The 144,179-nt window shown below is 39.3% G+C and overlaps 6 protein-coding genes and 5 pseudogenes across 6 annotated transcripts in view; 5 read left to right on the top strand and 6 right to left on the bottom strand.

Moving 5' to 3' along the window:
* Window positions 1–7,508: 7,508 nt before the first annotated feature.
* Window positions 7,509–8,316, top strand: LOC147912148 (olfactory receptor 7D4-like). The gene is made up of 2 exons (XM_087425281.1): window positions 7,509–7,694; window positions 8,056–8,316. Exons 1-2 carry the CDS (start codon window positions 7,509–7,511, stop codon window positions 8,314–8,316), a joined length of 447 nt encoding a protein of 148 aa, XP_087281407.1.
* An 8,148-nt stretch (window positions 8,317–16,464) lies between these two features.
* Window positions 16,465–17,475, top strand: LOC101390584 (olfactory receptor 7D4-like). The gene has a single exon (XM_004434172.3). It carries the CDS (start codon window positions 16,537–16,539, stop codon window positions 17,473–17,475), a length of 939 nt encoding a protein of 312 aa, XP_004434229.2. The 5' UTR covers window positions 16,465–16,536.
* Window positions 17,476–40,913: 23,438 nt separating this feature from the next.
* Window positions 40,914–41,887, top strand: LOC101397266 (olfactory receptor 7E178-like; annotated as a pseudogene).
* Window positions 41,888–47,357: 5,470 nt separating this feature from the next.
* On the top strand, window positions 47,358–50,676 carry LOC147912149 (olfactory receptor 7E178-like). The gene is made up of 2 exons (XM_087425250.1): window positions 47,358–47,381; window positions 49,723–50,676. The coding sequence occupies exon 2, from the start codon at window positions 49,846–49,848 to the stop codon at window positions 50,674–50,676; it is 831 nt and encodes a 276-aa protein (XP_087281376.1). The 5' UTR covers window positions 47,358–47,381; window positions 49,723–49,845.
* A 10,204-nt stretch (window positions 50,677–60,880) lies between these two features.
* LOC101390338 (olfactory receptor 7E178-like) lies at window positions 60,881–61,936 on the top strand (annotated as a pseudogene).
* Window positions 61,937–72,111: 10,175 nt separating this feature from the next.
* LOC101396735 (olfactory receptor 7D4-like) lies at window positions 72,112–73,044 on the bottom strand. The gene has a single exon (XM_014790433.2). The coding sequence runs from the start codon at window positions 73,042–73,044 to the stop codon at window positions 72,112–72,114; it is 933 nt and encodes a 310-aa protein (XP_014645919.2).
* Window positions 73,045–86,130: 13,086 nt separating this feature from the next.
* LOC101396473 (olfactory receptor 7D4-like) lies at window positions 86,131–100,329 on the bottom strand (annotated as a pseudogene).
* A 4,047-nt stretch (window positions 100,330–104,376) lies between these two features.
* On the bottom strand, window positions 104,377–105,342 carry LOC101396218 (olfactory receptor 7D4-like). Its single transcript, XM_087425282.1, has one exon. It carries the CDS (start codon window positions 105,340–105,342, stop codon window positions 104,377–104,379), a length of 966 nt encoding a protein of 321 aa, XP_087281408.1.
* A 13,068-nt stretch (window positions 105,343–118,410) lies between these two features.
* Window positions 118,411–119,372, bottom strand: LOC101395954 (olfactory receptor 7D4-like; annotated as a pseudogene).
* Window positions 119,373–129,903: 10,531 nt separating this feature from the next.
* Window positions 129,904–130,842, bottom strand: LOC101395696 (olfactory receptor 7D4-like; annotated as a pseudogene).
* A 12,898-nt stretch (window positions 130,843–143,740) lies between these two features.
* The window catches only part of LOC101390077 (olfactory receptor 7D4-like), a 978-nt gene continuing 539 nt past the window's right edge, over window positions 143,741–144,179 (bottom strand). Inside the window, exon 1 of the mRNA XM_004434171.2 lies at window positions 143,741–144,179. This exon is cut by the window's right edge and continues 539 nt beyond it. Within this exon, the coding sequence (XP_004434228.2) occupies window positions 143,741–144,179 (439 nt within the window).

Consider the following 144,179-nt stretch of genomic DNA (forward strand, 5'->3'; position numbering starts at 1 on the left):
TCCCCTGTGACCAATTACAGTTAATGCCCACTCCTACCTAGGAAACCACTTGTCACTTTCTGTCCGTATAAATTTGCCTTTTCTAGATATTTTGTATAAATGGAATCATACAATATGTGGTTTTTTGTATCTGGCTTCTTCTCCTTAGCATATGTTTTTGTGTCTCATCCATGTGGAAGTATGTATCAATATTTTGTTCCTTTTAATTGAAGAATACTATTCTATTGTATGTATATATCACATTTTGCTTATCTAATAACCAGCTGATGGACATTTGGATATACTCAGTTTGGGGTTATCATAAATAATGCTGCTGTGAACATTTGTGCACATGTCTCTGTGTAGACATGCATTTTCATTTCTCTTGGAAAGACACCTTGGAGTGCAATTACTGGGCTATATGGTAAATTTATCCTTAAATTTTTAAGAAACTGCCAAACTATTTTCCCAAGTGGCTGCAGCATTTACATTCCCACCAGGAATGCATGAAGGTTCCAGTGTTCCCACACATTTGCCAACATTTGCTATTCAGGAAAATCTTCTATTTGGAGAATATATTTGAATTTTGAGGAACAAATTATGAGTAGAAATTTAACTAGAGAATAGGTATGGGTGACATTCAAGAGACAATCAAGAATGAGGCATAACAGGAAGCTATATGGAACTTATGGCTGAGATATTAGAGATAAGGTTGGATATGCACATGGAGGACAGACCGTTGAGAGTCTAATTTGACATACTAAGGTTCTGATAAGCATTTGAGAACCAGAGCCACGCTGTAATCATATATATAATATGACGACTTTAGAATTGCCCTTAGTAGGAGAAATAGGAGGCAGAGGAAACAATTGGAAGTTTGTGGAAGTAGTACAGGAGAGAAAGGATGGGGACCCCACACCAGTAGCAATGAGATGGAGAGATTTTGAAAGAAACTTGACTTAAGTCTAGTGGCTTAAAATGATACAAATATATTATCTTACAATTTGGAGGTCAGAAGTCTAAAATGTATAAGCAGAGCTGCTTACCTTCCGGAGGCTCTAGAGAAGAATATGCTTCTTCATCTTTTCCAAATTTTAGAGACCCCTGCATTCATTGACTTGTGGTCCCTTCCTCCACCTTCAAAGTCAACAATATAAAAGATATACTGCTTTAGATAGTGCTAAAGATTTAGCATCTTCCATTCTCTCTCCAGCCCTCCTATCTTCATCTTCTAAGGACACTTGTGATTACATGGAGCCCACCCAGATAATTCAGAATAATTTTCCCATCTCAAGTACTTTAATTTAATTAGACCTGCAATGTGCCTTTGGAAGTCTAAGGTAACACATTCACAGATACCAGAGAATAATAGCTGGACATATTTGGGAGGGTATTATTCAACTTAATGTAGGAGATATGTGTGCATTAGAATTTGCCAACACTTGATTGATAAGGCCTTGAACTCAGAAATCGGAATTCTGTCACAGCACTCCCTGTTGATTTTCACTGGGCAGATCTTCTCATAGTCCTGGCTCATGTAAAGGTAAGGCTGCACTAGACAGTCTACTTTGTTGGCAAGTGATAGAAGAGAATTTCCTGATTCATCTGAATATAGCCAAGCAGAGGCTCAGCTGGACACTGGACACAGAGGCTCAAATGCTGCGAGGATTTCTTTTCAGATTATCAGCTTTATTTTCTCAGATTGGCTAACCTCACATGGAAAGAGACTCAGAAGTCAATAGCTCTTATAACTCGTACCTTATAGCTTCACTACTTAAAGAGGAACTAGGTTATATTAGCTTCTCATGTGTAAAAAAAAAATCTCAGAAATGAATTCTAATTGACACAATTACTTCCTCTTCCCACCTTGCATCAGTCAACTGTGGTCAAGAGACAATGTTACTGGCAATGCCTTCAGAACCACATATGCTTATTCAATTTATCAAACCTATATTTAATGAGTATTTACTATGTGTCAGTCATTATTTTAGGCTCAACTCTGCAGGATAAAGAGGATCAGGAGTGTGGGGAGTGCAGGTGGTCATGTTGTGAAGGGTGATCTTAATAATCCTCATTGAGAAGCTTACCATTGTGAGACAATGAATGACTTAGGTGAGTGCATATGTAGGGAAAGAGTGCCCCAGGCAGATAGTGAGGTTAATGCAGAGACCCTGAGCTTGGAGGTTGCCTGGGGAGAAAGTAGTTGGAGCAGAGAGAGTGGTGGGGCGGGGGGCTCAGTAGAAGAGAGGAACAAGTGTCTGGGTCTGATCATGTGAGGCTCTCTCTGCCAATGAAGGACTCTTGCTTTCATTACTCTGAGTGATATGGGGAGTCTTTGCAGGGCTCTGACCAGTCAAGTGACATGATCTGACTTAGCATTTTAAAAGATTGTTCTGGCTTCATGGCTGAGAATGGATTTTATGGTGTGGGGAAGCCTGCTTGGAGGTGGCTGTAACAAGCCAGGTGTGATATAGGAGGCTAGGACCTCCTATATCTAATGGAATAGTAATGTAAGGATTGAGAAGCAGTCAGTTGGGCCAAGAAGATTTGTTCTTATTCAGGATATGGGTGTGAGAGAAAGAGGAGACAAGAATGACTCCACAGTTTGGAGCCTGAACAACTAAAAGAATGGAATTGCATCCATTGAGAAAGTGAGGGCTGTGGGTAGAGCAAATTTGGGAAGGAAAGGGGACATCAGAAATTCAGGTTTTGAAATGTCAAAATTGAGATATTGCAAATGGGTAAATGTTATATGATTCCACTTATATAAGGGAAGAAGAGTAGTGAAATTTGTACAGACAAAGAGTAGAATGGTGGGTGCCAGGAGCTGTTTGGGAGGGGGCTTTGGGAGTTACCGTTTAATGGGAACAGAGTTTCAGTTTGGGAAAAGGAAAAAAGCTAGAGATAGATGCTGGACATGGTTGTTCAACCACATATATGTAATTCCAAGTGGACATAAATTTACACAAAAATGGCTAAAATGGTACATTAATGTTATATAAATTTAACCACAATTAAGAAGATGAAGTAGCACAAAATATTGGAGAAATATTGTGATATTTTTTCAGATAAATTGTCAATATCATTATAAAATAATAAAGAATGGTTAGGATTTTTAGATAAAAATTTTGACTTTAGTTCTCTGCAGTCTTTACCAGGATTTCGAACCCACCACAATATTGACATTTTGGTCTATATACTTATTCATCATGAGGGGCTGTCCTGTGTATGGTAAGGTTTTTAACAGATCCCTATCCTCTACACACTAGATCCCAGCACTGAGTTTTGATAACCAGAAATGTCTCCAGACATTTCCAGTTGGCCTGTAGGGGGTAAAATCAACCTGACTGGGAACCACTGGAGTAGAACAATTCTATGGGTGCCAGAGTGGATGGTGTTATCTTTCAAAGAGAAGGGAATAAGAGGAAAAGCAACATTTTAGGGAACACAAAACGTCAGTTGAATCTTGGAAAGGTTGAAGTGAGGGTCATAGAGAACATCCCATTGGTGCTATAATCTCAGAGGTCGATTATATTGGCCTTGCGATGATCAGTCTGTACCATCAGCAGTGTAAGTCAAGTAAATATACAGAAAGAGGGACAACTTCCTGTTGAGAGAGTCAGGAGTTAGAAAGACAAGCTGATGCTCGGCTGAACCCTACCAGAACCTTCAGTTCTCAGTTATATGCCCCAACTGATTTATACTCTCATGGGTCACTATACCATCTGTCAACATAACATTAGCCACCATGATAATTAAATAGTTATTTGTATAATTATTTTATTAATGACTGCTTCTTAAAACTTTCCAACTAAACTTTGAAATCTATCCCTTTCTAACTTTGGGGGAAACTTATGCTATCCCTTACCTTTTCTTCATCCTGTATATTCCAATATCTGCAGGCAATGTTATAATCTCCAATGTCATGGAAATGTCCCACAATCTCATTTCTTTAAATGAAAATAAAATTCTCTTATAGACTCATACTCCCCTTAGGCTATTACTCCAAACTTTTGGAGAATTTGTTCTATACTTATTACTTCCATTTCCACTCTATTCGCTCTCTCTTCAACGAACTCATCTGGAGTCTTTCTAGCTCCCTGAGGTCTGCACTGACCATATGTGCCCAATAAATTCTAAGGATATTTCTATTCTTCAAAATGCTTGATTTTTCAACAGAAACATCACTAATAGCTTCACTGTTCTTCTGGAAATAGAAACCTTTCACATGAATTTCATTTTTGTGACAATAGGATTCTGAAGGTCAAGTCTATTGGGCTCCATGTAACATTAACACAACCCTCAGGGAGAAACTCTTAGCTCTGAAATTAAATCCTGTGAAAAGGAGGCAAGAATTATGGCAGTACCTTAAGGAGTGCTGGGAGACTTCTTTGAAGGAAGATAAAGAAATTTTTTAATCCACAGGAGAATGATCTTGTTGACTGCAAATGTTTCAATGTATCAGATAAGAAGGAATAATTGAAAGAAAGAAATCCGTTCTCTTTGCAGGGGAATGGAAGTGGCAGAAAGATTTCTTTCTATTATTCTCCTTCTACCCCAAGGGTGCTTGATTGTTTAAAGAATAGAATGAAAATAGAACAATTTATGAATGAGAAGATCTGAGAATTCAGGCCCCAATGTCCTGGAAAATTTAAATAAATTTTCAGTGTCCCCAAGGCAGACCATCTTGGGCCTCCAAGAGATATGGGTTATGAGTTGCCTGCCTGGAGCATCTCTATATACTTTCTGGGAAAATGTCACTGCAGGAGAAAGAGACAGGGCCACCAGAAGTTTCCATGATGCCATCTGAAAGAAATAGTGTATCCTTGTAAATGCTGAAGGTGTGGTGTGGGAGGGGAGATGTAAACAGTCAAGGTAAAACTTTTGGTAGACCACAGTACTAGGAACACAAACAAGTGTCTCTCCACGTGTCTCCAGACCAGCAGTACCAGCATCCTTTGGGAGCTTCTTAGACATGCAAATTATTGTCCTTCATCCCAGATCTATTAAATCAGAAATTCCAGGGTCAGGCCCAGCAATTTGTGTTAATAGGCCATCCAGGTGCATCTTATGCATGGCTAAAATTTGAAAACAACAGCCCTAGGGGATTTGTTGAAGTCGATAATGAAGGATGCACATGGGGCTGCATGTGCAGAGATCTGAGGATTATCTACCTCCAAAATCTTATCTACTAATGATACATTAGTCTATTACTCTATAATGCTTATGTCTCCCTTTTTTATCTTGTGCATATTTTTGAATTATTAGAATAATATAAATACATATGATTCATAACAGCAGTTCTTGCACGTCATTAATTGTCATTTCTTAATGCTTCCATGTTCATTTGAACATTGTCATTGAAATATCCATATTTTTTATCATTTGGAAGATATGCAGCCCCCCCACACACACACGTACAGACCACCATTTGCAGCAATGACTTTTGAAAATTATCAAACACATTTTGATTCCTATTGAGCTTGTCAGCTTTTGTTTTGCTATATTTATGAAATAAATGAATGTAAATAGTTTGCCGAAGTTGAATCATTTTCAATTCCTGGGATAAGCATTATTGACTCATGGTGTACTATTATTCAGTATACTGATCAAGTTAGTTTTAAAAACAAACAAGCAAAAAACCAAACTCAGATTCAGAGAATAGATTGGTAGATCCCAGAGGGGCCGAGGAATGTGTGACGGTGATAAAAACGTAAAAATTCCAGTTATAAGATGAATAATCATGGGATGTAGTATACAGAATGCTGCTATAGTTAGCAATACTGTATTGTATATTTGAAAGTTGCTAAGAGAGTAGATCTTAAAAGCTCTCATTACAAGAAAAACAATTTGTAACTTGCTGTCATGAGGGAAGTTAACTAAATTTATTACGGTCATCATTCCCAATATATAAAAATATCAAATAATCATGTTGTCCACCTGAAACTAATAAAGGATTATATGTCAATTATATCTCAATTAAAATAAAAGGCGATTTAAATGTCCCATGGAATGGATTCTAGTGAATGCTGTGCTGCATCGCCCAGGTCCTCCTACAAGATAAAGGGCTTATTCTTCTAGATGCACAGAGTGCACCCATCTGGCAGCCCTCAGCCCTCTTTGAGAATTGCCCTCAGTTTGAGGAACATGCCTCACTCAAGGTCACCCCACTCAGATCTCCTGCTGACTGACAGTCATCTGCATCTACCACTGCATTTGCACTGAGGTTGCTCCTGTGCTGCTCCCAGCCTCTGACTGAGGACAGCAAGGTACCAGTGCATGCCCAGTCCCACAGTTGCACTGTGACATTGATGACAAAGGTCAGTTATCCCTGCCAGGATAGTGACTCCTCTTCTTGGCCTGAGGGACCTGAAGTGCCTGGCAGCAGAAGTCAAAAGGATTTTTCCATGCCTCTGGAAGTGTTTTCCCTTTAGAAGTCAAGACCTCTAACCTTTCAGATGCCAGAGATGTGGAGACATGAAACACAAAGTCTCCAAGTGGCTCACTGAGAGTGATATTAGACAGCACTACTTCTACTTCAAACCCTTGATTTCTGAATCCATTTATTCTCCAAATTGGGGGTATAGCACATTATGATTGTCATTAATTTAATGTTTACTGCATCTTGTAAAATATGTAGTCAGCATTCTTGTGTATTCTAATGCCTGCCCTAAATACAATCATTCTCTTTGAAATTAAATGTCTTCCTATATCTTCCATTAAAAAAAGAACTCTTCCTTAATTGATATTCCCTTTAGGCTATGATTTAGCACTTTCCTCCTCTTCCCTGTCAAATTTTATTTATGAATTATATTTGCCACTTTTGTTTCCTTGATATTCATTCTTCAACCCACTCTGTCTAGATTATTCTTGATCATGCTCCTCTCTTTGGATATTGGAGCCTGTCCTAATAATGACAAAGGACTCCATGTCACCAGAAAATGTCAAGGGATATTTTTCAGTCCTCATTTGTTTAGTTCTTTTAACAAAACCAAAATTATTAACCACTCTGCTTTTATTCAGGAAGGAACTCTTTGCCCCCATGATATTGTAGACATCAAGTCATCCATAAAACCTCCCAAGATTCTTCAAGGGAATAACATCACAGAGAGCTGGTTCCTGTAGAAAGGTCCATAGATTTGAATAGAGGAATTAGAACCAATGAGTAGGAGATAAACAGACAGAGACATTTTTGCTAAATTTAAAAAAGTCTGAATGATTACACACATGTAAAATGGAAATGAGCTGCCACTTGACTGAGTGAATCACTGTCATTGGAAAGACTCAACATAGGGTGAAGTTTTTCCACCTAAAAGTGAAATCAAGAGGTGCTGACAACTCAGTTGCCAGTTGGATGTTCGTTGAACACAATGAACACTGTGTTTGCCTTCTTTCCTGGTAGACATACTGGCTATATGGAAGCAGGAAACCACACAGAAGTATCAGAATTCCACCTCCTGGGTTTCTCAGAGGATCCTGAACTTTAACCCCTTCTCTTTGGAGTGTTGCTGTCCATGTACCTGGTCACCATGCTTGGGAACCTCCTCATCATCTTGATCATCATCTCTGACTCCCACCTCCACACTCCCATGTATTTCTTCCTCTCCAACCTTTCCTTTATCAATATCTACTTCATCACCACCAGCATTCCAAAGATGCTAGTGAACATCCAGGCGCAGACAAATGACATCTCCTACATAGGTTGTCTCACTCAGGTATATTTTTTTAATGGTTTTTGCTGGAATGGATGGTTTCGTTCAGACCATGAGGGCCTATGACTGGTTTGTGTCCATCTGCCACTCCTGCCTCACTACATGGTCATCATGAACCCATGCCTTTGGGGCCCTCTGGTTCTGATGTCTTGGTTTATCATTTGATCTGATTCTTTGTTTCATATTCTACTGATGATGCAGCTGACGTACTGTATAGGCACTGAAACTCCACATTTCTTCTGTGAACTGGTTCCAATTCTTGAGGTGCTTCTCTGACACCCTCATCAATGATGTCTCTTTGTATGCAGCCACAGCCCTGCTGTGTGTGTTTCCTCTCACTGGGATTCTTTCTTCTTACTCTCAGATTGTTTCCTCCTTAATGAGGACATCCTCTGCAGGGGGAAAATATGAACCATTTTCCACCTGCGGGTCTCACCTCTCTGCGGTCTTCTTGTTCTATGGGACAAGCATGAGGATCTACCTCAGTTCTGCTGTGACCCATTCTTCCCAGAGAAGCTCAATCACCTCAGTGATGTACACCGTGGTCACCCCCATGTTGAACCCCATCATCTACAGCCAGAGAAACAAGGATGTGAAGGGGGCCTTAGGAAGGCTCTTCATCTGAGCAACCTCTTGCCCATGAGGGGTCACTTACCTCAGAGCATAGTGGACATTGTGGGCCCCAAAGGTAAACATTGCAAATTTAAATCTCCTTTTTCATTTTCTCCCCTAAAAAATATGCCTGATTTTTTCTATTCCCATAATGTCTTCTGACTTTGCTTTTTATTTGTATTTTGTATCAGTTTCTCTTCAACAACCACCTCGTTAATTACTTTTGGCTTTTCTTGCTTATACACTGTCCATTAAAGTTCCATGCTTAGTCAGTGCTTTTGAAGATATTCTTAAGATTTCTAACTTTAGATTTAAAGAACTTTATCATTTCAAGTGCTGATGTGGTTTCCCCCAAAATTATCCCCTCAAATGTTGATGTTCTTCTCCTTCATTTGGTTGGTTACTTCTTTTCTTCAGAAGTAATGAAATGAAAATCATACACTGGTCACAACAAGTGTTTACTGCATCAAGACTGTGCTTGTTTCTTCACATGTATGACTTTATTTCATCTTGAAGATATTTCTCTGCGATATATCCAATATCATTATACAATAAGAGAGAATTGTTGGGATTTTTTAGATTATATATATATTATATATATATTATGCTACCCCTTATAAATATATATATATATATATTTCTTTTCATGAAGAAGATTGGCCCTGAGCTAACATGTTGCCAAATCTCCTCTTTTTTCTTTGTTTTGTTTTGCTTGAAGAAGATTGGCCCTGAGCTAACATCTGTGCGAATCTTCCTCTATTTTGTACATGGGTCGCTGCCACTGCATGGTCTGATGCGTGCCATAGGTCTGTGCTTGGGATCCAAACCTGTGAACTCGGGCTGCCAAAGGGCAGCACATCAAACTTAACCACTATGCAACCAGGCCAGCCCCCAGATAATATTTTTAATATTATCAATCTCAACTATACTGACATTTGGGTCTGTATTATTACTCATAGGGGCTGTTCTGTGTACTTTATGATGCTTAACACATCCCTGGCGTCTACATGCTACATGCAAGAGCTGAGTTGTGATAACCATAAATGTCTCCAGATGTTACCAATGGTTACAGAGGGGACAAAATCAGTCCAGTTGAGAACATGAGTAAAACAATTCATGGGTGCCAGATTTGATGGTGTAGGTTTTCAAAGAGAGGGGAAATAGGAAAAGCTACATTTTAGTGAGTATAAAACATTAGTTTAATCTGGAAAGGCTGAGTTGAGGGGTCTACAGAACACATCATTAGTGCTATTACCTCAGAGGTCAAATGTATTGGTCTGGAGATCATCAGTCTCCACAGCATAGATGTGTAGCAGCATAAATCAAGTAACTGTACAGAAAGAGGGAGAAGTTCCTGTTGAGAGAGGAGCTAGACAGACAAGCTGATGCTTGCCTGAATCCTACCCATGATCCTTCAGTTCTCAGTTATAGGACCCCACTGGGTATATGCTCTCATTGGACACAATAACACCCATCAGAGCATTAGCCACCATTGTAATTTAATAATTATTTGTATAAGTATTTTGTTAATGACTGCCTCTTAAAAATCTCCATCTGAACATTGAAGCCCATCTATTCTTAACTTTTGGGGGAAATTATGCTACCCCTTATACTTTCTGTATCTTGTATATTCCAATGTCTATGTGCAATGTTATAATTTCCAATGTCATGGGAATGTTATAGATTTTCATGTCTTTCAGTGAAAATGAAACTCTCTTATAGACTCATACTCCTTTGTGGGTATTGTTTCAAAATTTTGGAGAATTTGGTCCATACTTGCTACTTCATTTCCACTCTGTTCACTGTCTCTTCAACCAATTATTCTGGAGTCTTTCTACCTCCATCACATTTGCTCTCCCTGAGGTCTGCGGTAACCTCTTGTGATAGTTCCAATAAATTCACATGGATATTTCCATTGATACTCCATTCTTCAAAATACTTTCAGTAGCAACATCACCAATGGTTACATTCTCCTTCTGGAAATAGGGACCTTTCTCATGCATTTCATTTTGGTGACAATGGGATTCTGAGGGGCATGTCTATTGGGCTCCTTGTAACTAACACATGCCTGAGGGAGAAATCCTAACTTTGAAATTAAATCCTGTGAAGAGGAGGCAAGAATTAAGGCAATGTCTTAAGGAACCTTGGGAGACTTCTTTGAAGGAAGATGAAAGAACTTTTTTAATCTCCAGGAGAATGATTTTGTTGACCACAAATTTTAAAAGTAACAGATAAGAAAGAATAATTGGAATAAAGAAATTCATCCCTCTCCACAGCTATCTTCAGGGAAAGGGAAGTGGCAGAAAGTTTTGTTTCTATTACTCTCTTTCTACCCCAAGGGAGCTTAATAGTTTAAGGAGTAGAAGGAAAATAGAACAATTTATTTAATGAATAGGCCTGAGGACTCAACTCCCAATGCCCTGGAAACTTTAAATGAGGTTCCATTGTTCCCAAGGCAAACTATCTTGGGCCTCCAAGAGATATGGGTTATGAACTCCCCCCTGGATCATCACCCTGTACTTTCTGGAGAAAAGTCACTGTAGGAGAAGGAACCAGGGCTCCCAGGGTTTCCCTGATGCAATCTGAAAGATCCAGTGTATCCTAGTAAAGGCTGCGGGTGGGGTGCAGGAGGGGAGATATAAACAGTGGCGGAAATCTTCTATTAGATCAGAGTAGAAGGGACACAAACAAGTGTGTCTCAAAATGTCTCCAGACCAGGAGCATTAGCATCACTTGGGAGCTTGACAGACATGCAAATGCTTGTCCTTCATCCCAGATCTACTAAATCAGAAACTCTAGGGACAGCCCCAGCCATCTGTGTTTAGTAAGCCTTCCAGGGGGATCTTATGCATGGCTAAAATTTGAAAACAACTGCCCTAGGGGATTTGTTGAAATGGATGATGAAGGACACACATGGGGCTGCACATTCAGAGATCTGAGGGCTCTCCTCAGAATCTCCGAAATCTTATCACAAATAATCACACATTTGTCTTTTACTTTACAATGCTTATGTCCCTTTCTTTTTTATCTTATGCATGTATTTGAATTATTAGAATAATATTAAATACTTGCTGTTCGTAGTACCAATTCTTGCATGTTCATTAATTGTCACTTCTGAATGCTTTCCTGTTCAAAAGCACATTATCTCCCATTGAAAAGTGCACATTATTTATCATTTGAAAGATATATCCTTATTTTCCATTTCAAGATGCTGCATCCACACACACACACATACCCCACCATTCTCGGCAATGGCTGTTAAAATTATCAAATACATTTTGATTCCTTTTAAACGTGCACCTTTTCTAACGATGTATTTATGCAATAAATGAAGGTAAATAGATTTCCTACAGTTGAAGCATATTTACATTCCTGGGATGAACATTATTGACCCATTCTGTATTATTCTTTAACATACTGGTCAAGACAGCCTTAAAAGCAAAAAAACAAACAAACAAAAACCAAAATTACCGGTACATAGAACAGAATGGTGGTCACAAGGGGTGGAGGGAGAATGGGTGAAGGTGATCAAAACGTACAAATTTCTATTATGAAATAATTCACTGGATGTAATGTACAGAATATTGACTAGAGTTAATAATACTGTATTGTCTATTTGAAAGTTGCTAAGAGAGTAGATTTTAAAAGATCTAGTCACAAGAAAAAATGTTATAATTACATGTGGATGGATGTTAAATAGACTTATTGTGGTGATAATTTCCCAGCATATACAAATATTGCTTCTTTATGTTGTACACTTGAAAATAACATAATGTCATATGTCAATTATTTTTCAAACAGAAAAATTGATGCAAATGTCCCAACGATAGGCTCTAGTGAATACAGCACTGTATTGCCCAGACTCTCCTTCAGGATTAAGGGCTCATTCTTCCAGCGGCAGGGGGTGCAGCCATCTGACAGCCTTCAGCCTTCAGCCCTCTTTGAGAATTGCCCTCAGCTAAAGGAAGCTCTTGCCCTCACTCAAGCTCAACACCACTCAGATCTCTTGCTGTGGGAGCATAACTGAACAACAGCCATCCGCATTCACCACTGTATTTGTACTGAGGTTGCTTCTGGGATGCGCCCAGCCACTGACTGAGCATGGCAGTTACCAGTGCATGCCCATTGCCATGGTCACAAATGACATTGATGACCATGGTCAATTACACCTGCCAGGATGGTGACTCCTCTTCTTGGCCTGAGGGACCTGAAGTGCCAGGCAGCAGCACAGCATGAATTTTAATGGGACTTTAGCCGTGTCTCTGAAAGTGTTAGCTCTTTAGAAGTCAAATTTCTAAACCAGCAGAGGCCAGATTTGTGGAGGCCTGAAGCAAAACTCCCCAAGTGGCTCATGGGAGTGATATTAGATGGAGCTGTTTCTACTTCCAACCCTTGATTTATGGATTCAAGTATTCTCTAAATTCGAGATACAGCACATTATGATTCTTTTATTTAGAGTGTACACAACATTGTGTAAATTATGGACTCAGTACTCCCTGTGTATTCAAGTGCCTGTGCAAAATATGATCATCCTCTTTGAAGTTAAATTTCTTCTCTTACTTTCCATTATAAAAATTTCTGAACTTTCTCATATTTGTTATTCTCGTTAGACTACATTTTAAGCTTATCTTCCCTTTCTCTAACAAACTTTATATAAGATTTATATTTGTCACTGAAGTTTTCACAATAATCACTCTTCAGCCCACTCTACCTGGATTATTTCTGCCCCTGCCCCTCCATTTAGAGATAATAAACGGAGCCCTCCCTAATATCAATGAAGGACTCCACGTCACCAGCAAATGTCAAGGGATATTTTTCAGTCCTCACTTGGTTAGTCCTTTCAAGAAAACCAAAACTGTTAGCCAATCTGCTTTTCTTTAGAAAGATCTCTTTGCCTCCACGACATTGTGGACACCAAGTGATTCATAATATCTCCCAAGATTCTTCAAGGGAACAACACAGAAAGTTGCTACCTGGGTTTGGTTCTTGTAGAAATTATAGTTTCCTTAGGGGACAATTTGTAATTTTTAAGTCAAATCAGAGAAAGAAGAGTTTCTCCTTCAAAGAAAAAAATCACTTCCCACCTTTTCTGCTTGCACAGACACAATGTTGGCTGAAAAATTTCCATGCTCTTATCTTTGTACCAAAAGGGAGCTGAAATATTTGGAATGAAGCAAGTCAACAGAACAATTTACATAATGAGGAGCTCTGAGAATTCAACCCTTGAGATCCTGGAAGCTTTAAACATGTTTCTGTTGCCCCTTACCGATAATTTTCTGATCCCAGTCAAATATAAAGCCAGCTGGGCTTCCCAGGGACAGACCTCAGAGAACAGAAAGCTTCAGTGATAACCGTCAGAGAGAGTCAATGTATCCAGTGAGGATTGGTGGAGTAAGAAAAAAAGAGGAGAGAAATTGGGCGCTGGGGTTTACCTCTAGAGTAATAAGACTGAGACAGTCTCATATTTATTTAGTCTACAGTGGTGAAGTCTCTGTACTTTGAAGGTAGTTTAGTTTCCACTGAGCCCAGTCTTTTCCAGTGCTTGCTCTGTTTCCTTCTCTCTCTCTTTGGAATCTATGGACTTCTGTTATAAGAGTTATTTTCTGGATAGTCTCTACCTCTTCTCTACTCTTTCCCATAATTGTAGTCTCCTGTTGGATTTCCTGAGTCCAATCATTTTTTCACTAACTACTCACTGGAGATCTATTATGCATGAGGTATTGTCTACTTTATCCCTAGTGTGACTGGATTTTTCTATTTCCTAACAATTTTTGCAGCAGGTTTGCCTTACCGATAGCAATTAATAGTTGTGTATTGATTGTTGTTTAACTAGAGTGTTCACAACATTGTCTACAGTAATTATTTATGATGTTCGGAACTCAGTGCAATTTCCTTTTCTCATCTTACCAATGTCTTTTAAATGTTGAAGAGAATATCTTGTGATTGAAATTGGAGTAGACTGCCTTGGTCTGTTCACGAATTTAACACAAATATTTTAGTGTTTAATGTAGAATATTCTGTTTGCTGCAGTTTTAGAGCTACCATTCTTTATTGGGTTTCAAAATTGTCCTTGCTTTCCTCATTTAGCAAAAGGCTCTGTCCTGGCTGCTAACAACAGTGATGACTGTTACATTTTCTCAAATGTGTTTTCTATTGTGATTGTGGTTATGATTTCTCTTCATTGACCTTTTTTTGTGATGAATTATGTGAGCAAACATCCTAGTATTAAACCACTTTCCCATTCCTAGAATAGGTATTACTTATTCATGATGTATTGTTCTGTTAAATAGATATGAATAAATTTAATCTACCTTTTTATTGAATTTTGTGTCTATATCCAGGCATATGTGAGTTTGAAGATCTCTTTTCTGTGTCATAGTTGACTCTTGGGTCTCATTCTTTATTATACTTCTAACATTTGCATGTGTTGAGCACCTACTATGTGCCGGGCACCATGTAAGTTCATGGAAAGACAATGGTGATCAAAAAAGAATCACATTCTCTGACCCACAAATAAACATAAAATTACCAACATGAGATGCACATCAGGAATTGCACAGGATGCTGGACATATGGGCCTTCCCCACTCTGTCCTCCTGATGCTCCCTCTCTGTTCTACATCTCAGTGGACTCTCAAGTCCCTTCATCACAGGCTCTCTTACCCACAGGTTAACCATGGATTCTGTTTTCTCAGCCCAAAATGCTTGCTCTTTCCTTATTGCCCCTGGTTAACACTTACTCATCGTTCCTCTCATAGTTCAAATATTCATATTTCAGAAAAAGACTTTTCCACCCACCTGCCGAGACTAAACTGGTCCTAAATGATTTTTTATCTCTATAATTAATTATGATTCTCTATGCATTAATAATATGGGCTTTTTCTATCATGGAGCATGTAGCTATTGATAGTCACTTCTTAAATTTTCCTTTCACACTTTAGGATGATTTGATTTATAGAAGCTTTGAATATTTTTTAATCAAATGTATCAACCATGTTTTTTGCAATTAACTCTACTGGTTTTTAGTACAACACATCCCACTTCTGAGCATGTACTCATGAGAACACACATTTTGCATTTTATTTTAAAGCTTTGTGATTTTGTTTCCTCCTCTGATCTTTATAGTTCACATACTTTTCTCTCTTCGTGAAAGAATCCACCTGGCAGCCAGTTTTTGAAACATGAAGCCATAGGGATCTTCATTAATTAGAAGTGCTGCAGGACAGTGAAGAGAGGTAACAGATCAGTTGTGCGTATAATGATCAGAATTCCATCCTGAGTGACCGCCACAGTTTAAGAGGAATAATGGTAATGATAGCCACACAAGACTGATTTATTGTGATGTTAAAAACAGAAGCTCACATTTCTCATGTGTCCAGTGTATGTCACAGGAATGAGAAGAAAAACTACATGCATCATTTCATTTAATTCACTCATCAGTCTTACATTGTAGGGAATATTTACTACTTCCATTGTAGAGGTGAGGCATCTGCCGCTAAGAGAGATTAAATAACTTAGTCAAGGTCGGACCAAAAGTGAGTTAGTGGAGCAAACTTCTATTCTAGGAAGTCTAACTCCAGATCCCATTTTATAAATCACATCTCTATCCCATATTTTGGGAGAGTTACATATCAAATATAATCATAATAAAAGGAACATAATAATAAGGATAATAATAGCTATCGTTTATTTAGATCCTGTTGTGCACAAAGGCATTTCTAAACCTGACAAAGAAGGTAATAACAGTAACCACATTTGTAGAAATAAAGTAAATAAGACACTTGAATGTTAACTATGACCTGGATAGGAAGCATCAAGTCACAGAATTAAAGTTGTTTGAGGTGAGAATCCACATGTTAATTAGTATCAGAGCTATTTGAATGAAGATAACATGGAGATTATCAAAGAAAAGATACTAAATGCCTTGAACTATTTTGGAAGGGTCATATCATAGAAGAAATTGGTTTATGTCCATAGCCTCAAATGGAATTAGAACTAGTGAGTAGGAGACAAATAGAGATTTCTGCTTAATTTCAAAAAAGCTAAATAATTACATTTAATAAGGAAATGGGCTCCCACTTGACTTAGTGAAGCACTGTGATTAGAAAGACTTAACAGAGGGTAAAGTTTGTCCACCTAAAGGTGAAATCAAGAGGTGCTGACTAGCTCAGGTGCCAGTCGGGTGTTCACCGAACATTGCTTTTGCCTCCTTCTCCAGCAGACACACCAGCTCGATGGAAGCAGGAAACCACACGGAAGTATCAGAATTCCTCCTCTTGGGCATCTCAGAGGATCCTGAACTTCAACCCCTTATCTTTGGAGTGTTGCTGTCCATGTACCTGGTCACCGTGCTTGGGAACCTCCTCATCATCTTGACCATCATCTCTGACTCCCACCTCCACACTCCCATGTATTTCTTCCTCTCTAACCTGTCCTTTGTCGACATATGCTTCACTTCCACCACTGTCCCGAAGATTCTGGTAAACATCCAGGCACAGAGAAAAGACATCTCCTACATAGGATGCTTCACTCAGGTCTATTTTTTTATGATTTTTGCTTTACTGGAAGGCTTCCTCCTGACTGTGATGGCCTATGACCGGTTTGTGGCCATCTGCCACCCGCTGCACTACATGGTCATCATGAACCCACGCCTCTGTGGCCTCCTGGTTCTGATGTGCTGGTTTATCATTTTCTGGGTCTCCCTGCTTCATATTCTACTGTTGAGGCAGCTGACCTTCTGTATAGGCACTGAAATTCCACATTTCTTCTGTGAACTGACTGAGGTTCTCAAATTAGCCTGCTCTGACACCCTCATCAATAACATCGCCATGTATGTGGCAACTGTCCTGCTTGGTGTATTTCCCCTCACTGGAATCGTCTTCTCTTACTCTCAAATTGTCTCCTCTATAATGAGAATTTCCCCTGCAGGAGGAAAATACAAAGCATTTTCCACCTGTGGGTCTCACCTCTCTGCGGTTTCCTTGTACTATGGGACAAGCCTGGGTGTCTACTTCAGTTCTGCTGTGACCCATTCTTCCCAAAGAAGCTCGATTGCCTCAGTGATGTACACTGTGGTCAATCCCATGCTGAACCCCTTCATCTACAGCCTGAGGAACAAGGATGTGAAGGGGGCCCTGGGAAGGCTCCTCAGTCGAGCTGCGCCTTGTCCGTGATGGGTCCCTGGCCTCAGAACAAAGTGGACATGGTCGGACCCAAAGCAAATATTATAAATTGAATCTCCTGGTTCTTTTTCTCCCCTAAAAGACGTCTTCCTTTCTTTCAATTCCAAAATACCTATGTCTTTCCTATTTTGTTTTTGTGTGTAGTTTTTCCTCAATAACCTCCTCCATCATTCCTTTTTGACTTTTCCTCCCTATTTGCAGCCATGGTGTTGTATCTTTGGTCAGCTTTTTTACAGCCATTCCTGAGATTTTCAACTTTAGATCTGAAACACTTATATCATGTTATTGCATCGTTTCCACAAAAATTTCACTTCTCAGATCTTGATATCTTCACCTTAATTTTGTTATGTATTTGTTTTTCCCTGGAAGAAATGGAATGAAAATCATACAATAGTTATCACAAAAGTGCTAGCCGTACCAAGACTCTTCTTGTTGCTTTACATGTATATTTTTGTGTAATCTCAGCAATATTTCTTTGAGATTCTTTTTTCTCATTTACTCCATTTTTCAGAGAAAGAGATTTAAATTGTGATGGACTCTAATCTGGAAACTTGACACTGAGCCGACATCCTACCTCTGCAAACATGCTTTTCATGAAAACAGTGATGTGATTTTCAACTTCAAGAGTAGGAATCCAGATTCGAAAGTTAGTTTCTTCAGGTGATTTATAGTAATATTTCAAAGGATAACTCTGAGATATTTTTTCACACTTTGCCTTCCTTCCTGCTTCCTTCCTTTCTTCCTATTCTTTCATGTGTTATTGGACCTTTATTTCTCCTCACTGTAGTTTTAGGATACACCCAAAGAGCCAAAAACACATAATACTGAATATAATAGAGTAAGACTTTTTCTCTCCAGTGGTTTATTTTAGGGGGAAGATACTCTCTGGAGGTGCCATCAGGAATGATAGTTACACACTTGTGGAATGCATTCAGAACTTAGTTCACTTTTTGAGAAGAATATTGATAGAACTGAGTCTGCAGTGAAGAGTGGAGTATTAGAAGCTGTCAGCATTTCTCCCATGTTCCCTGGGATCCTTTCACCATCTGCATTGCATGATTACCTGTCAATGGTTCACAGCATGTGGAACCTACTTTTCCCAAGGCACGATGGCAGAAGTGACAGAGAGTTATGCCCACTAGAAACAGCTCTTGATGGAGAGGTGTGGGATTCACCATCTCCTTCAACTTTTAGCTGGGATAATTTTCAAGTTTGGATATTGTCCCATTTCCCATGATTTCCCTACAGGATGAAAACTCTACTCAGTTATTGTGGGAGCTGACTTTACAAGGTAAGCTTTATAGGATACATTTTCTTCCCTATATCACTTCTCTCTCTAACCAATGTTACATATTTTCTACTCCTTCCAATAAAGTGCCTGCATGTGAATCCTTGGCTCAGTCTCTGTTTCTGGGTAAAAAACCAAAACAGGTGATACAGACTGTGAAGTGTATCAAAATAATATCATGAATAGAGCCTTGGGCTTTTGGGAAAAGAAGAAATAAAGAAAACAAAAATTGTGTATCTGGTAAGATCTTCATATTACTGAAAAGTCATAATTTGTTAGTGAGGAAAAACCTCTTTGATGTTGCTTCAATTCACTTTGATTAAATTAAGTTTAATCCAGTGTTTATTTTGTGTCTGCTATATACAAGCCGAAGAGGGGACCAGAGAGGTAGCCATGATTACAACTCAGAGTGGTGAACCTAATAATATGGGGGTGCAATAGAGCATGTTGAAAACAAAGGTAAAACTGTTCAATCACCTCTTGTAATTCCAGGGAAAACTTTACAAAATTGATTTTACCGATTCTTTGACATATAATTAACATACAATGAAATTTGTCCATTGAAAATGTAAATTCAATAATTTCAATAAATTTATATATATGCAACCATCATCATAATTCTGTTTTAGAACATTTCTGTCATCCCAAGCAGTTTCCTTGTGCCCATTTGCAGTTAATTCCCAGTCCGAACTCCATCCTAGGTAACCACTTATCCATTTTCTGTCTCTAAAAATTGGTCTTTTTCTAGATATTTTATGTAAATGGAATCACACAATACATGATCATTTGTATCTGGCTTCTTTCATTTAGCATAATGGGTAATCATGTGGAGACGTATCAATGTTTTGTTCCTTAAATTGAAGAATAGTTTTCAAATGTATGAATATATAATATTTTGTTTACCACTTACCAGTTGACAGATATTTGGATATTTCCAGTTTGGGTTATCATGAACATTTGCATATATGTCTCTACGTAGACATGTGTTTTGATTTCTCTTGGGTAGATAATGTAGAGTGTAATTACTGGGCTATATTGTAAATTTATGTTTGTTGTGTAAGAAACTGCCAAAATGTGTTAAAAGTGGCTTCACCATTTTACATTTTCATCAGCACTGAGTGAATGTTCCAGTTTTTCCAAGTCTTTGCCAACATTTGAGATTCAGGAAAAACTTGTAATGGGAGAATGTACTTGAGTATTCAGTAACAACTAATCAATAGAAATTTAATTGGAGGATGAGTTTGGGTTGGAAGCAGAGAGGGTAAGACAGCAGGATCTAGAGGAAGAAGGATCCACATGCACATAAGCATGGAGAAATTCAAGAGTAAGGCATTTCAGGAAGATGTATGGAACTAATGACTGAGTTGTTAGAAATAAGCCTAGATATGTCAATGGAAGGCAGATTATTGAGAGCCTAATTTGAGATATTAAGGATTTTAAAAGCAATTGCAGGAGAGAGAAGTCAATATGGCGGCATAGGCATACTCTGAACTCACCTACTCCCATGGACACAACAAATTTACAACCACTCTTGGAAAAATTAACCCAGAGAGAAAACTGAAAACTGGATAAGAGGAACCCCTTCAACAAATGACAATCCTAATTGAAGTGGATGAGGCAAAAACTCCCTTCTGGAGAGAAAAAAATGCCACCTTCACAAGTCACAATGCTTCATGGCCACCCAGGAGCAACCCAAAGGAAGGCTGCATTCCCTGGAGGAGTTGGGGACCTGAGACGGGGAGTGCTCCCACTATAAGCATTTTTTGGACCCAGCACAACCAAGCCAAGTGGCATAATATCTGACTTTTCTGGCTACTAACAACATTGGGGAGTATCCCAGAAAAGCTGATGTGCAAAGAAATTAAAGCCAGCTCTTAAAGGGCCCATACACAATCTCACCTGTTTTAGAAAACAACCTAAAATCACTGGAAAGAAGGGGAACAGTCTTTTGGTGAAAAGAAACTCACCTGATAGGCTCTGAGTGCATGTTGGTGAGAAGTGAGACCTCTCCAGGGACTGGAATATTGGCAGCAGCCATGGTTGTGGCCTGGTGTGGGGATGCTGACACAGATGCTGGCAGATGCCATTGGAGTTCACACTGTGGCCTGCTAGCCTAGGGTCTACCCCACCCACTACAGCACCAATTTAATCCAGCTCATCCATGGCAGGCAGCCCACCCTAGGGATTGGCCCCACCCAACAACATGTCCTCAGGCAACTTTTGGCCTGCTAAGTGAACTGCCTGTATTCTCTGTGGTCTGGTGAGTGTGTCCACCTCTGTGAGGCAGGGCAAGGCATGCACAAGGAGCTGGTGGAGAGTGTGAGGTGGTGGTGGAGTGTGCGGGGCTCCCGTCTTAGAGAGACTGAGTCCACTTCAGGAGGTCGGGATGCAAACATGGGGCAGGATTGTGTTGACTGTGTGTGTGTGACCTGTGGGTGGTGGGTCTTATCAGCTGCAAAAACCTTGTGGTTCTCAAAGAACCACATAGGGTGTTGGCCCCACCTTCCAAAACCTTAAACAATTGGGTGCTCCCATGCCTAAGCCAAGCACCACCCAGCTGCAATCCTCAGAGAGCTGACAAGAGACTTAAAGGCTTGAGGCTTATAGCAATTGTAAGCCCCTGTGCCTAACAACCTGCCACGCTGGAGGCCTACTCACTTAATAGAAATACTGCAACAGGAATGTGCTATCAGACCTTGCAGCCAACTGTGCTGGGGCTCCCCACACCCGATAAAGAGACCGAAGGGCCCACAACAACTACAAGCGGTTGAGCATTACAACAGCAGGCCAGGGGGACAGCTCAGCCTCCCTGGACACCTACAGGGAGAGTAACCCTGCGACAAGAGAAGAACACACGTAGCCCACACAGGGGTCACTCCTGGAACATTTGGAACTGGTGACGAGAGGGAAGCACACTGCAGAGCCTCCTAAGATATCACTTATATATGGTCACCTCTCCAAGAGCAGGAGAAGTAGTTGACCTACCTAATACGTAGACACAAACACAGGGAAAGAGGTAAAATGAGGAGGCAAAGGAATATGTTCCAAGTAAGGGAACAGGACAAAACCCCAGAAAAAGAACTAAGCAAAACAGAAATGAACAACCTACCAAACAGAGAGTTCAAACAAAGAAGAGTGTTAAGGATGTTCACTGATCTTGGGAGAAGAATGGATGAACTCAGTGAGAATGTCAACAAAGAAATGGAAGATATAAAAAAGAACCAATCAGAAATGAAGAATACAATACTGGAAATGAAAAATTCACTAGAGGGACACAAAAACAGAGTAAAGAATACAGAAGAACGGATTTGTGAGCCGGATGAAAGACTAGAAGAAATCACCCAAGCTGAAGAGATTAAAGAAAAAATAATTAAAAAGAGTGAGGGCAGTCTAAGGGACTTCTGGGACAACATCAAGCACACTAATATCTGTGTTATAGGTGTCCCAGAAGGAGAAGAGCCAGACAAAGGGGCAGAGATTCTATCTGAAGAAATAATAGATGAAAACTTCCCTAACCTAAGGAAGGAAACAGACATACAGGTACAGGAAGCATGGAGAGCACCAAACAAGATAAACCAAAGAGGCCCACACCAAGACACATCATAATTAAAATGTCCAGAATTAAAGATAAAGGGAGAATCCTAAAAGCTGCATGAGAAAGACAAGTTACATACAAAGGAAACCCCATAAGGCTATCAGCTGACTTCTCAGCAGAAATCTTACAGGTTCGAAGAGAGTGGCACGATATATTTACAGTGCTAAAAGGAAAAAAACCTACAGCCAAGAATACTCTACCCAACAAAGTTATCATTCAAAATGGAAGGAGAGATCAAAAATTTCCCAGACAAGCAAAAATTAAAAGAGTTTGTCACCAAGAAACCAGTCCTACAAGAAACACTAAAGGGGCTTATCTAGAGGGGAAAGAGAAGAACAGAAATAGGAAAAATTATCTATGTCCATGATAAGAGGGTAATAGATACAAATGCACAAAAAAGTGGTTAGATATGATATCCAAAACATAAAATGAGCAAAGACAGGAGTTAAAGAGTAGAGCTTTCAGATAGAGGTCAAACTAAAGAGACCATCAACTTAATATAGATTGCTATATACATAGGTTATTATATATGAACCCCACGGTAATCACACACCAGAAACCTATAATAAATACATAAAAAACTAAGTGAAAGGAATCCAAACATAATAATAAAGAAAACCATCAAACAAAAAGGGAAGAGAGCAAGAGAAGAAGAACCGAACAGAGAAGAACTACTAAAACACTGAGAAAAAAAAGTTAAAAAGTGGCAGTAAGTACATACTTATGAATAGCTACTTTAAGTGTCAATAGACTAAATGCTAAAATTAAAAGGCTTGGGGTGAACAGATGTTAGCTCATGGTGAATCTTTCTCCGCCAAAAAACAATACAATAACAGTAATTTTTTAAATTATGACCAATGTTAAATGTGATTAAATATTTAAAAAAAGGCACAGGTGGCTGATTGGATAAAAAAGCAGGGCCCACATATATGCTGCATACAAGAGACACACTTCAGACCTAAAGACACTCACAAACTCAAAGTGAAGGGGCAATAAAAAGTGGTAATGGCAATGAAAAGAAAGCCGGGGCAGCCATACTTATATCAGACAAAATAGACTTTAAAAAAAAACTGTACAAAGAGACAAAGAAGGGCATTAAATAATGATCAAGGGAACAATCCAACAAGAGGACATAACACTTGTAAATATCTATGCACACAACACAGGAGCACCCAAATATATAAAGCAATTATTAACACACATAAAAGGAGAAATAGACAGTAACACAACAATAGTGGGGAACTTTAACAACTCCACTTACACCAACGGAAAAATCATCCAAACAGAAGGTCAACAAGGAAACATTGGCCTTAAATGACACAGTAGAACAGATGGTCCTAGTAGATATATACAGAACATTCCATCCAAAAACTGAAGAATACACATTCTTTTCAAATGCACATGGAACATTCTCCAGGATTGATCACATATTAGGCCACAAACAAGTCTACATAAATTTAAGAAGACTGAAATTATACCAAGCATCTTTTCTGACCACAATGGTATGAAACTAGAAATCAACTACAGGAAAAAAATCAGAAAAGCCAGAAAATGTGGAGATTAAACATAATGCTACTGAAAAACGATTGGGTCAATGAAGAAATCAAAGGAGAAATCAAAAAATACCTAAAGACAAATGAAAATGAAAATACGACATTGCAGAATTTATGGGATACAGCAAAAGCGGTTCTAAGAGGGAAGTTTATAGCAATACAGGCCTATCTCAACAAACAAGAAAAATCTCAAATAAAAAATCTAACAATGTACCTAAAGGAACTGGAAAAAGAAGAACAAAAAAGCCCAAAATCAGTAGAAGAAGGGAAATAATAAATATCAGAGCAGAAATAAATGAAATAGACACTAAAAAAAAAGTAGAAAAACTTAATAAAAGCAAGAGCTGGTTCTTTGAAAAGATAAACAAAATTGACAACCCTTTAGCGAGACTCACCAAGAAAAAAGGAGAGAAGGGTCAAATGAGTAAAATGAGAAATGAAAGAGGAGAAATTACAACGGACACCTCAGAAATACAAAAGATTATAAGAAAATATTATGACAAGCTATATGCCAACGAATTTCACAATCTGGAAGAAATGGATAAATTCTTAGAACCATCTAACCTTCCAAAACTGGATCAAGAAGAAGTAGAGAATTTGAATAGACCAATCACCAGTAAAGAGATCGAAACAGTGATCAAAAACCTCCCCAAAAATAAAAGTCCAGGACCAGACAGCTTCCCTGGTGAATTCTAACAAACATTCAAAGAAGACATAATACCTATCCTTCTCAAACTCTTCCAAAAAGCTGAGTAGAGGGGGAAGCTCCCTAACTCATTCTACGAAGCCGACATTACCCTTTTACCAAAACCAGACAAGGACAACGCAAAAAAGAAAATTACAGGCCAGTATCACTGATGAACATTGATGCAAAAATCCTCAACAAAATACTAGCAAATCACGTACAACAATACATTAAAAAGATTATACACCGTGATCAAGTGGGATTTATTCCAGGGATGCAGGAATGGTTCAACATTTGCAAATCAATCAACATAATACACCACATTAATAAAATGAAGAATAAAAATCACATGATCATCTCAATAGATGCAGAGAAAGCGTTTGACAAGATACAGCAGCCATTTATGATAAAAACTCTGAATAAAATGGGTATAGAAGGAAAGTACCTCAACATAATAAAGGCCATGTATGACAACCCACAGCTAATATCATCCTCAATGGTGAAAAACTGAGAGCTATCCCTCTAAGAACAGGAACCAGACAAGGATGCCCACTCTCACCACTCCTATTTAACATAGTACTGGAAGTCCTAACCAGAACAATCAGGCAAGAAAAAGAAATAAAAGGGATCCAAATTGGAAAGGAAGAAGTGAAACTGTCACTATTTGCAGATGACATGATTTTATATATAGAAAACCGTAAAGAATCCACCAAAAAACTTTTAGAAGTAATAAATGAATACGGTAAAGTTGCAGGATACAAAATCAACATACCATAATCAGTTGCATTTCTATACACTAACAACGAAGTAGCAGAAACAGAAATTAAGAATACCATCCCATTTACAATTGCAACAAAAAGAATAAAACACCTAGGAATAAACTTAAACAAAGAGGTGAAAGATCTGTACACCGAAAACTGTAAAATATTGCTGAAAGAAATTGAAGAAGTCACAAAGAAATGGAAAGATATTCCATGCTCTTGGATTGGAAGAAGTAACATAGTTAAGATGTCCATACTTCCTAAAGCCATCTATAGATTCAATGCAATCCCTATCAAAGTTCCAACAACATTTTTCACAGAAATAGAACAAAAAATCCTAAAATTTATATGGAACAACAAAAGACCCCGAATAGCTAAAGGAATCCTGAGAAAAAAGAACAAAGCTGGTGGTATCACACTCCCTGATTTCAAAATATACTACAAAGCTATAGTAACCAAAACAGCAAAGTACTGGCACAAAAACAGACACACAGATCAGTGGAATAGAATCAAAAGCCCAGAAATAAACCCACACATCTATGGACAGCTAATCTTTGACAAAGGAGCCAAGAACATACAATGGAGAACAGAAAGTCTCTGCAACAAATGGTGTTGGGAAAATGGGACAGCCACGTGCAAAAAAATGAAAGTAGACCATTATGTTACACCATACACAAAACTTAACTCAGAATGGATTAAAGACTTGAATGTAAGACCTGAAAGTATGAAACTTCTAGAAGAAAACATAGGCAGTACGCTCTTCAACATTGGTCTTAGCAACATATTTTCAAGCACCATGTCTGACAGGGCAAGAGAAACAATAGAAAAAATAAACAAACAAAATCAAACTAAAATCTTTTGCACAGCAAAGCAAACCATCAACAAAATGAAAAGACAACCTAACAATTGGGAGAAGATATTTGCAAACCATACATCTGATAAGGGCTTAATCTCCAAAATATATAAAGAACTCATGCATCTCAACAACAAAAAATCTACCAACCCAATTAAAAAATGAGCAACAAACCTGAACAGACATTTCTCCAAAGAAGATATACAGATGGCCAACAGGCACATGAAAAGATGTTCAACGTCATTAACTATCAGGGAAATGCAAATCAAAACTACAATGAGATAACACCTCATGCCCGTCGGAATGACTATAATTAACAAGACAGGAAACGACAAGTGTTGGAGAGATTGTGGAGAGAAGGGAACTTCTCTGCTGGTGGGAGTGCAAACTGGTGCAGCCACTGTGGAAAACAGTATGGGTATTCCTCAAAAAATTAAGGACACAGCTACCATATGATCCAGCTATTCCACTGCTGGGTATTTATCCAAAGAACTTCAAAACACCAACGCGTAAAGATACATGCACTCCTATGTTCGTTGCAGCATTATTCCCAATAGCCAAAACTTGGAAGCAACCCAAGTGCCCATCAAGGGATGAATGGGTAAGGAAGATGTGGTATATATACACAATGGAATACTACTCAGCCATAAGAAACGATGAAATCCAGCCATTTGTGACAACATGAATGGACATTGAGAGTATTATGCAAAGTGAAATAAGTCAGAGGGAGAAGGTCAAATACTGTATGATCTCACTCATTAAGTAGTAGATACTAACAACAACAAACAAACATAGAGACAGAGGTTGGATTGGTGGTTACCCAGAGGTTAAGGGGGGAGGGAGGAGGACAAAAGGGATAATTAGGCACATGTGTGTGTTGATGGGTTGTAATTAGTATTTGGGTGGTGAACATGAGAACATGATGTAATCCATGCCGAAATAGAAGTATAATGACGTACACCTGAAATTTATACAATATTATAAACCAATGTTACTGCAACAAACAAAAAATTTAAAAAACAAGGCCAAAAAATAAAGAGATATAATGAATAAAAAAAAAACCCAATTCATGAAGAGATTTTTAAGAGGTACTCATTAATCAAATAATTATAGAAATAAAAAAATTATATACATAATTATTTAATTAGACTGGTAGCTAATGTTTTGGTGGATGGTATAGCGTCCAATGAGAGCATATATGTACTGGGGTCCCATAACTGAGAACTGAAGGACAACGAGTAGAATCGGCCCAGCATCGTCTTGTCTTTCTAACTGCCATCTCTCTTCTCAACAGGAGCTTTTTCCTCTTTCTGTACAATTACCTGATTTATCCTGCTACCCACACAGACTGATGATCACCAGACTAATACATTTGACCTCTGAGATAATAGCACCCATGGGGTGTTCTGTTCCCCCCTCACCTCAGTCTTTCCAAGATTCAACAGATGTTTTATCCTCCCTAAAATTATACTTTCCCTGTTATCCCATCTCTTTGAAATTTAACATCATCTACTTTGGCACTCATGGAATTGTTCTACTCAAGTGCTTCTCACTCAGGCTGATTTTGTCCCCTACAGGACAACTGGCAATGTCTGGAGACATTTCTGGTTATCACAGGTCAGTGCTGGCATCTAGTGAGTAGAGGACAGGGATCTGTTGAACATCTTACCATAACCAGGACATCCCCTCATGGCAAGTAATTATATAGACCAAAACATCAGTATTGTGGTGGGTTAGAAATGCTGGTAAATATTGTTGAGGACTAATGTTAAAATTTTATCTAACAAATCTCAACCATTCTCAACCATTATTTTATAATTATATTGAAATATTATCTGAAAAATCTCACAATCTTTCTCCATTATTTTGTACTACTTCAGCTTTTTATTATGGTTTAATAATTATAACATAAAACGAACCATTTTAACCATTTTTAAGTGTCAATTCTGTACATTTGTCTTTAAGTATATTTGCAATGTTGTGCAGCCACTGCCACCATCAGTGTACAGAAATTTTTCATTTTCACAAACTGAAACTCTGACCCCATTAAACGCTAACTACTCATCCCCGTCTCCCAGACCTTGGCACTCAACATTCTACTTTCTGTCTGTGTGAATTTGATTCCTCTAGCCATCTCATATAAGTGGAATCATATAATATTTATCCATTTGGAACAGATCTATTTTTACATTTCAAAACATGAACTTCTGATGTTCCCTTTACTTCCCAAATGTGCTCCACCCACAGCCCTCCCTGTCTCAAGGGAGTCAACTCCATTCTTTCAGTTGTTCAGGCTCCTTGGAGTCATTCTTGTCTCCTCTCTTTCTCTCAAAAACATATCCTGACTGACAGCAAATCCTCTTGGCTCTACCTTCCAAATATAGCCAGGTTGACCACTTCCCAATCCTTAACGCTACTCTAAATGTGGGTCCTAGCTACCTATATCTCACCTGGCATGCTGTAGTCAACTCCCAGAAGGATTCCTCACACCCTACAATCCAGTATCAACCCACCAGCCAGAATGATCTTTTACAAGCCTAATCATGTCATGTGTCTTCTCAACACCCTGCAATGACTCCCCATTTCACTCAGAGTAAATGAAAACAAAGTCTTTCAATGGCAGAGAAAGCCTCGCATGTCAGTCTCTGATACCTGCCTTCTACTTTTGCTATGATGCTCCTTACTCTCTCTCCTCCAGCCACACTCCCCCAAGTCCACCTCCACCTCAGTGTCTTTGTATTAACCTTACTCTCTGCCTGGGACACTCTTTCCTGAGACATGCCCTCACCTTAGTCAGTCACTGTCCTCAGAAATGCAACTTTCTCAACGAATTCACTTAGACAATCCTTTATAACATGACAACTTGCCCTCCCCACACTCCTGATTCTCTTTATCCTTTGGAGTTTAGCCTAAACTAATGATTAACACCTAGTACATACTCAGTAAAAATAGATTTGATAAATTGAATAAATAAATGTTGTTCTGAAAAAGGTTTCCAGTGGCATTGTCTCCTGACCACAGTTGATTTGTCCAAGATGGGAATAAGACATGATTTTGTCAGTTAGAATCCTTTTCTGAGATTTTTTTTTTTTACACATTAGGAGCTAAAATAAGTCCACTAGCTCTTTAGCTGTGAAATTTTGAGGTGTGAGTTGTGAGAGCTGCTGGTTTAGTATCTCTTCCATGTGGGTTTAGCCAATCTGAGAAAATAAAGCTAAAAATGTGAATGGAAATCTTCAGAGTGCTTGAGCCCCTGTGTCCAGTATCCAGCTGAGCCTCTGCCCACCTATGTTCAGATGAGTCAGGAAATTCTCTTCTATGACTTTCAGGCAAAGTAGACCTGTGTGGTACAGCCTTAACTTTACATGAGCCAGGAACATGTGATGACAAACCCAATGAAAATAAACAAGGACTGCCATGACAGACCCTCCGTGTTCTCAGTTCAAGGCCTTATCAATGAATTGTTGGTGAATTCTAACTCGTACATATCTCCTGTGGTAGTTTGAATAATAGCCTCCCAAAGACATACGTGTACCAATCTCCAGAATCTTTGCCTATGTCATCATAGATGGCAAAAGGCACTTTGAAGATGTGATAAAGTTAAGGATCTTGAGATGGGAAAATTATCCAGAACTATCTAAGTAGTCTCGATGTATTGACAAGCATCCTTAAAAGGGAGGCAGGTGGGCTAGAGTGAAATTTGAAGATGCTATACTGTTGATTTTGAAGATAGAGAAAGAGGCCACAAGCCAATGAATGCAGGGGGCCTCTAGAATTAGGAAAAGGCAAGGAAACAGATTCTCCTCGAGAACCTCCTAAAGGAAAGCATCCATGCTGACACATATTCTGACTTCCAGAATCGCTAGATAATAAATTGGTGTCATTTTAAGCCACTAGACTTAAGACAATTTGTTACAGCAGCAATAGGTAACTAATACATCTTTCTTCCAAAATCTACTCATCTCAGTCCTATTGTTTTAGGTCCGATCTGCATCATTTCCCCCCTGAATTATTTCCACAGCCTCCTAATTCTTCCCTCTGCATCCCATTTCTCCCACTAAGGGCGATCCTAAAGTCCTCATATTGTACATATGATTCCTACATGACTCTGGTTCTCAGATACTGGTAAAATCTTTAGTATGTCAAAGCAGACTCTCAATGTGCTCCATCTATGTATCCAAACTTATTTCTAATACCTCAGCCATAAGTTCCATATATCTTCCTGATATGCGTACCTCTTGAATGTCTCTTGAATGTCAACCAAATATATTCTCTAGTTACCTTTCTTTTCATTATTTTTTATCTTCTTTCAAGCATTTTCTCCTTTTACAGTTTTTCCTGAATATCAAGTGTTGGCTAAGATATGGGAAAACTGGAACATTTATGCATTCCTAGTGAGAATGTAAATTGGTGCAACAACTTTGGAAAATAGTTCGGCAGTTTCTTAAAAGGTAAAGCATAATTTAGCATATAGCCCAGTAATTCCCCTCAAGGTGTCCCCCCAAGAGAAATGAAAATACATGTCAACACAGAGACATGTGCACAGATGTTCATAGCAGTGTTACTCATAATAACCCCCAAATGGAAATATCCAAATGTCCATCAGATGGTAACTGAATATGTAAAATGTGGTATATACATACAGTAGAATACTATTCTGCAATTAAAAGGAACAAAATATTGATACATTCTTCCATGTGGATAAGCCTTAAAAACATATGCTAAGTAAAAGAAACCAGATACAAAAGACCACATATTGTATGATTTCATTTATATGAAATATCAAGAAAAGGCAAAATTATAGAGACAAAAAGTGATAGGTAGTTTCTTAGGGCTGAGGTGGTAAGTGGGAATTAACTGCAAATAGACACAATGTTACCTTTTGAGGTGACAGACGTGTTCTAAAACTAGCTTGTGGTAATGATTGCATAACTCTATAAATTTACTAAAATCATTTAATTTACATTATTATGGGTGATTTTAATGTATATAAATCATGCCTCAATAAAAATGTTAAAAAATAAATATTTAAAGATTTTTTCCTGGAATTACTCAAGGTGAGTTGAAAACTTTTACCTTTGTTTTCCTCAGGATTTATTACACACCAATATTATTATGCTCACCATTCTGTATTGCAATCATTTATATCTCACTGGTCCCCTCCTCAATTTGTCCACAGTAGACAATAAATACAGATTGGATTACACTTAATGGAATATAAGTGAATTGAAGCCACATCAAATAAGTCCTTTGTCTCTAACAAGTTATAACTTTTTGATCAATTTTGCAGTCCTTACCTTGTCTCAAATAATTACTTTCTATTTTTTCCCTACATCCCCTTAAATCCCTTCATGATATTGTCTTGATACATCACACTCTCTATCACCTGTGTTAGCTTTGGTTCCCACAGAAACAGAAGCTGAGACAAGGATTCAAGTACGAGGACTTTTCTGGGAGGAGAAATAAATGGATAGGAGAAAGGAGAAGAAGACACAGAGAAGAAAATACATCTCTTATAGTTTGCATTAAATCAGCTACCACAGGAAATCAGCAGAGTTTTGATCCTGTGGGGAAATTCTGGAAAATGGTACAAAATCCAAACCTCAGAATTATTCCAGCTAAAGGGTGAAGGGTATGGTATACCCCACACCTCTCCCTCAATGGCTGTGTCCGATGGAGAATAATTCTCTGCCACTTCTGCCACCCCGTTATTGGGCAAGTGGGTTCAGGCTGGTGCTGTCAATTGGCAGTCATGTGATGGAGATAGTGATTCAGGGAACGTCTGAGGAATATTAACAGCATCGACTACTACATCCTTCTGCATAGACTCAATTTTATTAACATTCTTCTCAAAAAGTGAGGTAAGTTCTTAACACCTTCTACACATGTGTAACTAGAATTCCTGATGGCACCTCCAGAGAGCCTCAGAAAAAATAAATTAAATCATGTGAGAAAACAACTCCTATTCTATTGTATTAATGATTACATGTTTTAGGGTCTTAGAAGATGTATCTCAAAATTGCAGTGATGGGAAACAAAGGTCAAATAAAAGAAGGAAAGGAAGAAAGGAATGAAAGAAGGAAGGGTCACAAAGAATGCAGCAACATCTCAGAGTTTCTAGGTGGTATATTTCTATTAATCATCTGAAGAAACCAGCCTTAAAACTGTATTTCTACTTTGAAGTTGAAAATCACATCACTTTTCTTATGAAAAGTAGGATAGCAAAGTCAGTGTCAGCTTGCCAGGTTAGAGTCCAACTCAATCTCAGGCTCTTCTTTTGAAAAGTTGGGTAAATGAGAGATAATATCTTAAAGAAATGTTTTCAAGATGAAATAAAGTCAGACATGTGAAGAAACCAGCACAGACCTGATATGTAAGGACTTCTTTTGATGACTGAATGATTTTCATTCCATTTTTTCTAGAGAAAACAAGTGCATGATCAAATGAAGGTGAAGAACATCAACATCTGAGAGAATAATTTTGAGGGAAACTACGTCAGCACTTGATATGATAATTGCTTTAAATCTAAAGTTAGAACAGACAACTTTTGTTTCTTTCAGATCTGTTCATGCACAATATGTGTAAGGACGCATGTGACTGGTCCTTAACTTTGGCTTCATATTGGAGTCACCTGGGGATTTTTAAAAATACTGATGACTGCTTCTCACCAGAGCTTATAATTTAATTGATCTGAGGTGTAGCCTTAGCATGGGCATTTAAATATTATCCCAGTTTGTTCTCATGTGTAACCAAGATTGTGAGCTACTGACCACATTTCATTGAAAGATGACTGGTATGTTTGGATATTTTATTGCTCATGAGCAGATGCTGAAGTTCTTAAAGTGAGTCCTCCTAGCTCACAAGAGAAATGATATGAAAAAATTCACCCTCACAACAGGCACTGTGATTTCTCGCAACATTTCCTGATATTTCTTTGCATATATTCCCTTTCCATATCATACAAGTAGTCATCTGTACTGGCTAATAAGATATTGTCACCTTGCTCAAACACACCCTTCTATACTTTGCTCCAGCAGAGGGAGGCTCTTTCCTTTCACTAGTAACAGTATCTTTAGGACTTCATTTTAAACTATTCTTCCCTGTTTCTTGCCCTGACAAATCTGTCTTTGGGCTCTGATCTGTGTCCACTATATGGGTATCCATCTTTCCTTTAGAGATGTCACACAGAGTTTCTGAGGCAGTGATCTGGGGCTCTCTGAAAACCTGCCTACTGACTAGTTTAATTACTTGGCCTGTTGCCACTAAGCTCAATCATCTACCAACTTCACTGATCAGGAACTTTGATTCTGGAAAAGGGAATGCCCTTTAAAGGGGATGAAGTCATACCAGCCAGTGAGAAGAGATACTCCCTATTATAAAATGACTAAATTAGGGTTTTGATTCCTCCTCATGAACTGAAATGAGATAATTTGAGTCTGATCTACTCCGGAACAATGAATAGGCTGTGTCTCCATTTCTGAAAACCTAAGTAATGGGCAAAAGCCCTTGGAATTTGCCAAAGTAATTGTGATGGTTAATTTCATATGTCAACGTGGCTGTGTCATGGTGCCCATATATTTGGTCAAACACTATTCTAGATGTTTCTGTGAAAGATTTTTTTTTTTGGCTGAGATTAACATTTAGATCAGTGAACTCTGAATAAAGCAGGTGACTCTCTCTAATGTGGATGGGTTTATCCAATCAGATGAAGGCCTTAATAGAACAAAGACTGACCTCCTGGAGGAAGAAGAAATCTTGCCAGCAGACCGCCTTTGGATTTGAACTGCAACTCTTCCCCTAATCTTCACCCTGCTGGCCTACCCTGCAAAATTTGGACTTACCAAACCTCCAGAATCACATGAGCCAAATTCTTAAAATAAATCTCTCTGTATATACATTTATCCATATCCTGTTGGGTCTGTTTTTCTGGAAAACCCTGACCAATACAGTAATGATGCCTTTTGATATCTCATTTTATATTCTCTCCAGTGGTAATACATTCTTTTTCCTCTTTAAACTTCAACATTTAGAATGAGTGCTGCTAATTGATTAACACTATGCATGGGAGGAAAGCCTGGATGGAAATATGCCATAAAGGTCCACAGTAACTATCTAGGACTGGTGTTACTATCCTTCATATGACAAAGGTGTCACTGATGATACAGAGGGTATGGGATTTGAAGACACAGCTCCACCTACATCTTGGCAACAATATGAGACCTGTGGCAACTCAGTGTACTTCAGATTCATCATCAGTGAAAAGGCACCTATGGAATGGGAGAAAACATTTGCAAACCTTATGTGTGATAATTGGTTGATCTCCAAAATATGTAAGGAGCTCCTACAACTGAATAGTAAGAAAACTAATAACCTGGGTTACTAAAAAAGGCTAGGGACTCAGAAAAACATTTTTCCAAAGAATACATAGAAATGACTAACAGGTATATGAAAAGGTTCTCGACATCACTACTCATCAGGGAAATGCAAATCAAATCACCCTGAGATATCACATCACACCAGTCAGGGTGGCTATTATAAAAAAAGAAAAATGGGTCAGCTCTGGTGGCCTAGTCATTAAGTTTGGTATGTTCTGCTTTGATTGCTGGGGTTCAGTTCCCGGGCACAGACCTACACCACTCATCTATCACTGGCCATGCAGTGGCGGCATCTCACGTATAAAAAGAGGAAGATTGGCAGTGGATGTTAGCACAGGGTGAATTTTCCTCAGCAAAAAAAAAAAAAAAAATCTTTGACAAGGATGTGGAGAAACTGGAACACTTGCACACTGTTGGTATAAATGGGAAATGTCTTAGCTGCTATGGAAAACAGTATGGAGGTTCATCAGAATATTAAAAATAGAACTTATCTAGTATCCAGCAATCCCACTTCTTGGTATTTTCCCATAAGAATTGAAATCAAGAACTTAAAGAGATTGGGGCCGGCCCTGTGGCTTAGCGGTTGGGTGAGCACGCTCCGCTGCTGGTGGCCCGGGTTCAGATCCTGGGCACGCACCGACGCACCGCTTGTCCAGCCATGCTGAGGCAGCATCCCACATACAGCAACTAGAAGGGTGTGCAACCATGACATACAACCACCTGCTGGGACTTTGGGGAGAAAAAGGGGGGGCGGGCAAGGAGGAGGATTAGCAATAGATGTTAGCTCAGGGCCGGTCTTCCTCAGCAAAAAGAGAAGGATTGGCAAGGATGTTAGCTCAGGGCTGATCTTCCTCAAAAAAAAAAAAAAAACAAAGAACTTAAAGAGATTGGAGCACGCCCATGTATATTGCAGCACTATTCACAACAGCCAAGATACGGGAACAACCTAAATGTCCACTGAGAGATGAATAGATAAGGAAACTGTGATTATACATATATGTATGAAAAGATTATATATGTAATGGAATGCCATTAACCCCGAAAGAAAGAAAGAAAATCCTGCCATTTGCAACAACATGGATGAACTTTAAGGATATTATGCTAAGTGAAATAAGCCAATCACAGAAAAACAAATATTACATGATTCCACTTACATAATGTATATGCCAGGGGCTGGCAAGAGGGGGACATAGAGAATTATTAATCAAAGGGCATAAAGTTTCAGTCAAGCAAGATGAATAAGCTCTAGAGATCTGCTGTACAACATTGTACCTATAGTCAACAATAATATGTGAACACTTAAAATTTGTTGAGAAGGGAGATCTCATGTTAAGTGATCTTTCCACAATATAAACAAAAAGTTGTCCTTAGAGACACAAACGTTAACTGAGAAAATGGAAATACTGTCAGATTCTTGATATAGAAGACCTAATTCTCCCTTAACTACTTGGTCATTTGAATGCATTTGATGATGCTAAACTCACATTTTGATGTACTTTAATTTAAAACGTAAGTCTGAATTTTCTATTAAGATTGTGAAACTTGAAAGTCACAAGGAAGAGTATAGGCAAGATTCTTCCTGAGATGTGGAAGGCCTCAGATCCTCCAACGGACATTTACATTTCCTATGATCCTGTTCCATTAATCGTAACAAATCCTCAGAGATTCAGATAACATGGACCAATTTGGCTAATTCTGAGCTCTGTGCCTTGAACTCTCAAGCCACACAACTCTAAATAATCAGCCTGTGCCCTGCAACCTTTCAGTTTGCTGGTCCCAGTACAGTTGGATCTGTGTGTGTGTCTTCTCTTCCCAGAGTTATTGTATGTATCCAGGGGTCCATGCCTGACTCTGTCTTCCTGCCAGTCCTGAGAACAGGCCCTGAGCCTTCACGACTCTTCAGACATGGGAAGAGAGATGGATCATCATTCCTTTGTCATGCCTATGCACAGAGGCAGCACAGTCCCATGAGTGTCCGTGGAGATACTGGATACAGGAAAAGCTGTGAGAGCATTGTTTCTTTATCATCAGGACAGTTGTAGTAACGAGATGGGAGGGAACCATAATGCGGTTTCACCTCAGAGGTCTATGAGGTTAATGCTCTTGGCCTTCTTGGGGATCTGGGAACTCTCATTCATAGTTCTCCTTTCCTCCCACAGTGGTTCCAGCTCTCATAGGCATCTGTCTGATTGAAGCAAGAAATGGGCTGCTCTAAATTGTCCCCGAGGCACTCCAAAATGATACATGAAGTTGACGATGAAGATGAGTGGGGGATGATTCCAGATGACTCTGTACATGGTATCATGAACCTTTATTAAAAATTCTCCAGTGCTAGGCTCTGAACTAAGTGCTCCACATGGCTTGTTTCATTTCATCTGCATAGTCATCTCTAAGTTATGTTCACAGGTTGTTGTTCCTTTACAGATGAGGAAAAGATTCTAGACTTTTAATGTAACTTGATCTGGGATAGAATGGGATGAAGCTAGATTTCAATCAAACAGTCTGACCCTAGACCCAGGGCCCCTGGCCAGAATTCTCCCCCTGCCAACCCAACCAGCCATATCCCTCCTCTGCTCATTTCATGCAGACACCCTCTGCTTACTGTGCTCCTCTCCTTGGAGGTTACTGGTAGACCACAGTGGAGAGCAGTGGGTGGCACTTGCTTCATCAACTATAGGAAGGATGGCTGAGATGACAGGCAGGGATCACAGAAAGAGTTGGCTCATGACAATTTAGAGCAGATCTGTTTCTTGCCCCTGCTCCTATATTTTGCCTCAGCTGTCCACTTCATCTTCCCCATTCTTGTAATTTAGCCCTTCTCTATTTCAAAGGCAGATGTAACATCTGTGTCTCAGCTCCAGCCATACTCAGGAAACCAGAAACTATTAAAAGACCTATAATAGATGTGTCATTGGTTGACCTGTAGATCTCTGCCGTAAATGTTCTGAATTTTAACAGAGAGAAAATGTTAACTGCATGTTCCTCAGAGATCCATAATGTAATTTTAAATCCTCTCTGCTGTCCTTATTATCTAGTGACAAGGAGAAAGTTCTTAGTATCTCTGAGCCTCAACATTGTCATCTGAGTTGATTCCTAGTTGGTAGCACTCCATTGAGTAAGGACTAAGTAGATAATGTATTCTACGTATGTGATTAAATATGTGATGGCTACATATACAGGCAAACTATTTAGATGTTGTTATTAACATTAATAACACTAAGCTTCATTTATACAATTTGATCAAAATATCTTGTGATCTGACAGTTTGGTTTTCAATGGATACCAGACAAAACATTTTATTTTTGTCCCATGCAAACATATACCAAGCACTTAAGCACTTGAAAGGAAATGACTGAGTCATGTTTGTTTCTAATTCCCTGGAGCTTACATCACCTTTGGCACAGAGTAGGTAGCAACAACAACAGAAAACCCCCAAATATGTTACATGTTGATTAGACCCTTTTTTGATTCAAGAAACAGAGCACAGTCAATATGGTTCACACACAGTGGTGCTTTCTTGCCTGTTCCTTCATCCATTTCAGGGACGTCCCGTAGGACAGGAGACAAGATAAAATAGCGCTTGTTTGTGTGGATGTCCTAGATGTTCAGTAGGATCTATTATCTTCCATTTAATAGCATCTATAGCATTCACTTATTCAGAAAACATCACAGTGATTTTCGTAAATATGAAGAAGCAGCAGCAGAACAAGTACAGGAAGGTACATTTTACTGTGTGCGCTGAGACACACTTTAGGATTTCTAGCACTCTGAGACAAGAGAGCCTTCAGATTCTCTGCCCTATAATCAAATAAAAGGTTGTTAAAACTTTCTTAGGGTTGCATTTCATCAATAAACCCTTTGTTCCTATAATGATTCCAATTCCTGCTGCAAAACAATAGCCAAATATTTATTAACCTCACCCTTCCTTGGATGCCACATCTCTAGAGATGGCTGTTCTTCTCTTCATTTCCAGATCAGGAACACCAACACAGAGAGGTTGAGGGATTTACACACACTTCTGTGAATTAGGGTAATGAACCAGTGGTTTTAGGGCCACTTACAGCACTAATATGGTGGAGTATAGGATTTTCTATTAATAGTAACATACTTTATAGCCCAGTTTGAAAATTTGAAATATGGAAATATGATTCTCTATATAAGATGCGAATTTTCATATGAAACTGTCATGGAATGACTATTATTAGATACTTGAAAGTATTTCTGATTCTATACCTTAATAATAGCATATAGTTGATAGCAACTGATTTTCCTATTGTAAAAATAAATGTAGGCAATAAATAGTAAAATTTAACTGACATTGATTTTTACTACAAAAACAACTGTCCTCCATGCACATATCATATAAAAATTTTCACTTGTATGACATGGAGAGAGGCAAAAGAACTTTCATATGATTGGTGAGTTAGGAATTGGTAAATAAAATGAAATTCATGCCTCAGGTAATACTACATATCAGTTCAAGTATTATTTCTCGTATTAAACACGGTGTTGTAATAAACAAGAACAGTTTAGATGCAATATGTGTGGTAATACGCTATTTAAGTAAATTTCCAAGAAAATTCTTAATAAATACACAAGTAAATATGAACATGATGGAAACACTGACAAAAATACACCCACCAAATTAACGGCAGTGATTATTTTGGGAGACAGGTGTTCAGAGTAATGGAATCATGCAGGAATTTAAAGAAAACTCAAATTTTATTGGTAATATTTCAAATCCCTATAAAATTTAAGTTTAGAAGCAAATATCATTAAATGCTTACATTTTTAATTTAGACATTGGGTATTAATTATACTAATAATAGGTAATATTAACTGAATATTTGCTAAGTGCCCGGCAATATTCTAAGGCATTGTTCTTGACCCCGGCTTTACATTGAGACCACTAAGAACTGTGTGTGTAGAGATTATTATTTAGTTGGTTCTAGGCTGTGGCCAAGGCATTAGTATATTTTACAATATTCACAGGTAAATAAAATAATCAACTAGGATTGAGAACAATGAGCAGAGTATTTTATGTTTTATTTAGTTTAATTTGTTAAAACAACTCTAGAAGGTGAATTCAATTATTATCTCCATTTTACCAACATGGAAACTCCCCAGATGTTTGATATGTCCGTCTCTGTTCTTTTTTCTTTTTCATTTTTCCCTAGATTAACTCATAGTGTGACCCCCTTAAGGGCAATGAAGGTCAGAGTTGCCTTCAGGGAGTTGATTTAAGGAGAATTGTATACAAGGAAAATTGATTTAAGGAGAATCCTCCCTGTTTCAGTACAGATAGAAGTGAAGTAGGCATAAGAATTGTGGGTTTCAGACCTGGTTTGGGGGACTTCCATGGTCCTAAATTCTTCAACTGTAAATAAGAGAGTTGGATTTGATGAGGACACTGCACTTCAAACGTTTAGGGTCAGAAATACATGTAAGCACTTTACCACACCATTACTAAATGGAGATCGAAAAAACAAAAGCCATGTCAAACACCAGATGTTTCTCAAATTTTATGTAGGGTTGATATATAGTCATGCATAAGATGAGAAGTTGAAATAAACTTTTTAAAAAAATTCAATTATTTTTATAATTGTGAGGTGTATTGTGCAATAATGTCATCTATGGGGTCAATGATGCTGTATGATTTTGGGCATTTAAAACAAAAAGATGTTTATCAACATTTGAAGTCTACCAGGCCAAGGTTAAGAGTTATATTTGAAAACACTTCTAAAAGACAACAAAAATATTTGGCTGATCACATATTTCCATGGAGGAGAGAACTCAGAAAATGAAAGAATGATGAAAACCCAGGAAGATAACTTGTACATAATAAAAGAGCTTTCTGATTATGAATATTTGACTTTTATTTAGAATCCAGATAATGTAGTTCTAGCAATTATACAGTTTATCAGTATTCCAAATAAAGGGAATTTCTTGCACTGTATCTGAATAAAATAAAGCTGCTTCTAAGTGTCATTTAATTAACAGGAGGTTTTTTTTCCTGGAGGGAGAAGGTTATTTCTTATTTAATGTATTTCTTTAGAATTGTAGGCTGTATTTTATGATGTTTATGGATTTATTATCTCTAAATATCTTGTTCCTATAATATTCTTCAGGCGAGAGTCTCTTAAAGTAAGTGTGTATAGAAAGGGATGAATAACACAGAAACTTATGAGGAACAGTTCTAAGAAAAACGGATTTGAGACACTGAGAAATATTATGAAGATCCTGGGGTGTATGACCTTACAAGTGAATTGCTTGAATCTACAATATGGACACAGAGCTGGGCTTCCATCTACTTGTTTCCTTTAGCTCCAATCTTCCTTTCTTTTTCAAAAGGTGTCCAAGCTACATAGAACCAGAGAATCTAACACGTGTCTCATAAATCTTCCTCATAGGCCTCTCAGATGATCCAGAACTGCAGCCCGTGCTCTTTGGGCTGTTCCTGTCCATGTACCTGGTCACCACGTTGGGGAACCTGCTCATCATCCTGCCGGTCAGCTCTGACTCCCACCTCCACACCCCCATGTACTTCTTCCTCTCCAACCTGTCCTGAGATGACATCGGTTTCACCTCCACCACAATCCCCAAGATGACTGTGGACATCCAAATTCACAGCAGAGTCATCTTCTATGTGAATTGCCTGACTCAGATGTCTTTTTTAATGCTTTTTGGATGTCTTGAGAGTCTCCTCCTGGCAGTGATGGCAATGACTGGTTCATGGCCATATCCAAACCCCTGCACTACTCAGTCATCATGAACTCATCCCTTTGTGGCTTGTCTGTTTTGGTGTCACTTTTAATTAACCTTTAGGTCTCCCAGCTGCACAATTCAATCATGTTGCAACTTACCTACTTCAAAACATGAGGAAATTTTTCTTTCTTCCATGACCCGTCTCAGCTCCTCAACCTTGCCTGTTCTGACACCTCCACCAATAACATAGTCATGTATTATGTTAGTGCCATCACTTCTTTTCTTCCTACCTCAAGGATCTTCTTCTCATACTACAAAATTGTTTCCTCTATTTTGAGAGTCCCTTTATCAGGTGGGAACTACAAGGCCTTCTCTACCTGTGGCTCTCACCTGTCTGTTGTTTGCTTATTTTATGAAATAGGCCTTGGGGTTTACCTCACTTCTGCTGTTTCACATTCTCCCAGGAAGGATGCAGTGGTCTCAGCGTTGTACACTGTGGTCACCCCCATGCTGAACTCTCTCATCTATAGTCTGAGGAATAGAGACATCAAAAGAGCCATGCGGCGGATCTTCAGCAAAACGACCTAATATCAATACCTGTGCCATCCATTTGGAGTGAAAGTTGGCAAATGCAGCAAAACTAAACATCTAGACCTGAAAATCTTACCTGTCTCATCACATTGTTTTGTAGATCTCATGGCTTTCACTTCTCTCCATTTGTAATATCTGAATATTGCTTCTTGAATTTTATCAGATCCTTCGGGTGTATTATTGGATCCTTTGTATATCATAATCACTGCATGACTATATTCTGTTTATATCTATGGAGTCTTCTATGGTTTATCATTGATGACCCAGGTATCCCAGAAAGATGAACAACTCTCTTTCTGTATATTTGAAGGTTATATCCTTCCCACAGCTCTTCTGTATTTTCCATACAAATTTATCATTTCTCATTTCTGTTTATGCAGGTTATGTGTGAGGATGCAAGTCACTGGTTCTCAACTTTGGCTTTTATTGAAATCATCTGGGAAACTAATAATACAGATAACTGGGTCTCACCATCAGAGATTCTGATTTAATTGGGCTGGATTGTGGCCTGAGCATGAGGAGTTTTAAAAGCCCCCAGGTGGTTTTATTGTGCAACCAACAATGAGAACTACTGATCTAAGTGAGATCTTTCATTCAAAGATGACCTGTATGTCTTGGGTCCTAACTGCTCATGGGCAGTGTCGAAGATTCTAAAGAGATCAGAGCTCCAAAAGGGAAGATACAAAAATCCTACAGTTGCAATCCTACTGTGTTTTCTCCATTATTCCTGATAATGTTTCTGCAATATTTTCTCTCTCTACACCATACAGCTGGGCACATGTGCTGGTTATGAAGCTGTTGTCCATCTGCTCCAAACTCACACTTCTATATTTAGCTTTTTGGTGCTGAGGTGGGGCTCTTGAAATCACTGCTGTATTTTCCATCTTGTGTTCACTTTACGTACTTTCAATAGTGATCAGTAAAATCACTATGCCCTAAAAGCTCAACTTTTCTCTTTACACCTCTCAAGCCCTTGGTGTGGCAGATTCTTCCCCCACTTATAATTGCTGTATTACCGCTTCATTCTTCTTTTGCCTTTCAGCCTTCAATAACTATTTAAATTATTCCCTATATTAAATTTGCTTCATTAAAATGACTAATAGGTTTCTATTTTCTTGACTGAACCCTGACTGGTATTGTAACATGGGGTATAAAGCTATGTTGTGAGGTGTCTGCATTTGGAAGATTGCAAAATGTGCCCAGGTAAACATTGTGTCTTGGTCATGGGATCACAACTGGAAAATATGTGGTGATATCACATTTCCAGTTGCTATGTGACTCTAACGGTGCCTGAGGATCATTAAGCCGCTCAAGTCATCACAATAAATTTATCTTCTTTTACATTATTCTGAGATTGCAAAGGACCATGTTGCAGCAAAGCGGAGCTTGGATCTCAAAGTTCTTGGAGTAAATGAAGACTGTGTGGTGAACAGTATCTGAGATGCTCTATGCATCTTAGCTTTGCCATTCTCTGGGTGTGGTGAAACTGAAGGAGACCCTTCGTGTAGGGCACTGAAAGGCCGGGGAAGCTGGTCATTCACCCTGTTCTCCCTTTCCCGGTGAGGTGAACTCTTGCTAGGTGAGAAATTTCCTCTTGGTGCTGAGTAGTGCTGGGCTGGGGAATGGGCTGATGCAGGCAAAACGAAGTTGTTCTTCCTTCCCTTTTGTGCAGTTATTCTCATGTGTCTTATGCCAATGTGCTGCCAAAGTTTTTTACCTGGACTCCTGAGCTATCTGAGAACTGGGTTTGTTCATCAATAGTTGTCTAACTGTTGATCTTTCGGGGAGGAAAGAGGCTAGGGTCTCTTACTTTACCATCTTGGTTTCATCAAGTTTTCTTCATATCAGTTAATGACAAACCAATCTCTGAATCCTCATCCAGAGACCTCTGATCCAGAAGGACGGCATGTGTAGAATGCAGAAAGTTGTAAAGGACCATCATTTTCATATAACTCACTTTATCCACTAGAAAAAACAGACAGGCCAAAAGCACATTTATTTAAACTTTAGGATCTGTGAACACAGAGTAATCTAAAGAAAACACATTACGGAGCAAATGAGCTCTTCTTGATGAGCAGAAATCACAAGCCACTGAGAACATTTGTTCAATTTGGGCACAGAATGGCTGCAGCTTTGAATAATGTCAATGGAGGGACCCTGGTGATGGAAGAGAAACCACATTGGCATCTTCTGATTGCCTGTCCTGAAGAAAAATGGCGGAATCTGCAGAAATAACAAATCAGAGGCAATTTCTACTCCTGTACCTGTTCTGCAAGGAAATTTTGCTGAGAGTATTGTCACACGATGGGTTGACGCTTATTTTTGGGAAGCAGAGAGACAACTCCGGAGTCAGAGTATCAACATCTTGATAGAGGGCGAAGCCTGAATGGTGGGCAGATTCTAACATGCCCCCAACAGACTCCACCTCTATTCATGCCATTATGGAGACCCATTTCCTTGAATGTGTCCTGGGCCTAGTGACTTGCTTCCAACCAACACAACATGGCAAAACTAATGACATGTTACTTCAGAGATTAGGGTACAAAAAAACTCTGGCTTTCATCTTCCTGGCGGTTGTTTCTCTGTCACCTGTCTGCTTGTTCTAATGGAAGCCACCTGCCATGTGTCAGCTTCCCCAATGAGAAGCCCATGCAGCAGAGAACTGAGGAAGGCCCCTGGCCAACAGTCTGCAAGGAAGTGCACCCTAAAAGCTATGTGAAGGAGCTTCGAAGTAGTTCTTTTCCTGTGTAAACTTTGCAGTCCTAGCTGATACCTTGATTGCAGTCTTGTTAGATACCCTGGTTTGTTTAAGAGAAGTAGAAGGCTATAAATAAATGGATAAAAGTTAATAGTTTTCTAATATACCAACAGACATCAATGAAAGAGAAAAATTAGAACTTGGGCTTTATTTATATAAGCAAAACCCTAAAAAAGGCAAATAGAAAGTTCTGTTTAGAGATAGAAATCTTAACTGAGAAGATGGAAATAGTTTCAGCTTCTTATTATAGGAGACCCAATTCTCCATTATTTGCATGATTAATATAATGGATTTATAGATATGAAAGTCAAAGAGTCATAAATTAATTTTTAAAAAAGAGTCTGCATTTTATTTAAGGTCCTTCAAATTGGAAGTCAGAAGCAAAGTGTACAGAGGAGTTTTCTCCTGAGAAGAGGAAGGGCCAGACTCTTCTAAATGCATTCACTTTTCTCCTTTTCCTCTTGTGTTAATATTAGGAAGTCCGCAGAGATTAAGATAACGTGGAACAGTTTCACTAATTATGAGATCGGTGCATCGAGCTCTCAAGGCCATGCAAGAGTGAATAATTAACCAGTGCCTCCAACTTTTCTACGTGCAGGTCCCAGCTGGGCTTCATACCTGTATCTCCTCCCCACAAAGTCACCATATCCATCAGGGGATCCATGCCCGAATCTGCCTTCCTGTCAGTCCTGAGAATAGAGGCTACACCCTCACCATTTACCAGGCGGGTGAGGGCAGCGGATCCAAATTCCTAGGTTATGACTCAGCAGAGACACAGCACAGACAAGTGAGTACCCAGGGAGACTATGGAGCATCTTGTTTCCTCATTATCAAGACAAGCAAGAGTATGGAGATAGCCAGATGGGAGGGCATCACTATGCAAAGTGTCAACTGAGAGGTCAATGAAGTTTGTTCTTTTTTCTGTTGGAGATTTCAGAACTCTCATTCAGAATTCTGCTCTCCTCTACCACAATTTCTAGCTTTCATAGGCATCGCCCTCACCAGAGCAGGAAATAGGTCTCTCTAAACCATCCTGTAAGCACTCCAAAATGATCATGAATTTGATGATTATGATCATGATGGTGACGAGGAGAATACCATTACATCATAAAACTTTTTTGAGGGTTGCGTTGTGACAGGCTCTGATCTATGTGCTATGTAGCTTTTTAATTTTCATCTGCATAATCACCCTCGAAGATATAGGTGCACACATTATCATTATTTTACAGTTGAGGAAAGGAGCACAGTATTCTATTTGATTTGTACCAGGTCCTGGGGTAAAAAGGGGTGAAGTCAGGTTTGGATCTGAGCAATGAGACTCTATTCACAGGGCACAGGACAATGTCTTTCCATACAATTTAGATTCATAGGGGTATTGAGCATTTGAAATGTGGCTTCTCCAAATTGAGATGTGCTGTGAGTATAAAATACCACATTTTGAAGATGTACAAAAAAGGAATGTAAAATATCTCAATTTTGTATATTGGTGAAATTATAATATTTTTTTGGTATAGTGGGTTAAATAAAATTTTAAAATACAATAAACAAAAGACCCAACCCACCTACTCAACCTTTCCTTTCTCTTTCCAGGTCACTCCAGGCAGAATGCTTGTGGGGAAATGACTGAGTCTCACTCATTTCTGATTTCCCATCACCTACATTGTGGTTGTCACAGTGTAGGCAAACAAAACTATATACATTTATTTTATATATATATATATTTATATATATATACATATATATAAATCTCTGTAAATATTGATTACCCTTTGTTAGTTCACAGGAACACAGCATAGTCAATATGGCTTCCAGACACTGGGCTTTCCTGCCATGGTTTTCATCTCTTCTAGGGGTGACCTGTAAGACTAAAGAAATGAAGGAGATGGATCATTTCCCTCCAAGCACTCTTCCCAGAGTGACAAATTAATCAAACCTGAGGAGGGGGTCACGGGGACCTCTGATTTGTAGCCAAGTTGGACACAAGTTATGGGTAACCTGGGGACTTCCCTTTTATGATGAGCATCTGAAGTGGGAGCAGTCTTGTGGGACTGAGCCCTTAATCTGTGGGATCTGAGACTCCAGGTAGACAGTGTCAGAACTGAATTAAATTGTAGGACACTCAGCTGGTGTCGTGGAGAATTACTTGGTGTGGGGAATAGCCCCATATCTGGTGAACAGAAATGTCAGAAGTGAAGACTTCTGTGTGTGCAAGTAAAGGAGACAGAACAGGAGGTGAAAAAATGGGTAGGTTTTTCCTACACAAGGCTAAAGATTAATTAAATTTAGTCAGCATGTCCCTGCCCACTATGGGATTTTTTAGGGCAATGGGTGCTATCACAAAGGGGAATTCAGACAAGACAGTAGTTCCAATGGTGAAGGGAAAGCATACCGTTTGTCCTCTCTTTTTATGTTCAAGAACATCCCTCAGATTATAGAGGGTACCTTGTTCAAATTTAGTGGGATCCCCAACTATTGCTGTAATCTGAGCCCCAGTATTGATTGAAGATATGAAGGTTTGCCTTCATTTCTAGTTCATTTCAGCAGATATTAAAGTTAATTCAGAACCTATATTGAAGAGATGCAAAAGCTCATCTGTGCCCTTTCATTTTTTGTTCTGTATATTCTTTTAGTAAATTTTAGACTTCCAACTGGGTCAAATTGTATACCTTTCTTTCAGTTTTTTGTTTCCTCTCTCATATTCAGGTTTCTTTTTTTCCTTTTCTTTTTTTCTTTTTACTTATTCATTTTTTGTCTCTGTATATATTTCAAGGGAGGCCCTCTCTATCCTGCTCATATTTAAAAATTTCTTTCCAGAGAGCCTCAAAGCAGTATCTTCAGGGTTAGGGACTTCCTCCATGATAACATTGGTTTTATGCGGTTTATATGCCCTGTGCTTAAATGAGGTTTGAATTAATCCCTTCACTGTGGTACAGTGGTGTCATGTGTGTTTCTCCCTATAACCATGAGGATCTAGATTTTTGTTGTGACAAAGGCATGGGGAGACAGTAGTAGCAGAGGTATTTAAATATCCTGGTCTATTTTTAGGAGTGCAGACCTCAGCATGGCACACAATGGCTGCCACCTTCTTCTTACTCTCCTTCTTCTCCTTCTCCTTCCTCCCTCTCTCTCTGTCTCCCTCTCTCTCTCTTTCATTTTCCTAAGGACGACTCTTTCATGAGGAACCATCCAATGGACCTATATTTTGCTCAGGGTATACTCTTTCCCCTCAGCACCAAAAGGGCCAATCCCTGGTTGAAACATACAAACAATCAGGATAAGAGTCTTTCTCATGACCCTAGCATCAGTCACAGCTTCATTCCAAGACATACAGATAGGTCTGGGCTGAGACAAAAACCTCAGGGCCACTTTAAGGAAGAACCTAATCCTGTACTCTTGTCTCTAATAGCCAAGTAATCGTTGCAACATCTAAATTAGATAAGTTATATCTATCAGAGAGGATTGGAAAGACTCAACAAATGCAGTACAATGTAACGCAGTGCCAAGCGCAGACTTCTAGCAGGCGGTAGCTCAAAGTGCATGCTTGTCATCAGGCAGCAGAGCCAGGGAGCAAGTCAGAGCAAGACCAGGAAGACCTCTGAGGTCATTGTCTCAGTGTCCCAGTTGCTGCATCAAGTTTAGTGGACGCTCTGCTGAAGTAGAATGCACTCCCAACCAAAACTTGCTTAGATGTCAATGTTGATAATGCCTCAACACACAAGAGGGTATACCAAATTTTATTCCTCTTATAAAGATCTCCCTGTCTGAGGAGAGCCCAGCAGGCCTTCTAAGCTGCTCTGAAATGACCCAAGAGTTCAAGGAAAGTGGTTGTCTTGCATTTTTTTTTTTTATTGTGGTTACAGTGTGAGTTCACAGTGAGAGTTCCTGCATATGTACATGGGCTTGTGAGGTTTGAGTCTCTTGTTGTCTCCAAAGGAGGGAGGATGCAGGCTTTCTTTTTTTCTTTTTAATTGAGTTATAATTGACATAAAACAGTATGTTAGTTTCAGATGTACAATATAATGATTCAATATTTGTATATATTGTGTAATCACCACAATAAGTCTAGTTAACATCTGTCACCATATGTAGTTATAAACCTTTTTTCTTGTGATGAGAACTTTTATTTTTATTTTTCTATTTTTTATTTTTTTGTGTGTGAAGAAGATCAGCCCAGAGCTAACGTCTCCCAATCCTCCTCTTTTTGCTGAGGAAGACTGGCCCTGGGCTAACATCCATGATCATCTTCCTCTACTTTATACGCGATGCCGCCACAGCATGGCTTGACAAGCGGTGCGTCTGTGCACCTCCGGGATCAGAACCAGTGAACCCCGGGCCACCGCAGCGGGGAGCTTGCACTTAACCACTTGCCCACCAGGCCAGTCCCCGACGAGAACTTTTAATACTCTCTTAGCAACTTGCAAATATACAATATGGTATTATGAACTGTAGTCACTGTGTTGTGCGTTACATCCCCAAGACTGATTAATTTTATACCTGGAGGACACCCGGTTTTTGATCAGCTACCCTGGATGTTGGGCAGAAGGGCACGAGAGAGAGATGTGACTTAAAAACAGTTAACCGCAAAAAATCACACGCAAAAAATGGAGTCGGAATCTATATCACATATTTCTTATAGGATGTTTATAATAGTCATAATCAAGGTAATTAATTGCCCTGCATTTGCATAAAATAAAGTCCTTTTGACTGTTTATTAGTGTCCTTTAATTAAAACAATTTTCTCCTTGAGGGAGAGGATATTTCTTATTCTTTTTGTTTCCTTCAGAGAAGGGAACTGATATGTTAGTGCGTATATGGATTTTTAAAATCTCTAAATATCCCTGCTAATTTCTTTAGCCCATTCTTTGCAAAGTGGGTGCACATAGAAACCAGTGAATGTAGCAAAGCCAAAGAGAAAAGAGTTCTGAGAAGAATGCATTTGCCACAACTGAGAAATATTGCTAAAGGAGTATGGTCCTCAAGCGTGAATACTTTATTTATGAATTGCTTCAATTCAAAATATAGACACACCGCTGGGTACTGGTATATTTGTTTCCTCTATATCAATGCTCATTTATTTTCCAAAAGGTGTCCCTGCTATGTGGAACCACAGAATCTGACAGGTGTCTTGGAATTCCGCCTCCTGGGGCTCTCAGATAATCCAGAACTGCAGCCTCTAATCTTTGCTCTGTTCCTATCCATGTACCTGGTCACCATGCTGGGGAATCTGCTCATCATCCTGGCTGTCAGCTCTGACTCCCACCTCCACACCCCCATGTACTTCTTCCTCTCCATCCTGTCCATGGCTGACATTGGTTTTACTTCTACTACAGTCCCAAAGATGATTTTGGACATTCAAATTCATGGCAGAGGGATCTCCTATGTGGGTTGCCTGATTCAGTTGTCTTTTTTTTACCTTTTTGGTTGTTTGGACAGTGTACTCCTATCTGTGATGGCCTATGATCGGTTTGCAGCTATTTGTCATCCCTTGCACTACCCAGTGATCATGAACCCCCGCCTCTGTAGCCTATTGGTTCTGGTGTCTTTTTTGATCAGCCTTTTGGACTCCCAGCTGCACTGCTTAATGATGTCACAACTTACTTTCCGCACAAACGTGGAAATTCCTCATTTTTTCTGTGACCCTCCTCAACTCCTCAAGCTTGCCTGTAATGATCCCTCCACCAATAAAATATTAATGTACACTATTAGTGCCATCTTTGGTGGTGTACCAGTCTCTGGGATCCTTTTATCTTATACACGAATTGTTTCCTCAATTTTGAGAGTCCCATCAACAAGCGGAAGGTACAAAGCCTTCTCCACTTGTGGCTCTCACCTGTCAGTTGTTTGCTTATTCTATGGAACAGGCCTTGGGGTGTACCTCAGCTCAACTGTCTTACATTCTCCCAAGAAGGATGCGGTGGCATCAGTGATGTACACTGTAGTCACCCCTATGCTGAACCCCTTCATCTACAGCCTGAGGAACAGGGACATCAAGAGAGCCTTGCAAAGGTTCCTCAGAAGAACAACCTAGTCTCAATCCTTGGGCCTTTTCCCCACTCTGTGTTCTGAGTTTTAGAAATGATTGCAAACCAAACAGCTGGAATCAGCAAACATGCCTCTTTGGTCACATAACTTTTGTAGCTCACAGTTTTCATTCCACTTGATTTATCATATCTGAAAATTGCATATCTTTGATGGGATTGAGGGAATATTCTGGGATCCTATGTATGTCAAAATCACTTCACAATTGAAATCTATTACATCTATTGAATTTTCTGTATTTTTCACCTATGAGCCAGACATCCTTCAGAAATTCAGAACTCTCTTTTATATGTATATATTATATATATATATAATTCTCAACCATTTCACTGCTCATGTATATTTTCCATAGAACTTTGGCTTTGATTAAATCTATTGATGCAGGTTGTGTGAGAGAATATCACTGGTCCCCAATCTTGGCTTCATACCGGAAGAATCTGATGAGCTTTATAAATTCTCTTGCTTAAGTCCCACCACCATAGACTGAGATTTAATTGGACTGCAGAGTGAAAAGAGTATGAACAGTTTTAACAGCACCCCAGGTGGGTCTAATATGAAGCCAAGGTAGAGAGCTATTGAACTTTTTCAGACCTTTTTTTCAAAGATGACTTGTATGTCTTAGGTCCTTTACTGTTCATGATCACATCCTGAAGATTTTAAAGTGATCAGAGGTAATAAAGGAGAAGATACAAAAGAACTTACCATAGTAACAAGCAATGTGAATTTTCTCATATTCTTGGTAACATTTTTTCACATATATTCTCCCTCCACATTCTACATATGTGCTGGTTATTAAGCTATTGTTTTTCTGCTCCAAAGTCACACTGCTATACTTTAATTTGTGATGCTGGAGTAGCAGGAGGATCTTTAAACTACTGCTCTGATTTTCCATCTGGTCTTTTTTTTTTTTTTAGGTTCTTCCAGTAGGGGTCAGTAAATGTCATCATGCCCATTAAGCCCAACAGTATCCCTGTATCCCTTAACCTATGGTATGGTCACTTCCTGGAGTTCCATCTTTATGTTACCACCTTTTTCTTTTATGGCTTTCATCTTTCAATAGTTACTTAATCAATTACTTTTATTAAATTGTCTTCACTCAAATAACTAGTGTGCTTTCTTTTTTTCTTTATTGAACACTGACTGATAAATCATACAGGAGGAAAAAGGTATGCGGTGAGATTTTGTATTTGGAAGTTTGTAGAGTGAGCTCAGGGGAAAAAAAAGGTGATTGTAATGATATGTCTTGTCAAGGGTATACAATTGATGTTTAAAGTAGTGGTATGATGTTTCCAGTTCCTCTGTTGTTCTCATTGTATCTGCAGATGTTTAAGTCACCCAAGTCTTTATGAATACATTTAACTTTTTCTAATTTTCATTACTCCAGGATAGAAAAGGGCCATGTTCTCAGCTAAAGGGAGAACTTTCCTTTCATTAGTAACAGCCTCTTTAGGATTCCACTTTGTAACCATGCTTCCCTGTCTTCTGTCATGATCAATCTGTCTTTGGGCTTCTTCTCTCTTGTGCAACATAGCCAGGTACCGATATACATATCAATCTGCATATCAATATTTCCTTTAGAGATGCTACACATAGTTTCTGAGGTAGCAATCTGGACTCTCTGAAAGGCTTTCCATTAACTAGTTTAATTTACTCTGTCTTTTACCACTAAGCTAAATCACCTACCAAGTTCACCAATAATGAACTTTAAAACTCAAAGTGTGCTTTAACCTGGATGCCAAAGCAAAGATATTATCGTTTTTGCAAATGTCACCATTCATAATTTAAGCGCTGAAACTTAATATCCTTTATGTTTATGCTCCAAATCTAGCACAGTGAGGGCAGAAACTAGGCACACTTTTACTTTGTATAATGTTGAATAAATCATTCCCTCTTTTACTAGAAAAAGTGAAAATATTTTTAATCCACATATCCAGCATTTCCTTTCCTCCCAGGACCACTGGACCTTCTGTAGAGTGCTCTAAAATCTCCTGAGAGAAGAAATGTATCATTGGTTTATTTATATTAGCATGAATTTTAAATAGGATCTTTTTTTCCCCATCTAATAGTACGCACAAGAATAAAAGTTACAAAATAAAGTGTGGGCTTATAAGTTCTACAAATAATACAGGGATAAAAAATTGAGGATGGAAATCTCTCAAATGGACATTAAAAAGAGAATACAAGAAAGTGTTCATATTTCTGTTTCATTCAAGAATACGCATCATAGCAGGAAGGGGGGTTTGGGAAAAACACAAAACAAATCACTCACAAACATGTCTTTGGTTTTCATATCATGTCTTCTAAACCCATTTTGGCAGTGACCCTAATATCTACAACGTCTCACCAGTCACCTCTCCTCTAATCCCTCTTAAACCCATGACATTTGATCATTTGGTCTCTCCCAGATTTTCCTCTGCCATTAATGCACACACACATACTTAGCATCATTTCTCTTATGGCCAGCTCAATAGGATAAATATTCTAGCTTTCTACATATGGTTAATGAGAAATCAGTCTCTGAGTTCCTAATACAGAGAACTACATGCCAGGAAGACTGTGAAGATAAGATGTAAAAGGTTGCAACGGACCATCTCCCACACATCCGACTTTATAAGCCAAAAGCACATGATATCAAAGACTTCAACACAAAGATTCTAAAGAAAATATATTTTAGAGAGAGATGAACCCTCTCTAGAGGAGCTGAAATCAGAAGTTTATTGAATTTGGGCACTGAATAGCTATGGCTTGCTCTGACATCAATGGACATGAATGATATTGGTGTAAGACAAACTAGAGCAATTTCTGACTGTATGGCCAGGAGTGGCATGGTGGGATCTGCAGATGTACCCAAAACAGAGCAAATTCTTCCATGAGCCAGTTTTTCTCCAAGAAATTTTTCCTGAAAAGATGATGGTGTGATGGGTTGAAGATGCTGCTGGAAACCAGAGGAACGTCTCCATCATCTGACTCTTTTTAGAGTCAACTGTCCTGATAGAGGGTGAGGCCTGTGTGGTGGGTAGCTTCAAAGATGCTCCCAAATCCTCCTGCTGTATATATTCACACCCTTGGATATACCCATCTCCTTGAGTGTGGGATGGACATAGGGTCTTACTTCCAATGAATAAAATTTGGAAATATATGGGTTGCCCCTTCCCATATAAATGTCTAGAAGGATGCATCTTTCATCCTGCCGGCTGTCTCACCAGCTGGATCTGATGCAAGCTGGCTGCCATTTTGTCAACTGCCTGATGGAGAGGCCCATCTGGCAAGAAACTAAGGGAATCCTCTGGCCCTCAAGCAACTGAATCCTATCAACTGCCATGTAAGTGAGCTTGGGATCAGACACTCTTCCAGTCAAGCCTTGAGATGACTGCAGCCCTGGCCTACATTTTAAATGTAGACATCTCTGAGACCACTTGAAGTATTTAAGCAAACTATCAAGTTACCAGATAAATATGTCAAAATAAAGAGTTGTTTAATGTAACAACATACATCTACTGGACAGAGAAATTAGAACCTGGACTGTCATTCAAAATAGCAAAACACATAAATCTCCAACACATAAAACTCAAAACCCCAAACCAGCACTATAGAAAGAAAAATAGGAAGGTCTCCTTAGACATGCAAATCTTAACTGTGAACATAGAAATACTATGAGATTCTTGCTATAGAAGACCTACCTCTCTCTAAATTACGTGATTAATTCAATGGGTTTGCAGATATAAAAGTCACATATTGCTTTCTCTAGTTGAAAAAAGTGTATTCAAATTTTATGATAAGAGAAGCGACTTGGAACTCAGAAGTTATGAGCAGAGGTCCTCCTGAGAAGACAAAGAGGCTAGAGTTTTCCTAGTACATTCACTTTATTTTTCTTTTCCTCTTCCGTTAAATTAGCAAGTCCTCAGAGATTGGGAGAACATGGACTGATTTGGCTAATTATGTGCTATGTGCATTGAGCTCTCAAGACCACGCTGCTGTAAATAATCAGCCTGTGCTTTCCAGTCCCTCAGTTAGCCAGCTCCAGTCCAGTGGGCTCTGTACCTGTTTCTCCTCTTCTCAGAGTGGTTGTCTGCACCAGGAGGCCTATGACTGAGTATGTCTTCCTGCCAGTTCTGAGGACAGAGCCTCAATCCTCATCTAACACCAGATAGGGGAGGGGCAGCCAGCAGAACAGGAGGGGTAGCCAGAGGAGAGAAAAGCAAAATGCAAACACTTAGCTCAGTGCCCTGTGAAGTTTACATTATTGATTCTGATGGGGATCCTAGAACTCTGATTTAAACTTCTATTTTCCTCCCACACTGGTTCCATCTCCCATAGACATCTTCCCCACCAATGCAGGAAATAGTTCCCTCTGAAGTGTCCCCTAAGCACTCAAAATGATCATGAAGGTGATGATGATGATAAAGATGCAAATGATGAAGTAACCAGTGTATGACAAACTTTTACCTAGGGATTCCAAGTGCCAGGTGCTGAGCTATGTTTTTTATGTGGCTTGCTATATATGATCTGCATCACTGCCCCCAAAACAGAGCAAAGTGCATTATCATCATTTTAGAGTTGACGATAGGAGCACAACATTGTTATACAGTTTTTCCAGGCCTTGGGATAGGAAATGGGCAAAGTCATGCTTGAATCCAGACAATGAACTCCATTCATTGGGCACCTAGACAGTATTCCAGCCAACCCAACCTGTGTGTCTCTGCCCTGTCACTCCAGGCAGAAACTCCAGCTCACTGTGCTCCTCCATTTGAGGTTTCTGGTGACCACAGCAGAGAGCAGTGGGTTGAACCTGCTACATCAACTACAGGAAAGACGGCTGAAGACAAGGTGGGAACAACAGAGAGAGTCAGCTCATGGCAATTCAGGGCAGATCTCTCTCTTGTCCCTGCACCTGATTTTCTTCACTGTTCACTTCCTCTTCCACTCTTATAATTTAACTCTCGATCTCTGAGGAAGACATAAAGTCAGGATATTAGGTTCCATTCTTAGTCATAAAACAAGAAACCATTAAAAGGTATATCTTGGTAAACTTAGAAGTGACCTCTGGATGTCTGCTTAAACTCTCTGCTGTGTAGAGAAACAGAATGAATAAGTTCTGTGCATGGGCCACCATTTAATTTTCAATCCATCTCTTCTACTTACTATCTGTGTGACTCTGGGAAAGTTCTTAATAACTCTGAGCCTCAGCGTTGTCATCTGAATTGATCTCCAGTTGATACAAGTACATTGAATAAGAATTAAACCAAATGAGCACTGAGCATGTGAGTGAATATGTGATGCATGCATATAGTAAGGGCAAAGTAAATTTCAGGTATTATCATTAGTGTTATAGCCTCATCAAGGCTAAGCACCATCTATTCAACTAAATTATCCTGTGGTCTGCAGGTTTGGTTTTCTCTAGATCCTGACAGAACATTTTATTTTTCTCCTCATACAAGTAGATTTTGAATGCATGAAGGGAAACAACTTGGTCTTATTCATGTCTGATTCCTCAGAACCTATCATTGCTTGGCACAGAGGAGGCTACCAGAACAGCAAGAATCCCTGTTATATATTGAATAGACCCTTCCGTGGTTCTCAAGAACAGAGCATAGTTAATATGGCTTCCACATACTGGGCCCTTTCCTGCCTGTACTTTCATTCCTTCCAGCCATGTTATGTAGAATTAGACAAAAAATAAAACAGTGCTTGTTTATATCTGTGTCACAAACTTCCTAAGGGAGCCATCATTTTACATTAAATAGCATTTATAACATTCAATTATAGAAATAAAATTGTGGAGATTTTCATAAAAATAATAAAAGAGAGAGAAAGAGAAAAGGAAGTAACAATTATTGTGTGAACTGAGACACATGTCAGGCTTTCCACTCATTCCACGAATGAATTCCCTGGGACATGATAGGCTTCTATCTCTCTGCCATGTAATAGAATAAAAGGTCATTAAAACTTTCTTGAGATTGTGTTTCATCAATAAACCAACTATTCCAATAATGATTCTAATTCTGATTTAAATCCATGAGTGGATATTTATGAAGTTAAAACCTCTGTTTTGTGCCACACATATCCTAGGAAGGGATACCATTCTTGCCATTTCTAGGTAAGGGATACCAGCAGAGAGAGGTGGAGAGTGACATAAACCTCCTCATGTAGTGGGTGAAAGATGTGTGACTCAGACAAAGGTCTCCTGATTGCCATCCCAGGTCTTTGTCTTCTTGAACTGAGTGGAATTGTTGTTTTCTTTTGAAAACTTCTTTAGACCCAGATGAGCAAACAGTAGTAAAACCATAGCTTCATTCTCTTGGAATTTGGTGAGTTCATCTGTGAATTACGGGAATGAGTCAAGTGTTTTACACAGGACTTTAGTAAATGAATATTGTAGATCACAGAGTTCTCTATGAGTAGTAATGTATTTTGCAGCCCATTTTGGAAATTTGATATAAGGAAATATTATTTCCTATACAACGTGGGAATTTTCCTATGGATCTATCATGAAAAGACCATTGCAAGATAGACTTGAGGGATCTTTCTGATTCCGTACTTTGACAAAAAGAGCATGTAGTTGATTTTGTCTAAATTTTCTATTGGCAAAAGAAATGTAGATAATTAATAGTAAAATTGCAAATGTATTGATTTTTATAATTCAAACAATTATCTTTCATGCATATATCTTAGGGAAATTCTGACTTGTGTGATATGGAAATGGGCACAAGAATTTTATTAGGAATATTATAATAAAAAGTTGAAAGATAAAATTAAGTTCATCTTTCAGGTAGTACTATGCATCTTTTAAATTGTTTGAGATAGATGTGTGTACTTCACAGAGACTTAAAATAAAATATTTTAGTAAATGAGAACTTCTCAGAAAACAATAAGTGTGTTATGATAGTATTTAGGTGAGTTTTCAGGAAAAGTTTATAAATGCATAAATCAATACTGACATAATGAAATATTGAAGAGAAAATACATCCACCAAATTCATGGCAATGTTTGCCTTTGGGCAACTGAAGTGCAGGAGTTTGGGATCATACAAAGATAGCAAAAACACTCTCAACTTTTATTGGTAATAAATATGAGTTCTGAAGTAAGTCTGGTTAAATATTTATATGTTTAACATGAGTATTAGGTAATAATGGTGTCTTGACATGAGTATAGTCATGTTTGGCCGTTCCATGGACCTACAGCCACTAGAAATATAAAGCTGCTTTCTGTGTGGTGGGAACTGGCCCTTCTCCCACAGAGATAGTTGCAATTTGTAAGATTACAAGGCTCTTTGGGCATCGTAGCTTGGGACGGACTGGCCATCTGTGCTGGGCTGGGAGATAGCCAGGGGGCTCAGTGCACGTATGCAACTGATAACCATTTGTGCATGAGAACACCAAATGCTTATTCTGAAAACTCTTCAAATGCTTACTCTAGAGATTACTGATGCTACATAAACTGCTGGAAACTGAGGCCTGGTGAGAGTCTCACCTATGGAGGGGATGCCTTGCCCAGAACCTCTGAGGATCGGACTCCCGCCTAGCCATGTCAATTGAAGGGACTGTCCCCAGTGCAAGGGCATGGATGTTGTGAGTAACCGATCTGATGTTTCTCTCTCGGTCGACCTGGTGTTTCTCTTTCTGGTCAATTTGTGTTTCTTCCCTTTGGTCAATCTGGTGTTTCCCTTTTTTTTTTTTTTTTTTTATTGCAGTAACATTGGTTTATAACATTGCAAAAATTTCAGGTGTACATCATTGTACTTCTATTTCTGCGTGGACTACATCATGTTCACCACCAAAATACTAATTACAACCCATCACCACACACATGTACCGAATTATCCCTTTCACCCTCCTCCCTCCCCCCTTCCCCTCTGCTAACCACCAATCCAATCTCTGTCCCTATGTGTTTGTTTATTGTTGTTATTATCTACTACTTAATGAAGGAAATCATACGGTATTTGGCCTTCTCCCTCTGACTTATTTCACTTTGCATTATACCCTCAATGTCCATCCATGTTGTCACAAATGGCTGGATTTCGTCGTTTCTTATGGCTGAGTAGTATTCCATTGTGTATATATACCACAGCTTCTTTATCCATTCGTCCCTTGATGGGCACTTAGGTTGCTTCCAAGTCTTGGCTATTGTGAATAAGCTATTCCACTGTTGGGTATTTATCCAAAGAACTTGAAAACACCAATTTGCAAAGGTACATGCACCCCTGTGTTCATTGCAGCCTTATTCACAATAGCCAAGACTTGGTGTTTCCCTTTCTGATCGAGCTGATGTTTTTCCCTCTTATTGTTTGACCTATTCGAATCTGCTTCTATCTCGGTCGATCTGGTGTTTCCCTTTCTGATCCATTTGTGTCATTTCCCTCTTGTTATTTGACCTATTCAGATCTTTTTGAGGACTATCGCCTTTACTCTCCTCTATATAATAAAATACACATTCAGTCCATTCGTTTGGGTTGGAAAGTTTCTTTTTATGTCTCCAATCGAATCCCCTGAACCTCTCAAAACAAATGGTAACAATAATGATACTAGGTAACATTAATGGAGCATTTACTAAGTGCCTGTCAATGGTTCTCTACCCTGGCTATGTGTTAGTATGACCAAAGGAATTACATGTAGATATTCGGATTTAATTGGTTCTAGGATGTGACCAGCACATCTGTAAGATTTTAAAGATCAAGAGGTAATTATAATGACCAACCACCACTGAGAGCAACTGTCTAAGCACTTTATCATTATTATTTAATTTGATTTTTATAGCAACTCGATAAGGTAGGTTCAATTAACATACCCATTTTACAGATGAGCAAACAATCCAGGTGTTCATAATAGTATTCTCTGTTCTTTTCACATTTGCAGTTTTCCCAAACGAAAATATTTTTGACCTGCCAGGAGAAATGAAGACCTGAATGCCTTTTGGCTGCTGAATTTAGGAGAAATGCAATACCTCTTATAAGGAAGGCTTAATTCTCTTAAGAAGGGATAAGCAGCCCAACTTAAGGTTTCAGACCTGGATTTGGTTCTAAATTTCTCAACTATTTGTAAGAGATTGGGTTTGAAGAGAAAACAACCATTCACAAATGTTTAGGATTAGAAACATATTTAAGAAGTTTTACCAAGCCACTACAAACAAAAAACAGCAAAAAGTGACCTTAACCTCAGATATTTCCCTTAGATTGCGTAGCATTGATACAAAATAACCTGGCAAAAAATGAAAGGTTGATACAGAGTGTGCATCAAAAGATAATTTTGTTTAATCATTGGTGCAATGTAAATTAACGCCATTTCATGATCAGCAATGCTACATGATTTTGTGCATTTACTAAAAAAAAATATTGATCAAAATGTTAACTCTACCACTGCCAAATGCTCATGTATTTGAGCTATATTTGAATTCTGTGAACACATATCCATGGAAGATGGATGTCATACATCAAATAAAGATGGAAACCCATAAAGATAATTGGCATAAAAAAGTGCTATCTGATTATGAACATTCTATTTTAATTTAGAATCCAGCGAATGGGATTTTATCTCCTCTAGGGCTCCATTCCAAATCAAGGGAATTTCTTACACTGCATTTGGATAAGATAAAGTACAATTTTATTGCCTTTTTTTGTGTGTGTGTGTGAAGAAGATCAGCCCTGAGCTAACATCCATGCCAATCCTCCTCTCTTTTTGCTGAGGAAGACCAGCCCTGAGCTAACATCCATTGCCAATACTCCTCCTTTTTTTTTTCCCCTTTTTCTCCCTAAAGCCCCAGTAGATAGTTGTATGTCATAGTTGCACAGCCTTCCAGTTGCTGTATGTGGGTCACCGCCTCAGCATGGCCGGACAAGCGGTGTGTCGGTGCGTGCCTGGGATCCAAACCCAGGCCACCAGCAGCAGAGCACACGCACTTAACGCTAAGCCATGGGTCTGGCCCCTGACTGCATTTTAATGTCCTTTGTTGGAAATTTTTTTTTTTCTTAAAGAGAGAAGGATATTTCTTATTCCGTATTTTTCCTTCAAAAGTAGGGGCAGTTAGTTTACTGTGTTCATGGATTTGGTGTCTCAAAATATCTTTGCTTATCTAATATTCTTTGGCCTAGTTGCTTTAAAGTGAGTGTATATAGAAACAGGTGACTAGCAAAGACATCAGTAGGAAATGAGTTTTAAAGAGAGTTCACAACTGAGAAATACTGATGAAGGTAATGGGGTGTAAGGTCCTCAGGTGTGACTACTTCAGGTGTGAATTGCATGAATCCAAAATATGAACATTTAGGTGAGTGCCTCTACATTTGTTTTGTCTATTCAACATTCTCTCCTTTTTCAAAAGGTATCCCATCTGCATGAAACCCCAGAATCTAACACATGTCCCAGAATTCCTCCTCATGGGCGTCTCAGATGATCCAAAATTGCAGCCCCTCCTCTTTGGTCTGTTTCTGACCATGTACCTGGTCACGGTGCTCGGAAATTTCCTCATCATCCTGACTGTCAGCTCCGACTCACCTCCACAGCCCCATGTACTTCTTGTCCAATCTGTCTTTGGCTGACATTGGTTTCAGCACCGCTACAGTCCCCAAGATGCTGGTGAACCTCCAGACACACAGCAAATCCGTCACTTATGCAGGCTGCCTAACTCAGGTGTCCTTTTCTTTTCTTTTGGGATGTTTGGACAATTTGCTCCTGCATGTGGTGGCCTATGACCGGTTGGTGGCCATTTGTCACCCCCTGTACTACCCGGTCACCATGAACCTCCATCTCTGTGGCTTGTTGGTCCTGGTGTCATTTTTCCTCAGCCTTTTGGACTCCCAGCTGCATTACTTGATGATGTCACAGCTTACTTTCTGCAGAAGGGTGGAAATTCCTCATTTCTTTTGTGATGTCCCTCAACTCCTCAAACTTGCCTGTTCTGACACCTCCACCAATAACATATTGATCTATGTTCTTGGTGCCATCTTTGGTGGTGTTCCACTCACAGGGATCCTTTACTCTTATACTCGAATTATTTCTTCCATCCTGAGAGTCCCCTCCTCAAGTGGGAATCATAAAGCCTTCTCCACCTGTGGCTCTCACCTGTCGGTTGTTTGCTTATTTTATGGAACAGGCCTTGGGGTGTACCTCAGTACCACTGTCTCATCTTCCCCAAGGAAGGATGCAGTGGCCTCAGTGATGTACATTCTGGTCACCCCTATGCTGAACCCCTTCATCTACAGCCTGAGGAACACAGACATCAAGGATGCCTTGTAGAAGATTGTCAGAAGAATAGGTTGATGTCCATATCTATTCTCTTCTTTTGGATGATAGAACTGGAAAAGGCAGCAAAAATCATGTGCAACAAGAAATTCTGAATCTCCAATCACATAGTATATATGTACCCATGTGGCTCCTCTGACTTCTTTTCACACAATTTTCTCTCTTAGCATAGTTCTAAGAGAGTTGGGAGATTATTTTGGACTCCTGACTGAAGTCATAGTCCCTGCAGTGTTATGCATAGTACATCAGTATACCCTTTTCCCTATCCTTAAGATTACCGAGGATTCTTGCTCACGAGCAGTCTTCTTTCTATCATTACAAAATAATCATAGGTCTCTCTTTCTTATTATTTATTGTTTCTATACTTGTCCCATGATTTTTTTCTAGGTGTTAGGAGGCTCTAAACCCTACTTTAAGGACCAGGACATCTACAATGTATTTTGTTCCTTAATGACCTCGGTCAGATTCTTGAGCAAGTAGGGTGATTATTTATTTTCCTGTCAAAACCTGGGTAGTATTCTCAAATCAAAATGGGACTCTATTAGGGCTGGCCCAGTGGCATAGTCATTCAGTTCACATGCTCTGCTACGGCGGCCCTAGGTTTGCAGGTTTGGTTCCTGGCATAGACCCACACACCACTCATCAGGCCATGCTGTGGCAACGTCCCACATACAAAATAGAGGAAGACTGACACAGATGTTAGCTCAAGGACAAGCTTCCTCACCAAAAAAAATGGGACATTATTAATACTGAGTATAAATAAACTTTTGTCAACTAGGACTTTCCTAGGAAAACTGAGATGTATGATTCCCAAGGAGAAAATGGGAGGGGACAACCAGAGCAAAGGCAATTCCCAATTTTTCTGGTAATTCTCCTTCTGATTTCATCTAACATCTCCTATTATACTACATAGCCAGACAGAAAAGGACAAATACTACATGATTCCACTCATATGATGTTCTTAGAGGAGTCACATTCCAAGAAACAGAGAGTAGAATGGTTGTTCTCAGAGGCTGAGGGAGGGGCATGGGGAGTTAGTGTTTAATGGAGTGAGAGTCTCAGTTGTGTAAGATGAAGAGAGTTCTCAAGATGAATTTAGCAATATTTGCACAACAATGTGAATGCACTTAATGCCACAGAACTGTACACATAGAAATGGTTAAGATAGTAACTTTTATGTTATTTTACTACAATAAAAACATGGTCTCTTGTTAAGAATGAGGGACAAGCTGCTCCAAATGTATGTATTACTCAGCCCTCAACAATCAACCCATATATGGATCTGCCTCAGCTGCAGAGACCACCTTCGCCAAGTTCATGCCTTCTCCCTGGGGCAGCCCACATCCAATGACTGTTTGATGTGGAAGTGTAAATGTTCAGCCACTTTGCTCTAATTCCAGCCAACTCCATGGGATTATCTTAGCTCCAGAGCCCCCTAATGATTTACGGAGGTCTCTGATGGGCTTCAACTTGCCTTGACATTTTGCACCCCCTTTCTTGTTACATAAAGTTTGGCAAACTGCAAATTCTGAAGGAACATTTCCTGCAAGGCTTCCCACCCTTCAGACACCAGCCACTAGTTCAGGGGTCTCCAGAGCCATCCTCACATCAGACCAGTTGGCTAAAAATCTGGAGACTCCTTCACATTCAATAATTCACTAGAATGATTCAAACTGAGGAGACTCCCTCTGGTTTGGTAACGTGCTAGAATGACTCACAGAACTCAAAAAAACATTGTACTTATGATGACAGTTTTATTATAGCAAAAGGATACAAATTAGAACCAGCCAAAGGAAGATACATATGGGGAATACATGTATGGATGCATTCTATATGTAAAGCTTCTTGTCCTCTCCCCATCGAGTCCAGATCCCAGACCCGTTACCTCTTCCTGGCCACAATGTGTGAGAAAACTCAAAGAGTATTGCTACCAACCAGGTGGCTCAACTGAGCATCAATGTCCAGAATTTTTCTTAATGTTTCATTACATAGACAAATACGTAAAGCTAATAGAATGCCTAATGACATCAATGCTACAAGACCTCTCCCAGGCATATAATAGTAAAACTGGCAAAAATCAATGACAAAGAAAAAATATTCAGGGCAGCAAAGCAAAAGAAAATAACCTACAAAGGAATTCCTATCAGGCTTTCAGCATATTTCTCAGCAGAAACCTTACAGGTTAGGAGAAAATGAAATGATATATTCAAAATACTGAAAGATAGAAGTTTTAGCCAAGAATATTCTATCGAGTGAAACTTTTTTCAGATACAATCGAGTAATAAAAGCTTTCCCAGACAAACAAAAGCTGAGAGAGTTCATAACAACTAGAACTCCTCTATGAGAAATGGTTAAAGATGCCCTCACACCAGAAACAAAAAGTCAAAAGTCCACAAAGCTTTGAGGAAGGAGATAAATAGACAGACAAAATCAGAAAACTGCAACTCCCTATCAGAACAGGGAAGCAAGTACTCATTTATATCTTAATAGATAAAGGGAAGGAAAGACATCAAAAGTAAAAACACATCAACTTAGTCACAAACTCCTTACACAAAACAGAATAATTTGTGAAAACAATAACTCAGAAGGGGAAGAGGAAAGGAACCTAAAAAGGTTCCTTTTTTTTAGGTTTTTAGGCTAATGAAGTAACAGGCTATCAGAAAATGGACTATCTCATCTACAAGACCTTTTATACAAACCTCATGGTAATCAATAAACAAAAAGTCAGAGGATAGCCACAATTCATATAAAAAGAGAAAACTGAGATAATCTTCACAGAAAACCACCAAAATGAAATGGCAGTCAGAAATACAAAGGAACAGAAAAAATGGAAACACAGAACAACTGGAAAACAAGGGAAAAAATGGCAACATTAAGCCTTCACTTTTCAATAATCACTCTAAATTTAAATGGATTGAATTCTACAATCAAAAGAAACGGGGTAGCTATATGGATTAAAAACCAAGACCCAATAATACACTGCCTCCAGGAAACACATCTCAGCTCTAAAGACAAACGTAGGCTCAGAGTGAAGGGATGGAAGAATACTGCAAGCAAATGGCAAAGAGAAGATAGCAGGTGTTGCCAAAATTACATCAGATAAAGTAGACTTCAAGATAAAAAACCTGATGAGAGACAAAGAGGGGCAGTATATAATGATAAAAGGGACATTCCACCTAGAGGACATAACATTTATGAATATATACGCCCCTTACTGAAGAACACCAAAGTACATAAAGCAACTACTAACAAACCTAAAGAGAAAAATTAGCTAGAACACAGTAATAGTAGGGGACCTCAAGATCCCACTTACACCAGTGGACTGATCTTACAGACAAAAAATCAACAAGGAAACAGAAAATCAACAAGGAAATAATGGATTTAACTAAACACTTGATCAGATGGACCTAATAGGTATATACACAGCATTCCATCCCCAAACAGCAGAATACACATTCTTCTCAAGTACACATGGAATATTCTCAAAGATAGACCATAAGTTGGAAAACCAGGCAAGCCTCAATAACTTTAAGAAGATTTAAATCATATCAAGAAGCTTTCGTGACCACAAGGCTATGAAACCAGAAGTCAATTATAAGAAAAAAGCTGGGAAAGTCAAAATATATAGAGACTAAACAACACGCTACTGAACAACCATTGGACCAATAAAGAAATTGAATGAGAAATGTAAAATAGCTGGGGACTAATCAAAGTGAAAATACTACGTACCAACTCTTATGAGACACAGCAAAAGCAGTTCTAAGAGGGAAATTCATAGCAATACAGGTCCACCTCAACAAACAAGAAAAATCTCAAATAAGTATTCTTAAGCTGCACCTAACAGAACTAGAAAAAGAAGAACAAACAAAGCCCAAAGTCAGCAGAAGGAGAGAAATAGTAAAAGTTAGAATAGAAATAAATTAAATCAAGACTATAAAAGCAGTAGAAAGGGCCAATGCAACTAAGAGCTGGTTTTCTGAGAGCGTAAACAAAATTGACAAACTTTTAGCCATATTCACCAGGAGAAAAGAAAGAAGCCTCAAATAAATAAAATTAGAAATGAAAGAGGAGAAATTACAATAGATCCTGCAGAAATACAATGGAATATAGGAGAATACTATGATGAACTATATGCCAACAAATTGAATAACCAAGAAGAAATAGATATATTCTTAGACTCTTATAACCTCCCCAACCTGAATCAAGAAGAAATAGAGAATATGAATAGATAAATCACAAGTAAAGAGATTGAAACAGTAACCAACACCCTCCCCAAAATCTAGAGTCCAGGACCAGATGGCTTCTCTGGAGAATTCTACCATACATTCAAAGAAGATTTAATACTTATCTTTCTCAAACTATTCCAAAAAATTGAAGAAGGAATGCTTCCTAACTCATTCTATGAGTCCAACATTACCCTGATACCAAAGCCAGACAAGAAAAACACAAATAAGGAAAATTATAGGCCAATATTACTGGTGAACATAGATGCAAAAATCTTCAACAAAATACTGGCAAACCAAACAAAGCTATATGTTAAAAGGATCATACGGGGGCTGGCCCAGTGATATAGTGGTTAAGTTCGCATGCTCCATTACTGCGGCCCATGGTTCGTGGGTTCAGATCCTGGGCACGGACCTACACACCACTCATCAAGCCACGCTGTGGCGGAGTCCAATATAAAAAGTAGAGGAAGATTGGAACAGATTTTAGCTCAGGGACAGTCTTCCTCAAGCAAAAAGAGGAGATCAGCAGCATATGTTAGCTCAGGGCCAATCTTTCTCACCAAAAAAAAAAAAGTATCATACACCATGATCAATTGAGATTTATTCCAGGTATGTAGGGGTGGTTCAATATCGGCAAATCAATCAATGTGATATACCACATTAACAAAACAAGGAATAAAAATCACATGATCTCAATAGATGTAGAGAAGGCATTTGACAAGATCCAACACCGATTTATGATAAAAACTCTGAACACAATGGGTACGGAAGGAGAGTACCTCAACATAATAAAGTCCACATATGACAAACCCACAGCCAACATCATACTCAACCTTGAAAATGTGAAAGCCACCTCTCTCAGAATAGGAACAAGGGTGCCCACTCTCACCACTCCTATTCAACATAGTACTGGAGGTGTTGGCCTGAGCAATTAGGCAAGAAAAAGAAAGAAAAGGAATCCAAATTGAAAAGGAAGAAGTGAAACTCTCATTGTTTGCAGATGACATGATTATATATAGAGAAAAACCCTAAGGAATCTGTCAGGAAACTATTAGAAATAACCAACAACTATAGCAAAGTTGCAGGGTACAAAAATCAGCTTACAAAAATCAATTGCATTTATATACACTAACAATGAACTAGCAGAAAGAGAAGTAAAGAATACAATTCCATTTACAATACCAACAAATAGAAGAAAATAGGAATAAATATAACTAAAGAGGTGAAAGATCTATACACTGAAAACTACAAGACATTATTGAAAGAAATTGAAGAAGATGTAAAGAAATGGAAAGATGTTCCATCTCTTTAAACATAGTTTCATGTTTTAAACATTTCTATAAACATAGTTAGAATGTCTGTACTACCTAAAGCAATCTACAGATTCAGTGCCACCCCAATCAGAATCCCAATGACATTCTTCACAGAAATAGAACAAAGAATTCTAAAATTTATATGGAACAACAAAAGACCTTGAACAGTCAAAGCAATCCTGAGAAAAAATAACAAAGCTGGAGGCATAGCAATCCCTGACTTCAAAATTGACTACAAAGCTATAGTAACCAAAACTCCATGGTACTGGCACAAAAACAGACACACAGATCAAATGGAATGAAATTTAAAGCCCAGAGATAAAACCATTCATCTATGGACAATTAATCTTCAACAAAGGAGTGAAGAACATACAACGGAGAAGGGAAAGTCTCTTCAGTAAATGGTGTTGGGAAAACTGGACAGCCACACGCAAAAGAATGAAAGTAGACCATTATTTTGCACCATACACAAAAATTAACTCAAAATGGATTAAAGACTTGAATGTAAGACCTGAAGCCATGAAACTCCTGGAAGAAAACATAGGCAGTACAGTCTTTGACATCAGTCTTAGTAGCATCTTTTCCAATACTATGTCTACTCAGGCAAGGGAAACAGAAGAAAATATTAACAAATGAGACTACATCAGACTACAGAGCTTCTGCGAGGCAAAGGAAATCATGACAAAACGAAAAGACAACCCACCAACTGGGAGAAAATATTTGCAAATAATATATCCAACAAGATTAATTTCCAAAATATGTAAAGAACTCATACAACTCAACAACAAAAATACAACCCCATCCAAACATGGACAGAGGATATGAAAAGACATATTTCCAAAGAAAATATACAGATCGCCAACAGACACATGAAAAAGATGTTCACCATCACTAATTATTCAGGAAATTGAAATCAAAACTACAATGAAATATCACCTTATGTTTGTCAGAATGGCTATAATTACCAAGACAAAACGTAACAAATTTTGGGGAGGACGTGGAGAAAAGGGAACACTCAAGCACTGCCTGTGGGAATGCAAACTGGTGCAGCCACTATGGAAAACGGTATGGAGATTTCTCAAATAATAAAAATAGAAATACCATTCAATCCTGCTATCCCACTACTGGTATCTATCCAAAGAACTTTAAATCAACGATCCAAAGAGATTTATGCACCCCTATGTTCATTGCAGCATTATCCACAATAGCTAAGATGTGGAAGCAACTCAAATGCCCTTCTGTAGATGAATGGATAAACAAGATGTATGTATATATATTGTATGTATACATACAATGGAATACTACTCAGCCATAAAAAAGACAAAATCGTCCCATTTGCAATGACATGGATTGTCCTTGAGGGTATGATGTTAAGTGAAATAAGCCAGGCAGAGAAAGACAAATACTGCATGATTTCACTCATATGTGGAAGATAAACAAACACATGGACAAAGAGAATAGATTAGTGGTTACCAGACGGGAAGGGTGCTGCTGGGTGGTGAAAGGGGTAAAGAGGCACATATGTACGGAGATAGACAAAAATTAGACTACTGGTGCTGAGAACAATGAAGTCTATTCAGAAACTGATAAATATTAATGTACACCTGAAAGTATACAATGTTATAAACCATTATGATCTCAATAAAATAACTGAAAAAAAATTCTAGGATGAAAATAAAATATGATTTAAGAATTGTAATCTATTTAGCCTCTATCAACCTCCAGAAATTTCTCCTCCTCAAATTTCTAGAGCCAATTGTCCAATCACAGGCACTTGCAACCTTATTTTGTTAGACGTTTGACTAGGGGGCTGGCCCGGTGGCGCAAGCAGTTACGTGCGTGCGCTCTGCTGCAGTAGCCCAGGGTTCGCTGGTTCAGATCCTGGGCGCGCACCGAAGCACCGCTTGTCAAGCCATGCTGTGGCAAGTGTCTCATAAAGTGGAGGAAGATGGGCATGGATGTTAGCCCAGGACCAGTCTTCTTCAGCAAAAAGAGGAGGACTGGCAGATGTTAGTTCAGGGTGGATCTTCCTCACCAAAAAACAAAGAAGAAGAAGAAGTTTGACCAGAACCCCTCGATTCTCCTGTTCATAAGATTTTGAAGGCATTGAGCATGGAGATGACATCAGTGTTTAACACTGAAGATATACCTGCCCTTCTGGGAAGAGGAGGTTTCTGAAGAACTGAGGAACGTTCCAAGGCTTGTCCACTAAAGAGATACACACACGACACCAACTGGTGGAAGGTGCTTTAACTTCATCCTGGCAGTCATACTACTTAAGTCTCCTCTTGTTTCCACTGTCAAAATTCACAAGCATATGGCTGTTCAGATCTTCAGGTGAGAGACCTACTCCCTTCCAGGTCACTCCTGCCCCCCCAAATTTTGTCACTTTAGATCTTTGCTTCCTTTTTCCAAAGCAATTAAATGATCTGAGCAGCACTGCCTCAGGTAAATGACTTGCTTTTCCCATTCTTCAAAAAGAGTTCATATAAACATTTTGCTCTTGCAAGAGTGTACCAAATGGTTTCTCAATATTCACTTTCTCCCCCCTTTACATAGCAGCCAGATTGTTTTTTTAGGTGTAATCAAAACTTGTGATTTCTCTGTGTAAAAACTTCCAATCATTTTCTGTTACACATAGACTAAAATATAAGCTCCTTCCCAGGGTCTATAAGACCTTCATTATTTAACCTCTCCTATCTCTTTTCATCTCCTTCACTGGTCCCTGGACCAGCACTGTCAAAATCACCTGAGAACATACAAATGCACATTTTTAAGTGCCATCCCAGACCAGCGGAATCAGAATCTCTGTGGCTGGAATACCCAGCTATCTTTAGTTAAACCCCCCACCAGTTTCCATTGATGATGATTACATTTCAAACAGATGGCTCCTCTGGTCCTTAAGATAGATGTTCCTAAAACTGACAAGAAGCTGGGAGATGATTTATCTACTTTTCAAAGGAGTAGAGAAAGAATTTTCAGTGACAAGTTTTGTAAAGTAAATGCTCTAAGAAAAGAGAGGTCAGGGATCTATAGTAAGGAAAAAAACCTGTTTAAAGTTTATCAAGCTGAGGGGAATAAGTCAGTTTTAATCAGTGCATATCCAACATTTCACTGGTGTTCTATTTTGAAATTCTTTGGTTTTTCAATATGGCCTGGTTAGCTAACCCTCATACTAAAGTAGAAGTTTTAAATTATGTTTATAAGTATCTTGAGTTCTAAACTCAAAAGGCATCATTAACTGTAAGAGGTGAGGTGGATGACTGAGCCACAAATCCAGAAGGGCAACCAGGGTCCATGTCTCCCAGGGATTTGTGGTGGTGGTGACAGACCATAGAGGAACAGACAGCTAGAGTATTGTTTGACTTAGATGACCAAAAATATCAAGAGCAAGTCAGCAAAAATCAGATGTCAGCTACCACAATTGAAAGTCATGATTCTTCTCCCAGTGTCCAGAGCCAAGCCTGTTTTCAGACTCAAAGCCTAGAGATTAAAGGAGATGTGGGTTGCCTTTGTAGAAGCCCATTATATTATTCTTTGAAATGGTAATCTTCCTCAAGGACACCACTTGGTGGCAAGAGAATCCATCAGACTCCTTCCACCCTGGAGTGGGCAGTGATTCATCTTTAAGAAGATGAATCTTTATGCATTTGTGTTTGCCTTTTCTGCCTGCAGGGCCTCGGCCAACACCACCCTCCAAGGACTTAACACATTATCCAATTTCTTTATATTTAAGAAGATGTGAAAATAAACACTTATCAAGAGATCCATTGGTCCTCACCATTCTGCATCACCTGAAGCTGCTCATCATCACATACCCAAAGGGCAGCAAATCTCTGATTTGATTCTTACTCCCCTGAATTATAATCCAGTGCTCTGTCCTGACAACATACTTGAAGATATGTCCCCTTTCAGCTAGATTTTGTCACAGTGTGGACTCCTGTATTTGAGCCTTGGTGAATTCACCTGCAAAACGAAGCAACTAGAACAAAGAACATCTTAGAGCCTGATCGGTTCTAATACTCTGGACCCTCTGGTTTTTCTATCTCTAGTAATATATTTTCACGGCATATTTTGGAAAAGTACTTAACAAACATATGGAGAAAAGTTCAACGTCAATAGTCACCAAATAAATAATTTATCCATCAGAGAATTTTCTGTTTGGACAAATTATGTGATCTGATGAACTCTGAGATCCAGGATTTAAGCTCTATGAGGGCAATGATTTTTGTCTATTGTTTTGTTTTCTTTACTACTGTATTCCAGAACAGCTACAACAGCATGGCACACCAAAGTTCCTCAGTAAATATTGTCACATGAATGAATTTGCTAAGAATTAGCAATGGTTGTCAATAGAAGGCACTATTTCATAATTCTTAATCAACTGTTCCAAGTTGGTACTTGAAGTGGCTGGAATCAACCTGCAGGACTGGAAATCCAAGCTGAGGGGCAGTATTGGATAAGTAAAAGGAGGGATGAAGAGAGCACTGAGAAAAACAGAGGAGTCACCATAAGAGGTTAAGACAAAGTGCTCTCAAGGCAATTCTGACCAAAATCACTCATGGAACAAAATTCCATGTGATTAAGAGGCAGGGTGTCTTCACCCAACTGCTGCTGCCACCATCAGCTCAAAAACCCAGGATGAATGTTCTCATCACTGAACATAGAGTGTTCTCCTGAGAAATTTTTGTAGAGTCCTCTCAACGTCCCTGTTCCGCAGGCTGTAGATGAAAGGGTTTAGCATTGGGGTGACCACAGTGTACATCAAAGAGGCAATCATGCCCCTCCAGGAAGATGAATTAGGACTGAGATACACACCCAGGCCTGTCCCGTAGAATAAAGAAACCACAGACAGGTGAGACACACAGGTAGAAAATGCTTTATATTTCCCAATAGCTGATGGGATTCTCAGGATTGAGGAGACAATTTGGATATAGGAGAAAATGATCCCTGAGAAAGGAAAAATGCCAAGAAAGCCAGTCATCATATATTGTAGGATATGATTGATGAGTGTGTCTGAGCAGGCAAGCATAAGGACCAGAGTAAGTTCACAGTAAAAGTGTGGAATTACCCAATTGGTACAGAAGGACAGCCGCAATATCAACAGAGTCGGGATCAGGGAGTATGACAAGCTGATGAACCAGGACACAAGAACCAGCAGGCCACAGAGGTTGGGGTTCATGATGACTGGGTAGTGCAGTGGGTGACAGATGGCTACAAACCGGTCATAGGCCATCACAGTGAGGAGAAAAGTGTCCATCCCTCCAAAGACCATGAAAAAATACATCTGGGTGATGCAGCCTCCATAAGTGATGGATTTGCACCGTGTCTGGATGTTCAGCAGCATCTTTGGGACAGTGGTGGAGGTGAAACAGATGTCAGCAAAGGACAAGTTGGAGACGAAGAAGTACATGGTGGTGTGGAGGTGGGACTCAGAGCTGATGGCCAGAATGATGAGCAGATTCCCGAGCATGGTGACCACAAACACAGACAGGAACAGCCCGAACAGGAGGGGTTGATGCTCTGGGTCTTGAGAAAATCCCAGGAGTAAAAATTCTGAAACACTTGTTTGATTTCCTGGTTCCATGTTGTTAGACACATCAGCTACATGGTTGAGAAAGGGAAATAACATGAAATAGACACTGGACACACTCTAGAGTCTCTCTACATTTTTTATTTCTTGAAGTGAAGGATTGGGCATAAACGCCTTAATATGACAAAATTTAGGAATCCTACATTCTGTTACTTGTTACATGCAACATTTCATAATGTTGATCATCTCCTGTCCATTGGCCTCTGGGACACTCATCTATCCTCTTTATCTTTGGCTTAGAATCATCAAATCTAAAAAATTAAGGTCAACTTTGAACCTTAGAGATTAAATGGTCCATACTCACTCTGACAAAAATATGGAACATGAGGTCCATTGAAGCTCAGTAACCTGATCTAGGTTGTCTGTCTTGTCTGAGACTCAGAAGAGGGTCACACAACTGTCTCAGAGGTGAGAAAATTTGAGAAAGCATCTCAAATATCTGGTCAGAGTATAGCAGGATAAGGAGAATGTATGTTTACTTCTCAGGGGGAAAATAAAGAAAGAAAAATGCTTTTGCCAAATACTAAACCACATTCACAAATTCTTAATGCTTCTTGTACCAGGAACCATCAACATCCTGCAGGAACCAAGCCAGATACTTCCTAGACATTTGACTCCTGACAAAACACCCTTCATCTGTAAAGTTAATGGATTCGTTAAATGGTCCAAGGAAAGCATGGATATCAAGGCTTAAACCATTTCAGTACCATAAAGTAAGATCCTACAAACGTCACAAACAGAATTTGGAGTAAAATCCTCTATGGTGCTCACTAAATACTGGAGGGAGAGAGAAATTGTAGCAGGATGTTTGCATATGAGCCTGAAACAATAAGGGTCAGACATGCAACTCACATTAAGTTGGTGCCTAGAATGGGGCTGGGAATATGGGGGCACTCGTGCAGAGCCTACCTACGCTCTGACTCTCTCCACTCCAGGTCCTGAGAGTCCTATACCCTGATACAGAGGAATGGATCATGTAACCAGGGACGAGGAAAAGCACAAGCTCATAAAATGACCTTCAGTGTTCTGTCTTGCCTTGTTAGAAATATTTTTGGATACTTCCTATTTTGTAATGCCCCTAACTAGAAAAGAAAAAGGCCACTATTGGCTGTCATCACTGTCAATCTTTGTAGGTATAAAATACCAAAGCAGATAGCATCTCTGGAGTGATAAAAATGGCCGTGTCATACACAAATTATTTAATTATGGATGAACATCTTTGTTCTGACCCTTTGGGGCATGCACAGTTTGTAATCATCTCTGGTGGTTTCTGATCAGTTGAGAGATAGTCTAAGCAATTGTCATGATGCATCTTTAAAGTATGATAGTTTGTAAAAGAGTCTCTTGATTTTTAATGAATGTGACTTGCTCTCTTGCATTCCAATTTGTTTTATTGAGAAGAATAGAAGAGAGTGTATGGGAAATACCCAAGATTCTGGGTCTTCCCTGGAGTGTGCTGTGCATGTTAATGGCATCAATTGCATTGAAAAAGAGGAAAACAATTTATTTCCTACTAGATCTATTGCAGGGCTTCCCTCCTGGTTGGAAGCCTCACCTTCGATTCCCCCCACACCCACTTGACAGATATTTTCAAAATGAAAATCTGATCTTATCACTACCCTACCTAAAACATTTAAAATGACTTCCTGCTACCTTCTGAAAACATGCAAACTCCTTAGTGTATCATAGCTCCACTCTGACCCTCTAGCCTTATTTCTCCATACTTCTCATCTCTTACCCTACATTCTCATCATTGAGAAAAGCTTCCCTTTGCCCACATGGGTCATAAACTCTTATGTCTCTGCAATTTTTCAAGACCTACTCCCTCTGCCTAAACCTCTCTCTACTTTCTTCTCTTAATTCCTACCTGTCATTCTATATTGGCACAGATCTCACCTGCTTGGGTGATTCCTGAGCTCCTCAGGTCTCAATACCAGCTGAGTCCTTAGCGCACAGAAGACTCTCCATATTGGTTTTGTGGCTGAATTAATAAATGGATGAGCATACCAACAAATATTTTTCCATTGCTGCAGCTCATCAAATAGTCCCTGGATGTCTACGACTCCAAAACTTTCAGCAACATTTGCCTTCAAGGAGGTTACTCTATGGAGGGGATAAAAGAAATAAGATGTTGATGGAAGGAAGGTAGAAAGGGAGACAGAAAAGGAATATAAAGTTTCAGCTCACAAAAGAGCTGAATCCTCATTTACAATGTTGACTTCTCCCCAGTCTCAACAGTTTAACCTATTTCCTCCTGCTTTTGCATCTACTGACTCTCTCACCTGGAATCTTTAACCACAGAAGTGTCAACAACTGCTTTTCCCAGGCTATGCCTGAAATACCTATATGCACATCCCTGACTTTCCGTCCTAATTATCGAGAGGCACAAACAGGAGGTAACTGAGAGATTAATAGGGAAATTATACATTTCCAAGATATTTCACAAGGGATTAATTATGACAGTTATTTTTCTGGGATTATAAATAAGGACACTCTTCATCTTCTTGAAAGTTTCTCAACATTCATATTCTCAGTCTTTTTTTTTTTTTTTTTTAAAGATTTTATTTATTTTATTTTTCCCCCCAAAGCCCCAGTGGATAGTTGTATGTCGTAGCTGCACATCCTTCTAGTGCTGAATGCGGGACTCGGTCTCAGGATGAACGGAGAAGTGGTGCCTCGATGCGCACCCGGGATCCGAACCCGGGCCACCAGCATCGCAGCGCGCGCACTTAACCACCAAGCCACAGGGCCGGCCCTTCTCAGTCTTTTTACTCGCAAGTGAAACTACTAACCACCCTCTAGCCCTGAGTGAGGAGACTCTGCCTCCTTTGTGCTCTCTCCTCAAACACTTGAATATGTACTTTCCAGGAAAGAGCAATAGCAGGAAAGTGGAAAAAAGACTCTCATTCCTTTACCTCTGCTTACAGGAACCTCAGGGCCTGGAAAGGAGAGAGCAGACACTAGACAGATGCCCTGTCTCTCTCCCTCTCTGGTGCTATTCTAAGCATCTTGTCTGTCCCTCATCCTTTTGGGCTCATATCTAAACATCCTGGCACAATATCTCTCTTCTTACAAGTATTTAATGGCACCATAGAGGATAGTGCTCAAAATTCTGTTAATGATCTTTGCTAACATAAGAAATAGTTAAAGAAGGAGTCAGCCTCTGAAGCTGGAATATGTTCTCAGCTGCATATTGCTTCCCTTGAGAAAGAAATAGACAGTCCATGCAAACCTTCAAGGTTTAGAAAGTAAGTGTGTTTGGTAAAAGTAAGTAGGTAATTATTTAGCCAGAGAGATGATTTTATTCCTAAGATAGTCAAATATTGCCTCCTCAAGCCAAATTAAAAGATGGAGACGATGAAAAATATTCCATGAAAAAATTAATGGACATGAGGGAGATAAATCAGTGAGAATCGATATTGTTCTACTGGACAAAGCTGAGGCCTGGCTGTTGCAATGCTTATGCTCAGGTTCTCAGAATCCAAATCCACTGCAATGGTTACTTCTTTCAGAAAGTCCCACCTGGGTTTGTAGCAGTAGCTGAATTGTGATTCAAATGGGTCATGAAATTATGAATGATAATGTTCATCTTAGGAAGAAGTTTCCCACACAATACAAACTTTTTACATTAGGACCAGAGTTATAAACTAGAGTGGAGGATACATCCATTTGACACTTACACTTCCCCCTTTATCCATGCACCAAACAAATTTTTCCTATTCTGTTTCTAGCGTTTAGTGTTAGTGCACAATTTTGTTGAGCCATGTCGGAAGTAGAGAAGAATTGAAACAGACTGTTTGTCAGTCACTGAAAAAGTCCTGGACGTCCTTCTGCAAGAAGGGATTCTTGGGACAGGCTAAGTGTTTGCTGTTGGGGATGTGAAGATTAATGGTGTGGTCTTTTTCCTCAGGTAAGCCACCTTCTGAGTAGAGATGGATGCAGAAACCAGTTATTGTAATACAGTGAATTAAATGCTAAAATAGGGGAAGTCTGGAGAGTAGCGTACAGAGAGGAGTCCCAAATTCAGCTTGGAGTGATGGAGTCAGGGAAGCATGCCTGGAGAAAGAGATCCCTGGACAAGGAGTTATCTAGGTAGATGATTGAGTAGGGACTTTTCTGGCAGAGAAGACAACAAAGGAAAAGGTCAATAAACAAGAAGCATGAGACAGAATGCTCTTAGCAATTTTCTGAAGGACAAAGTGGGAAATGGGAATGGTGAAGAATGAGTTTGAAGAGGCGGGCAGGGACCACATCTTTGGGACCCTTGAAATGAATGATAGCTAAAGTATGGGGGTTCTCTAGGGACTACAACCAAAAGAGTAATATGATCCATATTACAATTTTCTCTGGTGTATGGAGTTAAAGATGGATTTAAGACAAGCAAAACTAAGGGCAAAGGGAATTTGTTGGGAATCCTCACATCATTAGACTTGAAGGGACCAAGACACTTGTTTTTTAGAAGAGGAACAAAGGCCAGAAGTGGTGAGGAATGATTCCAATGTATTGCTAATGATTCTATGTCCCTGCTTAAGGATGAGATCTGAGACCCAAGAGGAATTAAGAAGAACTATGGGGAAGGGATATGTGAGTTTCAATGTTTCCCAAGATGCTCCCAGATTAAAAGGGTGAGATATCAAGTGGAGACTGGATGTGGACTTTCTGTTTCCTTCACTTTCCCTCTTTCATCCACCCTACCCTAGAGTCTAGACATTGCAGCCCTACATACTACGGAACACAGATCCTCCTCTGTTGGAGGTCTCTAACAAGAATTCTGGATAACAGTGCAGAAGGAGGCAGAAGGACAGATTCTTTTGGAGAAGGAGGAAATGTTCCCAAGCAAATGAGGGTGACAAAGAAAATTCAGAAAGATTTGTGCAGGCTGAGTGAAGATGGAGATTCTGGAGTTCTTCGGCCAGGTAATAGAAGAAAACGACATGAAGAGATAAAGTCTTCACTGTGAAGGATGGAAAGCTCTATCAATACCTGGTGGCATCCATTTGTACACCTCAGACTGGGAAATATATGTCTATACACTGTGGTCCTGGGAAGAGCTACGGGGTCAAAGAATGGATTGGGGTTTAACCTCTTCCTGCTGCTCCACATAATCTCCATCAACCATGGAGACTGTAAAAGCTCACTATGCCATGGCAACTTCAAACAAGCAGTCTAGCCATTCACCCTCCAAAGCAATTAGCCCTTAGAACTCCTTCTCCATAGACAACATTAGGTTTCTCCTGTCTTGTGCTTAACAATAGTCAATGCTGTCTTTACTCAGCCACCTCTTTTCCCTATTTCCCACAACACTTACTGGGCTATACACTTGGCAATGTGGGCCCACTGCAGTGACGAGCTCTTCTGAATCTTTCTCATGGAGGGTAGGTGATGAAGAAAGAAGGTCTATCTCCCAAAAGAGCAAGGACACAGAGCCAGGCATGCAAAATGGGGCCTGGCTGAATTCTGCTGGAGCAGCCATGAGTGTCTTGAGCCTGGCACAGGGGTGCCTTGGTGACTCTAAGTTGATGTGTTACAAGTTTTGTGGCCCTTGGGGCTGAATCCCCTCTGAAGCTTGTTATACCAATTGATTAATGGATCTTCCATTCCCTTATCAGTTTGACTCCTCAAGGACAGGAACCACATAGGAAGAGGTCTCTGACCTGTCAATTCCTTACCCCTGGGAGACAAATACTGGGGTCAGCTGTGATTCCTGTCTCCTGGGTCTTTTTCCTCTGGAAAGAATCACTCTAGTCTTCCTTTGATCTCCTCTTGGGGAGAAGTGTCAGCATTTTCTGACTTGCAGTTTCCTCCTCAAGAAGATGGCTGAGTAGCAAAAGATCCCAAGATTCACTAGAGTAATGCTTCTCAAACTTTAGCCTGGACCAGGATGAACTTGAGGATTTGTTTAAACACAGATTTCTGAGTCCTACCCCCAAATTTCTACTTTCTATTTCAGTGGGTCTGAGTTTGGGTGTGATCATTTTGATTTTTCTCAAATTCCAAATTTTTCTGGTCCCCATGACAATCTTTTGAGAACTATTGCCATAGGGCAATGTTTCATCATTTTAGTTTCATCAAAAATATTAACTGAGGCTTTTGTTAATATACAGCTTCTCACCTCATCCCAGACTTTCCTGGTCAACATCTCCAGGGGAATGGCCTCAGAATCTACTTTAAAAAAATTACAAGAGTTTTTATTTGTTTTATTTTTTATTTATATTTTATTTTGTGTATATATATATATATGTATATATATATATGAAAATTTACCATTTTAACTGTTTTGTAATTGTACAGTTCTGTAGCATTAAGTACATTCACAATGTTGTGCAACCATCACCACTATGCATCTCCAGAACTTTTTCATCATCACAAACAGAAACTCTGTCCCCATTAAACACTGAATCCCCATTCTCTCTCCTCCAGCTCCTGGAAACCTCTATTTACTTTCTGTCTCTATAAATTTGCCTATTCTAGGTACCTCATCTAAGTGGAATCATATAATACTTATCCTCCTTTTGTATCTGGCTTATCTCACTTAGCATAATGTTTTCAAGGTTTAACCATGTTGCAATATGATCAAAATTTTATTGCTTTTTAAGACTGAATAATATTTCATTGTATAGATATACCACATTTTGTCTATTCATTCATCTGTTGACGGACACTTGGATTATTTCCATATTTTGGCCATTGTGATTAATGCTGCTCTAAACATATCACATAAACATTGGTGTGCAAGAATCTGAGTGCCTGCTTTTAATGCTTTTGAGTATCTACCTAGACATGGAATTGATGAATCTTGAGAATCTACTTTTAAAAGCATGCCAAATGATCAGACACTCTAGGACTGAATAGTAGAAACACTCTCCTAGGACACTGAATAACAAATCCTGGAAATCCCCAGTGACCCCTATTCTGCCTTTGGTAGTCCTTAGGAGAAAGTGGAAGAGGCAAAGAGTCAGGATGTTTGATTAGCAGGTTTGAAAGATTTTGATAGGCGCTTTGCCCCTAGGTGTCATTCATTAATTAATTAGTCAAATCTTTACTGAATGATTTAAGCCAAGTAGTGTGTAAGATCCTAGCACTAAATGGTAAACAACACCGGATGGAATTCCACCATAAAATAAAGAAAGATCATTGTCTAATTCCTTGAGAGTGTTTTTCAAAGAACAATTTGGGTTGAAATGATGACTTCTCTAGTATATGTCAGATAGACTTTTTTATTTATTAAATCAAATTAAAACTCTAAAAGTGAGCAAAAAATACACTTATGGTAGGCTGAAATGACAGAGGATATTGTACAGTGGGAGAAAGAAAGTACAGCAAATCATCACAGGAATCCAAAACATCTAGGCATGTCTAAGTACTTCTCTCAGATGCCCAGGATGTGTTTTATCTTCAAATCACAAACCACTAAGATAAGCACAGATATCTCATTGTCAGGGAAGCAAAAGCATGAGTTTACTGAAAGGACAATTATACTCCATTGGCCACAGAGACAAAACCAGGCTATGTAACCCAGTTGCAGACCTTCAATCTATAAATTTTCAGTAAAAGATGGAAACAAGCTGATATAGGGGCTTCTGAGGAGGTTTCTGTAGTTTAAACAGCACATTATAAATCATTACGTAACTATATTTCATTTCTATCTTGGACAAGATTCAATATCTCGATTCCAACTGACCCTGGAAATAGATCTCAAGCTACTAGTATTAACAGTTGCAAGTTAGTCCCACCCTTCCATGATCATACATGGGGAAATAACTGAATAAGCATGGCAATCATACTTTGGAATCCTGTGTAGAATGTTGACGAGGAAAAACAGCCAAACAATATAATCAATGCAATTCCATCTGGGTAAAAAACAGAATACAAAATTACACATTTTCCATGGTTATACATTTATGTTGTGGAAGGATAGAAAACGTTTTCAAGCTAGATGGGGGTTGGCCACCCCTGCCCTCCAGCATGCAGGAGGTTTGGAAAATATAATTGGTGTCTAGAGAGGGCTAGGTTGGACAGTATATGAGACATATGAACCATCTGTTTCCTATCTCTCCCTGAGAGTTTCATCTCCTAAGATTGGACAGAGAGAAGAAGGAACTGCATGTTTTGAGCTGTCAAGATTGTATCTTGCTGTGATGTGATGCCCTAGAAATAGAAAGACTTTTAATTGGGGCAATTAACGCCTGTTGGGGCTAGAATGAATTCAAGCCCTGTAGCATTGGGGACAATTGCAGGGACACTGGCAGAGAAGGAATGCAGATTCAGGTGAGCCGCATGTGGGGCCATAATGTCCAGAAACATGGAATGCCGTCTGCTTCATGGATAGAAGATAAGGACAGTGGAATCTGGTGACTGCCTTATAGAAGAGATGAAAGTTTTATCATCCTCTCCCTTTCTCTCTGTCTCCTTCTATGTCTTACCAATTTAAGATCTACTCAGGCACACAGAGATTCTCCATGCTGCACCCTCAGTAAAAACATGTAGACTCAAATTGTAGCAGTTTTAAAACACGGCTCTCAAATATACAAATATTACCTCCTATTAAGAGGTTATTTGAGATATTCCTCTCAAAAACCATGTCCCCTGTTTTGACGCTTAACCTGTGATGCTAAGTTTGAGTGATAGCTGAAACTACTTACTACCTCTGTAAACTTTGGGTAAGTTATCCAGCCTCTCAAAACATCAGTTTCTGAGTTGTAAAATGAGACCAATAATAATTACAATTCCACAGATTTTTTTTTTTATAAAACTTGAGAATCAAATAAGATGATAACCGCGCTATTTATTCCCACATGACAAACCAAACCAAATTTAATTGCTTAATAAGAACCACTTTTCGTTTATCTCATGATTTTGTGGGTCAGGAGTTCAGGAAGGGCTCAGCAATTCTCCTGCTCTACATCACATGGTGCTGTTCAGCTGGCAGTTTGGCTGCTTGAGAAGCGTAAGATGGTGACACTCACATGTCTGGTGCCTAACACAGAGAAACGAAAAGTTGGCCTCAGCTGAGACTGGGAACAGAACACCTGCACATGACATCCTTAGTAATCCAGTCTCAGATTAGTCAGAATTCTTATATGGTGGCTTAGTGCTGCCAGAATAAATAGTCAAAAAGCCCAAGGATTTTATAACTTAGTCTTGTAGATGAGGCAGCATCACTTTCGCTGAACTCTCTTGGTCCAGTCACTGGCTATTCCAGATTAAAGGAGAGAAGAAATAGACATCACCTCTCTATGGGAGAGAATTTGTAGCCATCTTTAATTTGTCACAAGTAATGAATGTAGACTTAGTATTGAATCTAGCATATGGCAAATAATCAATGTTGGCTCCATTAATATTATAATGGTCTTAATCACCATATGTGCAGAAATAAAAATGTATAAATGGAAGCAATGTGCATAAAGGCGCACTCAATCATTAAAGATGTAACAAAAGCACTAAATTAAGATTAAACAAGTAATATTTTTAGATCATTATTATTATCATCATTATGATCATTATCATAATCTGAGATACTTTTATTTCATGGCATGCCTAGAGATGCTTCGAATCTAAGCTTGGTGTCTCATTGGTGTAGATGCAGGAAAGTTGATCAAAGATAGAAATTTACAGATAGCAGAGATGATAGTAATCTTAAAGAAATTACATAAGGAAAACTTGATTTTCCTAACGTATAAAAATAAAGTTGTGGGGCCAGCCTGGTGGCATAGTGGTTAAGCTCACACACTCCGCTTCAAAAGCCTGTGCTTCACAGGTTTAGATCCCAGGCATGGACCTACACTATGCCCATCAAGCCATGCTGTGGTGGCATCCCACATACAAAAAATAGAGGAAGATCGGCACAGTTGTTAGCTTAAGGACAATCTTCCTCAAGCAAAAAGAGCAAGATTGGCAACAGATATTAGCTTGGGGCCAATCTTTCTCACCAAATAATAATAATAATAAAAACAATAATAATAAAGTTGTAGATGCCCAAGGAATAGTGGACAAGAAGCAAAGGTATTGAAAGATGAGCTAGGTTTTACCTACTCATCATTGCTACCTACTGATAGGATCCATTTAAGTCCCAAATTCCTCCTGGACAAGAGGATGATCTGCTGAGGAATGTTCCCAGCACTCCCATACAGAATTTTAGTATGTTTATCAAGGATTCCCAGGGCCTAGCATGCACACTTTCTCCCAGTTGTTCAATCAAACCCTAACTGAAGTGCTTCTGTGAAGGGATTTTGCAGATGAAATTAAGGTCCCAACTCAATTGACCTTAAAATGGGAGATTATCTGGATGATCTTCATCTAATCATATGAGCCCTAAAAAACAGAATTTTCTCCAGCTGGTCTAAGAAGAGGAACTAGGAGATTTGAAGCATTAGAAGGATTTGACATGCCATTGCCTGCTTGAAGAAGGAAGGGGAAATGTGCTGAGGAGTGCTGGGAGCCTCTAGGAGTTGAGAATGTAACTTAGTTGACATCTATTAGGCAATAGGGACTGTGGCAGACAGAATAACAGAGCCGAAAGATGCCCATTCCAGAATCTCTGAAACCTGTGAATATATACCTGATATGGCAAAAGGGACTTTGCAGATGTGACTAAATGAAGGATCTTGATATGGAGAGATTATCCTGGATTATCTAAGCGGGCCCAATTCCAGTGTAAACACAAGGATCTTTGTAAAAGACATCAGGAAGATCATGGTGAGAAAAAAGAGATGTGAAAATAGAAGAAGATTAGAGAGACAGAGAGACTACAGTACTAGCTTTGAAGATGTAGGAAGGGTGCCAGGGACCAAGGAATACCAGTCGCCTCTAGAAACTGGAAAACACAAGGTAAGAGGCTCTCTCCTAGAGCCTTTGGAAGGAATGCAGAACTGTTGACCCAATTTACACTTCTGAACTCTAGAACTGTAAGGTAATAAATGTGTGTTGTTTTAAGCCACCTAGTTTGTGGTAATTTTTATAGCAGCCATAGAAATAAATACAGGGGCCTCAGTCCTACAACCACAAAGGACTGACTTCTGCCAACAATGCAAATGCATTAGAAGTGATTTTTCTCTGGAGCTCCCAGTTGAGAATTCACTCTGGCTGTCATCTTGATTTTGGCCTTGTGATACCCTGACTAGAGAACCCAGTGAAGCCAAGCCAGATTTCTGACCTACAGAACTGTGAGATTTTTAAAAAGTACATTGTTTTAGGCAAGTAAACTTATGGTAATTTGTTATACAGTCTGCTACATCTAGCTGTAGACGAAGGGTTTCAGCATGAACATGACCCTGGTATACTTCACTTAATCTATTAAGCTTCTCTGGGAAGAATGGGTTACAGCAGAACCGAGGTAGAACCCCAGGCCTGTCCCATAGAACAAGGAGCCCCATAGACTCAACTCTCAAAATCCCATCGTAAGAAAAATGAATTGCATGAGAAAGTTTCCTATTTCCAGAAGGAGGAGACCACCATTAGTGACATTGCTACTAAAAAATTAAGCATTTTGAAGAATGAAAATATCCCTTAGAATTTACTGGAGACATGAGGTCACTGCAGACAACAAGGAGAGCAATTTGTGATGGAGGGAGAAAGACTCCAGATGAATTGGTTGAAGAGAGAGTTTGCAGAGTGAAATGGAAGTGGCAAGTATAGACCAAATTACACAAAAGTTTGGAGCAATACCCAAATAGGGATAAGAAATGAAATGAGTTTCATTTTCACTGAAAGGAATGAGAATGTGGAACATGTCCATAACATTGGAAATTATAACACTGCATGCAGATTTTGGAATATACAGGATAAGGAAAGAATAAGTGATTGTGTAAGTTCCCCCAAATGTTAGAAAAGGATGGAATTCAAAGCGCAAGTAGAGGTTTTTAAGGGGAAGTCATTAATAAAATAATTATAGAAATAATTATTTAATAACAATGGCATCCATTGTTGTGATGGATGGTATAGTGTCCAGTGAGGGCTTATGCCTGGTTGGACCCTATAACTGAAAGCTGTAGTGTGATGGGTAAGACTCAGACCAGTTTCAGCTCGCCTACCTCCCAACTGCCTCAACAGGAACTTCTTCCTCTTTCTATACAACTAATTAATTCATACTGCCACTCATGCAAACTGATGATCGCCAGACCAATATATTTGATCTCTAAGATAATAGCACCAACGGGGTGTGCTGTAGACCCTCAACTCAACCTTTCCAAGGTTAAACTAATATATTATCTTTCCTAAAATGTTCGTTTTCCTATTATCCCATCTCTTTGAAAGCTAACACCATCAACTCTGGCACCCATGGAATTGTTTAACTCGTGTCCTTAACTGGGCTAATTTTGCCCTCTCTGGAACAATTGACAGTGTCGAGAGACATTTCTCATCATCATACTTGGTGCTGGCATCTACTGTGCAGAGGCCAGGGATGCTGTTATGCATCATACAGTACACAGGACAGCCCCCTATGAGAAATAATGCAGACCCAAAATGTCAGTATTGTTGAAGTTGAGAAACCCTAATCTAGACTGTTGACGAATAATGTTAAAATTTTTATCTAAAAAATCCCAATCAATCCCATCCCAATAACTCTATTATTTTATAATGATATTGAAAATATCTCAAAGAAATGTTTTCAAGATGAAATCAATTATACATGTGAAGAAACGAGCACAGTCCTGATGTGGTAAGCACTTGTTGTGACTACAAGTTTCAATCCCTTGTTCTGGAAAAACAACTCACAACAAAATGAAGGCAAAGAATATTAACATTTGTAGGAAAATTTGGGGGGAAACCACATCAGTGCTTGATATGATGAGTGCTTGACGTCTAAAATTGCAGATCTTAAGAATGGCTGCAAGAAACATCACCAATCCTGGAACTTTAATCGACGGCATATAAGGAAGAAAATTCAAAAAGGAATTATTGAGGAAATTGCTGAGGAGAAACTGATAAAAAATTACAAACAAAATAATAAGTGCTTTGGGAATACCAAAAAATCAAGCATGTGTTTTAGGGGAGAAAAAGGAAAAAAAAAAAAGGATTTAAATTTGCAATACTTGACTTTGGGCCCCACAATGTCCACTAAGTTCTAAGACCAGTGATCCATCATTGACAAGAGGTTGCTTGGCTGAGAAGCCTTCCTGGGGCCCCCTTCACATCCTCGTTTCTCAGACAGTAGATGAAAGAGTTCAGCATGGGGATGACAACAGTGTACATCACTGAGGTGATCAAGCTTCTCTGGGAAGGTGGATCACAGCAGAACTGAGGTAGTCCCCCAGGCTCTTCCCATATTAACAAGGAGACCACCAAGTGGTGAGACTCTTAGTGAAAATGTAAAATGCTTTATATGTTCCCCCTGCAGAAGACATCCTTATTAAGGAGGAGACAATTTGAAGGTGAGAAAAAAGGATCCCAGTGAGAGGAAACACACATAGGAGGGCAGTGGTCACATAAAAGGAGATGTTATTGATGAGGCTGTCAGAGCAGTCCACCTTGAGAACCTGAGCCAGTTCACAGAAGAAATGTGGAATTTCAGTGCCTATACAGAAGGTCAGCCTCACCGTTAGTAGAATGTGAAACAGGGAAACAGATAAAATGATGAATGAAGACATCAAAACCATGAGGCCACAGATGTGTAGGTTCATGATGACCATGTAGTTCAGGGGGTGGCATATGGCCACAAACTGCTCATAGGCCATGACAGTCAGGAAGAAATCATCCATTCCAGCAAAAATCATTTAAAAAATATACCCGAGTGAGATATCCTATGTGAAAGATCTTTACTCTATGTCTGGATGTTCACTAACATCTTCGGGATGGTGGTAGAGATGAAGCATATGTCCACAAAGGACAGGTTGAAGAAGACAAAGTACGTGGGGGTGTGGAAGTGGGAATCAGAGTGATGAGCAGCTACCCAAGCATGGTGACCAGTGTACATGGACAGGAACACTCCAAAGAGCAGGGACTGCAGTTCAGGATCCTCTGAGAGACCCAGGAGGAGGAATTCTGGTATTTTGTGTTTTTTCCTGATTCCGTGTAGCTGATATGTCTGTCAGGAAGGGAGGCAAAAGCAACGTTCAGTGAACATCCAACTGATACCTGAGTTCGTTAGCACCTTGTGATTCATCTTTAGGTGAACTTCACCCTCTGTTGAGTGTTTCCAAACAGAGAGATTCACTCAGTCAAGTGAGCCCCTTTCCATTTTAAATGTGTGTAATGATTCAGACTTCTTTAATTTAGCAGAAATCTGTCTCTCCCTCTCTCTCCTTTAAAACCCTTTATTCAAATCTACGGACATAAACCAATTTCTTCTTTGATAAGTCTCTTTCAAATTATTAAAGACATCTAACGTCTTTTCTATGGTAATCCCCATACTACCTTGATTCTAATAACTCTGTAATAGTGATGAAGACATGGGTTTTCAACACAAACAACCTCAATTCTGTGACCTTTTGATGTCACGGTTAACTCTCATGTGCCTTATTTCTTTATAAAAATATGGTTACTGCTATTAACTTCTTTGTGAGGTTTAGAAATGACTTGAGCCCAGTAAGAGCTCAATAAATGATAGCTATTAATGTCATTATTAATATGTGTTTTATGATGATTATTTTTTTGCATATAATTCTCCTAAAGTACAGTGTAGAGATGTGATTTAGAAAATAGACTCTTGAGTTAGACTTCCTAGAAAACAATTTTGATTCACCAAAATGCCATCTGTATGACCTTGAGAAAATTATTTACTCTCTCAGCTGCAGATACCTCACCTCTACAATGGGAGTAGTAAATTTGCCCTACGTTGTATGACCGATGAGTAAATTAAATGAGATGACGCATGCAATTTTTCTTGTGATTCCTGTGACATACAGTGGACACTTGATAAATGTGAACTTCTGTTCTTAACATCGCAAAAAATTTGTCTTGCATAGTTACCATTTATCAGATTTTCCTTAAACTAAGGCAGTCATCAAAGATGGAATTTTGATCATTATAAACACAAGTCTGTTACCTCTTTTGACCATCACGCAGCACTAATTAACGAAGATCCCTATAGCTTTCTCTTTCAAAGACTGCCAGCCAGGCTGATTCTTCTAAGAAAAGGTAAAAAAAGCATGTGGACTACATAGATAAGAGGAAGAAACAAAATCACAAAACCATTAAATAAAATATAAACCATGTGTGAGTGTGTGCTCATGTGCACATGCTTAGAACTGAGAATGTGTTGTTTTAACAAGCAGTGGAATAATTTCAAAATATATGATTGACAGACTTGATAAAAATATTCAAAGCTTCTATAAAATAAATCACCCTAAAAATTGAAAGAAATTTAAGATTTGAAAATAAATGTTTACATTTTCCATGATAGGAAAAAGATTTGGTGTTATTAATATCTGGAGAATGTTAATAAATTAAAGAGAGAGGAAATCATTTAGGCTACATTTAGTTTGGGGAAGTGGGTTGAAATGGCTTCTCTGAAATACAAATATTTGAGCTGTGAGAGGAAGGATGGGTAATTGCTAACCAGGGGAAACAAGGAAAGGGCAAGGGTTTTGGGCTAAGAGAACAGAATTTACAGTTGAACTGTGGATCAATGAGCTTGAGAATGGAAGGGATTTGAGACGCCAGTGAGTTGGAGAATAGAGAGTGAGGATCAGGAGGACAGAGTTGGGGAGGCCCACAAGGCCAGCATCCTGTACTATTTCTTGATGTGCCTCTCCTTTTGGTAATTTTATGTTTATTCAAAGGTCAGAGAACATGAGTGTTTTTGCTTGCCACTGTCGTTCCAGGTACTTACATGGTGCCTGGCACATAGTAGGTACTGCACACACACAAATGTTAGATATATAATAAAGATTGAGACCCAAAGCATCAACAATAACATACAAAAGAAGTCCTTGAGATCACATATGCCTGAATATAGACACAAAATGAAATAAAATTATGTAAAATGCATTCATATCTATTTTAAGAGAATAATACATCAGGAATAAGTAATATCTATTCTAGGAATGAGAAGCTGGTTTAATACTGTGACGTTTGTTAACACAATTCATCACAAAAATAGGTCGATGAAGAAAAATCATAGCCATAATCACAATAGAAAGTGCACTTGGGAAAATGTAACAAATATTACTTGGTTTAGCAGCCAGGACAGAGCCTCTCACTGAATGAGGAGACTCAGGACAATTTCTTAACTCAATAAAGAATGGTTGTTTTACAACTGTAGCCAACAGGATATTCTACATTGAAACACTAAAATATTTGTGCTAAATTCCTGAACAGACCAAAGCTGTCTACCCCTTCAATCACTCGATATTTTCCTCAACATTTAAAGAGACTGGTAAGATGACAAAAGGAAATTGAGCTGGGTACCAAACGTCAGAAATAATTATGTTATTTGTAAATGATATGTTGACTCTAAGGTGAAACAACAGCAACAATCAATACAGAACTATAAAGTGCTACCAGTAAGTCGAATCTAATGCAAAAATACGGAATATAATAGAAAAATCCAATCATGTGAGGAACAAAATAGACAACTCCTGGTGCATAACAGATCTCCAGTGAGTCGTTAGTGAATAAACAATCGGACACAGGAAATACGACAGGAGCCTACAATGATGGGAAAGAGTAGAGAAGAGGTGGAGACTTTCCAGAAAATAACTCATTGAAGAAAGGCTCTAGATTGCAAAGAGAGAGAGAGGGAAACAGAACAAGAGCTGGAAAAGACTGGTTTCAGTGGAAACTAAAATACTTTCAAAGTACAGAAGCAAACTTTGTAGACTAAATAAATATGAGACTGTGCCAGTCTCCTTAATCTAGCGGTAAAGCCAGAACCCACTTTCTCTCCTCTTTTCCTTCTTACTCCACCAGCCCTCACTGGGGATACACTGACCCTCTCTGATGGCTATCACTAAAGCTTTTTGTTCTCTGAGGCCTGTCCCTGGGAAGCCCAATTGGGTTTGCATTTGGCTGATATCAGAGAATTATACGTAAGAGGCAACAGAAACATGCTAAAAGTTTCTAGAATCTCAAGAGTTGAATTCTCAGAGCTTCTCACTCAATAAACTGTTCTATTGACTCCTTTCTCCAAATAATTCAGCACGCTTGGGGTACAAAGATTAGAAAGAATGGCCCGTTTTCAGACAATATTGTGTCTGTGCAAGCAGCAAAGGGGGAAATGAATTTATTTCCTTCAAGGAGAAGCTCTTCTTTCTTTGATCTGACATAAAAATTACATGGTGTCCCCTAAAGAAATTTTAATTTCTATAAGAACCAAAACCAGGAAACAACTTTATTGATGTTCTTTTCTTAAAAATTCTTTGGAGATTTTATGGATCACTTGGTGTATACAACGTGATGGAGAAAGAGAGGTTCATTCTGAAGAAAAGCAGAGTGCTTAATAGTTTTGTTTCTGTTGAGAACTGAACTAGCCAAATGAGAACTGAAAAATATCCCTTGACATTTGCTGGTGACATGGAGGCCTTCATTGATATTAGGGAGGGCTCCATTTATTACCTCTAAATGGAGGAGTAGGGGCAGAAATATTCCATGTAGAGTGGGCTGAAGAGTTTGTATTGAGGAAACATAGGTGACAAATATGAATCATACATAAAATTTGTCACAGAAGAAGAGGACAGAGGTAAAACATAGACTAAAGGCAGTATCATATAGGAGAGAGTTAAAAAAAAAATAATGGATGATACAGGAATACATTTAATTTTAAAGAGAATGATAATATTTCATGTAGGCACTTGAATACACAGGAAATGCTGAAGAGATAATTCACAGGATGCAGTACACACTCTAAAACAACGACAGTCATAATGTGCTGTATCTCCATTTAGAGAATACATGTGTCCAGAAATCAAGTTGTTGGAAGTAGAAGCAGCCCCATCCCACATCATTCCCAGTGAGCCACTTGGAAAGTTTGTACTTCAGGTCTCCACACCTCTGGCCTCTGCAGGTTTAGAAGTCTTGACTCTGAAAGGGATAATACTTCCAGAGACATGGCAAAATCTCATTGAACTTCAACCTACTGGCCAGTATGTTAAAGGACAATACAATGTGGCTCAATAATTTTTATTTGGGGAATCTAAATATGCTTCAGCTTTAGAAAATCTATTTACATTAACTTATTTCATAAATATATCAATACAAAAGCTGGCAGGGCCAATAGAAATCAAAATGTATTTGACAATTTTTAACAGCCATTGTTGCAAATGGTAGTATGTATGTGGGGGGTGGGGAGGGCGGGGGATGCAGGCTCTTAAAGTAGGAAAATAAGGATGTATCATTCAAATGATAAATAATGTGGATTCTTCAATGAGAGCTAACATTCATTGAACATGGACGCATTAAGAAATGACAATTAATGAAGATGCAAGGATTGCTGCTATGAACCATCAGTATTTAATATTATTCTGACAATTGAAACAAATGCATAAGATGAAAAAAGAAAGGGGACATAAGCACTGTAAAGTCAAAGATAGGTGTATCATCTTAGTAGATAAGATTTTGGAGGTGAAGAGCCCTGAGATCACTGAAGATGCAGTCCTGTATGGGTCCTTCACCATGCATTTCAATAAATCCCCTAGAACAGTTGTTTTCAAATTTTAGCCATACATGAGATCCACCTGGATGGCTTAACACAAATGGCTGGGGCTGTCCCTGGAATTTCTGATTTAGTAGATCTGAGATGAAGGATAAGAATTTGCACGTCTAACAAGCTCACAGGGCATGCTGGTGCTACTGGTCTAGAGACACTTTGAGAAACACTTTATTGTCTCCCTAGTACTCTGATTTAATAACAGATTTTCCTCCGCTGTTTACATCTCCCCTCACCCTGCCCACCCCCAGCGTTTGCTAGCATACACTGGCTCTTTCTGATGTCATCATGGATACAAGAGGAGATAAGAAACAAAGAAGGAGATCAACAGGTCTGTCTCCTATGTATGTTTCCTACCTGGTTATGGCAAGGTCGTTACTGGAGAACACTAGAAAAACAACCTAAAATACTGCTTTATAAAATCTTCATAGAAGCTTTCAGACAATGCCTGGAGCAATGGCCAACTTCTATGACATTGGGAATGCCACATATTCAACTATATCTAAGGTTCCTCTGACCAGATGATCTCTGGCTTTGCAGAGCACAACTCTGGCCCTGTCGGGGAATGATATATCCTTCATAAGGGGTCAAACCATTTCCTATTGAGAAAAATTACTTCTCTCTTTGCCCCAGCCTTTCACTGATAGTCTTTCTCCACTAGGCTTTCAGTACACCAGCTCTCCTAGTTTCCTGCTACCTGACTGTTCTCTCCTACTCATTCTCCTTTGCAGTTTACTCCTCCCAGAGCATCACAGGGCTCTGCCTTTGGTCTTTCTCCTTATTCACACTTGCTCCTTTGGTGATCTCAACCAGCTTGCTAGCCTCAAATACTCTATATCTATGATCCTCCAATTTTTACCTCCAGAAGAGCCCTCTCTCCCAAACTCAAGTTTCCACTGGGGTGTCAAAGAAACATCTCCATTTTTTTTAATTGTGGTAAAATATACAAAAGTTAAAGTTTATTTTTTTTTTTTTTTTTTTTTTTTTTTTTTTTTTAATTTTTTGTTTATTGCAGTAACATTGGTTTATAACATTGTAAAAATTTCAGGTGTACATCATTGTACTTCTATTTCTGCATGGACTACATCATGTTCACCACCAAAATACTAATTACAACCCATTACCACACACATGTACCGAATTATCCCTTTCACCCTCCTCCCTCCCCCCTTCCCCTCTGGTAACCACCAATCCAATCTCTGTCCCTATGTGTTTGTTTATTGTTGTTATTATCTACTACTTAATGAAGGAAATCATACGGTATTTGACCTTCTCCCTCTGACTTATTTCACTTTGCATTATACCCTCAATGTCCATCCATGTTGTCACAAATGGCTGGATTTCGTCGTTTCTTATGGCTGAGTAGTATTCCATTGTGTATATATACCACAGCTTCTTTATCCATTCGTCCCTTGATGGGCACTTAGGTTGCTTCCAAGTCTTGGCTATCGTGAATAAGGCTGCAATGAACACAGGGGTGCATGTACCTTTGCAAATTGGTGTTTTCAAGTTCTTTGGATAAATACCCAACAGTGGAATAGCTGGATCATATGGTAGTTCTATCGTTGATTTTTTGAGGAATCTCCATACTGTTTTCCATAGTGGCTGCACCAGTTTGCACTCCCACCAGCAGTGTATGAGAGTTCCCTTCTCTCCACAACCTCTCCAACACATGTTGTTTCCTGTCTTGTTAATTATAGCCATTCTGACAGGCGTGAGGTGATATCTCATTGTAGTTTTGATTTGCATTTCCCTGATAGTTAGTGATTTTGAACATCTTTTCATGTGTCTGTTGGCCATCTGTATATCTTCTTTGGAGAAATGTCTGTTCAGGTCTTTTGCCCATTTTTTAATTGGGTTGGTAGTTTTTTGTTGTTGAGATGCATGAGTTCTTTATATATTTTGGAGATTAAGCCCTTATCAGATGTATGGTTTGCAAATATCTTCTCCCAATTGTTAGGTTGTCTTTTCGTTTTGTTGATGGTTTCCTTTGCTGTGCAGAAGCTTTTTAGTTTGATGTAGTCCCATTTGTTTATTTTTTCTATTGTTTCTCTTGCCTGGTCAGATGTGGTGTTTGAAAAGATGTTGCTAAGACTGATGTGGAAGAGCGTACTGCCTATGTTTTCTTCTAGAAGTTTCACAGTTTCAGGTCTTACATTCAAGTCTTTAATCCATTTGGAGTTAATTTTTGTGTATGGTGTAAGGTAAGGGTCTACTTTCATTTTTTTGCATGTGGCTATCCAGTTTTCCCAACACCATTTGTTGAAGAGACTTTCTTTTCCCCATTGTATGTTCTTGGCTCCTTTGTCGAAGATTAGCTGTCCATAGATGTGTGGGTTTATTTCTGGGCTTTCGATTCTATTCCATTGATCTGTGTGTCTGTTTTTGTGCCAGTACCATGCTGTTTTGGTTACTATAGCTTTGTAGTATATTTTGAAATCAGGGAGTGTGATACCTCCAGCTTTGTTCTTTTTTCTCAGGATTCCTTTAGCTATTCGGGGTCTTTTGTTGTTCCATATAAATTTTAGGATTCTTTGTTCTATTTCTGTGAAAAATGTGGTTGGAACTTTGATAGGGATTGCATTGAATCTATAGATGGCTTTAGGAAGTATGGACATCTTAACTATGTTAATTCTTCCAATCCAAGAGCACGGAATATCTTTCCATTTCTTTGTGTCCTCTTCAATTTCTTTCAGCAATGTTTTATAGTTTTTAGGTGTACAGATCTTTCACTTCTTTGGTTAAGTTTATTCCTAGGTATTTTATTCTTTTTGTTGCAATTGTAAATGGGATGGTATTCTTAATTTCTCTTTCTGCTACTTCGTTGTTAGTGTACAGAAATGCAACTGATTTTTGTATGTTGATTTTGTATCCTGCAACTTTACCATAGTCGTTTATTACTTCTAAAAGTTTCCTGGTGGATTCTTTAGGGTTTTCTATATATAAAATCATGTCATCTGCAAATAGTGACAGTTTCACTTCTTCCTTTCCAATTTGGATCCCTTTTATTTCTTTCTCTTGCCTGATTGCTCTGGCTAGGACTTCCAATACTATGTTAAATAGGAGTGGTGACAGTGGGCATCCTTGTCTGGTTCCTGTTCTTAGAGGGATAGCTTTCAGTTTTTCACCATTGAGGATGATATTAGCTGTGGGTTTCTCATATATGGTCTTTATTATGTTGAGGTACTTTCCTTCTATACCCATTTTATTCAGAGTTTTTATCATAAATGGATGCTGTATCTTGTCAAATGCTTTCTCTGCATCTATTGAGATGATCATGTGATTTTTATTCTTCATTTTATTAATGTGGTGTATTACGTTGATTGATTTGCGAATGTTAAACCATCCCTGCATACCTGGAATAAATCCCACTTGATCATGGTGTATAATCTTTTAACGTATTGTTGTATGCGATTTGCTAGTATTTTGTTGAGGATTTTTGCATCGATGTTCATCAGTGATATTGGCCTGTAATTTTCTTTTTGTGTTGTCCTTGTCTGGTTTTGGTATCAGGGTAATGTCAGCTTCGTAGAATGAGTTAGGAGCTTCCCCCTCCTCAATTGTTTGGAAGAGTTTGAGAAGGATAGGTATTAACTCTTCTTTGAATGTTTGGTAGAATTCACCAGGGAAGCCATCTGGTCCTGGACTTTTATTTTTGGGGAGGTTTTTGATTACTGTTTCGATCTCCTTACTGGTGATTGGTCTATTCAAATTCTCTACTTCTTCTTGATCCAGTTTTGGAAGGTTGTATGATTCTAAGAATTTATCCATTTCTTCCAGATTGTCGAATTGGTTGGCATATAGTTTTTCATAGTATTCTCTTATAATCTTTTGTATTTCTGAGGTGTCTGTTGTAACCTCTCCTCTTTCATTTCTGATTTTACTTATTTGTGCCTTCTCTCTTTTTTTCTTGGTGAGTCTAGCTAAAGGTTTGTCAATTTTGTTTATCTTTTCAAAGAACCAGCTCTTGGTTTTATTAATTTTTCTATTGTTTTTTTGGTCTCTATTTCATTTATTTCTGCTCTGATTTTTATTATTTCCTTCTTCTACTGATTTTGGGCTTTGTTTGTTCTTCTTTTTCCAGTTCCTTTAGGTGCATTGTTAGATTGTTTATTTGAGATTTTTCTTGTTTGTTGAGATAGGCCTGTATTGCTATAAACTTCCCTCTTAGAACCGCTTTTGCTGTATCCCATAAATTCTGGCATGTCGTATTTTCATTTTCATTTGTCTCCAGGTATTTTTTGATTTCTTCTTTGATTTCTTCGTTAACCCAATCATTGTTCAGTAGCATTTTGTTTAATCTCCATGTATTTGTGGCTTTTCTGATTTTCTTCCTATAGTTGATTTCTAGTTTCATACCGTTGTGGTCAGAAAAGATGGTTGGTATTATTTCAATCTTCTTAAATTTATGGAGACTTGTTTTGTGGCCTAATATGTGATCAATCCTGGAGAATGTTCCATGTGCATTTGAAAAGAACGTGTATTCTTCGGTTTTTGGATGGAATGCTCTGTATATATCTACTAGGTCCATCTGTTCTAGTGTGTCGTTTAAGGCCAATGTTTCCTTATTGATCTTCTGTTTGGATGATCTATCCGTTGGTGTAAGTGGAGTGTTAAAGTCCCCTACTATTATTGTGTTACTGTCTATTTCTGTTTTTATGTCTGTTAATAATTGCTTTATATATTTTGGTGCACCTACATTGGGTGCGTAGATATTTACAAGTGTTATATCCTCTTGTTGGATTGTTCCCTTGATCATTATGTAATGCCCTTCTTTGTCTCGTTTTACAGTTTTTGTTTTAAAGTCTATTTTGTCTGATATGAGTACTGCTACCCCTGCTTTCTTTTCATTGCCATTTGCGTGGAGTATCTTTTTCCATCCCTTCACTTTCAGTTTGTGAGTGTCTTTAGGTCTGAAGTGTGTCTCTTGTATGCAGCATATATATGGGTCTTGTTTTTATCCAGTCAGCCACCCTATGCCTTTTAATTGGAGCATTTAGTCCATTGACGTTTAAAGTAGCTATTGATAAGTATGTACTTACTGCCATTTTTAACTTTTTTTTTCCCTCAGTGTTTTAGTAGTCCTTCTCTGTTCCTTACTTCTTCTATACAGAATTGATGGTCACTTTAGTTTGACCTCTGTCTGAAAGCTGTACTCTTTAACTACCCTCCTCCCTCCTTTTATCTTTTTGATATCATATCCAACCTCTTTTTTGTGCATTTGTATCCATTACGTTCTAATCGTGGAAATAGATAATTTTTCCTATTTGTGGTCTTCTCTTTTCCCCTTAAATCAGTCCCTTTAACATTTCTTGTAACACTGGTTTCTTGGTGACAAACTCCTTTAATTTTTGCTTATCTGGGAAAATTTTGATCTCTCCTTCCATTTTGAACGATAACCTTGCTGGGTAGAGTATTCTTGGCTGTAAGTTTTTTCCTTTTAGCACTTTAAATATATCATGCCATTCTCTTCTAGCCTGTAAGGTTTCTGCTGAGAAGTCAGCTGATAGCCTTATGGGGTTTCCTTTGTATGTAACTTGACATTCTCTTGCGGCTTTTAGGATTCTCTCTTTATCTTTAATTCTGGACATTTTGATTATGATGTGTCTTGGTGTGGGCCTCTTTGGGTTTATCTTGTTTGGGGCTCTCTGTGCCTCCTGTACCTGGATGTCTGTTTCCTTCCTTAGGTTAGGGAAGTTTTCATCTATTATTTCTTGAAATAGATTCTCTGCCCCTTGTCTCGCTCTTCTCCTTCCGGGACACCTATAACACGGATGTTAGTGCGCTTTGATGTTGTCCCAGAGGTCCCTTAGACTGTCCTCACTCTTTTTAATTCTTTTCTCTTTTACCTGTTCACCTTGGGTAATTTCTTCTAGTCTTTCTTCCAGCTCACAGATCCGTTCTTCTGTATCCTCTACTCTGCTTTTGAGTCCCTCTAAAGAGTTTTTCATTTCCAGTATTGTATTCTTCATTTCTGATTGGTTCTTTTTTATATCTTCCATTTCTTTGTTGACATTCTCACTGAGTCCATCTATTCTTCTCCCCAGATCAGTGAGCATCCTTAACACTCTTAGTTTGAACTCTCTGTCGGGTAGGTTGCTCATTTCTGTTTCACTAAGTTCCTTTTCTGGGGTTTTGTCCTGTTCCCTTACTTGGAATGTATTCTTTGCCTCTTCATTTTGCCTCTTTCCCTGTGCTTGTGTCTACGTATTAGGTAGGTCAGCTATGTCTCCTGCTCTTGGATAGGTGACCTTATGTAAGTGATGGCTTAGGAGGCTTCCAGTGTGCTTCCCTCAGTTCTCAATGTTCCAGGGTGACCCCTATGTGGGCTACGTGTATCCTTCTGCTGTGGCCTGTTTGCTCTCCCTGTAGGCGCCCAGGAGGCTGAGTTATGCTCCTGGCCAGCTGTTGTAATGCTCAGCTGCTTGTAGTTGTTGTGGGCCCTTCAGTCTCTTTATCAGCTGTGGGAGCCCCAGCACAGTTGGCTGCAAGTTCTAATACCACATTTGTGTTGCAGTATTTCTTTTAAGTGAGTAGGCCCCCACCGTGGCAGGTTGTTAGGCTCAGGGCCTTACAATTGCTGTAAACCTCTAGCCTATTAGGTCTCTTGTCAGCTCTCTGAGGATTGCAGCTGGGTGGGGCTGGCCTCAGGCACAGGAGCACCCAATTGTTTCAGGTTTTGGAAGATGGAGCAAACCTCCTATGTGGGTCTTTGAGAAGCACAAGTCTTCTGCAGCTGACAAGCCCTGTTACCCACAGGTCCACACACACAGTCAACACAGTCCTGCCCGTGTGGCGCCCGACCTCCCAAGTGGACCCAGTCTCTCCAGGGCGGGAGCCCCACACACTCTGCCACCGCCCCACACTCTCCACCCGCTCCTTGTGCACACCCTGCCCTGCTCAAGTCAGCTCAGTTGCCAGGCTGCAGAGAATCCAGTCACCAATCTATGCAGGCCCACACGTTGCCTGAGGGCTTGTTGTTGGGTGGGGCTAGTCTCTAGGGTGGGCTGCCTGCCCTGGCTGAGCTGGATTAAATCGGTGCTCTAGTGGGTGGAGCAGACCCTGGGCTAGCAGGTCTCAGGGAGAACTCCAATGGCGTCTGTGTCAGCACGCTCACACCAGGCCACAACAATGGCCGCCGCCAATGTCCCAGTCCCTGGAGAGGGCTCACCTCTCACCCAGATGCACTCAGGGCCTATTAGGTGAGTCTCTTGTCACCGAAGCACTGTGCACCTTTCTTTCTGGTGATTTTAGGATGCTTTCTGGAACGGGTGAGTTTGTGCGCGGGCCCTTTAAGAGCCAGTTTTAGTTTCTTTGTGAACCGGGTTTTCTGGGGGTGCTACCCAATGCTTTAGTAGCAGGCAAAGTCAGATATTATGCCGCTGCTCTCGCTTGTGCTGGGTCCACAAAATGCCCACAGCGGGGGCGCTCCCCGGCTCAGGACCCCGCGCCTCCAGGGAGGCTGCGTACCTGTGAGCTGCTCCCGGCGGCCGTGAAGCTGGCGGCTTGTGAAGGTGGCGTTTTTCCTCTCCGGAAGGGAGTCTCTGCCTCTTCTACCCCAGTTAGGATTGTCCGTTGTTGCAGGAGTTCCTCTTATCCAGTTTTCAGTTCTGTCTCAGGGGTAATTTTTCCACGAGTAGTTGTAAATTGGCTGTGTCCACGGGAGGAGGTGAGTTCAGAGTCTGCCTACGCCGCCATCTTGACTCCGCCCCCAAAGTTTACTGTTTTAACTACATTTAAGTATATACTTCTGTGGCGTTAACTACATTCACCCTGTTGTCCAACCATCACCACCTTTCGTCTCCAGATCTTTTGGATCATCCCCAAATGAAACTCTGTCCCCACTAAACACTAACTCCGTGATGTCCTCTCCCCCTCTCCCCTGGTAATCTCTATTCCAGTTTCTGCCTCTCTGAATTTGACTACTTTAGTCATCTCATATAAGTTGAACCATATGATATTTATCCTTTGGAATATGTCATATTTGACATTTCAAAACCTGAAATTCTGATCTCCCCTTTCTTTCCAAATTTGCTCCACCCATAGTCGTCGCTGTCTCAATTGATGCAATTCCACTCTTTCAGTTGTTCAGACCCAAAACCTGGAGTCATTCTTGTCTCCTCTCCTTTTTCACACCCATATCCTGCCTCACGACAAATCCACTTGACCCAGCTGACAACTTATGAACTCTTGCACTAATACCACCCTCCCGCCCCACCCCAGGTCCTAGCTTCCTATAACTCACCTGGCTTGCTGCAGTCAGCTCCAATCAGGTTTCCCAAACCCTACAATGCGTTCTCAACTCAGCAGCCAGAAGGATTTTTTAAAACCCAAGTCAGATCATGTCATGTGTCTGCTCAAAACCCAGCCATGATTCCCCACGTCACTCAAATTAAATGAATGCAAAAGTCCTTCAATGGCAGAGAAAGCCTCACATGATCAGCGCCTATACCTGTTCTCCTCTTCTGCTATGCACCCTGTCACACTCTATGCTGCAGTCACACTCCCCCCAGGCGACCTTCCACCTGAGGATCTTTGTATGCTGCAGTCACACTCCCCCCAGGTGACCTTCCACCTGAGGATCTTTGTATTATTCTTACCCTGTGCCAGGGCACTCTTTCCCCAGATTTGCGCTCACCTAAGTCATTCACTGTCTTCACAAATGGAACCTTCTCAATGAGGTGTATGAAGACCATCCTTTATATCATGACAACCTGTCCTCCCCACACACTTGATCTTCTTTATCCTGCAGAGTTGAACCTAAAATAATGACTGACACATAATAAATACTCAGTAAAAATAGTTTTGATAAATTGAATAAACAGATGCGGTTCTGAAGGGGCGGTCAGTGACATTGTCTCCTGACCCCAGTTGATTGGTCCAAGGTGGGAAGAGCACATGATTGTGTCAATCACAATCCATCTCTGAGATTTTTTTTCTCAAATGAGAAGCTAAAATAAATCCAGTTTCTCTTTAATACTGAAGCAACTAAAAAAGTGCTTCACTAACACGAGGTGTGAGTTGTGAGAGCTGCTGGTTTCTGTGTCTCATCTATTTACAAGTAGTCGGGCTGAGAAAATAAAGCTGATAATCTGAAAGAAAATTCTTGTAGTGTTTGAGACCCTGTACCCAGTTGTGTCAGTGTCCATCTGAGCCTCTGTTCAGCTGTGAACAGATGAATCAGGAAATTCTTTTCCATCACTTGTCAGCAAAGCAAACCTGAATAGTGCACCCTTATATTTAGATCAGCCAGGACCGTGAGATGATCATGCCCAATGAAAATCAGCAAGGAGTGCCAGACGCACCATCCACCTTCTCAGCCCAAGGCATTACCCATCAATTTTTGGCAAATTCTAACTCACACATCTCCCACGGCAAGCCGAACAATAGCTGCCCAAAGACGTTCATGTACTAATCTCCAGAATTTGTGAAGATGTTACCTTAAGATGATGAAAGGTATTTTGCAAGTGTAATTAAGTAAAATATCTTGAGATGGGAAATTTATCCTGGATTATCTGGGTAGGCTCAATGTCGTTACAGGGGTCCTTATTAGAGGAAGCCAGGAGCGATACAGAGAGATTTGAAGATGTTCTACTGTTGACTTTGAAGAGAGAGGAAGGAACCAAAAGCCAAGGAATGCAGGGAGCCTCTAGAATTTGGAAAAGGCAAATAAACAGATTTGCCTCTAGAGTCTTCAAAAGGAAAGTAGCCCTGCTGATACATTTTAGACTTCAGATTTCCAAACCTATAAGGTAAATTTTTCTTGCGTTAAGCCACTCAGCTTATGGTAATTTGTAGGAAATTTGTAGAAATTTCCTATTTGTAGGAAATAGGAAAATAATACACCTCTCTTCCAAAATCTGCCTCTCTTCTTGCCACTGGCTTAGATCAGTCTCTCCCCTGGACTACTTCCACAGCCTCCTAACTGTTCCTTCTCCTTCCAGTTTCTCCCACTCATAGCAATCTGAAATTCCTCATATTATATGTGTGAATACAGCATGGCCCTGGTGCTCAATTGCTTTTAAAATCCTTAATATGTCAAACTACGCTCTCAATAATCTGCCCTCCATCTACATATCTAGGCTATTTCTAACAACTCAGTCATAGGTTCCATACATCCTCCTGAAATGACTTACTCTTGAATTTCTCCATGCTTATGTGCATGTGGTTCCTTCTTTCTCTAGATCCCACTGTCTTATCCTCTCTGCTTCCAACCCAAACCCATTCTCCAATTAAATTTCTATGGATTAGATGTTACTCAGTGCTCAAGTACATTCTCCCATTAGAACTTTCTCCTGAATCCCAAGTGTTGGCCAAGATGTGGGAAAACTGGAACCTTCATTCAGTGCTGATGAAAATGTAAAATGGTGAAGCCACTTTGCAAACATTTTGGCAGTTTCTTAAGCAACAAACATAAATTTACAACATAGCCAAGTACTTACACTCTGCATTATCTACCCAAGAGAAATAAAAACACATGTGAACACAGAGACATGTATGCAAGTGTTCATAATAACCCAAACTGGAAATATCCAAATACCTGTCAATTGGTAAGTGGATAAACAGAATATGATATATCCACACATTTGAATACTATTCTGCAATTATAAGAAACAAAACACTGATATGTGTCTCTACGTGGATTACCCTCAAAACCATTATGCTAGATGAAAGAAGCCAGATACAAAAGATCACATATTGTGTGATTCCATTTATATAACATATCTAGAAAAGACCAATTTATAGAGACAGAAAGTAGATAAGTGATTGCCTAGGATGGAGGCAGGAGTGGGAATAAAGTGTAAATGGGCACAAGGTAACTTTTTGGGATGACACAAATGTTCTAAAACTGAATTATTATGATGGTTGCATAACTATAAATTTATTGATATTATTGAATTACATTTTCAATGGGAAAATTTCATGGTATGTTAATTAAATATCAGTGAATCTGTAAAATCAACTTTGTAAAGTTTTCTCTGGAATTACTTGAGCTAATTCAACAGTTTTACCTCTGTTTTCAGCATGCTCTATGGCACCCAAGTATTATTATATTCACCACTCTGTGTTGCAATCCTGGCTACCTCTTTGGGCCCCTCTTCAATTTGTATACAGTAGGAAAAAATACCCACTGGATTAAAATTAACAGAATCAAAGTGAATGAAAGCCACATCAAATAGGTTTTTCCTCACTAACAAATTATGTTTTTTCTGGAACATGAAGATTTTCTAGATACGCAATTCTTGGTTTCTTCATTTCTTCTTTTCCCAAAAGTCCAAAGTTCCATTCATGACATTGTTTTGATACCCTTCACAGCTTGTATCACCTGTTTTGGATTTTTCCCCCAGAAGCAGACACTGAGCGAAGGATTCATATGCAAGCACTTTATTGGAAGGAGTAGTAAACATGGAACACGGGTTAGAGAGAGAAGTGATATAGGGAAGAAAATGCACCCAATAAAGCTTACCTGACGTCAGCTCCCACAATAACTGAGCAGAGTTTTCATCCTGTATGGAAATCATGGAAAATGGCACAAAATCTGGACTTCAAAATGATCCCAGCAAAGGGGTGAAGGAGATGGTATACCCTCCACCTCTCCATCAAGAGCTGTTTCTGGTGGGCATAATTCCCTGTCACTTCTGCCGTCATACAATGGGAAAAGCATGTTCCACCTGCTGTGAACTATTGACAGTCAGGTAATCATGCAATGGAGATGGTGAAAAGATCCCACGGAACGTGGGAGAAATGCTGACAGCTTCTACTACTTCACCCTTCACTGAAGACTCAGTTCTTTCAATATTCTTCTCAAAAAGTGACCTAAGTTCTGAATGCATTCCACCAGTGTGTCACTATCATTCCTGATGGCACCTCCAGGGAGTATCTTCCTCCCAAAATAAACCATGGGAGAGGAAACGTCTTACTCTATTATATTCAGTATTAAGTGTTTTGGGATCTTGGGGTGTGCAGTAAAACTGAAATGATGAGAAATAAGAGTCCAATAACACAGGAAAGAAGAGGAAGAAAAGAAAGAAGCAGGAAGGGAGGCAACGTGTGAAGTGATATCTCAGAGTTGTCCTATGTAATATATTCCTATGAATCACCTGGAGAAAGTAGCTTTCAAATCTAGATTCCTACTCTTGAGGCTGGAAATCACATCACTGTTTTCGTGAAAAGTATGATAGCAGAGTTAGAACGTGGGCTCAGTGTCAGATTTCCAGATTAGAGTCCATCCCAATTTCAATCTCTTTCTCTGAAATATGGAGTAAATGAGAAAAAAAATCTCAAGGAAATGTTGTCAGGATTACTTAAAATGGTACAGGTAAAGGAACAGGAAGAGAAGTAATATGGCCAGCACATTGGCCATGACTATTGTATGATTTTCATTCCATTTCTTTCAGGAAAAACAAACACACAATCAAATTAAAGTGAAGATATCAACAATTGAGAAGACAATTTTTGGGGGAAACGATGCAATCACATGATATAAGTGCTTCGTTCCTAATGTTGGCAATCTCAGGAATGGCTGTAAGAAAGCTGACCAAAGATAGAGTTTCATGGTCTACAAATAGGGAAGAAAAGTCAAAAAGGAATGACTGAGGAAGTTACTGAGGAGAAACTACACAAAAACAAATAAAAGGACAGTCATAGGTGCTTTGGGATTGGAAGAAATGAAGCATGTCTTTTAGGGGAGAAAAAGAACAAGGAGTTTAAATTCATAATATTTGCTTTGGGCCCCAGCATGTTCACTTTGTTCTGAGGCCAGTGACCCATGACAGACAAGAGGCAGCATGGTGGAGGAGCCTTCCCAGGGCCCCCTTTAAATCCTTGTTCCTCAGGCTGTAGATGAAGGGGTTCAGCATGGGGGTGACCACAGTGTACATCACTGAGGCAATCGAGCTTTTGTGGGAAGAATGGGTCACAGCAGAACTGAAGTAGACACCCAGGCTTGTCCCGTAGTACAAGGAGACCGCAGAGAGGTGAGACCCACAGGTGGAAAATGCTTTATATTTTCCTCCTGCTGAGGAGATTCTCATTATAGAGGAGACAATTTGAGAGTAAGAGAAGAGGATTCCAGTGAGAGGAAATACACCCAGGAGTACAGTTGCCACATATATGGTGATGTTAATGAAGAGAGTGTCAGAGCAGGCTGATTTGAGAACTTGAGCCAGCTCACAGAAGAAATGTGGAATTTCAGTACCTATGCAGAAGGTCAGCTGCCTCAATAGTAGAATGTGAAGCAGGGAGACCCAGAAAATGATAAACCAGCACATCAGAACCAGGAGGACACAGAGGTGTGGGTTCATGATGACCATGTAGTGCAGCGGGTGGCAGATGGCCACAAACCGGTCATAGGCCATCACAGTCAGGAGCAAACCGTCCAGTAAAGCAAAAGTTATAAAAAAATAGAGCTGAGTGAAGCATCCTATGTAGGAGATGTCTTTTCTCTGTGCCTGGATGTTCACCAGCATCTTCGGGACAGTGGTGGAGATGATGCAGATGTCAAGAACAGATAGATTGGAGAGGAAGAAATACATGGGAGTGTGGAGATGGGTGTCAGAGATGATGGTCAAGGTGATGAGGAGGTTCCCAAGAATGGTGACTAGGTACATGGACAGCAACACTCCAAAGAGAAGCTGTTGAAGTTCAGGATCCTCTGAGAGGCCCAGTAGGAGGAATTCTGATACTTCTGTGTGGTTTCCTGCTTCCATCGAGCTGGTGTGTCTGCTGGAGAAGGAGGCAAAAGCAATGTTCAGTGAACATCCAACTGGCTTCTGAGCTGGTCAGCACCTCTTGATTCCACCTTTAGGTGGACAAACTTCACTCTCTGTTGAGTCTTTCCAATGACAGTGATTCACTAAGTCAAGTGGGAGCCCATTTCCTTTGGAAATGTAATTATTTAGCCTTATTGAAATTTAGCAGAAATCTCTTTTTTTCTCCTATACACTGATTCTAATTCCATTTGAGGCTATGGACATAAACCAATTTCTTCTATGATATGACCCTTCCAAAATAGTTCAAGTCATTTAGTATGTTTTCTCTGATAATCTCCATACTTTCTCCTTCAAATAGCTCTGATACTTATTAAGATGAGGGTTCTCAACTCAAATAACTTTAATTTTATGATTTGATGCTTCCTATCCATGTCATAGTTTACACTCAAGTGCCTTATTTATTTTATTTCTAAAAGTGTGGTTACTGCTTTTACCTTCTTTCTTGGGTTTAGAAATGCCTTTGTGCACAGTAGGATCTCAGTAAATGATAAGTATTATTATCATTATTATTATGTTCTCTTTATGACAATTATATTTGGTGTCTAACTCTCCCAAAGTACAGGACAGAGATGTGCTTTAGAAAATGGGATCTGGAGTGAGACTTCCTAGAATAGAAGTTTGCTCCACCAATTCACTACTGGTGTGACCTTGGCAAAGTTATTTAATCTCTCCTTGTGACAGATACCTCACCTCTACAATGGGAGTAGTAAATATTCCCTACGTTGTAAGACTGATGAGTGAATTAAATGAGATGATGCATGTAGTTTTTCATGTGGTTCCTGTGTCATACACTGGACACTTGATAAATGTGAGCTTCTGTTCTTAACATCACAACAAATCAGTCTTGTGTGACTATCATTATCATTATTCCTCTTAAACTGTGACAGTCACTCAAGATGGAATTCTGATCATTATACACACAACAGACCTGTTATCTCTTTTCACTGCCATGCAGCATTTCTAATTAATAAAGATCCCTATGGCTCCCTGTTTCAGAAACTGCCTGCCAGGTGGATTCTTTCCAGGAGAGAGAAAAGTATGTGAACAATAAAGATAAGAGGAGGGAACAAATCACAAAGCTTTAAAATAAAAAGCAAAGTGTGTGTTCTCATGTGTGCTCATGTGTACATGCTCAGAAGTGGGGAGTGTTGTACTAAAAATCAGCACAATTAATTGCAAAAAATATAGGTGATAGATATGATTTAAAAATATTCAAAACTTCTAGAAATCAAATCATCCTAAAATTTGCAAGGAAATTTAAGAAGTGATTATAAATGTCTACATGCTCCATGATAAAAATAAGGTCCCTGTTTTTAATGCCGAGAGATTCCTCATTAATTAAAGAGAGCAAAAGTCAGTGTAGACAAATTTAGTCTGGGTAGGTGGGTGAAGAAGTCTTTTTCTGAAATGTGAATATTTGAACTGTGAAATGAAGGATAGGTAAGCGTTAGCCAGGGGAAATAAGGAAAAGTCAAGAGTTTTGGGCTGAGAGAACTGAATTCTTGTTTAAACTGTGGGCCAGAGAGCTTGTGAATGAAGGGACTTGAGAGTTTAGTGAGATGGAAAACAGAGAGGGATGGTCAGGAGGACAGAGTCGGGGAGGCCCACAAGTCCAGCATCCTGTGCAATTCCTTGATGTGCATCTCATGTTGCTAATGTTATGTTTATTTGTGGGTCAGAGAATGTGACTCTTTTTGCTCACCATTGTCTTTCCAGGGAGTGCCATGGTGCCTGGCACATAGTAGGTGCTCAACACATACAAAGGTTACATGTATAATAAAGAATGAGACCAAGTGTCAACTATGACACAAAAAAGAAATCTTCAATCTCACATATGCCTGGATATAGACACAAAATTCAATATTAAAGTTAAATCAAATTTATTCACATCTATATTAAGAGAATAATCCATCCTGTATAAGTAATCCTTGTTCTATGAATGGGAAACTGGTGTAATACTAGGATGTTTGCTAAAATAATTCATCACAAAAATAGGCCAATGAGGAGAAATCACAACCATAATCACAATAGAAAATGCATTTGAGAAAATGTAACAGTCATCACTGTGGTTAGCAGCCAGGCAGGACAGAGCCTTTCGCTAAATGAGGAAACCAAGGACAATTTCTAAACCCAATAAAGAATGGTAGTTTTGGGGCCGCCCCCGTGGCATAAGCGGTTAAGTGCGCGTGCTCCGCTGCAGCAGCCCCGGGTTACATGGGCTGGGGTCCCATATAAAGTAGAGGAAGATGGGCACAGATGTTAATTCAAGGCCAGCCTTCCTCAGTAAAAAGAGGAGGATTGGCATCAGATGTTAGCTCAGGGCTGATCTTCCTCACAAAAAAACAAAAATGGTAGTTTTAAAAGTACAGCAAACAGGATATTCTACATCAAACGCTAAAATATCTGTGTTAAATTCATGAACAGACCAAGGCAGTCTACTCCAGTTTCAATCACTGGATTTTCTCCTCAACATTAAAAAGACATTGGTAAGATGAGAAAAGGAAACTGGGCTGAGTACCAAACATCAGAAATAATTACAGTAGACTATATCGTGATCATTCAAGTTAAACAAAAACAACAATCAATATAGAACTATTAAGTGCTATCAGTAAGGCAAACCCACTGCAAAAATTGTTAGGAAATAGAAAAATCCATTCACATATGGAATGAAGTAGACAATACCTCATGCATAATAGATCTCCAGTGAGTAGTCAGTGAATAAATGATTGAACTCAGGAAATCCAACAGGAGCCTACAATTACGGGAAAGAGTAGAGAAGAGGTGGGGATTCTCCAGAAAATAACTCTTAGCACAGAAAATCCATAGATTCCAAAAAGAGAGAGAAAGAAACAGAACAAGCACTGGAAAAGACTGGGCTCAGTGGAAACTAAAGTATCTTCAAAGTACAGAGACTTCACCACTGTAGACTAAATAAATGTGAGACCGTCTCAGTCTCATTACTCTAGAGGTAAACCCCAGCACCCACTTTCTCTCCTCTTTTTTTCTTGCTTCACCAGTCCTCATTGGATACACTGACCCTCTCTGATCATTAAGACTGAAGCTTTTTGTTCTCTGAGGTCTGTCCCTGGGAAGCCCAGTTGGTTTATTTGGCTAGGATCAGAGAGTTATTGGTAAGGGGCGACAGAAACATGGTTAAAGTTTCCAGAGTCTCAAGGGTTGAAATCTCAGAGCTCCTCATTATATAAATTGTTCTATTGACTTACTTTGTTCCAAATAATTCAGCTCCCTTGGGATGCAAAGATAAGAGAATGGGAAAATTTCAGCCAACATTGTGCCTGGCCAGCATCAAAGGTGGGAAATGGACTTTTTTCTTTCAAGGAGAGACTCTTCTTTCTTTGATTTGACTTAAAAATTACAAATTGTCCCTTATGGGAAATATAATTTCTACAAGAAGCAAAACCAGGAACCAACTTTCAATGATGTTCCCTTGAAGAATCCTGGGAGATTTTGTGAGTCACTTGGTCTCTGCAATGTCATGGAGGCAAAGAGATCTTTCTAAAGAAAAGCAGAGTGGCTAATAGTTTTGTTTTTGTTAAAAGGACTAACCAAGTGAGGACTGAAAAATATCTCTTGACATTTGCTGGTGACATGGAGGCCTCCACTGATATTAGGGAGGGCTCCATTTCTTATCTCTAAATGGAGGGGCAGGAGCAGAAATAATCCACGTAGAGTGGGCTGAAGAGTGTGTATTGAGATAACTTAGGTGATAAATATAAATCTTATATAAAGTTTGTTAGAGAAGGGGAGGGCAAGGTTAAAACACAATCTGAAGAGAGTAACAAATATGAGAGAGTTCAGAAATTTTTGTAGTGGAAAGTAAGGGAAAATGTTTAATTTCACAGAGAATGATCATATTTCACACAGACACTTGAATAGACAGGGAGTGCTGACTACATAATTCGCAGGATGCTGTATACACTATAAATCAACAAATCATAATGTGCTGTATCTCCAATTTAGAGAATACTTGAATCCATAAACCAAGGGTTGGAAGTAGAAGCAGCTCCATCTAACATCACTCCCATGAACCGCTTGGGGAGTTTTTCCTTCAGGTCTCCACAAATCTGGCCTCTGCAGGTTTAGAAATCTGACCTCTAAGGGAGTCACATTTTCAGAGACATGGCCAAAGTCCTATTAAACTTCAAGCTGTGCTGCTGCCTGGGACTTCAGGTCCCTCATGCCAAGAAGAGGAGTCACCATCCTGGCAGGTGTAATTGACCATGGTCATCAATGTCATTGTGTGACCATGGCCATGGGCATGCACTGGTACCTGCTGTGCTCAGTCAGTGGCTGGGAGCATCCCAGAAGCAACCTCAGTACAAACACAGTGGTGAATGCAGATGGCTGTTTGTCAGTAATGCTCTCACAGCAAGAGATCTGAGTGGTGTTGAGCTTGAGTGAGGCAGCTCCCTTTAGGGCTGAGGGCTATCAGCTGGCTGCACCCCATGCATCTGAAATAATAAACCCTTAATCCAGAAGGAGGATATAGGCAATGCAGCATGGCATTCACTAGAGTCCATCCCTTGACACACTTGTATCAACTTTTCTTTTGATTGAAAATCAATTGACATATAACATTATGTTATTTTCAGGTATACAACTTAATGATACAGTATTTGTATATGTTGGGAAATTATCACCACAATATAACAATATAGTCTATATAACGTCCATCACCACAGATAATTACAAGTGTTTTTCTTGTGACGAGAATTTTTAAATTCTATTCTAGTATCAACTTTCAAATATACAATACGATATTATTAACTCTAGTCACTGTTCTGTATATTACATCTTGTGACTTATAACACGAATTTGTACCTTTTTTTTTTTTTTTTTTGAGGAAGATCAGCCCTGAGCTAACATCTGTCAATCCTCCTCTATTTTTGCTGAGGAAGACGGGCCCTCGGCTAACATCCTTGCCCATCTTCCTCCACTTTATATAGGAGGCTGCCACAGCATGGCTTGACAAGTGGTGCGTTGGTGTGCACCCAGGATCTGAACCAGTGAACCCCGGGCCACCACAGCAGAGTGTGCACAATTAACTGCTTGTGCCACCGGGCTGGCCCCACGAATTTGTACCTTTTGACAACCTTCACCCATTCTTCCCTACTTTGTGACCACCAATCTGTTCTCTGCATCTGTAAGTTTGTTTTTTTGCTTGTTTGTTTGTTTGTTTTTAAGGCAATCTTGATAAGTATCTTAAAAAACAATACATCATAAGTCAACAATGCTCATCCCAGGAATTTAAATATGCTTCCATATTAGGATATCTATTTACATTCATTTATTGCGTAAATATATCAATACAAACGCTAGATGTTTAAAAACAATCAAATGTATTTGACAATTTTAACAGCCATTGCTGCAAATGGTGGGGTATGTGTGTGTGTGCGGATGCAGGCTCTTGAAAAAGGAAAATAAGGATATATCTTTCAGATGATAAATAATGTGCATTTTTCATGGGACATAATGTGTTTTTGAACATGGAAGCATTCAGAAGTGACAATTAATGAACATGCAAGGATTGCTGCTATGAACCGTATTTAATATTATTCTAATATTTCAAATAAATGCATAAGATGAAAAAGAAAGGGACATAAGCATTGTAAAGAAAAAGACAAATGTATGATTATTTGTGATAAGATTATGGAGGTGGAGAGCCCTCACATGTCTGAACATGCAGCCCCGTGTGGGTCCATTATCACGCATTTCAACAAATTCCCTACGGCAGTTGTTTTCAAACTTTAACCATGCGTAAGATCCTCCTAGATGGCTTACTAAACACAAATGGCTGGGCCTGTCCCTGGAGTTTCTGATTTAGTAGATCTGGGATGAAGGACAAGAATTTGCATGTCTACCAAGCTCCCAAGTGATGCTGATGCTCCTGGTCTGGAGACATTTGGAGACACACTTATTTGTGTCCCTTGTACTCTGATCTAATAAAAGATTTCCTCCACTGTTTACATCTCCCCTCCTGCACCACACCCGCAGCCTTTACTAGGACACACTGGCTCTTTCAGATGGCATCATGGAAACCCTGGGCGCCCTGGTTCTTTCTCCTACAGTGATTTTTCCATAGAAAGTGCTAGGAGATGTTCTAGGGAGGGAATTCATAACTTATATCTCTGGGAGGCCCAATATGGTTTGCCTTGGGTACAATGGAACATTATTTAAAGTTTCCAGAGTCTTGGGAGTTGAATTATAGACCTCCTCATTACATAAATTGTTCTATATTCCTTCTACTCTTTAAATGGTTAAGCTCCCTTGGGAGAGAATAGAGAGAAAGAGAGAGAATAGAAAGAGAATAGTAGAAACAAAAGTTTTGGCCACTTCATTTTCCCTGAAGATAGCTGTGGAGAGAGAGGAATTTCTTTCTTCCAATTATTCCTTCTAGTCTGGTACATGCAACATTTGCAGTCAACAAGATCATTCCTCTGGAGATTAAAAAAGTTCCTTCATCTTCCTTCAAGGGAGTCTCCCAGGGTTCCTTAAGATACTGCCCTAATTCTTGCCTCCTCTTCACAGGATTTAATTTCAAAGTTAGGAGTTTCTCCCTCAAGGGTGTGTTAATGTTACGAGGAGCCCAATAGACATGTGCCTCAGAGTCCCATTGTCACAAAAATGAAATGCATGAGGAAGGTCCCTATTTCCAGAAGGGGAATGCAACCATGAGTAATATTGTTACTGAAAAATCAAGCATTTGGAAGAATGGAAACATCCCTGAGAACATATTGGAAATATCACAGGAGGTTACTGCAGACCTCAGGGAGAGCAAATGTGATGGAAGTAGAAAGACTCTAAAAGAATTGGTTGAAGAGAGAGTGAACAGAGTTGAAATGGAAGTAACGAGTATAGACCAAATTCTCCAAAAGTTGGGAGCAATACCTAAAGGAGACTACGGCTCAATACTTGAGTTTCATTTTCTCTGAAAGACATGAGAATGTGGAGCATTCCCATGACATTGGAAATTATAACATTGCACACAGACATTGGAATATACAGGATAAAGAAAGTAACAGGGGTAGCATAATTTCCCCCAAAAGTTAGAAATAGATGGGCTTCAATGTTCAGATGGAGATTTTTAAGAGGCAGTCATTAATAAAATAATTATACAAATAAATATTTAATTACAATGGTGGCTAAGGCTGTGATGGATGGTATTGTGTCCAATGAGAGCATATACGAAGTGGGGCCCCATAACTGAGAACTGAAGGATCGTAGGTAGGATTCAGCCAAGCATCAGCTTGTCTGTCTAGCTCCTGATTCTCTCAACAGGAACTTCTCCCTCTTTCTGTACAGTTACTTGATTTATGCTGCCACCCGTGGAGACGGATGATCACCAGACCAACACATTTGACCTGTGAGATAATATTATCAATAGGATGTTCTGTTCACTCCTCACCTCACCTTTTCCAAGACTCAACTGATGTTTTATTCTTCCTAAAATATTGCTCTTCCTTTTATTCCCATACTGTGAAAGCTCCCACCATCAACTCTGGCACCCATGGAATGGTTCTACTACAGTCGGTCTCAATCAGGCTGCTTTAGACCCCTTCAGGAGAACTGGCAATATCTGGAGACATTTCTGGTGATCAAAACTCAGTGCTGGCATCTGGTGTATAGATGACAGGGATCTGTTAAAAATCATCCCATACACAAGACAGCCCCTACAACAAAGAATTATATAGACCAAAATGTCTATATTGTCGTGGGTTAGAAATCTTCATAAAGACAGTTGAGGACTAATGTTAAAATTTTTATCCGAAAAATCTGAGCCAGTGTTTATTATTTTATAATGATAGTGGAAATATTATATGAAAGACGTCACAATCTTTTTCCATTTATTTTGTGTTACTTCATCTTTTTTATTGTGGTTAAATTTATATAATATAAAATGTACGATTCCAACCATTTTTAAGTCTACAATTCTGTACCCTTGGCATTAAGTACATTCACATTGATGGGCAACTATTGCCACCATCTGTTTCAAGAAATTTTTCATTTTCCCAAACTAAAACTCTATCCACATTAAACACTAACTCCCCATCCTCCTCCCACAACTCCTGACACCTACCATTCTACTTTCTGACTCTATGAATTTGACTACTTTTGGTTCTTCATATGAGTGGAATCATATAACATTTATCTACTTAAAATATTTCAGTTTTGACATTTCAAAGCCTAAACTTCTGATGTCCCCATTCCTTCTCAAATTTGCTCCGCTCACAGCCCGCCCTGTCTCCTTAGATGCAATCCCATCCTTTCAGTTGTTCTGGCTCCAAATCCTGGAGCCATTCTTGTTTCCTCTCTTACTCTCACACTTACATCCTGCCTGGCAACAAATTATCTTGTCTCTACCTTCAAAATATAGCCCAACTGACCTCTTTTTATCCTTAAACTACCATCTCCTCGGTCCTAGCTACCTATGTTTCAACTTGCTTGATGGGTTCAGCTCCAGGCAGTATTCTTCACATACTACAATCCATTCTCAAACCGGCAGCTAGAATGACCTTTTAAATTCCTAATCATATCATGTATCTCCTCAAAACCCTGCAATGACTGCCTATGTTAGTCAGAGTAAATGAAGCAAAAGTCCTTTAATGGCAGAGAAAGCCTCACATGATCAGCCCCTGATACCTGTCCTCCTCTTCTACTGTGCTCCCCCTCACCCTCTCTGCTCTAGCCAATTTCCCCCAAGCCATCGTCCACCTCAGGGCCTTTGTATTAACCTACTTTCTGGCTGGGGCACTCTTTCTTCAGGTATGCACTCACCTAAGTCAGTCACCGTCTTCCCAAATGTAGCTTTCTCAATGATGTTTATTAGACCATCATTTATAACATGACCAGCTGCTCTCCCCACACTCTTGATCCTCTTTATTCTGTGGAGTTGAGCCTACACTAATGACTGACACGTAGTAAATACTTATTAAAAATAGGTTGATAAATTGAATCAGCAAATATGGTTCTGAAAGGGCTGCCAGTGACATTGCCTCCTAACCATGGTTGATTGGTCTAAGGTGGGAAGAGGACAAGATTGTGTCAATTATAATCCCTTTCTGAGATTTTTTTTACACAAGAGGAGCTAAAATAAATCCAGTTCCTCTTTAGTAGTGAAGCTGTGAGGTGTGAGTTGTGAGAGCTGCTGGTTTCTGTGTCTGTGTCCATGTGGGGATAGCTAGTCTGAGAAAAGAAAGCTGATAATCTGACAGGACATCCTCAGAGTATTTGAGCCCCTGTGTCCAGTGTCCAGTGGAGCCTCTGCTCACTTATGATCAGATGAATCAGGAAATTCTCTTCTATAACTTACCAACGAAAAAGACCTGTCTGTTCAGCCTTATCTTTACATGAGCCAAGACCATGACATGATCATGCCCAATGAAAATCAACAGAGAGTGTCGTGATAGACCCTCCACCTTCTCAGCTCAAGGCCTTATCAATCAATTGTTGGCAAATTCTAACACATGCACATATCTTGTGGTAGGTTGAATAATACACTCCAAAAGATGTCCCTATACTAATCTCTAGAACCTGTGACTGTGTTACCATAGATGGCAAAAGGCACTTTGCAAATATAATTAAGTTAAGGGTCTTGAGATGGAAACCATCCTGAACTGCCTGGTTGGTCTCAATGTAACACAAACATCCTTAGAAGAGGAAGGCAGCAGGGCTAGAGTGAGATTTGAAGAGGCTAATCTGTTGACTTTGAATGGAGGAAGGAGCCATGAGCCAATGAATGCAGGGGGCCTCTAGAATTTGGAAAAATATAGGGAAGCAGATTCTCCTCTAGAGCCTCCAGAAGGAAAACAAGCCTGCTTCTACATTTTAGATTTTTGACCTGCAGAATTGTAAGAATAATTTTGTGTCCTTTAGCCACTAGGCTTATGGCAATTTGTTTGCAGCAGCATTAGGTAACATACATCTTTCTTCCAAAATCTACCCATCTCATTACTGCTGGATTAGGTCAGGTCCACATCATCTCTCCCCTGGACTACTTCCACAGCCTCCTAACTGTTCCCTTTACCTCCAATTTTCTCTAATCAGGACAATTCTAAAGTCACCTTATTATATGTATGATTGCAGCATGGCTCTGATGCTCAACAGCTTATAAAATCCTTAGTATGTCGAATTTTACTCTCAATGATCTCTCCTCTATCTACATAGCCAATCCTATGTCTAATATTTCAGTTATAAATTCCATATGTCTTCCTGATATGCCTCACTCTTGAATGTCACCGAACCTACTCTCTAGTTAAATTTATACTCATTATTTCTTGTCCAACATTCAAGCATCTTCTCCTATTAAAAGTCTTTTCCTGATAAGCACATGTTGGCAGATGTGAGAAAACTGGAACCTTCATACTTTCCTGGTGGGAATGTAAATTGGTGCAGCCAATTGAGAAAATAATTTGCCATTTTTCTTCAAATTTAAACATAAATTTATCAAATAGAGCAGTAATTGCACTCCTAAGCATCTATGCAAGAGAAATGGAAATGCATGTCAATACAGAGACACATTCACAAATAAATATAGCGGCATTATTTATAATAACCCCAAACTGCAAATATCCAAATGTCCGTCAACTAGTAGCAGGATAAGCAAATGTGGTGTATACCTACAACAGAGTACTATTCTGTAATTAAAAGGAACAAAATATTGATACGTACTTCCACATGGCTTAGCCACAAAAACATGTGCTATGTAGAAAAGGGGAGATAAAAAGACCACATGATGGATGATTCCTTTTATGTAAAATATTTATAAAGAAGCAAATTTATGGAGACAGAAAGTGATAAGTGGTTTCCCAGGGCTGAGGTGGGAATAGGAATTAACTGCAAATGACACAAGGGTACTTTTTGAGGTGATAGATATATTCTAAAACTAAATTGTGGTAATAATTGCATAACTCTATAAATGTACTAAAATCATTGAATTTCAAGTATCAGGGGTGAATTTCATGTATGTAAATTATACTTTAGTAAAAACATTAAAAAATAAATGTCTCTGGGGCCAGCCCGGTGGCATAGTGGTTAAGTTCACACGATCTGCTTCACCGGCCCAGAGTTCGGCGGGTCAAATCCTGGGCTCGGACCTACTGACTGTTCATCAAACCATACTGAGGTGGCATCCCATATACGAGATCCAGAATTCTATAACTACGATATACAACTACATACTGGGGCTTTGGGGAGAAAAAAGAAAAAGAGGAAGTTTGGCAACATATGTTAGTGCAGAGCCAATATTCCTCAAAAAAAAAAAAAAAAGAAATTTCTAAAGAGCTTTTCCTGGAATTACTCAAGGTCAGTTGAAAATTTTTACCTTTGTTTTCCACAGGATCTATTACACAAGAATATTATTATGCTCACCCCTCTGAATTGCAATCGTTTGTGTCTCTTTGGTTCCCTCCTTGATTTGTACACAGTAGACAATAAATGCACATTGGATTAAACTTAATGGAATCAATTTGAATTGAAGCCACATAAAATAAGTCTTTCACTTCTAGCAAATTGCATTGTTCAGTAATTTTGCAGTACTGAATATGTCTCCAATAATTAGTTCCTTTTTTTGCTCTCAGAGTCCCTAAATCCTTTCATGATATTGTCTTTATACATCAGAATCTTTATCACCTGCGTTAGTTTCAGTTTCGACAGAAGCAGATATTAAGCCTAGGATTCATATACAAGTACTTTATTGGAAGGTGCAACAAATAGATAGGAGACAGGAGAAGTGGAGACAAGAAAGAAAATACATCCAATAAAGCCTGCATTGTCAGCTACCACAGGAAATGAGCAGTTTCATCCTGTGAGGAAATTCTGGAAAACGATACACAATCTACCTCAGAATTATTCCAGGTAAAAAGTGAAGGAGATGGCATACCCTGCACCTCTCCTTCAAGAACTGTCTCTGATACAGGAGCATAATTCTGTGTCATTTCTGCCACTACCTATTGGGCAAAATAGGGTCCAGTTTGTGTTGGCCATTGGCAGTCATGCGATGGAGATGGTAAGACAATTCCAGAGAACGTGTATGAGTATCAACAGCTTCTACTACTCCATCCTTCCCTGCAGACTCAATTCCATCAACATCCCTCTCAAAAAGTGAACTATGTTTTCATCACCTTCCACACGTGTGTAACGACAATTGTGATTGCACCTGCAGAGAGCCCCTCCAAAAATTAAACCATGTGAGAAAACAATTGTGATTCAATTGTATCCATTATTACATGTTTTAAGATCTTGGAGGGTGTATCTCAAAATTTCAACAGTGGGAAATAAAAGTCAAATAAAAGAAGGTAATTCAGAAAGTAAGGAAGGAAGGATCACAAAGAATGAAGCAACACCTCAGATACCAATACCTATTATTATTAGTATGAATCATCTGAAAAAAACAGTTTTTAAATTTACATTCCTACTTTGAAGTTGAAAATCACATCACTGTTCTTATGAAACATAGGATAGCAAAGTCAGTGTCAGATAGCCAAGTTAGAGTCCAACTCAACCTCAATCTATTCTTTTGAAAGGTGGAGTGAATGAGAGAGAATATCTCAAAGAAATGGTTTCAGGATGAAATAAAGTCATGCATGTGAAGCATGTATGTGGTAAGCACTCGTGACTGAAATATAATTTTCAATACATTTGTTCTGGAAAAACAAGCCTACAACTAAATGAAGGTATCGAATATCAACTTTTGAGAGGATTGTTTTGGGGAAAACCATGTCAGCACTTCATACGATAAGTGCTTTAAGTCGAAAGTTAGAAATCTTATGAATGACTGCAAGGCAGTTGAACAACACGGAACTTTATAGGCAGTGTATAAACAAGAAAAGTCAAGGAGAATTTACTGTGGATGTTGTTGAAGAGAAATGAATACCAAAACCAATTAAAGCGGAATTAGGAATTGAAGAAATCGAGCATATCTTTTAGGGGAGAAAAAAACCAGGAGATTGAAAGGTGCAACATTTGTCTTGGGACCCACCGTGTCCACTAAATTCTGAGGCCAGTGACCCATGACAGACAGGAGGCTGCCCAGCTGAGGAGCCTTGCCAGGGTTCCCTTCACATCCTTGTTTCCCAGGCTGTAGATGAATGGGTTCAGCATGGGGGTGACCATGGTGTACATCACTGAGGCAATCGAGCTTCTCTGGGAAGAATGGGTCACAGCAGAACTCAGGTAGACCCACAGCCCTGCCCCATAGAACAAGGAGACCACAGAGAGGTGAGACCCACAGGTGGAAAATGCTTTATACTTGCCCTTAATGGAGACTATCCTCATTAAGGAGGAGACAATCTGTGAGTAAGAAAAAAGGATTCCTGTGAGTGGAAATACAGCCAGCAGAGCAGTGGCCACAAACAAGGAGATGTTATTAATGAGGATGTCAGAGCAGGCTAATTTGAGAACCTGAGACAGTTCACAGAAGAAATGTGGGATTTCAGTGCCTATACAGAAGGTCAGTCTCATCATCAGTAGAATATGAAACAGGGAGACCCAGGAGATGGTGAGCCAAGACATCAGAACCAGGAGGCCATACAGGTGTGGGTTCATGATGATTGTGTAGTGCAGGGAATGGCATATGGCCACAAACCGGTCATAGGTCATCACGGTCAGGAGACAATTGTCCAGTCCAGCAAACATCGTAAAGAAATACACCCGAGTGAGACACCCTATGTAGGAGATGTCTTTGCTGTGTGCCTGGATGTTCAGAAGCATTTTCGGGATGGTGGTGGAGATGAAGCAATGTCTATGAATGACAGGTTGGAGAGGAAGAAGTACACTGGGGTGTGGAGCTGGGAGTCAGAGCTGATGGCCAGGATGATGAGCAGGTTCCCAAGCACGGTAACCAGGTATGTGGATAGGAACACTCCAAAGAGTAGGGGATGCAGTTCAGGATCCTCTGAGAGACCCAGGAGGAGGAATTCTGATACTTCTGTGTGGTTTCCTGCTTCCATGGAGCTGGTGCATCTTCTGGAGGAGGAGGCAAAAACAAGGTCCAATGGACATTCAACTGGCAGATCAGTTAGTCAGCATCTCTTGATTCCACATTTTGGTAGACAAGCTTCACCCTCTGTGGAGTCCTTCCAATAACAGTCATTCAATTGGTCAAGTGGTAGCCTATTTCCATTTTAATTATGTGTGATCATTCAGACTTTCTTTAATATAGCAGAAATCTCTCTCTTTTTGTCTCCTACTCACTGGTTCTAATTCTTTTATTCAAATCTATGGACATAAACCAATTCCTTCTTTGATACAACTCTTACAACATAATTGAAGTCATTTAAGGTCTTTTCTTTAGCAATGTCCATAGTTACTTCTTTCTAATAACTACATAATAGTGATTAAAACATGGGTTTTCAACTCAAACAACCTTAATACTATGACCCGACGCTTCCTATTGATGTCCCAGTTAACCCTCATGTGTCTTGTTTTTTTTCTTTCTAGAAATGTGCTTATTGCTATTAGCTTTTTTCAAAAGTTTAGACATACCTTTATGGACAGTAGAATCTTGAAAAATGACGGCCATCATCATCATTAACCTGTTCCTTGTATGACAATTATTTTTGACATAAAACTCTACCAAAGTACTGTATAAAGATTTGATTTAGAAAATAGGATTTTAATTAGACTTCAGGGAACAGAATTTTGGTCCACCAATTTACTATCGGCGTGACCTTGAGGAAGTTATTTAATCTCTCCTAGGTGCAGATACCTCTCCTATACAATGGGAGAAGTAAAGATTCCCTACATTGCAAATCTGATGAGTGAATTAAATGAGATGACACTTGTAGTTTTTTTTGTGTGTGTGAGGAATATTGGCCCTGCACTCACATCTGTTGCCAATCTTCCTTATTTTTTCTTTTTTCTCCCCAAAGCCCCAGTACCTGGTTGTGTATCATAGTCGTAGAGTTGTACTCTTCTATGTGGGATGCCGCCTCAGCACGGATTGATGAGTGGTGAGTATGTCCGTGCCCAGGATCCGAACCAGCAAACACCAGGTAGCTGAAATGAAACGTGCGATCTTAACTGCTATGACACTGGGCAGGCCCCTGATGCATGAAATTTTTCTAGTGTGGTTTCTGTGACATACAGTGGACACTTGACAATTGCGAGCCCTGTTCTTAACATCACAAAAAATGTTTGTTGCATGGCCATCATTTCTCAATATTCCCTTTAAAGTAGGGAAGTCATTAAGGATGGAATTCTGATCATTATAAACAAAACAGCTCTGTTATGTCTTTCAATGACCATGCAGCACTTCTGTTTACTGAAGATCCTTATGGCTCCTCCTTTCAGAGACGGCCTACCAGATGGACTCGTCCAAGGAGAGGAAAGAACATGTGAACTATATAGATAAGAGAGGGAACAAATCACAAAACCATTAAAATAATGTTCATAGCAGGTGTGAGCGTGTTTGCTCATGTGTACATGCTCAGAAGAGAGGATGTGTTATATTAAAAATCAGTGCCGTTAATTTCAAGAAAGATATGGTTGATAGATTTGATAACAAATATTCAAAGCTTCTATAAATAAAATCTTCATAAAAATTGACAGGCAAATTTAAGATTTAATAATAAATGTTTACGTTCTCCATGACTGAAAAAGGTCAGTGTCGTTGAATGTCTAGAGAATGATAGGTAACTAAAGAGAGAGAAAAGTTATTGAGGAACAATTTAGTCTGGGGAGGTAGGTGGAAAGGCTTCTCTGAAACATGAATATTTGAGCTGTGAGAGGAAGGATGAGTAATTGTTATCCAGGGGAAATAAGGCAAGCACTTTGGGCTCAGAAAACAGAATTCACAGTTTCCTTGTGGGTTGGAGAGCTTGGGAATGGAAGGGATTTGAAAGGCCAGTGAGATGGAGAACAGAGAGTGAGGGTCAAACTTCAAGCTTACATATGACTGAAAGTAGACACAAAATTGAATAGTAAAGTGAAGTATAATGCATTCACATCTATTTTAAGAGAATAATATATCATGAATTAGTAATACATATTCTAGGAATGGGAAGATGGTTTAATACTATATTAGTTTACACCATTCATCACAAAAATAGGTCAATGAAGAGAAATCATAACCATTATCACAGTAGAAAATGCATTTGAGGAAATATAACAGCCGTTACTGTGCTTAGTAGCCAGGACAGAGTCTCTCGCTAAATGAGAAAACCAAGGACAATTTCTTACCCAATAAAGAATGGTTGTTTTATAACTACAGCCAACAGGATCACTTACATTAAAACACGAAAGTATTTGTGTAAATTCATGAACAGACCAAGGCAGTGTACTCCAACTTCAATCACATGATAGTCTCCTGAACATTTAAAGAGATTGGTAATATGAGAAAAGGAAATTGTTTCTGAGTACTGAATATAGAAATAATTACATTATTTGTAGATGACATTGTGGACTCTGAGGTGAAAGAACAACAATCAATACAGAACTATTAAGTGCCATCAGTGAGTTGTATCTGCTGCAAAAATAGTTAGGGAGTATAATAGAGAAATCCTATCACATGAGGCATAAAATAGAAAATACCTGGTGCATAATAGATCTCCAGTGAGTAGATTGTGAATAAACAATTGGACATAGGAAATCTAAAAGGCACCTACAATTTATGAGGAAGAGTAGAGAAGAGGTGAAGACTCTCCAGAAAACAACTCTTATCGGAGAAAGGCTCTAGATTCACAAAAAAGAGAGAAAGAAACAGTACAAGTGCTGCAAAAGACTGAATTCAGTGGAAACTGAAGCACCATCAAAGTACAGATACTTCACCATTGTAGACTAAATAAATATAGGACAGTTCCAGTCCTATTACTCTAGAGGCAAAGCACAGTATCCACTTTCTCTCCTCTTTTCCTTCTTATTCCACCAGCCCTCACTGGACACACTGACCCTCTCTGATGGTTATCACTGAAGCTTTCTGTTCTCTGAGGTCGGTCCCTGGGAAACCCAGCTGGTTTTGCATTTGACTGGGATCAGAGAATTATAGATAAAGGTCAAATTCTCAAGGCTTCTCATTAAACAAATTGTTTTATTGACTCTCCTTACTTCAAACAATTCAGCTCCCTGGGGGTGCAAACATAAGGGAATGGAAAATTTTCAGCCTATGTTGTGTCTATGCAAGCAGCAAACGGAGGAAATGAGTTTATTTCCTTCAAGGAGAGACTCTTCTTTCTTTGATTTGACTTAAATATTATAAGGTGGCTCCTAAAGAAATTTTAATTTCTGTAGGAACAAAACCCAGGAACCAACTTTCTGTGACGTTCTTCCCTTGAAGAATCTTGGGAGATTTTATGGATCACTTGGTGTCCACAATGTCATGGAGAGAAAGAGGTCCTTTCCAAAGAAAAGCAGAGTGGTTAACAGTTTTGGTTTTGTTGAAAGGACTAACCAAGTGAGGACTGAAAAATATCCCTTGACATTTTCTGGTGACATAGAGGCCTTTGTTGACATAGGGAGGGCTCCATTTCTTACCTCTACATAGAGGTGCAGGGGCAGAAATAATCCAAATAGAGTGGGCTGAAGAGTGAGTATTGAGGCAACATGGGTGACAAGTATAAATCATATATAAAGTTTGACACAGAAATGAAGACAGAAGTAATACATAGCCTAAAGGGTGTATCGAATATAAGAGAGTTAAAAAAAAAATTAAAAGAAGATATAGAGAGACAATTAATTTCAAAGAGAATAGTCATATTTCATGCAGGCTTTTGAATACACAGGAAGTACTCACTATGTAATTCACAGGATGCAGTATGCACTCTGAATCAGTGACAGTTATAATGCGCTGAATCTCCATTTAGAGAACACATGGGTCCGGAAATCAATAGTTGAAAGGAGAAGCAGCCCCATCCAGCATCACTCCCAGTGAGCCACTTGGGAGTTTGTGCTTCAGGTCTCCACACCTCTGGCCTCTGCAGGTTTAGAAATCTTGACTCCTAAAGGGATAACACTTCCAGAGACATGGCAAAATCGCATTGAAATTCAACCTACTGATCAGTATGTTAAAGGACAATACTCCATGGGTCAATAATTTTTATCCCAGGAATCTAAATATGCTTCAGCTTTAGGAAATCTATGTACATTAATTTATTTTATAAATATAGCAATACAAAAGCTGTCAAGTCCAAAAGGAATCAAAATGTATTTGATAATATTTAACAACCATTGCCGCAAATGGTGGCATATGTACGTGGCGGGGGTGGGGCGCCCGCTCTTAAAGTAGAAAAATAAAGATATATCTTTCAAATGATAAGTAATGTGGATTTTTTTAATAAGAGCTAACATTCAATTGAACATGAAAGCATTAAGAAATGATAATTAATGAACATGCAAGGATTGCTGCTTTGAACCATAAGTATTTAATATTATTCTGATAATTCAGAGAAATGCATAGGATGAAAAAAGAAAGGGGACATAAGCGTTGTAAAGTCAAAGACAAATGTATCATTGTTAGTTGATAAGATTTTGGAGGTGGAGGGCCCTGAGATCTCTGAAGATGCAGCCCTGTGTGGGTCCTTCCTCACGCATTTCAAGAAATCCTCTAGGACAGTTGTTTTCAAATGTTAGCCATGCATGAGATCCACCTGGATAGCTTATTAAACACTAATGGCTGGGGCTGTCCCTGGAGTTTCTGATTTAGTAGATCTGAGATGAAGGACAAAAATTTGCATGTCTAACAGGCTCACAGGTGATGCTGGTGCTACTGGTCTAGAGACACTTTGAGAAACACTTTTTTTTGTCTCCCTAGCACTCTGATTTAATAAAAATTTTCCCTCCGCTGTTTACAACCTCCTTTCCTCTCCCCATCCCCAGCATTTACTAGGATACACTGGCTCTTTCTGATGGTATCACAGTTATAGGAGGACATACGAAACAAAGACAGAGATCACCAGGGCTCTTTCCTATGTATGTTTCCTACCAAGTTATTAAAAGTTGGTGCTTACCGGAAGGGACTAGAAAAATAATCTGAAACATTGCTTCATAAAATCATGGAACTTTTCTGACGATACCTGGAACACTGCCCAACATCCATGGCTTTGGGAATGCCACATGTTTAACAAAACCTAAGGTTCCTCTGACCAGATGTTCTCTCTCTTTGCAGAGCCCAACTCTGGCCCTTTAGGGGAAAGGGTATACCCCTCACAAGGGGTCACAGCTTATCCTCTTGAGAAGAATTGCTTCTCTCTTTGTCCCAGCCTTTCACTGATAAGCTTTCTCCAGAAGGCTTTCAGTACACCAGCTCTCCTAGTTTCCTGCTACCTCACTGGTCTCTCCTACTCAGTCTCCTTTGCAGTTTATTCCTCCCAAAGCACCCCAGGGCTCTGCCTTTGGTCCTTCTGCATATTCACACTTGCTCCTTTGGTGATCTAAACCAGCTTGCTGGCCTCAAATACTAACTCTATGTCTATGCTCCTCCAGTTTTCACCTCCAGTACAGCCCTCTCTCCCAAACTCCAGTTTCCATTGGGATACCAAACAAACATCTCCTTTGTCTTTTACTGTGGTAAAATATACATAACATGAGATTTATCATTTTAACTATTTTAAAGTGTATAATTCTGTGGCATTAACTACGTTCACTTTGTTGTCCAACCATCACCACCATACATTTCCAGATCTTTTTCACCATCCCAAATGAAACTCTGTCCCCATTAAACACTTAACTCTCTGATCCCCTCTCTTCCTAGCCCCTGGAAATTTCTACTCTAGTTTCTGCCTCTATGAATTTGCTGAATTTAGTCATCTCACATAAGTTGAATCATATGATATTTACCCTTTGGAATATCTCATTTTTGACATTTCAAAACCTGAACTTCTGAAGTCCCCTTTCTTTCCAAATTTACTCCACCCCTAGCCCTCCTGTCTCAATCGATGCAATTCCACTCTTTCAGTTGTTCAGACCCCAAACCTGGAGTCATTCTTGTCTCCTCTTTTTCTCTCACACCCATGTGATGCCTGACCACAAAACCTCTCGGCCCAACTCACCACTTATCAACACTTACACTAGACCCCACACCCTGGGTCCTATCCTCCTATATCTTACCTGGCTTGCTGCGGTCAGCTCCAATCAGGTTTCCCAAACCCTACCATCCACTCTCAACTCAGCAACCAGAATGATCTTTTAAAATTCCAAGTCAGATCATGTCATGTGTCTGCTCAATACCTGGCAATGCCTCCCCATGTCACTCAGAATAAATGAAAGCAAAAGTCCTTCAGTGGCAGAGAAAGCCTCACATGACCAGCCCCTATACCTGTTGTCCTCTTCTGCTATGAACCCCCTCAGTCTGTATGCTCCAGTCACACACCCCCCCAGGCCACCTTCCACCTCAGTGTCTTTGTATTAACCTTACACTCTACCTGGAGCACTCTTTCTTCAGATATACAGTCACCTCAGTCATTCACTGTCTTCACAAATGTAAATTTTCAATGAGTTTTATTAAGACCATCCTTTATATCATGGCAGCCTGTCTTCCCCACAGTCCTGATCTTCTTAATCCTGTGGAGTTGAACCTAGAATAATGACTGACACATAGAAAATACACAGTAAAAATAGTTTTGATAAATTGAATAAACAAATGTGATTCTGAAGGGGCTGCCAGTGATATTGTCTCCTGACCACGGTTGACTGGTCCAAGGTGGAAAGAGCACATGATTGTGTCAATCAAAATCCATTGTTGAGATTTCTTTTTCACATGAGAAGCTAAAATAAATCCAGTTTCTCTCTAATAGTGAAACTACTAAAAAGGTGCTTCACATTAGATGAAGTGTGAGTTGTGAGAGCTGCTGATTTCTGCATCTCTTTCCATTTGCAAGTAGTCAGGCTGAGAAAATAAAGCTGATAATCTGAAAGGAAATCTTTGTAGTGTTTCTGCCCCTGTGTCCAGTTGTGCCAGTGTCCATCAGAGCCTCTGTTCAGCTATAAACAGATGAATCAGGAAATTCTTTCCTATTACTTGTCAGCAAAGTAAACCTGAATAGTTCAGAACTATATTTACATGAGCCAGGAAGCTGAGATGATCATGCCCTATGAAAATCATCAAGAAGTGCCATGACAGGCCCTCTACCTTCTCAGCTCAAGGCCTTACTGATCAATTTCTGGCAAATTCTAGCTCACATACATCTCCCATGGCAAGCTGAACAATAGCTTCCCAAAGACGTTCATACACTAATCTCCAGAATTTGTGAATGTGTTACCTTAGATGCTGAAAGATATTTTGTAGGTGTAATGAAGTTAAAGATCTGGAGATGACAAATAAACCCTGAATTACCTGAGTGGGCTCAATGTCATTACAGGGGTCCTTGTTAGAGGAAGCCAGGAGGGCTACAGAGAGATTTGAAGATGCTCTACTATTGACTTTGAAGATAGAGGAGGTAACCATAAGCCAAGGAATACAAGGATCCTCTAGAAATTGGAAAAGGTAAATAAACAGATTTTCCTCTAGAGTCTCCAAAGAGAAAGCAGCTTTGCTGATACATTTTAGACTTCTGATTTCCAAAACTGTGAGATAATAAATTTTTGTTGTTTTAAGCCACTCAACTTATGGTAATTTTTTACAGCAGCAATAGGAACATAATATACCTCTCTTCCAAAATCGGCATCTCTTCTTGCCACTGGCTTAGATCGGTCCCCATTACCTCTCCCCTGGACTACTTCCACAGCCTCCTAACTGTTCCTTCTGCTTCCAGTTTCTCCCACTCACAGAAACTCTAAATTCCTCATATTATATATATGATTACAGCATGGCCCTGGTGCTCAATTGCTTTTAAAATCCTTAATATGTCAAATTAGACTCTCAAAAGTCTGCCCTCCATCTACATATCTAGGCTTATTTCTAACAACTCAGTCATAAGTTTCATATATCTTCCTGAACTGCCTTACTCTTGAACTTCTCCAAGCTTATGTGAGTGTGGTTCCTTGTTCCTCTAGGTCCCACTGTCTTATCCTCTCTTCTTCCAACCCAAACACATTATCCAATTAAATTTCTATTGATTAGTTGTTACTCAATGCTCAAGTACAGTGTCCCATTAGAAGTTTTCCCTGAATCCCAGTTGTTGTCAAAGACGTGTAAAAACTAGAACCTTCGTTCAGTGCTGATGAAAATGTAAAATGGTGAAGCCACTTTGAAAACATTCTAGTAGTTTCTTAAACAACAAACATAAATTTACAATATAGCCCAGTAATTACACTCCACATTATCTACCCAAGAGAAATAAAAACACATGTGAACGCAGAGACATGTAGGCAAATGTTCATAATAACCCAAACTGGAAATATCCACATATATGTCAACTGGTAAGTGGATGAACAGAATATGTTACATCTACACATTTGAATACTATTCTGCAATTATAAGGACAAAACACTGATACATGTCTCCATGTGGATTACCCTCAAAACCATTACTAAATGAAAGAAGCCAGATACAAAAGATCACATATTGTGTGATTCCATTTATATAAAATTTCTAGAAAAGACCAATTTACAGAGGCAGAAAGAGATAAGTGGTTGCCTAGCATGGAGATGGGAGTGAGAATTAAGTGTAAATGGGCACAAGGAAACTTTTTGGGATGACACAAATTTTCTAAAACTGAATTATGATGGTTGCATAAATCTAAATGTATTGAAATTACTGAATTTACATTCTCAATGGGCAAATTTTGTGGTATCTTAATTATATATCAATGAATCTGTAAAATCAATTTTGTAAAGTTTTCTCTGAAATTACTTGAGGTGATGGAACACTTTTACCTTTGATTTCAAAATGCTCTATTGCACCCCAGAATTATTACGCTCACCACCCTGTGTTGCAATCATGGCTACCTCATTGGTCCCCATTCAACTTGTATACAGTAGACAGAAAATAACACTGGATTAAACTTAATTTAATCAAAGTGAATTGAAGCCTATAAAATGTGTTTTTCCTCACTAACAAATTAAGATCTTTTAGTAATATATGAAGATCTCACTATATACACAATTCTTGATTTCTTTATTTTTTCTTTTCCCAAAAGCCCAAAGTTCCATTCATGATATTGTTTTGATACCCTTCACAGCCTGTATCACCTGTTTTGGTTTGTTCCCCCAGAAGCAGACACCGAGCCAAGGATTCATGTGCAAGCGCTTTATTGGAGGTAGTAGAAAACATGGAACATGGGTTAGAGAGAGAAACGATATAGGGAAGACAATGCATCCAATAAAGTTTACTTTAAGTCAGATCCCACAATAACTAAGCAGTTTTCATCCTGTAGGGAAATCATGGAAAGGGGCACAAAATCCAAACTTCAAAATGATCCCAGAAAAGGGGTGAAGGAGATAGTATACCCCTACCTCTCCTACAAGAGCTGTTTCTGCTGGGGCATAATCCCTGTCACTTCTGCCATCATGCATTGGGAAAAGTAGGTTCCACCTGCTGTGAACCATTGACAGTCAAGGAATCATGCAATGGAGATGGTGAAAAGATCCAGGGAACAAGGGAGAAATGCTGACAACTTCTAGTATACCACCCTTCACTGTAGACTCAGTTCTATCAATATTCTTCTCAAAAAGTGACCTAAGTTCCGAATGCATTCCACAAGTGTGTAACCATCATTCCTGATGGCACCTCCAGAGAGTATCTTCCCCCTAAAATAAACCACTGGAGAGAAAAAGTCTTACTCTGTTATATTCAGTAGTATGTGTTTTTGGATCTTTGGGTGTATCCTAAAACAGCAATGATGAGAAATAAAGGTCCAATAACACATGAAAGAAGAGGAAGAAATGAAGAGAGCATGAATAAAGGCAAAGAGTGAAGCAATATCTCACAGTTATCCTATGCAATACATTACTATGAATCACCTGGAGAAACTAGCTTTCAAATCTAGATTCCTAGTCTTGAAATTAAAAAATGACATCACAGTTTTCATGAAAAGTATGACAGCAGAGTTAGGATGTGGGCTCAGTCTCAGGTTTCCAGATTAGAGTCCATCCCAATTTTAATCTCTTTCTCTGAATAAAAATCTCACGGAAACGCTGTCAGGATTACTTAAAATTATACATGTAAAGCAACAAGAAGAGTCTTCATATGGCCAGCACTTTAGCCATGATCGTTGTATGATTTTCATTGCATTTCTTCCAGGAAAAACAAATATACAACCAAATTAAAGTGAAGATATCAAGATTTGAGAAGACCATTTTTTGGAGAAAGGATAAAATAACATGATATAAGTCTTCAGGACGTTGGCAACGTCAGGAATGGCTGCAAGAAAGCTGACCAAAGATGGAAGTTCATGGGCTGCAAATAGGGAAGAAAAATCAAAAAGGAATGGTGGAGGAAGTTATTAAAGAGAAACCAACACAAAAACAAATAAAAACAGAGTCATAGGTGCTTTGGGAGTAGAAGAAATGAAGCATGTCTTTTAGGGGAGAAAAGGAACCAGGAGATAAAATTCATAATATTTGCTTTGGGACCTACCATGTCCAGTTAGTTCTGAGGCAAGTGACACCTCACAGACCAGGGGCAGCTTGGCTGAGGAGCCTTCCCAGAGCCTCCTTCACTTCCTTGTTCCTTAGGCTGTAGATGAAGGGGTTCAGCATGGGGGTGAACATGGTGTACATCAATGAGGAAATCGAGCTTCTGTAGGAAGAATTTGTCACAGCAGAACTGAGGTGGATGCCCAGGCTTGTCCCGTAGAACAAGGAGACTGAAGAGAGGTGAAACCCACAGGTGGAAAATGCTTTATATTTTCATCCTGCAGAGGAAATTCGCATTATAGAGGAGACAATTTGAGAGTAAGAGAAGAAGATTCCAGTGAGAGGAAGCACAGCCAGCAGGGCAGTTGCCACATAAATGGTGATGTTATTGATGAGACGGTCAGAGCAGGCTAATTTGATAACCTGAGGCAGTTCACAGAAGAAATGTGGAATTTCAGTACCTATACAGAAGGTCAGACGCCTCAAGAGCAGAATATGAAGCAGGGATACCCAGAAAGTGATAAACCAGCACATCAGAACCAGGAGACCACAGAGGTGTGGGTTCATGATGACCATGTAGTGCAGTGGGTGGCAGATGGCCACAAACCGGTCATAGGCCATGACAGTCAGGAGGAAATTGTCCAGTAACGAAAAAATCATAAAAAAATAGACCTGAGTGAAGCACCCTATGTAGGAGATGTCTTTTCTCTGTGCCTGGACATTCACCAGCATCTTCGGGACAGTGGTGGAGATGATGCAGATGTCAAGAACAGATAGATTGGAGAGGAAGAAATACATGGGAGTGTGGAGATGGGTGTCAGAGATGATGGTCAAGGTGATGAGGAGGTTCCCAAGAATGGTGACTAGGTACATGGACAGCAACACTCCAAAGAGAAGGGGTTGAAGTTCAGGATCCTCTGAGAGGCCCAGGAGGAGGACTTCTGATACTTCTGTGTGGTTTGCTGCTCCCATGAAGCTGGTGTGTCTGCTGGAGAAGGAGGCAAAAGCAATGTTCAGTGCACATCCAACTGGCACCTGAGCTAGTCTGCACATCTTCGTTCCAAGTTTAGGTGGACAAACTTCACCCTTTGTTAAGTCTTTCCAATGACAGTGATTCACTCAGTCAGGTGGGAGCCCATTTCCTTTTTAAATGTAATTATTTAGCCTTTTTGAAACTAAGCAGAAATACCTTTTTTCTCTGGTTCCACTGTCTACTCACTGGTTCTAGTTCCGGTTGATACTATGGACATAAACCAATTTCTTCTACGATATGACCCTTCCAACATAGTTCAAGGCGTTTAATATCTTTTCTTTGATAATCTCCATACTTTCTTCATTCAAATAGCTCTGATTCTTATTAAGACGTGGATTCTCACGTCAAATCACTTTAATTCTACGACTTGATGCTTCCTATCCATGTCATAGTTAACACTCAGGTGCCTTACTCATTTTATATGTAAAAATGTAGTTACTGCTATTATCTTCTTTGTGAGGTTTAGAAATTCCTTTGTGCACAGTAGGATCTCAGTAAATGATAGCTATTATTATAATTATTAATATGTTCCTTTTAGGACAATTATTTTTAATATGTAACTGTCCCAAAGTAAAGGATAGAGATGTGATTTATAAAAAGGGATCTGGAATCAGACTTCCTAGAACAGAATTTTGCTCCACCAAATCACTATTGATGTGATCTTGACAAGGCTATATAAGCTCTCCTTGCTGCAGATACCTCACCTCTACAACGGGAGTAGTAAATATTCCCTACAATGTGAGACTGATGAGTGAATTAAATGAAGTGATACATGTAGTTTTTCTTGTGATTCTTGTGACGTACGTTGGACACCTGATAAATGTGAGCTTCTATTCTTAACATCACAATAAATCAGTCTTGTGTGGCTATCGTTATTAATACTCCTCTTAAACTGTGACAGTCACTCAAGATGGAATTCTGATCATTATACACACAACAGATCTGTTACGTCTTTTCTCTGCCATGCAGCACTTCTAATCAATGGAGTTCCTTTTGGCTTCTTGTTTCAGAAACTGCCTGCCAGGTGGATTCTTTCAAGAAGAGAGAAAAGTACATGAACTATAAAGATAAGAGGAGGGAACAAAATCACAAATCTTTAAAATAAAATACAAAGTGTGTGTTCTCATGTGTGCTCATGTGTACATGCTCAGAAGTGGGGATGTGTTGTACTAAAAACTAGCAGAGTTAATTGCAAAAACATATGGTTGATAGATTTGATTAAAAAATATTCAAAGCTTCTATAAATCAAATCATCCTAAAATTTGAAAGGAAAATTTAAGAAGTGATTATCAATATCTACATGCTCCATGATAGAAATAAGGTCCATTATGTTAATTCCTAGAGAATCCTGATTAATTCACAGAGAAAAAATCATTGAGGACCTATTTAGTCGGGGCTGGTGGATCAAGAAATCTTTTTCTGATATACGAATATTTGAACTGTGGAAGGAAGGATGCGTAACTGTTAACCAAGGGAAATAAGGAAAGGCCAAGCATTTTGGGCTGAGAGAACAGAATTCATGGTTAACCTGTGGGTCATGGAGCTTGGGAATGAAGGCACTTGAGAGTCGAGTGAGATGGAGAACAGAGAGGGAGGATAAGGAAGACAGAGTGGGGGAGCCCCACAAGTCCAGCATCCTGTGCAATTCCTTGATGTGCCTCTCATGTTGCTAATGTTATGTTTATTTGTGGGTCAGAGAGTGTGACTCTTTTTGCTCACCATTGTCTTTCCAGGGACTGCCATGGTGCCTGGCACATAGTAGGTGCTCAATACATACAAGTGTTACATGTCTAATAAATAATGAGACCCAAGTGTCAACTATGACACAAAAGAGATGTTGAAACTCACATATGCCTGGATATAGACACAAAATTGAATATTAAACTTACATCAAAGTTTTTAAATCTATACTAGGAGAATAATACATCATGGATAACAAACACCTATTCTAGGAATGGGAAAGTGGTTTAATACTAGGATTTTTGCTAACATAATTCATCACAAAAATAGGTCAATGAGGAGAAATCATAACCATAATCACAATAGAAAATGCATTTGAGAAAAGGCAACAGTCATCACTGTGGTTAGCACCCGGGCAGGACATAGCCTTTTGCTAAATGAGGAAAGCAAGGGCAATTTATAAACCCAATAAAGAATGGTATTTTTAAAACTACAGGAAACACAATATTCTACATTAAAGACTAAAATATTTGTGATAAATTCATGAAAAGACCATGGCAGTCTACTCCAATTTTAGTCACTAGATATTCTCCTGAATATTTAAAAGACTTTGGTAAGATGAGAATAGGAAACTGGGCTGAGTACAGAACATCAGAAATAATTATCGTAGATGATATTATGAACACTCAAGTTCAACAACAACAACCAATACAGAACTATTAAGTGCTATCAGTAAGGCGAACCCATGCATAAATTGTTAGGAAATAGAAAAATCCAGTCACATTAGGAATAAAGTAGACAATACCTTGTGTATAATAGATCTCCAGTGAGTAGTTAGTGAATAAATGATTGGACACAAGAAATCTAACAGGAGCCCACAGTTATGCAAAAGAGTAGAGAAGAGGTGGAGACTCTGGAAAATAACTCCGATCACAGAAAGTCCCAAGATTCCAAAGAGAGAGAGAAGGAAACAGAGCAAGCACTGGAAAAGACTGGGCTCAGCGGAAACTAAAGCACATTCAAAGTACAGAGACTTCACCATTATAGACTAAATAAATACGAGCCCGTCTCAGCCTCACAACTCTAGAGGTAAACCCCAGTGCCCAATTTCTTTCATCTTTTTTTCTTACTCCACCAGTCCTCGCTGGACACAGTGACTCTCTCTGATGGTTAACACCGAAGTTTTCTGTTCTCTGAGGTCTGCCCCTGGGAAGCCCAGTTGGCTTTGCATTTGGCTGGGAACAGAAAATTATCAGTAAGGGGCAACAGAAACATGGCTAAAGTTTCCAGAGTCTCAAGGGTTGAATTCTCAGAGCACCTCATTATACAAATTGTTCTACTGACTTACTCTATTCCAAATAATTCAGCTCCCTTTGTGGGCAAAGATAAGAGAATGGAAAATTTTCAGCCAACATTGTGCCTTGCAAGGAGCAAAGGTGGGAAATTAATTTTTTCTCTTTCAAGGAGAAACTCTTTTTTCTTTGATTTGACTTAAAAATTACAAATTGTCTCCTAAGGGAAGCATAATTTCTACAAGGACCAAACCCAGGAACCAACTTTCGGTGATGGTCCCTTGAGAATCTTGGGAGATTTTGTGGATCACTTGGGCTCCACAAAATGTCATGGAGGCAAAGAGATCTTTCTAAAAAGAAGCAGAGTGGCTAACAGTTTTGGTTTTGTTGAAAGGACCAACAAAGTGAGGACTGAAAAATATCCCTTGACATTTGCTGGTGACATAGAGGCCTTTATTGATATTAGAGAGAGCTCTATTTATTACCTCTAAATGGAGGGGCAGGGCAGAAATAATCCAGGTAGAGTGTGTTGAAGAGTGATTATTGAGGAAATATAGGTGGCAAGTATAAGTCATGCATAAAGTTTGCCGGAGAAGGGGAGGACAGAGGTAACATACAGCCTAAAGGCAGTATGATATATAAGAAGTTAAAAAAAAATAATAATGAAAGATAGAGGAATACATTTAATTTCAAAGAGAATGATGATATTTCATGCAGGTATTTGAATACGCAGGAAATACTGAATGGATAATTCACAGGATGCAGTACACACTCTAAAACAACGATGCTCATAATGTGCTATATCTCCATTTAGAGAACACATGAATCCGGAAATCAGGGGTTTGGCATAGAAGCAGCCACTTGGGGAGTTTGTGCTTCGGGTCTGCACACCTCTGGCCATGGCAGATTTAGAGGTCTTAACTCCTAAAGGGATAACACTTTCAGAGACATGGCAAAGTCCCATGAAACTTCAGGCTGTGCTGCTGCCTGGCACTTCAGGTCCCTCATGCTAAGAAGAGGAGTCACCATCCTGGCAGGTGTAATTGACCTGGTCATCAAGGTCATTGTGTGATCATGGCAATGGGCATGCACTGGCACCTGCTGTTCTTAGTCAGTGGTAGGGAGCAGCCCAGGAGCATCCTCAGCACAAACACCGTGGAGGATGCAGGTGGCTGTCGGTCAGTTATGCTCCCACCGCAAGAGACCTGAGTGCTATGGGTGAGGCAGCTTCTTTAGCAGAGGGCATTTCTCAAGGAGGGCTGAGAGCTGAGGGCTGTCAAATGTCTGTACTCCCTGCACCTGGGAAGGGAAGAATAAGCCCTTAATCATGACAGAGGATCTGGGCAACACAGTACAGCATTCACTAGAGTCCATATTTGGGGACATTTCGATCAACTTCCTTTTATGAGAGGTATAATTGACATATAACTTTATATTAATTTTGGGTGTATGACATAATGATTTGATATTTGTATATACTGGGAAACAATCACCACCAGAAATCTATTTAACATCCGTCTCTACATGTAGTTACAAATAATTTTTCTGGTGATGAGAACTTTTAAGATCTACTCTCAACAACATTCAAATATACAATACAGTGTTGTTAACTATGGTCATGTGCTTTATATTACATCACCAGGACTTCTTTACTTTATAACAGGAAGTTGGTACCTTTTGACCACCTTCACCCATTCCTACCCACTTCTGGCAACCACATATCTGTTCTCTGATTCTATGAGTTTGTTTTTTTGTTTGTTTTCATGACTATCTTGATCCATATGTTAAAGAAAGATAAAACAGATCAATACTGCTCATCCCAGGAATTTAAATATGCAACTTCAGGCTATCTACTTACATTCATTTATTGCATAACTACATCAAAGAAAACCTGGCAAGTTCAATAGGAATCAAAATGTATTTGCTAATTTTCAACAGACATTTCTGCAAATGTTGTTGTGTACTTTTCTGGAAGTTGCAGGCTCTCAAAGTAGGAAAATAAGAACACATCTTTCAAATGATAAATAATGTGGATTTTTCAATGAAAGATAACACTCCTTTGAACATGGAAGCATTCAGAAATGACAATTAATGAACATAAAAGGATTGTTGCTATGAACTATAATAATTTAACATTATTCTAATAATTCAAAGAAATGCATAAGATGAAAAAGGAAAGGGACATAAGCATTGTAAAGTAAAAGACAAATATGTGATTATTTGTAGATAAGCTTCTGGAGGCAGAGAGCCCTCAATGAACATGCAGCCTGTGTGGCTCCTTCATCATCCATTTCAACAAATCCTCTAGGGAAGTTGTTTTCAAATTATAACCATACATAAGATCCACCTTTATGGCCTATTAAATATAAGTGGCTGGGACTGTCCCTTGAGTTTCTGATTTAGTAGATCTGGGATGAAGGACACAAATTTGCGCGTCTAACAAGTTCCCACTGATGCTAGGGCTGCTGGTCTGGAGACATTTTGAGAGACACTTGTTTATGTTCCTAGTACTCTGGTCTAACAAAGGTTTTCCCTCCACTGTTTACATCTCCCCTCCCTCACCCCACCCCTAGCCTCTACTAAGATACACTGGCTCTTTCAGATGTTGAGATGGCATCATGGAAACCCATGGGGGCCCTGGATCTTTCTCCTGCAGTGACTTTTCCCCAGAAAGTACAAGGAGATGCTCCAGCCAGGAATTTCATTACTCATATCTCTGGGAGGCCCAGGATGGTTTGCCTTGGGAACACTAGAGCCTTATTTAAAGTTTCCACGACATTGGGAGCTGAATTTTCAAACCTCCTCATTAAATAAATTGTTTTGTTTTCATTCTACTCTAAAGAATCAAGCTCCCTTGGGATACAAGGAGTATAATAGAAACAAAACTTCCTGCCATTTCTGTTTCCCTGAAGATAGCTGTGGAGAGAGATGCATTTCTTTCTTCCAATTATTCCTTTTGATTTCGTGCATTGAAACATTTGCAGTCAAGAAGATCATTCTCCTGGAAATTAAAAAACATTATCTTCTTTCAAAGAAGTCTGTCTGGGCTCCTTAAGATCCTGCCCTAATTCATGCCTCCCCTTCACAGGATTTAATTTCAAAGTTAGCAGTTTCTCCCTGAAGGGTGTCTTACTGTTACAAAGAGCCCAATAGACTTGACCCTCTGAATCTCATTGTCTCAAAAATAAAATGAATGTGAAAGGTCCCTATTTTCAGAAGGAGAAGGCGGCAACTAGTGACACTGCTACTGAAAAATCAATTAAGTTGAAGAATAGAAATATCCTTTAGAATTTGCTGGGGACAAGAACTTATTGCAGACTCCAGGGAAATCAATTGTGCTGGAGGTAGAAAGACTACAGATGAGATGGATCAAGAGAGATTGAGCAGAATGGGAATGCAAGTAGCCAGTATACTAAATTCTCCAAAAACAGGAGCAATACCCAAATGGGAGTATGCATCTATGAATGAGGTTCATTTTCATTGAAAGAAACGGGAATGTGGAACATTCCCATGACATTGGAAATTATAACATTGCATTTAGACATTGATATACACAGGACAAAGAAAAGATAAGTGGTATGTAAGTTCTCCCAACAGTTAGGAAGAGATGGGATTCAAAGTTCAGCTGGTGGTTTTTAAGAGGCAGTCACTGACATAATAATTATAGAAATAATGGTTTAATTACAATGGTGTCTAATACTGTGATGGATGGTATAGTGTCCTATGAGACCATATATCTAGCATGGGCCTATAACTGAAATGGAAGGATCATGAATAGGATTCAGCCCTGTATCAGCTTGTCTTTCTAAGTGCCGACTCTCTCAATGGAAACTTCTCCCTCTTTCTGTATAGTTACTTGATTCATACTGCCACTTGTGCACACTCAGGGTCATCAGACCAATACATTTGACCTCTGAGATGATAGCATGGATGGGGTGTTCATTTTGCCCATCACTGCAACCTTTCCAAGATTCAAATGATGTTTTATCCTCCCTAAAATATTTCCCCTCCAGTTATTCCCATACTATGAAAGCTAAAACCATCAACTCTGACTCCATGGAATTGTTCTACTTCAGTGGTTCTCAATCAGGCTGAGTTTGCCCCCTACAGGACAACTGGCAATGTCTGGAGACGTTTCTGGTTATCACAACTAAATGTTGGCATCTAGTGTGTAGATAACAGGGTTCTCAAAAATGTTACCATACACAGGACAGCCCCTCATGAAAATAATTATATAGACCAAAATTTCAATATAGTTGTGGGTTAGAAATCCTGGTAAAGACTGTTGAGAACTAATGTTAAAATATTTGTCTAAAAAATCCCAACCATTCTTTATTATTATACAGTGATAGTGAAAATATGATCTGAAGGAAATTTCACAAGCCCACTTCATTATTTTTGTGCTACTTTATCTTTTCCCTTGTGGTTAAATTTGTGTAACTTACAATGTACTGTTTTGACTATTTTTAAATGTAGAATTCTGCACCCTTGTCATTAAATACATTCACATTATTGATCAACCATTACCACCATCATCTCCAGAACTTTTTCATTTTCCCAAACTGAAACTCTGTCCTCATTAAACGTTAACTCCTCATTACACCTCACGCAGCCCCTGGCACCCACCTTTCTACTTTTTGTCTCTGTGAATTTGACTCCTCTAGTCTTGTCACATAAGTGGAATCATATTATATTTATACATTTGGATATCTCAATTTTGACATTTCAAAACCTGAACTTCTGGTGTTCTCTTTCCTTCCCAAATCTGTTCCCCCACAGTCCTCCCTGTCTCAACGGATGCAGTTCCGTTCTTCTAATTGTTCAGGCTCCAATCCCTGGAGTCATTCTTGTCACTCTCTTTCTCTCACTCCCATATTTTGCCTGCCAACAAATCCTCTTGGCTCTATCTGCAAAATATAGCCCAACTGAGCCCTTCTGAATTCTTTTACTACTATCTCCCTCAGATCCTAGCTACCTATAGCTCACCTGGCTTGCTGCAGTCAGTTCCAAGCAGCCTTCCTCATGCTGTACAATCAATTCTCAATAGAGCAGCCAGAATGATTGTTAAAAATCCTAATTGTGTCCTGTGTCAGCTCAAAACCCGGCAATGAGTCTCCACATCACTCAGAGCAAATGAAAGACAAAGTCCTTCAATGACAGAGAAAGCCTCACTGATAAGCCCCTGATAGCTGTCTCCCTCTTCTACTATGCTTCCCCTCACTGTTCTGCAGCCCCATTACCCTCAGGCCACCTCCCGCCTCACATTGTTTGTATGAAACTTACCCTCTGCCTGGGCCGCTCGGTCCCCAGATATGCACTCACCTAGGTCATTCACTGTCTTAACAAATATACTTTCTTGTTTTTTTTTTTTCTTTTTGTGAGGAAGATCAGCCCTGAGCTAACATCCGTGCTAATCCTCCTCTTTCTGCTGAGGAAGACTGGCTCTAAGCTAACGTCTATTGCCAATCCTCCTCCTTTTTTTTTCCCCAAAGCCCCAGTAGATAGCTGTACGTCATAGTTGCACATCCTTCTAGTTGCTGTATGTGGGACGCGGCCTCAGCATGGCCGGAGAAGCAGTGCCTCGGTGTGCGCCCAGGATCCGAACCCAGGCCACCAGTAGTGGAGCGCACGCACTTAACTGCTAAGCCACGGGGCCGGCCCCAATAAATGTACTTTCTCAAGGAGGTTTATTGAGACCATTCTTTATAATATGATACATAACGTCCCCACTCTCCTGATCCTCTTTATCCTGTGGAGTTGTGCCTAAAATAGTGGCTGACACATAGTAAATACTCAGTAAAAATAGGTTTGATAAATTGAATAAACAAATGTGGTTCTGAAGTGACTGCCAGTAACATTGTCTCCTGAGCACAGTTGATTGGTCCAAGGTGGGAAAAGGAAATCTTTGTGTCAATTAGAGTACTTTTCTGAGATTTTTCATTTTTTCTAGACATGATGAGCTAAAATAAATTCAGCTTCACCTAGTAGTGAAGCTACCAGGTGTGAGTTGTGAGAGCTGCTGGATTCTGAGACTCGTTCCACGTGGAGGTAGCCAATCTGAGAAAATAAAACTGAGAAGCTGAATGGAAATCTTCATAGTGTTTGAGCCTCTGTGTCCAGTATCCAGCTGAACTTCTGCTCAGCTATGTTCTGATGAATCAGGAAATTCTATTCTATCACTTGCTACCAAAACCAATCTGTCTGGTGCATGCTTATATTTATGAGAGTCAGGACCAAGAGGAGATAATGCCCAATGAAAATTAGAAAGCGGTGCCATAACAGACCCTCCACCTTCTCAGCTCAATGCCTTATCAATCAATTATTGGCAACTTGTAACTCACACATATCTCTTATGATAGATTTAATAATAGCCTCCCAAAGATATTTGAACCTGTGAATATGTCACCTCAGATGGCAGAAGGCACTTTGCAGATGTGATTAATCAAGGATCTTAAGATAGAGAGATTACCCTGAATGATCTAAGTGGGCTCAATGTAATCATAAGCATCCTCATAAGAGAAAGAGAGGTGGGCTAGAAAAAGATTTGAAGATATTGTACTGTTGACATTGAAGATGGAGGATGGGTCCATGAACCAATGAATGAAAGAAGCCTTTAGAATTCGGAAAAGACAAAGAAACAGGTTCTCCTCTAGAGTCTCCAGAAGCAAAGCTTCTCTGCTGACACATGTTACATTTCTGACCTCCAGAATTGTGATACAGTAAATTTGTGTCATTTTAAGCCACTAGACTTCTGGTAATTTGTACAGAAGCAAGAGGAAACTAATACATTTTCTTCCAAAATCTACTCATCTCATTGGTACAGCTTTAAGTCAGGTCCCCATCATCTCTCCTCTAGACTATTTCCAGCCTCCTAAGTGTTACTTCTGCTTCCAAATTATCCCACTCAGGGCAATCGTAAAGTCTTCATACTATATGTATGATTACAGCATGGCTCTGGTTTTCAATTGCTTATAAAATCCTTAGTATGTCAAATTAGACTCTCGATGATCTGTCCTCCATCTACATAACCAATTTTATCTCTAATGTCTCAGCCATAATTTTCTTTTATCTTCCTGATATGCCTCAATCTTGAATGTCACCCAAATATACACCCCAGTTAAGTTTCTACTTATTATTTCTTATTAAAAATTCAAGAATATTCTCTTTTGAGAAGTTTTCCTGAATACCAAGTGTAGACCAAGATGGGGGAAAACTGAACCTTCATGATTTCCTGGTGGGAATTTAAAGTGGTGCAGCCGCTTTGGGAAATAGATGCGAGTTGCTTAAAAAGTTAAGCATAAAGTTACCACAGAGCCCAGTAATTTCACTCCTAGCTGTCTACCCAAGAGAAATGAAAATGCCTGTGAACACAGAGACACATGAATAAATGTTAATAGCAGCATTATTCATAATAATTCAAAATGGGAAATATCCATTGTCCATCCAGTGATAACCGGATGAGCAAAATGTGGTATATACATACAGTAGAATACAATTCTGCAATTAAAAGGAACAAAATATTTCTACATACTTCCACATGGCTGGGCCTCAAAAACATATGCTAAGTCGAAGAAGCCAGAGAAGAAAACCACATGTTGTATGATTCCATTTATACAAAATACCTAGAGAGCAGGAAGTTTATGGAGATAGAAAGTGATAAGCAGTTTCCTAGGGCTGAGATGGGAATGGAAATTAACTGCAAATGACACAACGGTACTTTTTGAGGTGATAGACATATTGTAAAGCTAGATTGTGGTAATGATTGCATAACTTGATAAATGTACTAAATCATTGAATTTCAATTTTCATGGGTGATTTCATGTATGTCAATTATGCCTCAACAAAATGTTAAAAACTAAATGTCTAAAGAGCTTTTCCTGCAATTACTCAAGGTGAGTTGAAAATTTTTACCTTTGTTTTCCAAAGGAGCTATTACATACCAATATTATTATGCTCATCCCTCTGAATTGAAAACATTTGTATCTCTCTGGTCCCCTCCACAATTCACACACAATAGACAATAAATGCACATTGGATTAAACCTATGGAATCAACGTGAATTGAAGCCACATAAAATAAGTCTTTCATCTCTAGCAAACTACATTTTTGATTAGTATGTCTTCAGTAATTAGTATGTCTTCAGTAATTAGTTCCTTTTTTTGCTCTCAAAGTCCCTAAATCATTTCACGATGTTGTCTTTATACATCAGAGTCTTTATCACCTGCGTTAGTTTTGGTTTCCACGGAAGCAGACATTAAGCCTAGGATTCATACACAAGTACTTTATTAGAAGGAGCAACATATGGATAGGAGATGGGAGAAGTGGACACAAGAAAGAAAATACATCCAATGCAGCTTGCATTGCCAGGTAACACAGGAAATGAGCAGTTTCATCCTGTGAGGAAATTCTGGAAAATGATAAAAATCCACCCTCAGAATTGTCCCAGGTAAAAAGTGAAGGAGATGGCATACCCTGCACCTCTCCTTCAACAGCTGTCTCTGATGGAACATAATCCTGTGTCATTTCTGCCACTACATATTGGGCAAAATAGGGTCCAGTTTGTGTTGGCAATTGGCAGTCATGCAATGGAGATGGTAAGACAATTCCAGAGAATGTGTATGAGTATCAACAGCTTCTACTACTCCTTCCTTCCCTGCAGACTCAATTCCATCAACATCCTTCTCAAAAAGTGAACTATGTTTTCAACACCTTCCACACATGTGTAACGATGATTCTGATTGAACCTGGAGAGGACCCCACCTAAAATTAAGCCATGTGAGAAAACAATTGTGATTCAATTATATTCACTATAACGTTTCAGAATCTTGGAGCGTGTATCTCAAAATTTCAATAGTGGGAAATAAAAGTCAAATGAAAGAGGGAAAGGAAGAAAGTAAGGAAGGAAGGATCACAAAGAATGAAGCAACACCTCAGATACCAATATCCATGGTATATTATTATGAATCATCTGAAAAGAAAAAGAAACACATAGAGACAGAGATTGGATTGGTGGTTACCAGAGGGGAAGGGGGGAGGGAGGAGGGCGAAAGGGATAATTCAGCACATGTGTGTGGTGATGGGTTGTAATTAGTATTTGGGTGGTGAACATGATCTAATCTATGCAGAAATAGAAGTATAATGATGTACACCTGAAATTTATACCATGTTATAAACCAATGTTACTGCAATAAACAAAAAGTTTAAAAAAAAAAAGAAAGAAAGAAAAGAAAAATGTTTTAAGTCTACATCCTACTCTGAAGTTGAAAATCACATCACTGTTCTTATGAAACATAGGATAGCAAAGTCATTTTCAGCTAGCCAGGTTAGAGTCCAACTCAATCTCAGTCTCTTCTTTTGAAAAGTGGGGTGAAGGAGAGAAAATAACTGAAAGAAATATTTTGAGGATGAAATAATTTGTACACGTGAAGAAACAAGCATAGTCCTGATGTGGTAAGCACTTGTTGTGACTGAAATATAATTTTCAACACATTTCTTCTGGAAAAACAAGCCTACAATCAAATGAAGGTAAAGAACAGCAACGTTTGAGAAGATAATGTTGGGGAAAACTACATCAGCACTTCCTATGATAAGTGCTTTAAATCTAATGCTAGAAATCTTAAGAATGACTGCAAGAAAGCTGAACAAACAGAACGTTATGGACAGTTCCTGTATAAACAGGAAAAGTCAAAGAGAAATTACTGAGGATGTTTTTGAAGAGAAACAAAGACCAAAACAAATTAAAGTGGAATTTGGGTATTGAAGAAATCAAGCATATCATTTAGGGGAGAAAAAGAACCAGGAGATTTAAAGTTGCAACATTTGTCTCGGGACACAGTGTCCACTAACTTCTGAGGCCAGGGACCCATCACAGACAGGAGGCTGCCTGGCTGAAGAGCCTTCCTAAGGCACCTTTCACATCTTTGTTCCTCAGGCTGTAGATGAAGGGGTTCAGCATGGGGGTGACCACCGTGTACATCACTGATGCAATTGAGCTTCTCTGGGAAGAATGGGTCACAGCAGAACTCAGGTAGACCCACAGGCCTGTACCATAGGACAACGAGACCACAGAGAGGTGAGACCCACAGGTGGAAAATGCTTTATACTTGCCCTCAATGGAGACCATCCTCATTAAGGAGGAGAAAATTTGACAGTAGGAAAAAAGGATTCCAGTGAGTGGAAACACACCCAGCAGAGCAGTGGCCACATACAAGGAGATGTTATTAATGAAGGTGTCAGAGCAGGCTAATTTGAGAACCTGAGACAGTTCACAGAAGAAATGTGGGATTTCAGTGCCTATACAGAAG

Source organism: Ceratotherium simum, chromosome 39, assembly GCF_057802395.1.
Source record: "Ceratotherium simum simum isolate JZ-2026a chromosome 39, ASM5780239v1, whole genome shotgun sequence".
Taxonomy (NCBI): domain Eukaryota; kingdom Metazoa; phylum Chordata; class Mammalia; order Perissodactyla; family Rhinocerotidae; genus Ceratotherium; species Ceratotherium simum.

Coding starts and splice junctions, on each gene's coding strand:
- LOC147912148 (XM_087425281.1), top strand. CDS start 7,509: ATGCTTGGGAACCTCCTCATCATCTTGATCATCATCTCTGACTCCCAC. Junction 7,695..8,055: donor ACATAGGTTGTCTCACTCAG/GTATATTTTTTT, acceptor TCTTACTCTCAG/ATTGTTTCCTCCTTAATGAG.
- LOC101390584 (XM_004434172.3), top strand. CDS start 16,537: ATGGAAGCAGGAAACCACACGGAAGTATCAGAATTCCTCCTCTTGGGC.
- LOC147912149 (XM_087425250.1), top strand. CDS start 49,846: ATGTACCTGGTCACCATGCTGGGGAATCTGCTCATCATCCTGGCTGTC.
- LOC101396735 (XM_014790433.2), bottom strand. CDS start 73,044: ATGGAACCAGGAAATCAAACAAGTGTTTCAGAATTTTTACTCCTGGGA.
- LOC101396218 (XM_087425282.1), bottom strand. CDS start 105,342: ATGGAAGCAGGAAACCACACAGAAGTATCAGAATTCCTCCTACTGGGC.